This window comes from Crinia signifera, chromosome 11 (assembly GCF_055691185.1).
Source record: "Crinia signifera chromosome 11, ASM5569118v1, whole genome shotgun sequence".
NCBI classification, from domain to species: domain Eukaryota; kingdom Metazoa; phylum Chordata; class Amphibia; order Anura; family Myobatrachidae; genus Crinia; species Crinia signifera.
The window spans coordinates 94,165,584-94,287,479 of NC_139227.1; the positions used below are offsets into that span (position 1 = coordinate 94,165,584).

A 121,896-nucleotide genomic window follows, 5' to 3' on the forward strand; every position below is an offset into this window, starting at 1 on the left:
TAAATCCTGTGCGGCAGTGCCAAGCGTTTTGCCCGGGCCTCTTTATTCAGCCATTAGCCCACCGCCCCACCAACGTATGTTGAGATATATGGGCACAACCCTACTCCCGTTACTTTTAACTTCATTTTTTGTTATGTTATGGTTTTCATGTGCACGTTTGCTTTCATTCTATCCAAGTGTTTGATAACCTTATGTTCCTACCTGATTAGGTTAAAAAGGTATCAATACACTTATCTTGCACCGTCTTCAGAATTGCCGTCTGCTTTGCTTATTTACCCTCCCATTTACCAGGCTGCATTCGAGAGGTGGTGCTCCTCTCCCAAAATAAGCAACGGCTCCGGGCCATTTACTTTGTGCAGTTATATACACTGCCCACTCATCTTCTATCCATGTAGGTATGATAAATGCCGACATGGTCACTGTTGACATGCTGAGCAGGACAAGTCATACCACCCCCCACCACAATAGAGGCGCTACAGAAGATAGGTTGCGTCTTACCACTGGCGTTCTTCCCACAGATTAAGTGCTCGTATGGCTGCAGAACTCCCCACAACTCTGCATCATTGTTAATGGCCATTTCCAGGGCATCCAGAGAGATTTCCGCAGAGTCAGATCCTTGGCTGACCAAGACATGGTCCCTGATCTCCTCCAGCAGGTTCTCCATGCAGGAGGTCAAGCAAATGGCTGCATACTCATGAATCCGCACAGATATCCTAGTGTCCACCATCCACCTGAAGAACCTGCCCACCGACAGGGAAAGGCCGCAACGGGCAGACTTGCCTTGCCGCAGGCCATCTCCCGCGCTCATGCTGTACAGGGACAGTGCCCGCACTGTGGCCAGGGCACAGCTCTGCGACAGGGCCCAGCTCAGGATAAGTTTCATGGCACTTTGGATCTCATAGCGTGTGCACCTGGCATGTAAAACACTCAGACGCTGGGCTTCCCTGGATATCCGAATGAGAGGCCTCCTCAGCAAGAGAGACATCTTCCTGACAGCATCCTGAGAGAACTCCCACCTGCCGCCATCGCCTTTACCCGTCCTAAGAAGCTTCCCAATGTCCTCATCTGTCCAGGGAAAGTCCTCCAAGTCAGGTAGCCTGTGGCACCTGGAGAACATGTCCACCAAGTCAGGGTCCTCTGTCAGAGGAGTGTTCATGGTGTCCCAGCTGCTGTTTCGGCTGTTCATGGAACCAGAGTAATGCCACCAGTTCCCACGGTGTTGGGAAGATGGCAATGGCTGGGAGTTGGACTTAGATGAGGAGAGGCTGAGGGACCTGCAGGAGTCTTCTGCCCCATAGCCAGAGTCCAGGGTAAGATCCTCCAAGGTCTTCAGAGTAGAACTGTATATCCCAGCCATGGGTGCAGATGGAAAACAACACAAGAGAACAGCTGCTGGCTACAATCCTGCATTCAGTGATGCCCCCCTACACCGGGATGCTTGGCACAATGGGCACCGCTCTCCTGCAAGTGCTGAACAATCTGCAGGGTCTCATATCCCATTATCCGGGAACCATACAGGAACTCTCCAAGCGGCTGCAGATCCAAATAACCAATGTAGCAGCACAAATCCCATAGGGTACCTGGTGCCAACCCAGGGAGAGAGTGGCAGTGGCTGCCCGGCTGTCTCTGGAAGTGGGATACTGCTTCCCTCTGCCAAAAAAACTACATGCAAACCTGGATCATCAGAAGAGGACAAAGTAGCAGAGGAGAAAGATCCCTCACAGAGGAGACAGAGCTGCCCCCTCCCGTCCTGCACCAGGGGCTGCTTCTAACTTATTCCATGGTGCTGCTGCTGCCTGTATGCTAATGTCCCAGAGCAGCAGCCAATCAGGAGCAGCAGGGGCCGGGCACAGGGGGGAGGCCAGCAGCCACAACCAAAAGCATGAGCACTGCAGAACATAACCCTCAGCCCCACATGCTGGTGCTTTTAGTGCTCCAGAGCGCAGGACATCCCCCTCAGCCCCACATGCTGGTGCTTTTAGTGCTCCAGAGCGCAGGACATCCCCCACAGCCCCACATGCTGGTGCTTGTAGTGCTACAGAGTGCAGGACATCCCCCACAGCCCCACATGCTGGTGCTTGTTGTGCTACAGAGCGCAGAACTTCCCCCACAGCCCCACATGCTGGTGCTTGTAGTGCTACAGAGTGCAGGACATCCCCCTCAGCCTCACATGCTGGTGCTTGTAGTGCTACAGATGCAGGATGTCCCCCGTCAGCCCAATATGCTGGTGCATTTAGTGCTCCAGAGCGCAGGACATCCCCCACAGCCCCACATGCTGGTGCTTGTAGTGCTACAGAGCGCAGGACTTCCCCCACAGCCCCACATGCTGGTGCTTTTAGTGCTACAGCGCGCAGGACATCCCCCTCAGCCTCACATGCTGGTGCTTGTAGTGCTACAGATGCAGGATGTCCCCCGTCGGCCCCACATGCTGGTGCTTGTAGTGCTACAGAGCGCAGGACGTCACCCTCAGTCCCATATGCTGGTGCTTTTAGTGCTCCAGAGCGCAGGACATCCCCCACAGCCCCACATGCTGGTGCTTGTAGTGCTACAGAGTGCAGGACATCCCCCACAGCCCCACATGCTGGTGCTTGTTGTGCTACAGAGCGCAGAACTTCCCCCACAGCCCCACATGCTGGTGCTTGTAGTGCTACAGTGCGCAGGACATCCCCCCACAGCCCCACATGCTGGTGCTTGTAGTGCTACAGAGTGCAGGACATCCCCCTCAGCCTCACATGCTGGTGCTTGTAGTGCTACAGATGCAGGATGTCCCCCGTCAGCCCAATATGCTGGTGCGTTTAGTGCTCCAGAGCGCAGGACATCCCCCACAGCCCCACATGCTGGTGCTTTTAGTGCTACAGCGCGCAGGACATCCCCCTCAGCCTCACATGCTGGTGCTTGTAGTGCTACAGATGCAGGATGTCCCCCGTCAGCCCCACATGCTGGTGCTTGTAGTGCTACAGAGCGCAGGACGTCACCCTCAGTCCCATATGCTGGTTCTTGTAGTGCTACAGAGCGTAGGACTTCCCCCTCAGCCTCACATGCTGGTGCTTGTAGTGCTACAGATGCAGGATGTCCCCCGTCAGCCCAACATGCTGGTGCTTTTAGTGCTCCAGAGCGCAGGACATCCCCCACAGCCCCACATGCTGATGCTTGCAGTGCTACAGAGCGCAGGACTTCTCCCACAGCCCCACATGCTGGTGATTGTAGTGCTACAGAGCGCAGGACATCCCCCTCAGCCTCACATGCTGGTGCTTGCAGTGCTACAGATGCAGGATGTCCCCCGTCAGTCCCATATGCTGGTTCTTTTAGTGCTACAGAGCGCAGGATGTCCCCCTCAGACTAACATGCTGGTGCTTGTTGTGCTACAGAGTGCAGGACTTCCCCCTCAGCCCGATACATGCCGGTGCTTGTAGTGATACAGAGCGCAGGATGTCACCCTCGCTCAGTCCCACATGCTGGCGCTTGTAGTGCTACAGAGCGCAGGATGTCCCCCTCAGCCCGATACATGCCGGTGCTTGTAGTGCTACAGAGCGCAGGAGGTCACCCTCAGTCCCACATGCTGGTGCTTGTAGTGCTACAGAGCGCAGGACGTCCCCCTCAGCCACACATGATGGTGCTTGTAGTGCTACAGAGCGCAGAACTACCCCCACAGCCCCACATGCTGGTGCTTGTAGTGCTACAGAGCGCAGGACATCCCCCTCAGCCCAATACATGCCAGTGCTTGTAGTGCTACAGAGCGCAGGATGTCACCCTCAGCCCCACATGCTGGTGCTTGTAGTGCTACAGAGAGCAGGCGTCCCCCTCATAACCACATGCTGGTGCTTGTAGTGCTACAGAGAGCAGGCGTCCCCCTCATAACCACATGCTGGTGCTTGTAGTGCTACAGAGCGCAGGACATCACCCTCAGCCCCACATGCTGGTGCTTGTAGTGCTACAGAGCGCAGGACATCACCCTCAGCCCCACATGCTGGTGCTTGTAGTGCTACAGAGCGTAGGACGTCACCCTCAGCCCCACATGCTGGTGCTTGAAGTGCTACAGAGCGCAGGACGTCCCCCTCAGCCTCACATGCTGGTGCTTTTAGTGCTACAGAGTGCAGGACGTCCCCCTCAGCCACACATGCTGATGCTTGTAGTGCTACAGAGCGTAGGACGTCCCCCTCAGCCTCACATGCTGGTGCTTGTAGTGCCACAGAGCTCAGGACATCCCCCTCAGCCACATGCTGGTGCTTGTAGTGCTACAGAGCGCAGAACGTCCCCCTCAGCCACACATGCTGGTGCTTGTAGTGCTACAGAGTGCAGGATATCCCCCTCAGCCTGATACATGCTGGTGCTTGTAGTGCTACAGAGTGCAGGACGTCACCCTCAGCCCCACATGCTGGTGCTTGTAGTGCTACAGAGCGCAGGACGTCCCCCTCAGCCTCACATGCTGGTGCTTGTAGTGCTACAGAGCTCAGGACATCCCCCACAGCCACATGCTGGTGCTTGTAGTGCTACAGAGTGCAGGACGTCCCCCTCAGCCACACATGCTGATGCTTGTAGTGCTACAGAGCGCAGGACGTCCCCCTCAGCCTCACATGCTGGTGCTTGTAGTGCTACAGAGCACAGGACATCCCCCTCAGCCAAACATGCTGGTGCTTGTAGTGCTACAGAGCTCAGGACATCCCCCACAGCCACATGCTGGTGCTTGTAGTGCTACAGAGCAGAGGACGTTACCTAGCAGAGGCCGATCAATTACCATATTACAGCCTTCTGAATTGTAACTGTTAATATGTTTAGGTGCACCATGTATGTGACAGATTTTCTCTTTATGTTTCTACAGAATACCCCTTTTACATCGCGCTGTCATCTTCAAGCGCCGGGGAGGGGGGTGCGGGCGTTTAAGCCCGTCCGGTGTAAATGCCCCTAAACGCCGGGTCGCACCCGGCTTCAACCAGGGTCCAAAAAGCCGGGTGCGACCCGGCGTTTTGGTCTAAAAGGGGTATAAGTCACACTGCCAGGGACGCCCAAACGGAGACGGCAGCTACTGGCACAACTAGTAAATGCAGCGGACACCCCCCAAATGCCAGCGATAGTTTCTGGGGTACCATGAGCGATATCATCGATACAGATCTGCAGTGTGGCACCAGGGCTAACACAAAACATTGGAAATTTACGAGCATATCGACTGGACAGACATCTCAGGTTTGGTATAACATTGCCGTAATTAGACATTTTGGTTTGTTCCCGTGTGATGGCAGTTTAAGGGCTGACACATGCGCAGAGACCACCGAATAGCAGTTTCCACACTTTTTGGGCCAATTGGGCCCCACGTCTGGCACAAAGCATAAGGTATGTACGGACCCAGCTCATCCCCATCATTGTACAGTGCTGTCCATGCCTAGCATTATTCTGCATGGGTTGGGATCATTGGGTAGACAGAATTTTGGTTGACAAGCATTAGGTCGACTTGCATTAATGTCGACATGGTCATTGGGTCGACACAAGTATTAGGTCGACATGAGTTTTTCTTTCTTTCTTTTTTTTTAAATGGTCCAGAATTTCGACACAGTCGACATGGACAATGAAACGTAGCACCGCGTCCCCTCACATAACTCGCTACGCTCGGCACACTATTTTATTTTATTCTTCCACCACGCCCTAGTGGATGGTAGGGCATGAAATACCATCTGTCGGCACATGTCGGCTCAAAAAAATGTGAAAAACCCCATGTCCACCTTTTGACTGTCGACATTCCCCATGTTGACCTAATGTTTGTGTCAACCCAATGACACTGTCAACCTAACCCATGTCGACATAGTGCTTGTCGACCTAGTGACCGTATCCCATTCTGCACATAGGGGAGCACATTACCACACGTCAGAGCTAATGAGGGGTACAGCCGGCCACAAGCGCTGGGAATTTGCTGACCAGTCCTGGACAACAGGTGGTTTCCTGACCACAAAGCCATTTCCCAGCCCTGTAATTATTACATCTTCCCCAGTGTCCAGCCAACCACAAAGTGACCACAAGTGAAAGCGAAGTCCGCTGCATTATACATTTATATAGCACCATGGAACATGAGGTGGGCCGTAAGGTCACACGTAAGGTCCCGCCATAACTATGTAGGGCCGTCATGCTCAGCAATAGTAAGGGCTTTGTCATTGTCATGCATCTTGTGTCCCCTAAGTGTCATTACCTGCACGGGCCACACATGCTGGGTGTGGGGGTCCTGAGACCACCCGTCTGTGTGCAGATGCTTCCTGGACATTAGCTGGCTGAGAGGTGGAAGAGGAATCTGACACTTCTTATATATAAACGTGGCAGCAGCTGGAAAAATGGGGTGTGGGCTATATAAGGGTTATATGCCATTTATCAGCAGGCTGGGTGACATCCTGCAGCAATAAGGGCAATGGGTCAAACCAGGTTGTGGCAGTGTCTGCTCACGAGTGCTTGGTCATGGATTGGATTCCATGCAGGGCTTTGGGTACTTGTTTCCTAGCACGGCCACCCCGATTTGCATCGGGGTGGTCGTGTCGGAAAAATCGCGTCCATCGCATGCGATGCGACCGACCCGATTTTTTAATTGAATCAAATGTGAATAGGGTCCCTGGGACCCGATTTTACATTGGATTCAATGTAAAATATTCCCTAGACCCCCAATTTTTTTTTCTTCCGACCTTTTCATACCCCTACTATCCACGTCGGCGTGGAGTTGAGAATATAAAGTGTGGCGAGCGCAGCGAGCCACCGAGCCCGAAGCGTGGCGAGCGCAGCGAGCCCCGCGAGTGGCCGCGTATAACTTTACAGGTATACGCGTGCGCTCGCCACACTTTATATTCTCAACTCCACGCCGACGTGGATAGTAGGGGTATGAAAAGGTTGGAGGACGCGCACCGCCGCCCCTCCCGGGCTCGCTGCGCTCGCCACGCTTCGGGTTCGTGTCAATCGTGGGGTGACGACGGGGCCATATACAATGTGAAATGGGTCATATTGGCCCATTTCACATTGTTTCCTATGTGAGATGGACTTAATCAAGTCCATCTCATCTTGTGCCATTATAATGGCACAAGACCGATGCGATGCTCCCGATTTCAATGTTAAAAAATATTTTAACATTGAAGCCTATGGCAAAATCGCGGGCATCGCGTCGGTCGCGTCGGGGGCAATGCCAGCAAAATGGACCTGATTTCAAAGGAAATCGGGTCCATCGCAGGCATCGTGTACCTTAACTTTAAGGTACACGATGCCCGCGATTGTGGCTGTGGTAGGAAACAAGTACCGGGCTTTGTATGTGCAGAGTTTGTATGTTCTCCTTTCCCCCTACACTCTTGTAACTGTACAGCAGAAGCGGCTGGTTCCCCGGTGTATAATAGGGTACTAGACATATACATTAACATCTGCATCATAGTCACTGTACAGTACAAGCGGCTGGTTCCCCGGTGTATAATAGGGTACTAGACATATACAATGACATATGCATCACAGTCACTGTCCAATACAAGCGGCTGGATCCCCGGTGTATAATAGTGTACTAGACATATACAATGACATCTGCATCACAGTCACAGTACAGTACAAGCGGTGGGTTCCCCGGTGTATAATAGGGTACTAGACATATACATTGACATCTGCATCACAGTCACTGTACAGTACAAGCGGCTGGATCCTCGGTGTATAATAGGGTACTAGATATATACAATGACATCTGCATCACAGTCACTGTACAGTACAAGCGGCTGGATCCCTGGTGTATAATAGGGTACTAGACATATATAATGACATCTGCATCACAGTCACCGTACAGCAGAAGCTGCTTGCTCCCCAGTGTATAATAGGGTACTAGACATATACAATGACATCTGCATCACAGTCACTGTACAGTACAAGTGGTGGGTTTCCCGGTGTATAATAGGGTACTAGACATATACAATGACTTTCTGCATCACAGTCACTGTACAGTAAAAGCGGCGGGTTCCCCAGTGTATAATAGGGTACTAGACATATACAATGACATCTGCATCACAGTCACTGTACAGCAGAAGCGGCTGGTTCCCCGGTGTATAATAGGGTACTAGACATATACAATGACATCTGCATCACACTCACTGTACAGTACAAGCGGCAGGTTCCCCTGTGTATAATAGGGTACTAGACATATACAATGACATCTGCGTCACTGTACAGTACAAGCGGCAGGTTCCCCTGTGTATAATATGGTACTAGACATATACAATGACATCTGCATCACAGTCACAGTACAGTACAAGCGGCTGGATACCCGGTGTAAAATAGGGTACTAGACATATACAATGACATCTGCATCACAGTCACTGTACAGTACAAGCGGCTGGAAACCCGGTGTATAATAGGGTACTAGACATATACAATGACATCTGCATCACAGTCACTGTACAGCAGAAGCGGCTGGTTCCCCAGTGTATAATAGGGTACTAGACATATACAATGACATCTGCATCACAGTCACTGTACAGCAGAAGCGGCTGGTTCCCCAGTGTATAATAGGGTACTAGACATATCCAAGGACATCTGCATCACAGTCACTGTACAGTACAAGCAGCTGGTTCCCCTGTGTATAATAGGGTACTAGATGTATACAGCGACATCTGCATCACAGTCACTGTACAATACAAGCGGCTGGATCCCCGATGTATAATAGGGTACTAGACATATACAATGACATCTGCATCACAGTCACTGTACAGTACAAGCGGCTGGATCCCCGGATATAATAGGATACTAGACATATACAACGACATCTGCATCACAGTCACTGTACAATACAAGCGGCTGGATCCCCGATGTATAATAGGGTACTAGACATATACAATGACATCTGCATCACAGTCACTGTACAGTACAAGCGGCAGGTTCCCCTGTGTATAATAGGGTACTAGACATATACAATGACATCTGCGTCACTGTACAGTACAAGCGGCAGGTTCCCCTGTGTATAATATGGTACTAGACATATACAATGACATCTGCATCACAGTCACTGTACAATACAAGCGGCTGGATCCCCGATGTAAAATAGGGTACTAGACATATACAATGACATCTGCATCACAGTCACTGTACAGTACAAGCGGCTGGATCCCCGGTATATAATAGGATACTAGACATATACAATGACATCTGCATCACAGTCACTGTACAGTACAAGCGGCTGGATCCTCGGTGTATAATAGGGTACTAGACATATACAATGACATCTGCATCACAGTCACTGTACAGTACAAGCGGCTGGATCCCTGGTGTATAATAGGGTACTAGACATATACAATGACATCTGCATCACAGTCACTGTACAATACAAGCGGCTGGATCCCCGATGTATAATAGGGTACTAGACATATACAATGACATCTGCATCACAGTCACTGTACAGTACAAGCGGCAGGTTCCCCTGTGTATAATAGGGTACTAGACATATACAATGACATCTGCGTCACTGTACAGTACAAGCGGCAGGTTCCCCTGTGTATAATATGGTACTAGACATATACAATGACATCTGCATCACAGTCACTGTACAATACAAGCGGCTGGATCCCCGATGTAAAATAGGGTACTAGACATATACAATGACATCTGCATCACAGTCACTGTACAGTACAAGCGGCTGGATCCCCGATGTAAAATAGGGTACTAGACATATACAATGACATCTGCATCACAGTCACTGTACAGTACAAGCGGCTGGATCCCCGGTATATAATAGGATACTAGACATATACAATGACATCTGCATCACAGTCACTGTACAGTACAAGCGGCTGGATCCTCGATGTATAATAGGGTACTAGACATATACAATGACATCTGCATCACAGTCACTGTACAGTACAAGCGGCTGGATCCCTGGTGTATAATAGGGTACTAGACATATACAATGACATCTGCATCACAGTCACTGTACAATACAAGCGGCTGGATCCCCGATGTATAATAGGGTACTAGACATATACAATGACATCTGCATCACAGTCACTGTACAGTACAAGCGGCAGGTTCCCCTGTGTATAATAGGGTACTAGACATATACAATGACATCTGCGTCACTGTACAGTACAAGCGGCAGGTTCCCCTGTGTATAATATGGTACTAGACATATACAATGACATCTGCATCACAGTCACTGTACAATACAAGCGGCTGGATCCCCGATGTAAAATAGGGTACTAGACATATACAATGACATCTGCATCACAGTCACTGTACAGTACAAGCGGCTGGATCCCCGGTATATAATAGGATACTAGACATATACAATGACATCTGCATCACAGTCACTGTACAGTACAAGCGGCTGGATCCTCGGTGTATAATAGGGTACTAGACATATACAATGACATCTGCATCACAGTCACTGTACAGTACAAGCGGCTGGATCCCTGGTGTATAATAGGGTACTAGACATATACAATGACATCTGCATCACAGTCACCGTACAACATAAGCTGCTGGATCCCCGGTGTATAATAGGGTACTAGACATATACAATGACATCTGCATCACAGTCACCGTACAGCAGAAGCTGCTGGATCCCCGGTGTATAATAGGGTACTAGACATATACAATGACATCTACATCACAGTCACCGTACAGCAGAAGCTGCTAGTTCCCCGGTGTATACTAGGGTACTAGACATATACAATGACATCTGCATCACAGTTACTGTACAAGCAGAAGCGGCTGTATCCCCGGTGTATAATAGGGTACTATTCATATACAGTGACATCTGCATCACAGTCACTGTACAGTACAAGTGGCTGGATCCCCGGTGTATAATAGGGTACTAGACATATATAATGACATCTGCATCACAGTCACTGTACAGAAGAAGCGGAGTGTTCCCCCGGTATATAATAGGGTACTAGACATTTATTTTTACAAGTAATAATTAACCAGTTGATTGCATTGGATGTTGCAGTTTTCCTACCAGTCGCTTCCATTCACACCTCCCAACATGAGCCAGCCCAGGAGGGTCGCGGCTAGTTCCCCTTAACCGTAAGGACCTGGGGAGGAGAGGGGGCGGGGAACAGGATGAGCAATGTCAGAACAAGGGACCCAAATGGACACTCGCCACGGAGGGCTTGTTCCTTCACCAGGGCAGCCGAGATGTATGCCGGGCCTATGTAAATTTTTGAAGGCGTGGCCTAAGTGTGGGGTGTGGGCACCTCCCACACTTAGGCCACGCCCCCAAAATGTTTAGAGGCGGGTGAAAGAAAACTCTAAAAACTGTAATCTCAGCATCAGCACACACCTACAGCATGTGCTGTGCTGACAGCAGGCTCAGAATGATCTCTCACGCTGTCAGCGAGACACTGTGCCTGCAGTCAGCACAGCACATGCTGTAGAAGTTTGTGCTGCTGTTGCTACCCGGGAGGGACGAAGGGGTCCCTCCAGCAAGCCTGGGCCCAGGTAACTAGTACCCGCTCCCCCCCCCCCCCCCCCCCCCCCCTCTCGGCTGCCCTGTCCTTCACTATCCACACCACCTCTTGTTGCCTTTAGTAACCAGGTGGCGAGCGAAGAGGAGCACACCACCATGTCCGCAGTTCCTCCCTAGGTCCTTACGGTGGAGAGGAACTAATCACAACCATCCCAGGAGGGACAGAGTTCTGTGTACCTGGACTTCCCTCACCTGTGCTGAAAGCCTCTTTAATAACTACCTATAACCGGAGAAAGTAATATTAGCCAGTAACACAGAACTCTGACCCTCCTCGGATATGACATGTTGGGGGGTGTGCTCCTCTTCGCCTCATACTTCCCAGCACCCAGTAAAGGAGGGCAAGTACCCCAGAGCCTGCCCACACCAGGCAGCTCTGGCCCCAAGCCAAATCACGCTATTCAATCTGAATGCCCTTGCCCAGAGGGGGCAGAATATATGAGCGATAAGAAGGTGGCACATGCACCTTTAAGAAGAACAAATCCATGTATTTTGCACCCAGCGGACAATATTCATAGTTACCCCACAACAAAGCATGTACGTTACCTGTGTTCAGATGGCTGCATCTCAGGTGATGTATTATATGGTCACAGATGACATTAGTGGTAGGCGTCTCTCATGGAACTACAAGTCCCAGCATTTCTCCACTTGCATGCAGCAGCTGTAGAGCCATGGTGTCTAATGGACTATAACATATACTACTGACTGACAGGCCAGACGTCACACTGAGCATGCTCAAGGGCAGACAGCATGGCCGCCTGTTCCACCATCACCGGCTGGCTGTAGGCTGACACCTGGGAGAGATAAGCACCAATCAGACAGCTGCTCTCATTAATTATCACCAAGCTGAGGTTACAGAGCACTCACATACCCAGCTGTATGGGTCTATGGGGGTTATTCTGGTTCAATCAGAAAGGCACAATCACTCTCTGATGGGCAAAACCATATGCACTGCAGGTGGGGTAACATGTGCAGAGAGAGTTAGATTTCGTTTTTTTTATTGTTTCTGTGCAGGGTAAATACTGGCTGCTATTTTTACACTGCAATATAGATATCAGTTTGAAGTAAAACCCCACCCAAATCTAGCTCTCTCTGCACGTTACATCTGCCCCACCTGCAGTGCATATGGTTTTGTCCATTAGAGTGTGATTTTGCCTCTCCGAGTGAATCAGAATAACCCCCTATGAACTAAGCCAGGGAAAGAGATAAAGTAGCAGCCAGCTCCTAGCTGTCATATTACAGGCTGTTTGAAAAATGACAATTAGGAGCTGGTTGACTGCAACTTTATCTTTCCCCTGTCTAGAACATAGGAGTCTATTCATGAAGCATTGAGAAGAGTGGAGAAATTGGTATGGACCTTCGGATAGACACCAACTAGGTGGAGTCGACATGGGTTAGGTTGACAGGGTCATTGGGTCGACACAAGCATTAGGTTGACATGGGGAAGGTCGACATTCAAAATGTTGACACAAGCGACATGGCTCATTGCGCTGACCATGCTTTGGGCACACTATTTTATTCTCCTACCAGACCCTAATGGATGTAGGACATGAAATACTGCCTGTCGGCACATGTCAGCTAAAAAAAAAAAGGTGAAAAACCCCATGTCGACCTTTTGAGCATTGTGTTCCTCCCAGAGAGGTCATGTTGCCATGGCAACCATGCCACATAAACTTTTATAGGATGCGTTTAATAAATGTTACTTCATTGCTGATTGGTTGCCATGGTCATAAGACGGTCGGATCAGTGCTTCATGTGTTTTAGAAAGTACCACATGCAACCGTCGTCAGATTGGCCTTTGAAAAGGGGCGGGACTAGCTGGGATATAAATCGTAATACGGTCATTAGGTCGACAAGCATTGGTTCAACATGGGTCTAGTTCGACGGGTCATTAGGTCGACACAAGCATTAGGTCGACATGGGCAAGGTCAACATGGGGTTTTTCCCTGTTTTTTGAGCCGACGTGCCGACAGGCAGTATTTCATGCCCTAACATCCACTAGGGCATAGTGGGAGAATAAAATAGTGTGCCGAGCGCAGAGAGTGTGTCAACCTTTAGACTGTCAACCTTGCCCATGTCGACCTTTCAGCATGTCGACCATTCTCTTGTAGACCTAATTATCCATATCCATAAATAGCAGCAGCCATTTTAAACCTGTGCATTTCTGCTTTATGACTAGTGAGGCTTGGTGTATACCACTGAACGCTGCACATACCTATTTTGCATTGCTTTGGCTGCCATTACAAGTGTGTTTTAACCTTTCATTATGGAATCTGCAGCGATGTACTATGCAGTGCTGAGGCAGGAGAGGAAGATCTTGCCGGACCAAGTAGTGGCTGCTGAGTCGTCAGTCTCGGTCTCACATGCCACTGCTCAGGTACATTAGGGATAACAATCCGGATGACTACAGGAATTTCCTGCGAATGGATGATGCCACCTTCCAGGAATTGCTGAGTCTGGTGACCCCCCTACATCGAGAAGCAAGATACCAAGTATTGTATGGCTATCCCTGCTGAGGACCGGCTGGTGGTGACCCTGAGGTTTCTGGTGACAGGACAGGCTCTAGCTGACCAAGTGTGGATCGCACACAAAAACCCACAAACGATGTGCATGCAATGGACACCTGGTCGGAGTCGGAATCAAGGGATCCGCAAAGCGACCAAACGAGCGGTGGGTACGCGCTTCGGATTGGATCTAAAACATGCCCAATGTACATACGATCGGTCAGAATTGATGGGATTGAGGCCAAATCGCTCTGGTGTGGTGTAGCATAACACGGACGGAGCAGAAGAACAGGAACGATCAGTGTCGCGTCTGAATAGATTGGGTCAGAGCAGGGGGAAGAGTAAGGAGACTACTGCGGTAATAGTGCTGCCTCTTGTGTGACATACGTGTGTAGTCTGTATCTGTTTCCTATGTAACATAATCTGGATACAGATTGGATGTGGGGACACAGTAGCATGGCTGACAGGTGAATGTGCCACTGTTCATCCAACTGCATGCAGTCTTCTATTATAACAATAGTTCAGTGATTGGGGTAATTTCCTGCTGCAGGCTGTAACGTAACTGGGATTTCTCCATAGGCCTCATATCAATAACATAATAATGCAGCATCTGCAGTTTCTGTATAATATTACTGCTATGTACTAACAACCTAATACAGGTAACGTCACAGAAATAGTGCAGCAGTCCTCAATATGATTCCTCAGCTTGGGTGACCCGCTGTAAGTAGTGTCTGTCTGTGCAGGTGTTGCTCATAGCAACCTATATTATATGTATTTCTGAAGCCCTTGTGACTTGGAAACTGAAGCAGGTGAGTTAGAATACTGATAAAGGTGAGTTTGAACACAATCTGAATTTTCTCCCATCCTCACTCATGAAAATTGACATGGTTAATTAAATTAACATTATGAACATGTTGACATGATGAACATAACTGTAATATAACAAACCCATTGGGAGAACAGCTGCACCCTGCTAGTAAATACAGTACAGAGATCATCACACAAAGTGACCAGGGAGGAGAATACTTGTATAATACAGCCAGGAACTGATACAAGCACTGGGCAGGGGAGGTAGACTGCTCAGGTAAAGCTCTTCTGGGTAGTACAGGATGGTACCACACTGCCACCCAGTGGAGAGGTCACACAGGTCTATATAATGCAAGCATACTAAATAACGGGTATCACAGACACCAGGGGTGAAATGTAATAGGATGAGAGAATCAGAAAGTGAGATATTTGGTAAGAAATCTCCAGGTTTTTTAAAGCAGCAATCATTTACACTGCAAACCCAGTTTGATTCTGCAGTGTAGATGATTGCCGCTTTAAAAAACCTGGAGATTTCTTACCAAATCTCTCACTTTCTGAATCTCTCATCCTATTACATTTCACCCCTGGTGTCTGTCAGTAAGTAAAGTCAAATTTGCAACACAGTTGGCACATTGCATTTCTACCAAGCAAGCGATGAGTAAAATTCCTTTACCTTGACCATGCTCCATCTGTGTGGAGTAAACATGTGTGCAATTGTACTACAGACAAGCAGCACACATGTTTATATCTACGTACGGTGTAGATATTACAACAGGATAATTACCCCCAGGCTGTGGTTCTGTATTATCCTAGCGCTCCGTCATTACCAGATCTCTCCTAACACAACCTCACAATGCACCTAGAGACAACCAATGCCTATTGCAATGTTTGGGGGTGGGGGAGAGGCGTAGAACAATAATAGCACGGGCAAATGACAAATTAACACCGAAACAGGCGATTCCTTCTATCCGATGCCTGGGCGAGACGCCTACCAGACCCCTTCTGTCTGCATACAGTAACACGTATGCACACAGGTACAACATGGTGACAGCAGCTGGGGGTGAGTTCACTAGTTTTATTTCATTATGAATGGATTCAGAGTCATACATGATGTCAGGATATATGGGAATATGTTACAGAATACGTAACGCAGCCCCAATCCCCCCCCCCCAAATGCACCCTCACAGTTTAGGTCTCAAGGATATCCATATTTGGGCCTTGATGGTCAAATTAGAATGGTCTGTGCTTACACATGGATATCTGTAAAGCCTGGACTGCCCCACGCACAGGGTATGGGAAGCACTGCTGTAACAGATGCTCGTCCTCCCCAGTCTGAAGGTGGATGTGGTCAGTCCTCAGCAGGGGAAGTATAAGCCAATAACTGCCCTTGGTAAGTATGTGCACATTACACTCATCACCCAGATCTATGCTATGGGCTATCTCTGCCCCGTCTGCTATATCCAGATCCTTAACGCGCATTCATCCTTCATCTGCAATCATAGCACAGTACAGAAAGGTGATTGGATCCTGCTCTGGCCAATCACTATCATGGGCAGGCAGATTGGAGACATTACCAGAGATGTGCTACAGCGATCAGTGACGTCACTTGTACTGCTCCTGTGGGGCACATCACAGATGGCATCTCCCACTACCAGCGATGCATGGAACGCTCACAAAACAACAGGAAGGGACTCTGACACAGACTCTGACCATGGAGAAGGACTATGAGCAGCATGTACTTGTTACCAGCCTGAGACAAGTCTTAGAAAACGTTTATTTATACAAAGCGGAGTCTTTGCAGGTAGAACGAGGCCTCTAATGTATCAGTATACGTAAGGCCACCTGCTCCTCATGGACAGGATAAAACACAACTAGTATTCCCAGGCGGTATCATTGTGTGTAGTATACAATCCTGTGGTACACAACATCGCCAAGGCGCTCACACACCCCAGCGCCTATTTGGCCATGTCTATTAGGCTCTGTAAAGAGGTTGGCACCCAAGTCTTCTCTCCCTGCACGTATACAACGCCTCGGTCTATGTAGATGACAATGCGGTTGAAGTTGTAGAGCTGTTTTCCTTCATGCCGTTTGCCAATCAGGGGCATAAAGACAATGTTGTGTTCCTCCGCTTTGGACTGGATTAGGTCCTTGAAGTTCATTGGCACGGCGGAGACTCCAATACCTCTTTGTGCGATACTCTCTGCATCGCGCCGCTCCTGCATGGCTTCGTACTGGAAGTCCTTCCTCCTCTCTGTCTGCGTCAGGTAAGCTATACTCTCCCGGGCGCCGGGCTGCATATACGCACCTGTATTGAGACATACACAGACTAAATATTGCCGCTCCATTAATATACATTTAGTCTCCGTTATCACAGACCCTATTTGTAGTCGCCACCAACTTCTAGAGATGCCGTAATCGCATTGTAGCCATTACCACCTGGGAAACTCGGAGCTCGGGTGGTTGGATGAGCTGGTGGCCATGGATTCACCTATGATACGTCCAGGCTCACTCCTATAGCATCCGTCCACTCCTGTCTATGGACCAGTTGTGATTAGCACAGGTGTGTACTCACCAACATTAGAGGAGACCGATCTGTTCATGATATCCAGCGCCTCATTAAAACGATCCTTGATTCCTGGGTGGGCCAAGACCTGGTCAGAGAACATGGACTTCCAGCCCAGATACCACTTGGTGATCTCCTCGTAGTTTGGGTTATTGCTGAGCCAGGAGCACAACACCTGAAAACATGGTTCACAGTAAGACCTAACACTGTAAATCCCATATCATGCAGCAAAAGACAACCGGACAGAGTAGAACAGAAGGAATCAGAAGTGAGATTCAGCAGCGGCCCGCACACCCGCCCATGTCAGTGGCAGAGCGCCCCCCACCATACCTGCCTGTATCAGCAGCGTGCGCCCCAGCACACCCGCCTGTATCAGCAGCAGTAGCGCATGCGCCCCAGCACACCCACCCATGTCAGCCGCAGCGCGCCCCAGCACACCCGCCTGTGTCAGCAGCACGCACCCCAGATTACCCTTGTGTCTAGTTACCACAACTGGATACATTTCCAAGAATTTATTAAGTCCAATGGAAAGTGTCTTTAACGCATCATCAGGGCCAGTGCTAGGGTGTTCGGCGCCTCCCTGCAAACTCTAAATTTGCGCCCTCCCATACCTTATAAAATAACGCTTCTAGAGAGTGCCTGCCTCGTCACCCCGCCAAATCACCACCACCGTATCTCCTCACAACCATGCGAGGGGAGGTGTCACAAAGACACACCCCCTCACATGTACCCGCAGCAGGAGAAATCATTTGATGCTTGCCGACCATCGAATGATTTCTCCTACCTCCACAAATATAAGTCAGTGGAGACTGACTTATATTTGTGGGTACGGGGGGGGGGGCCTCTTCCTAAACATACCTATGTGATATATATATATAATACCTCCAGAAAACCGGCACTCACTTAATATTCTTAAATGACAGCGTGCTCTGAGTCCATTTACAAAATAGTCCCCTGTATGCACAAACATAGTCCTTCAGGCAGTGCTTGCTTAAAAGTGTTTAGTATGTTTTTCAAAGTGAATCCAAAACTGTATGAATGTAGATAAGATTATATAGAACACATCCAGCATTAGGAGAAATGGCTATGCTGGCATTCACAGACTAAACATAGACACTTCTCTATCTCAATCAATTCTAATGAATCCTGTGCGTGCCACTGCCACCTCAGTATATCAGTAGATGGTGCCTCTCACCTAATGTACTTCAGGTACCTGTCCGTGTTGCCTTCTGTCCCGGGTCCCGGATTGTGTCCAGCGCTGAATCAAGCTGCTGTAACTAAAACCCAGACAGCATGGCTGGCTCTTCTCCCTACATGCCATGTACGCGCCGGCCCAATGTAATGACGTCGGGCAGCGTCATTCAGCGGGACGATGTGAGAGTTGAGCGGCGGGTAGCGGGCGTCTAGTAGTGCCGCAGCCGCTGCCCAAATAAATGTCATTCATGTCCAGCGCTTGGTGCTGCCAGCACCGCTGCCTGTCATATACTTTGACAGGCGCAGGCAGCGGCAGCTGGCAGCTACAGTATGGGAGGAGGATAGGTAGCGCCTTCAGGGGCCGGCGCCTACCTGCTTTGCAGGTTGTGCTGAGCGGGTAGCGCCGGCCCTGCGCATCATGGAAATAAGTGTAGTACAATAATTTGTGGGTAGTATTACCTAATCCAGAGTATTCATAATTGGGGGGGAGGGGCGTATCCCTAAGTCTAGAACAGACATAAAGGTATTCCTGTCTGGTAGATGATCAACTTCCCTTCAGCAATTATTATCTAAGGATGACCAGATAAACATTATACTGCAATAAATGAGGGGAGGGGGTGCCCCCATACAATGCGGTAAAATGTTTCCCTTATAATCATAGGTCTTGTTAGTAGAGATATAAAACAAATAATCTATTCTAAAAAGTTGTGAGGGTGCTATATGCACTGCGGATACGGATGCTGAAATATGACCCTCGGACAATCTGCCAAACAGCACGGATGTGAGAAAAGCAAAGGGTTAATCTACAGCCCCGAGTGGGATCGCACTGCCGTGGATCCACAGTCCCGAGCAGGAACATGCAGCCGTTAGAGATTATTATAAGAGAGACGTTTCTATGATACAGCTTTTATTGAAGTTGGAGATTAGTTATAATACACTGACTGCTTTGTGTCAGATAATTAGTCTCTTTAAAGCTCAGCCAAACTAAAAGGTGGCCATACTCTGCTGCAATGTCTCGCAGCAGTGTACCGCCACCCAATTCCCCGCCAGCCACCCGGGACCTTCCTGGGCAGCAGGGACGCATGCGATCAATTGTGATGAGCCCCACCGCCGGGAGGGAGGTCCCAGGCCAGACGACCAGCAGGTCTGACCACCGGCTCAAGTCTGATGCTCACAGGACCACACATCGGACCTGAGTGGACATCAAAATGAGCAGATTTGGGACAATTTCACGTACCTGATTTGTCCGAATCGGGCGAAACCGGCTCAGTGTATGGGCACCTTTAGACATTGGAAGCCAGAGCTCAGTTTATAATCCACTTACCTGCAGCCACTTGGGGAAGAAGTGTTTCTCCAGGAGTCCTACGAGGCTGGATAGAGAGATCATCCCCTCCCAATCCATCATCCAATGGAACACATCCATGTGCTGCTGGTGCGGGTTAATAATAAACTCCCCGAGACACATCCCTGAGAGAGACAGATGCAGTTAATGTCAGGCCATCCCAAGGTCTTGTTTTCTTATGATGCCGAGTCTGCCATGTGTGACAACCTGTTCTATATTCCCACTGATACATAAGTGAATAAATAATGTGTGACACTTCTGCTTACCTAACTTGGGCACAATGTTTTTCACCATGAACGCTTCCCACGACCCAGGTGTGAAGACCTCTTTCCATGGCTGCAATATCAGCTTGGCGGAGGAGTCGCTGGGGTGCCACTTCTGAAGGGCGTTGGCTAACTTGTTTCTGATTGGAGAGAAGAGCGGCTCTAGCCGGGACTGCATCAGCGGCAGCCAGGGGTGGATCCAGGAGTGGATGGGTACCGTGTCTGTCAGAGGGTTCCAGTTCTCCACCTGTGCACAAAAATGTCGCATTGTCACCACCGGTAACATACAGTATGCTATGCTATGCTATGCCTATGCTACAGGCTATCGCATACACCGCAGTTCTAGAAACATATCCCACGTAGCCTGGATCCATGGCCCTTGTCCATGTGGGACCGCCACAAGTGGGAGTGACTGACCATTATTCTCTGACAGGAGACTTAGATGGGGCTACAGTCTAGCCGAGCTCACCACTGCTGAGGCGGCCAGCGCTGGATGTCGTAGCGGCAGTGACTGCGTCCTATCAGACACTGACTCATTGTCCGCTCAAAGAAAATAAAATATACTATAAACGAGGCTATTTAATATCTGCCCCTGACAATAGTGTCCATTCCTGGCATATCACTGGCATGCCGCACTGGGCTTCCCAGCTTATGATGGTTTTTGGGGTGCCGCACCCTGCACCTAGATATAGCGCTAGGGACCCCCAATATACAGAGAAGCCTTGACGCGGCTTGGGGGCATAGCATACACCTGCGCAGGTATATGTAACCAATATCTCTGAATTCTATTATCATGTAGTGTTCTAGATTGGTTACTAGCATTGCTCAGTGTGCTGAGGGAAAAAATGTCTTGTTTTACTTACCCAGTAATTAACCCCTCCCTCATGCACCTGGGAAATGTTACTGAACTAATTGAGCATCTACCACTATCTGTATGTATAGTGTCCATTCCTGTAAGCACCAAATAAGAACCTGGTCCTCTAGTTACTGGAGGCAGGGTATAAGGGAGAGGAAACTTAACCATTTGGTACCCAGACTGCAGCTCACCAACCATACCCACTGTAAAGCCAGTGTCCCCTATGATGTGTTAAATGATTGCTGCTCTAGTTAAGCAATTCACAATTAAGGCTGATTGAGAAGGGGGCAGCCTGTGGTATTTCACATGGCTCAGACATGGAAAGACAAATAAATCAGTGCACATAAAGATCAATGATCCCTAAGCAACATGCATCCCCCTCCTGGAGGAAAGAGAAATGTATCATCAGCTTCAGATTAAGAGCCTGACCAAGCTGGGCAGAGGTTCAACCAGAGGACACACAAGTCTGCTCTGTAATAGCGACACGTCCCTTATCTAGCTGCCCCGCCACAGCCGGAGAGGACACACAAGTCTGCTCTGTAATAGCCACACGTCCCTTATCTAGCTGCCCCACTACAGCTGGAGAGGACACACAAGTCTGCTCTGTAATAGCGACACGTCTCTGATCTAGCTGTCCCCCTACAGCTGGAGAGGACACACAAGTCTGCTCTGTAACAGCGACACATCCCTTATCTAGCTGCCCCCCCTACAGCCGGAGAGGACACACAAGTCTGCTCTGTAACAGCGACACATCCCTTATCTAGCTGCCCCCCCTACAGCTGGAGAGGACACACAAGTCTGCTCTGTAATAGCGACACTTCCCGTATCTACCTGCCCCCCCTACAGCTGGAGAGGACACACAAGTCTGCTCTGTAATAGCGACACGTCCCTGATCTAGCTGCCCCCCCCTACAGCCGGAGAGGACACACAAGTCTGCTCTGTAATAGCGACACGTCCCTTATCTACCTGCCCCCCCCTACAGCCGGAGAGGATACACAAGTCTGCTCTGTAATAGCGACACGTCCCTGATCTAGCTGCCCCCCCCTACAGCCGGAGAGGACACACAAGTCTGCTCTGTAATAGCGACACGTCCCTTATCTACCTGCCCCCCCCTACAGCCGGAGAGGATACACAAGTCTGCTCTGTAATAGCGACACGTCCCTGATCTAGCTGCCCCCCTACAGCCGGAGAGGATACACAAGTCTGCTCTGTAATAGCGACACGTCCCTTATCTACCTGCCCCCCCCTACAGCCGGAGAGGACACACAAGTCTGCTCTGTAATAGTGACACATCCCTGATCTAGCTGTCCCCCTACAGCCGGAGAGGACACACAAGTCTGCTCTGTAACAGCGACACGTCCCTTATCTACCTGCCCCCCCCCCCCCACAGCCGGAGAGGACACACAAGTCTGCTCTGTAACAGCGACACGTCCCTGATCTAGCTGCCCCACTACAGCTGGAGAGGACACACAAGTCTGCTCTGTAATAGCGACACGTCCCTTATCTACCTGCCCCCCTACAGCCGGAGAGGATACACAAGTCTGCTCTGTAATAGCGACTCGTCCCTTATCTACCTGCCCCCCCCTACAGCCGGAGAGGACACACAAGTCTGCTCTGTAATAGTGACACATCCCTGATCTAGCTGTCCCCCTACAGCCGGAGAGGATACACAAGTCTGCTCTGTAATAGCGACACGTCCCTTATCTACCTGCCCCCCCCTACAGCCGGAGAGGACACACAAGTCTGCTCTGTAATAGTGACACATCCCTGATCTAGCTGTCCCCCTACAGCCGGAGAGGACACACAAGTCTGCTCTGTAACAGCGACACGTCCCTTATCTACCTGCCCCCCCCCCCCCCCCCACAGCCGGAGAGGACACACAAGTCTGCTCTGTAACAGCGACACGTCCCTGATCTAGCTGCCCCACTACAGCTGGAGAGGACACACAAGTCTGCTCTGTAATAGCGACACGTCCCTTATCTACCTGCCCCCCCCTACAGCCGGAGAGGACACACAAGTCTGCTCTGTAATAGTGACACATCCCTGATCTAGCTGTCCCCCTACAGCTGGAGAGGATACACAAGTCTGCTCTGTAATAGCGACACGTCCCTTATCTACCTGCCCCCCCCCTACAGCCGGAGAGGACACACAAGTCTGCTCTGTAATAGTGACACATCCCTGATCTAGCTGTCCCCCTACAGCCGGAGAGGACACACAAGTCTGCTCTGTAACAGCGACACATCCCTTATCTACCTGCCCCCCCTACAGCCGGAGAGGATACACAAGTCTGCTCTGTAACAGCGACACGTCCTTGATCTAGCTGCCCCACTACAGCTGGAGAGGACACACAAGTCTGCTCTGTAATAGCGACATGTCCCTTATCTACCTGCCCCCCCCTACAGCCGGAGAGGACACACAAGTCTGCTCTGTAATAGTGACACATCCCTGATCTAGCTGTCCCCCTACAGCCGGAGAGGACACACAAGTCTGCTCTGTAATAGCGACACGTCACTTATCTACCTGCCCCCCCTACAGCCGGAGAGGACACACAAGTCTGCTCTGTAATAGTGACACATCCCTGATCTAGCTGTCCCCCTACAGCCGGAGAGGACACACAAGTCTGCTCTGTAACAGCGACACGTCCCTTATCTACCTGCCCCCCCCCACAGCCGGAGAGGACACACAAGTCTGCTCTGTAACAGCGACACGTCCCTGATCTAGCTGCCCCACTACAGCTGGAGAGGACACACAAGTCTGCTCTGTAATAGCGACACGTCCCTTATCTACCTGCCCCCCCCTACAGCCAGAGAGGACACACAAGTCTGCTCTGTAATAACGACATGTCCCTGATCTACCTGCCCCCCCCTACAGCCGGAGAGGACACACAAGTCTGCTCTGTAATAACGACACGTCCCTGATCTACCTGCCCCCCCCTACAGCCGGAGAGGACACACAAGTCTGCTGTGTTACAGTGACACGTTCGTGATCTAACGGCGATCTGATCGTGCACTGGCAGCAAGATCCCGCCCACACTGCATTGTATATGGGATGCATAGTAAATGTGCCCCGAATACAACTAAGACTGATTATTAGAAAGTGCCGACTGTATCGGAGGCCTCTAAGAATATCGGCTCGTTCCCGTCTCCATGTTGTGCTAAGATACAGTATCCAATCTCACCTCCTTCTGCAGTTTGGGGAAAATAAGTTGGTCCAGTATATTATCTAGAATCCAGACTGGTACCAAGTGGACCCAGAAGTCCAGGAAGTCCACCATGGGGGCACAGTTCCGGGGCTGCCACTGCGAGATGATAATCCTCAGAAACGGAACCCACATCTCCCACAGCAATCTGAGGAGAGAGAAGGACAGGTCAGTCCAGATACTACACATTGGTCAGCACTACCTGGTGATGCCAAGGCAGGCTGCACAATACGCAGTCCTCCAGCTACCGCTCAACTACATGTCCCACAGCATCACCTGCTAATGCTTAAGCATGAACTACAAACAAAACAGAGGCAGAGCATGGTGGGATGTGTAGTCCTACCGCAACTGTATTGCAGTTTATTGCCTACCATCATGCAAGCAGTCTGTGACTCGGTCATTGCTGCAGAGACAGAAGCAGAACCTTATTCCTGGGTGGAATGGTGGCAGTTACCTGTGATAGGGATCCATGGCTGCATCTTGTGCGCTGTGCGACAGGTGACCTTCCTCCAGCAGATCCTTCCACTTGGTCATGACATCAATACCGTACATTGGGTCCTAAACAGAGATAGATCATAAGGATTTTAGTTTCCCACAACTAGGCTGAGCTCACTTTCCAACAAGCGCAGCCGGTCCCCAGCAGCGGCGTTGTAGGACAGCTGGTAAACATGGCGCGGCGCTGGAGGACAGCTGGTAAACATGGCGCGGCGCTGGAGGACAGATGGTAAATCTGGCACACAAGAATAGGTGCTAGGCACGATTACATTTACAAACTTCTGTAAATGTACCAAATTCTCTTCAGAAACATCAGAAGGGTTGATTCTTCAGCCTGACTACCACTAGCGGGAACATGTAATAGAGTTTGCCAGACAGACTCAGACCTTATTTTTTTTATTTTTTATTAAAGTGTCAATTATTTACAAGGTTAACCATGTCTTGTAAATGACTGTCCGTACTTGGATGCTATTACACACTTACCGCAGAGTTTAAGTGCCCAGAGCCACTTGATTATAACCCTGAGATAAGCTGTAGCTGGCCGGTAAAAGGACCCATATAAGGTCAGTTACCCGCTGTAAGCCCTGGACCAGCCCTGAGGGTGAACCTAGCATGGACTTCAGCGTGTACCCTCCTGGGCGCAGAGAGAAATATGCTCTAACTGGCACGTCTCTGGGGCTAATTGCGGACGGTAACTGTATTGCTCCAGGTGCTAAACGCTGCAGTAATGCCTGTGGCTGAGTCTGCCCTATGGGGTTCCATCACTTAGCAGAAAGGTTTTTAGCAGTTTCTCACTGCCAATGTCATAATGATACCTATCTCTTTCGTACAGGTGAGGTTGGCTTTATTGCAACACTCATCGCAGTGGCTCACCAACTGATTTAGTTTGGTACAGCTGCGACTTGAGAACTATGGTCCACAACAAATGAACATGAAGGTCATATGTAAATGTTGAGCTACATTCTGCTCCATCTGAATCTAGTTCCTCCCCTAACAGAAGAGCCCACTTCACTCACGATTAAGGGGTTCCAGTCTTTGAAGTAATCTTTCATCAGGGGGTAGACAATAGCCACTGCCAGATCGGCCTTCTCTGACATTTTGTATTCTTCATAATACTTGTCCTGCAGCATCTGGAAAATGCGTGCGCACTCGTCCAGCGTCAGAGGGTTGGTGCAGCCTGGCTGCATCCTCTGCCCGCACTCTTCCACAGTCTGCAGCACCTGGCTCAGGTTGTATATGGCCTTCTCCTCCCGCCCCAGCACCTCGGACAGCTTTTCCAGCTCATGTGTGAGGTTCACCACCATGTCTCGCTCATACTGTAACTGCCGGTCATTCTGGATGATCTCCTGCTCCGTCATCTCTATCAGTAGCTGCAGGTTGTGCTCCAGCTCCGGTAGTACAAACCCCTGAGGCTTCTCCTCCTTCCCCCCTGGGGGAGCCGTCTCTCCAGGGATGTTGTGCTTGTGGGACATCTGGCTGTAGCTGTAATACACTTTCTGCTCCCGTCCAGTCATATCAATCACCTGCATAGAGAAACAAAGAGAAGGACGACAGGATTACAACTTGCTACAAGTGGTTACATGCTGCCATTGTTTACTGGACAAGCGAATGGGACAGATGAGTTGTATTCAGGTAACTGGGGTTGACCTAAAGGAGAATTACAGTCAAATAAACTAAAAAAGTCAACCCTATGCGTTATCGAGGGGCCGCCAAGTTCCAGCACCGTAACGTGCCGGCATTACCAGGGGCCGCCATGTTCCGGCAATGTAGAGGATGGACCATGAAGGCACACTCACTTGTCCTGGCTCTCTAATTGGACAGACCCATTAAGAAGGGCCATGTAATGAATGGACATAGGCACTTATTCTGATAGTCGGACGGCTCCGTGTGCAGTCGGGCGATGTTTGGTATCTGCGCATGTTCGAACACGGAGTGAGGTCTGTGCAGAAAACGATCGGTCGGAACAATCCGAGCAGGGGCGTGAAGGGCTGTTGGGGCTCATTACCATATGCGTACGCCCCGTGTTTCATGGGCGTTCCCATGAAAACGCTGGGCGTACGTATGGTAGTGCGGCCGTGACGCACGTGTGGGGGGGCGGACATATGACATAGCCGGATGCCAGCTGCCCGCCCATATCCCTGTTTTCATACGGAAAAATGTCTGAGTGGTCTGGAGCACTCGGTGCTGCCTGACCACTCGGTCCATCATTTGATGGTCGGCAACCATCGGAGGATGGGGGAGGTTCCCACAGATGGAGGAGGTGTTCACATGAAACATCCACTCGCGGGCTGTACGCTCGGCGTCTTACCGCATTCAGACGCCGTGAGCGATCTGTACGGTAGGCGGGGCTAAGAACACTTGGTTCCTGTCCGAAATACGCATCTGTCCGAATCAACTAGAATAAGGCCCACAGTGTAGAAATTCCTTTGTAAGCCATCATGTTACAGCCAGCTGCTTAGCTTGCAATCACTGCTACTGTAATAATGATAATAGCAGCTTCTACCTACAGCACAGGGAAGGAACGGTGCACATCTGTAAGGGTTACACGTGGTTTAAAAGGCAGAACAGCAAAAGCATCTGTGCTGCGGCGCCCATTCGGTCATCTGCGGGTTTCTTTCTTAAGTTTGGCACCTAGGAGGTCATGTAGTTGTGATATCAAGAGCAAAGTTCCGATGTTTGGTACTTGGTGCATGCGCAGGGCCCGTTCTGAGCAGACTGTCAGTCACTGGGGGCAGCGGCAGCCTCCATTTGTGACACCTTAGTTTAGAGGGGGGGGGGGGGTAAAAGAGATCCTCGTAAGATTCTGGCCTCTGCAACGGTCAGCTTTTGTATGTGCTGTACACCACATGATGGTGGGATATCGATGGGATACTGCAACTGTGTAATGCAGTGTTTTTCAACCACAGTGCCGTGGCACACTAGTGTGCCTTGAGCTGTTTTCAAGTGTGCCCCCAGATCTAGAGATGTCCAAACCAGTTTACAGCCACCACCAGTTCAACTGTTATTTACTGGTCTCTCCTTTAATGGAAAGGGCCAATGTATTTTATTTTTGTTACCTGTGGCGACCAGTGTGATTGTTTTTTTATATGAGGGCCAATAGGTTTGTATTTTTTCCTGTGGGAGTCAATGTGTTTTGCCCTGTGTGGGTCTCATGGTGTGCCTTGGCAATTTAAAAATCTTAGTGTGCCACAAGGTAAAAAGGTTGAAAATCACTGGTGTAATGGTTAGCATCACCATGGCCCTGACTGTGCGGAGTTTGTATATTCTCCCCGTACTTGCGTGGGTTTCCTCCGGGTACTCTGGTTTCCTCCCAAAATTCAAAAATAAACAGGTAAGTTAATTGGCTCCTAACAAAATTAACCCTAGAATGTCTGTGTGCGTGTACATGTGGTTAGCGAATGTAGATTGTAAGCTCCACTGGAGCAGGGACTGATGTGAGTGTTCAAAATATTCTCTGTAAAGCGCTACGGAATATGTGTGCGTCATATAAGACACACTTAATAAATAAATTAAATAAATAAATAATAAAATGACTGCAGCAGGAGGCGTCTGATTGTTATACACACCTCCTGCTGCTGCAATACAGCAGCAGTGACCGCAACGCCATGGTGGATTGACTGAGAAATCTCCAGCGCAGGTGAATGTAAGCAGTGGCTTGGCAATAGAAGCAAAACCAACCTTCACTTGGGATATCTCTTTCTGGGGAGCAGACATAGGTTTCCCCCCTCTTCCTTTTGCTTTCAGCTCATCCACGGTCTTGTAGGCATATTTGGGTTTTCTCTTATTACCACTGGGGTCCTTCCTCCATTGGCTCAGCTCCTTCTGAAACTCCTATGCATGAGGAAAGACATGTCAGGGAATGGGCTGTCTGCAGGAATATCAGGAGAACATAAGCTCTGTAAGATCCCGAAAACATGGACATCACACTCACCTTTTCCTCTTCCTCCTCAGAATCCACAACAGGGAAATCCTGCAGTGACTGCTTGGTTCTCTCTGAGCCGTACGCACCCACGGCACCTTTGCCTTTCCTCTGTTTGGCCACGATAGGAGCAGTAATACCTGTGTACAGATAATGTACCTTACAGTCTCTGACATTCTATCTCTATGGAGTTCTAGGCACAGCTATCACGTCTTCCTATAGACATGCTTACGACAAGGGAGAAGATAAAACTAGAAGCATAGCAATCGTAATTACCAGAGATGGATGAATCACAATACAGTACCTTGGGCATTCTTTCCCAAGCCGCTGCCTGGCACGTAACCCATCTTCTGGAGCAGTTTCTGCCCGATCCCTTTGGTGTGCCGCTCCCAGGAACCAAAATCATTGTTGGACTTTATTCCTCCAGCAAATGTTTTCTGGGAAGGTTTAAAATTTCCGCCCTGCAACGTACAGAAGGCATGTAATGCTGTAGGATAACACGTGAACATTTCATAGCCCCAGCATCTTATATGTAGCTAAGCCCCTATAAACTGCCTGTGTCACAGTTATTGTTGGTGCCCATTAATTACTGCACCCCAAAAAAAAAAAAAATATATGTTCTGTCCTGTTAAACAATTTCCTTCAAATCCTTAGGGAACCCAAGTAACACAGGGGACAGCAAGGTGAGCTGTAGTCTGAGCACACAAGTAAGTTCTGTCTGCAGCAGCCCAGGCTTCCTCACGCCTATATCCAGCCACAGGTAGCCAGTTACCTCACAGCATCTCAGGAGTCTCCTCTGGCGCGGTAGTCTGGCACTTGGAAAGACAGGACCTCAATCTCCTGGTTGATATGAAAGCTAGATACAACCTTTGGAAACTTGCACACACGTGTTTGAAGAAAAGCTCAGACCAAGAGTAAAATCAGAAATGGGGGAGGGGGAGCTATAAGACGCCAAGTCAGACATTTGCTGGGCAGATGCGATAGCAAAAAGGAAGGAAGTATTTCATGTGAGCAAACAAATGTCCATCATGTCGCAGGGCTCAAAGGGAGATGACAAAAGTGCCCCAAGAACTAGAGATAATTTCCATGGAGCCACTGGCAGTGCAAATGCAGTTTGCATGTTGAGGATGTCCAAAAGGAAAGTCTGTACATCGGTAATCGCGTGATCTGCCTCATGAAGAGAAAAACGGCTGAAACCTGCAAAGTAGAAAGACAGAGGCCCAAATTCATACCCACTTGCAAGAGACAAAGGACTCACAAGCACTGGAATGATCTGGAGTTTAAGATGATCATGTCTCAAGAGCCAAGCCGTCAACACAAGCTGGGCCAGATCCAAGCACGGGGCCTGAGGCAGTAGAGGAAGCAGTGGTAAAGCACTAATGGAAAGGCCTAGATGAGTCACTTACCAAGTCCAATGTGGCCAATTTGGATGAAAGCACCGGGATCCACGTGGCTCCAACTTAAACTTGCAGAGGATGCATAGAATCATTATGATTAGAGGGAATATGTATAGGAGTGGGAGAGATCCAGGTCTCTGGTGCATGCGCAGTAACTGGGTGGCTTTTGGTTGTGCAGAGACACCATCCAATTAATGTACAGATGCCCCAGCAAAGGACCAGTAGTGGAATGATGTCCGGTTGTAGAGCCCACTCACCCAAGTGTATTGTACATCATTGAGATTAGATGTGTAGGAGAAGATGGAGTGATCCAGGACAGCTCCCAGATTTCTGTTGTGTGAGCAGAAGAGACACCATCACTGTGACTTAGGAAATCCGGCTACGAATTTTGGACCCTGGAACCGATGGCACTGACTAATGTAGAATGTGACCACCTCTTTGTGGCAAAGTGACTGCAAGCGCTTCTCTGGTGGTTTATGTAGGCAACGGTTGTCATGTTGTCAAACTGCACCTTGACTGGAAGATGCTGGAGAAAAGCTGGTGCTACGCAATGAGTCCTGTACACTGCTCTACACTCCATGATATCTATGGATAGTCAGATCTCCCGAGTCATCCACCAACCCTGGGACATCTGATGACAAGTCACCGCCCCCAGTCCCAAACACTCGTATCAGGGGTGATTAGGATGTAGCCCTGGATACATAAGGAAGAGGCCAGGTGGGAGACACAACAGGGAAGGGACAAATCGCAGGAGAGAAGGATTGTCTGTGCCTTCCGGTGCACAGGACACTGGGCTAGAAGTTCGAGCTGATGAGCACAGTAGTGAAACTGGGAATATTCCACAATGTCAAAGGTTGAGTCCCAGAGAGCCCAGGATCCGCATGCAAGCATCTCGAGATGGGAGTCCAGGTGGATTTCAGCCAATTGGCTATTCATCCCATAGACTGAAGAAGATCCATTACCAGATGGATGCGTTCCAAAGGAAGGTTATCTAAATAACAAAGTAGCTGAAGATGTACTGCCATGACTTCATGAAAACAAATGGAGATTTGCTGAGAAAGGCGAGTCTGTAAAATGACTGCCCAGCATCTCTCTGTAGGGGGAAGAGAAGAGGAGTAACCCTGTGGTGACATGGCTGCCAAGAGTCTCTCTGTAGGGGGAAGAGAAGAGGAGTAACCCTATGGTGGGATAGCTGCCAAGAGTCTCTCTGTAGGGGGAAGAGAGAAGTAACCCTATGGTGGGATGGCTGCCCAGCATCTCTCTGTAGGGAGGAAGAGAGAATTAACCCTATGGTGGGATGGATGCCCAGCATCTCTCTGTAGGGAGGAAGAGAGGAAGAGTAACCCTGTGGTGGGATGGCTGCCCAGCATCTCTCTGTAGAGAGGAAGAGAGAAGTAACCCTGTGGTGGGATGGCTGACCAGTGTCTCCGTGTAGGGAGGAAGAGAGGAGGAGTAACCCTGTGGTGGGATGGCTGCCCAGCGTCTCTCTGTAGGGGGAAGAGAAGATAACCCTGTGGTGAAATGGTTGCCCAGCATCTCTCTGTAGGGGGAAGAGAGGATGAGTAATCCTGTGGTGAGATAGCTGTCCAGCGTCCGTCTGTAAGGGGGGGGGGGGGGGGGGGATGAGGAGTAACCCTGTGGTGAGATAGCTGCCCAGCATCTTTCTGTAGGGGGAAGAAAGGAGGAGTAACCCAGTGGTGGGATGGCTGCCCAGTGTCTCCCTGTAGGGGGAAGAGAGGAGGAGTAACCCTGTGGTGGGATGGCTGCCCAGCATCTCTCTGTAGGGGGAAGAAAGGAGGAGTAACCCTGTGGCATTTGCGTCGGATTGCAGCAACAACTGAATTGCCCATTAAATACTGATTAATTAAGGACACAACAAAGCCAATAACATTCTCCCCTTAATATCTTAGGAAAAGTTTTTATCTTTTCTTTTGGCAGCACTTATGACCAACCCTAACCCGTAGTTAGCATGATGTTCGAATGACATTAGTTCTACATCAGGGACACAAGACGCCACAGGGTACAGAGGTATCTGCGGTCGTAGGAACCTGTCCCAATCTATCAAAATACAGAATATTATGCGGTGATTAGCAATAAAACTCCACCAGCCCCTTATTAATACAAATTACTTTCTAGGTTTACAAATACTTCAGCTACATTATACCCAATAAGCTTTACTCAATTTAATGAAACAGAGGAACGAATTACCGTTTTTAGTTTCTTTGGTTCGAATTCCTTTGGCAAATTCTCTCTCTTTGCCGAAGTTTCGTTCTCGGAGTCACTGTCTGAGCGCTCTTCTGCCGCAGGCTTCCGGATCCCAGCGCTGATAAAATTTACAGGTGCAGAATAGTCGCGGGATCTGGGAAAGAGAAGGAACAATGAGACACTGAGCCAGAACTAATAACCCATGAGCTTATATCTCCTAGGATGTGCCAGGGGCTATTCAATTGCAATCTACAGGCTGCACTTACCACAGATTTCTGTGCTCACCCTCGTGACATGCAAACAGACATTGGTAGGAAGTGAGGCTTCCTTTCCATAGCTGTCCTGGGTGTGCACTTACCCAGAACCTATGAGTTAGCCCCAGGCTTATAGAGTGAGCAAGTGGGCTTGAGCCGTTGGCGAAGAAGAGACCTTTCCATTCCAGCAGAAGAGTAGCTCAACCATGAATAAGACACTGCAACATTCAGCATAAACTTCTCCATGGATGTAGACCCCATCACACACCATGATACGATCTAATCACATGGCATGGAAGCATCTTCCAATCCCCACCAATCACATGCCTATATTATAGATAATAATGTACAGACCTCCATGGAGGGGGGTCATATAGTGTTCATTCTAGCACCCGCTATCTTTGAAAACCCATGCGGTTCCTCCTGGGGTGTCGCTGTCTGCTGGAGTGCTTCTAGCACAGTGTGGTCTGTATATCAGCACTGATATACAAACCAGACCTGTGCTAGAAACACCACAGCAGACAGAGACACCCCAGGCAGGGGAAGAGGAACTGCATGGGTTTTCAAAGATAGCGGGTGCTAGAATGAACAATATATATATGATCACAGGAGATGTTCAACACCAAAACATCCCAAGGGCGTGAAAACACATAGCAGCAAGGGATCATAGCCTAAACCACCAATCCTGTACACACTGCCACTTCCCCACCACCCCAACGTAGCTCGCAGGCATGGGCAGGTGTGTAACTAATTGTAAATGTCAGACACAAGCAGCCACCAATATTGTCTTGGATCGCCAGATGTGTAAGCACCTTTCTGGTTTGGGATTTACACAAGGAATAGCAGTAAGGCACTGCGGGTGGGGCAAACGTAACATCCGCTGGATGGTTTATATGTGAGGGCTGTGTCCAAAAACACATATTACATCGCTGTGAAAAAGAATTAAAGCCGTCCAGCATTTGTGGGCTACATGCAAAAGCAGCCAGTATCTGCCCCGCATGTATAAATAACAATGTAAGTATCTGAACCACGTTTATTGCAGCATGGCTTGTCCAGGTACCAGTCACTCTGTGCTGCTTTAGTCCCACCTCAGCAGCAGTCCCATGTAGTCCTTGGCAGCAACACAAGCCTGGAAACCCCACAGTAATAAGGCCTATGACATGAACTGCAGACTGTTGGCGACCAGCGCAACAGCAGTTCATACTCCAGAAGACTTTTCCAGAAACCCCCAATAACATTTGCTAAATGGGATTTAAAAGGGTATTAAATGGAAAAAATGGGAGTGTTTTGCATGTGATATTATCGCAGCTAAAACCGCTGTAAGACCTTTTTACACGGAATGAATGACAAATAACCCCAGCGGCAGTCACTCCAGGGAACGTTTCCAGCCCCCGTACACCTACTTCTTGCCACCAAAGCTTGGTCGTTCATCATCAGAATCTCGCTCTGCCCACAGGCCGTAAATGGCTTCTTCTTTTGTTTGCCAGTGACGGCGGCGGTTGGGATTGAACTCATTCTGTATATCCCAGTCAGTAATCTCAAAGTTTTCTATTTCCACGCCATCGCTGTTATCGTCTTTGCCGTAGAGGTGTGACATAGACATGATGAACCTGAGGCACAGAAACATCAAATAGAACCAATTATTATTAATTAACCAATTATCAGACAACCACAGAGTACCCATGATGGTGTATTTATGTTGGATGGTTTAGGCCAGGCCTGGGCAATATGTGACCTCGTCTGTTCCTGATCTACAGGCATTCATAAGGGTCAATTCAAATAAACACAAACTGCACACTGCAGCGTCACAAGTTTTAGCTTGCATCCCATAGAGGTGCAGAGGAAACATGCGCTGCTGAGATTACTGTATATGTGCGCAGCCAAACACTGCGGTGGCATCTGCCGGCATATAGTGGCCCCACAGCCCCTGGGGAAATCACATGGGTTTTTCTCAGAGACAGACAGTAATGTCAGAAAGAGCATGATAAGAGACTGGGCTACAAAATAACTTAGATTATACATTTCCTACATGAGATGCAGAGTCAGGGTCTATTTGAGGTTAGTTGTGGCCTCTATAAACCTGTGCGGAAACATTAATAAAACAATCCATTTTCCCTTAATTGTCACTTCATTATTGCAATGAGGTGAAGACTGCAATGTGTGTGTTAATACTCCTGAGCCGAAGGGCTCCTTACATTATAGGAGTATGGAGCTCAGCTGAGGACAAGCGGTCATAACTCTGACGCAAAGGAGGGTGATGTAAGCAAGACAGGGCAGATTATAAGGGGCTTGGCAATAAGAAGTGGTGAGCAATTCATAGTGGCAAAGGAACAGAAGAATGACTATGTACTGTAGTATTCAAGCGCTCGGCTTCTGTGGCACAGAACATCAACAGGTGAACAATATCCTGTCACAACGGAAGACAAGGGAGGGACGGAACCTCACACAGCCCTGACAGACTGCTAGTGCTCCAATTGACAGCAACAGTCTGAGATGACACCTGGGTGGCAGTGTGGCACTGAAAGGGAATTAGCTGGGAGGGCAGCTGACAGTGAGTGTAGTGTAGTTCCTTAACATCTGGAGGGCCGCAATTGCCCAGCCCTGGGCTAGTAGCATTGCACTAAATGGGGGGGAAGGGGGTGCATTGCACTGAATGGGGGGAGGGAGCTACAGCCTGGCAATGTGGTACTGAATGGTAAGTGGTGACAAACTGGCACTGGAGGGTGAGGGTTGACTGGCATTGGGCAGGGAGAGGGGATGACAGGGTAGGGAGAGGGGTAGCTGGCAGATATTAAGGTGAGTGGTGGGGAGCTCAGCTTTCGGCGGGATGGTGAAGGGGTGTTAAGGCCATGGAGGGTGGTGAGGGGATGACTAGCAGATACATGAAGGTGAGGGGTAAGTGGCACTGGGATGCTGGGGGTTGGAACTGGGAGAGTGGGCTACTGCAGCGATCACACATAGTTACCGCGGTACTGCGCTGCGGCCTCACACCGGGGAGACGTAGAACGTAAAGCAACGGCGAGTCACGTGTCTCTCTGCGTCACATGGCTCCAGTGGCATGTCGGGAGATGTAGTCTCTGGAGGAGTCTCTCGCGTCCCGTCCCTCCCCCTCAACACATTAATGGCTGCGGCTAAAACCCTGGTTCAGTGTTCTGGGCAAGCATTTAAAAAATCATGGCGGATATACACAGGCAGAGTCGCAGACAGTGATGATACTTAGGTAGCTAGAGACGGCAGATAGGTCAGGTGATGATGGTAGCGTACATTACCCCCTCCGTGGAGGACACTGAATGCTCTGCTCCTGGACATCCCTCTTATTACCAGCACCTGTGGTGAAACATCTTTTTTCTCAATAATCCTGCTCAAAGCAGGTGCTAGCAATCATACAGTACGGTCATTAGGTCTACAAGCATTAAGTCGACATGCAGAAAGCGCAACATAACTGAAAGTCAACATGGGTTAGGTTGACACAAGCATTAGGTCGACATGGGTTAGGTTGACAGTCAAAAGGTCGACATGGGGTTTTTCGCCTTTTTTTTTAGCCAACATGTGCCGACAGGAGGTTTTTCTTGTCCTACTATTCACTAGGGCATGCTGGGAGAATAAAATAGTGTGCCGAGCGTAGCTGGGGCTGTCGGCAGGTAGATGATAGGTAAGGTGACCAACTTTTTTACAATGAACAGGAGGACAGAAATAAATTGAAGAAAAAAATATTGTAAATATATATTTTTTTAATTAATTGCAACAATAATACACTATAATGTGATAAATGCTTAATAAAGTCAGCAGTGGCTGCCAGCATGCGGTGCCTGCTCCACCATCGGGCTGCCAAAATCAAAGTCTGTGTCCCGATGAATGGATACGCTGATCACCATAAAATGGCGGCTGTGCATAGCGAAAAAGGCATTTACAAATAATAAAATTACTCATCTAAAACCACTACACTTTCTGAAAAACTTCTGCAGCCGCACAGACCTTCCTCAGCTTCCACTTGACCACACGCCGCCTTCTCTTCTCCGCAAGTCTTCTCCTGCAGCCGCACAGACCTTCCTCAGCTTCCACTTGACCACACGCCCTCTTCTCTTCTCCGCACATCTTCTCCTGCAGCCGCACAGACCTTCCTCAGCTTCCACTTGACCACACGCCTTCTCTTCTCCGCACGTCTTCTCCTGCAGCCGCACAGACCTTCCTCAGCTTCCACTTGACCACACGCCTTCTCTTCTCCGCACGTCTTCTCCTGCAGCCGCACAGACCTTCCTCAGCTTCCACTTGACCACACGCCTTCTTCTCTTCTCCACACGTCTTCTCCTGCAGCCGCACAGACCTTCCTCAGCTTCCACTTGACCACATGCCCTCTTCTCTTCTCCTGCAGCCGCAAAGACCTTCCTCAGCTTCCACTTGACCACACGCCCTCTTCTCCGCACATCTTCTCCTGTGTGGAGCGCATGCGTCGCATAATGGCGTCTCGCCACACTGTACCGAGCCTTGCGGAATCTTCATATCAAATACAAATACATTATATAACACGCAATGGATCGGCACGGCATCAATCAAATACAGGAAGCCCCACGAGGGGATGCGCAATACATGTAATGTAATCCACCTCCCCTCGCTGCACTCGCCACACTTTATAAAATCAACTCCACGCCGACAGTGGTGGTATGAAAAGGTCGGGAGGACGCGTAACGCGTCCGCTCGCCGCTCTTCGGGCTGGCGTGGATAGTGTGGGTGTTTCAGGAACACATTGACACCTGCCAAATCATACATCTGAGACAGTAATGATGACATGTATAAACTGGTAGCTGGTTTTTAGTTAATATTAATAATAATAATATGAAGAACGCAACTTAACAAAGTAAAATAATATCGAAATTATTAAGAAGAAAGAAAAAAATGAAACAGTTATTCTTCTGAATCTGCATTGACAGAAAATGCAGCAGAAGTGGATGCAGTTGTGTTTTCTTCCGTGTCGATACATTTCTCAGCCTGTGGGAGCAGAGTTAAGGTATAAAGTATACGCTGGAACGTGTTTTCTGCGCCAACAGTCTTTTGCCAAATAAATTCCTGTAGGTAGGAGTCCAGATTCTGGCGCGCAGTGCCCCTTTGACGTTTGTTATGCCACTTACACGATACCCACAGGCGTTCAGTGTTTTGGGTGTAAACCCCAGTGTTCGGATCAACAAAATTATAGCGGTGGTTCACCCGTGCATGGTGGTACCCTGTCTGCTCCAGCTGCTCGGTGTTATATGCACGCCAGCAATCCGAATATATAGTTGTCCCCGGTTCTATATATTTGTCAGGGTGCTGGTGTCACGTCTTTCCACAGGCGTTATGAAAAAGTAACCGGTGTCTCTGGAAATGTCTCCAAACCGCCACTGTTGAGGCAGCACGCGTCCGACATGACTTCCTCTGTACAAACAGACTCTCATCCACCTCCACTATTTTTCCCGGACCACCAATCCCGTGTTGGCGCTGCGACATTAAATCCACGGTGCAGGCCTCCCGCATAAGGGTATATTACAGCACGGTGGTTTTATTAGACAACTTTAGTTGTCGCTCACAAAACGATGTGCTTGTGAGCTCCTCCACCCATGAATGAATAAATAAAACGGATGAGGGTAAGAAATGGTATACGACACCCCGGGAACCAATGTGCTGCACGGAGACTGACCTTCTTACGGCAGGTTTTAATGTGGCAGCGCCACTTGCACTCCTTCATACTCAAGCGACCTATTGCTTGTGTCAACCTATTAACATGTCGACCTAAACCCATGTCGACCTAACTGTGTTGACCTAATGCTTGTCGACCAACTTGCTGTAAACCAAATGATCCCAACCCAAATACCATAACCAGAGGTTTGTTTTACCACCTAAGCAGTGATTCAGGAAACAAGTATCTGTTCTAGATTCATAATGTGGGTAGTCATATATATAAAGCAGGTCATTGTCAGATACACAAGCAGGTAATCATAGCCAGGTGGCAGACTCAGGAATGCACATCAGAGTCCTGCTCCTTCCACATCCCAGGTCTCATCCTTGCTGCTGTCATCCCTCATTTGCAGTGTGCTTCTTGGTGCAGCTACTGTATTGTTCAATAGCCGTGGTGCCAGAGAAAGGCTTACTGATGTTTCTGTCAGCGGGCACAGCATTTCTACGGGCGCGGGCACTGGAAACAGCTTTGCCCCATAAAAGCTGCACCCCATGCAGTTACACCACTATAAATATCTATAAATACATAAAGAACCAATACAGAGACCTGTCAGGTGCTCTGATTACCATTAGGTCTATGTGCAGGACACAGGGGCATCCACTAAGGCTGGAGAAAAGGTTGTGATGACTCACTTCGTATATTTAAGAAAGGGTTGGACCAATTTTTAGTGGAGAAAAACATCCTTGGATACAACCATTAATTATAATGCATAGTGGGAGGTCCAGTAGGTAAATATCTGCCAAGGGCTCAGGGATTGCTGGAGATAGGATTCTATTTCAGAAATAGGTTGAACTTGATAAACTTACAGTATGTCTTTTTCAACCTCACAAACTATGTTAATGTGTACATTTACCTTACATGTGCTCACTTACCTGTGTACACATCTTACATGTGTATGCTTATCTTACCTGTGTACATTTACCTTACATGTGCTCACTTACCTGTGTACACAACTTACCTGTGTATGCTTACCTTACCTGTGTACTTTAACTTACATGTGCTCACTTACCTGGGTATGCTTATCTTACCTGTGTACATTAACCTTACCTGTGTACTTTAACTTACATGTGCTCACTTACCTGGGTATGCTTATCTTACCTGTGTACATTAACTTTACCTGTGTACACATCTTACCTGTGTATGCTTTCCTTACCTGGGTACATTAACCTTATCTGTGCTCACTTACCTGTGTACACATCTGACCTGTGTATGCTTACTTTACCTGTGCTCACTTACCTGTGTACACCTACCGTACCTATGCACACATACCTATGTACACTTACCTGACCTGTGTATACTTACCTTACCTGTGCTCACTTACCTGTGTACACCTACCATACCTATGCACGGGATGCAGTTACGATCCCGGCGGTCGGGATCCCGGCGTTCAGAATCCCGACGCCGGAATCCCGGCGTTCAGAATCCCGACGCCGGAATCCCGACCGCCGAAATGCCGACACTTTCTCCCTCCTAGGGTGTCCACGACACCCCTGGAGGGAGAATAAATTAGTGTGCCGAGCGTAGCGAGGCACCGGGCCCGCTGCGTGGCGAGCGCAGCGAGCCCGCAAGGGGGGCGATCCACGTCCCCCCTTGTCGGCATTTCGGCTGTCGGGATTCCGGCGTCGGGATTCTGAACGCTGGGATCCCGACCGCCGGGATTCAATACTGAATCCCCTATGCACACATACCTGTGTACAATTACCTTACCTGTGCACACTTACCATACCTGTGTTTATTTACCTGTGTACACTTACCTTTCCTGGGTACACTTACCATATCTGTGCACACCATTGATCCAAAGAGCGTTCCATCAGTTGCTTCTCATACCTGATGAGAATTATAGCTAATTACCACTACCTGGAGCAGCAAGCATTTCCTCTGCTGACATCAGATATAATATAACGTATTACTAACAGGACTATTATAGCGATTGTTACATGCTCGGCACATTAGTATGATAATATGTATTATTCTATATACCAGTGTGACTTTGTCATTAATTATATTTATAACAGCTTTGACAAAGGTGTACCCCAAACAGCGAAACGTGTCAGTGGCTTATTGGACCGGACCTTTATGCCATACAGTACATGCCCCTTGCAAGGATTTGGGAATTATTTCCAAGTGCTCTTACCGCTACCAGCTCGATCCCGTGGTTGACTTTGGCTTTCCACTAGTTAAGTGGTATGGAGAAAATACTAGCTATTCTGACTCACCTTGGACTACAAATACACCTACCAGATTCACCGCCGTAAGATTCAGACGATTGCTGCAATGCTATCCCAAGGGACTGTAATCCTCTAGCGGCGCTGGGTGACTAGAAATCCAAGTGGGCACATCAAATGCTAGAACTGCTTCTCCACTTCATACTTTCAACAGAATAAAAGCCAAAACAGGACATTTCATTCCCCTTCAAACCCCTGGGGTGAGATTTAATAGGATGAGAAATTCAAAAGTGAGAGATTTGGTAAGAAATCTCCAGATTTTTAAAGTGACAATCATTTACACTGCAAAATCAATCTGGTTTAGCAGTGTAAATGATTGCCGCTTTAAAAAAACTGGAGATTTCTTACCAAATCTCTCACTTTCTGAATCTATCATCCTATTAATCTCACCCATGGTCTAAGGGCCTTATTCGGGTTAGGTCGGTGAAACGTACGTAAGGTCCGTTCCCGTACGCTCGCGGTGAGCGAAAGTCCGCCCACAGAACAGCCGCACACGGACTGTCACAAACACCGACAATGGGGAGTGGCGTACACTTGAGTGTACGCCACCGTGTACGGACGGATCTCCCTCCTAGCCACCGATAACTGGCGTACATAAGAGCATACGCCACCATATACGGACGGATCTTGTCCGTTTTCACACCAACATCTTCCGTATATCTGAGCGTACACCACAGTGCACGGACGGGTCTCGCCTTTTTTCAATGGAAAACTCACCGTGTGTCACCGATCGTGAGAGTGAGCATACGTCCGTGCACGGTGGCATACCCTTCACATATATATGGCAGATGTTGGGATCCTTTGTTAGAGATATGTGATTGCAATAATGTGCTTGGTGGCATCTTACATACAGAGTGTTCTACATAAAATTCATAGCAGATATGAAAGTGCATAATGTATGTTGTTGGGCAAAAAGACAAAAGATTGTGTGCAAAATAGTGGCCATGGCCTTAGGACATTGCTCCACCATTGCAAGTAGATATTGAGTCCAAAAACATCGTTGTTGCTCTTAGACGTGGTTTATGTGTCTTTTTCCATATAAAAAACTGGTATGTTTGTGCTACAGTGAAAAAGTTGACACATGTCGACTTCTGTGAATTGAGTGTCCTGCTTTTTAAAGTATACAAAAACACTTTCTGAATGGGTGTAGATGGTTATAAAATAACTACCTTGACATATATAAGCAGGTCTTAGAATGAATATTACCTAAAATTAAACAAACCTTTACATGTTGAAGTGTAGAAAGATATGCTTCCAATGTGTTTGAGGGCTGTGTGTGGCTTGCAGGTAGTGAAATCATGGTTTTCACTTAATAGCCTGCAGCATTGCTTATTACATTCAGGTATATGTGTTTGAGTAGTAATCAGCGTTAATTAGCAGACCCAGGTGTCCGCTCTCATGCGGTATCTCTAGGGGTGGTCTGGAGCTATCTTTGGCGTCTGCCTGTTTTTGGTCCAAAATGCACGGTGCGTTCGCCGATCGAGGCGGTTGTGGCACCGTGCATTTTATGTGCACACCCCCGTGTACGCCCAGTTTCCCTCATTATTCAGGCCGCTCCCCTAAAAACACCCACATGCCGCCCACAATGACCGTGCTCTTGCGGACAGGTTTTTTCGCAGGGAGAGACCTGTCCGTGAGTGGTGTGAAGTCGCCGCACATGCGCATTGCGAAAGCTACGCATGCGCAGATGAAAAAGCCCCGATCCGCTCGTATACGGTCCCACCGTACAAAGCACAATAAACCCCTAAGTCCAATCATCACAGTGTTTTAGCTACATTATTTTTATTTTTCAATTTTAATATAATGTATTTTTTATACATGTATCTGTCTAAAATGTCATGACCTATAATTGTTGTTAATAAATATATTGGCCTTTTTTTCATCAAATAAGCGCCACTTCCTTGTTCACTTTTATTTTCTAGCAGGACTCACAATCCCCCCAAGTGGCTGCTCTTGACAAGGCACCTCTGGTAGCGTCTGCTTGTGCTACCTTCCTGGCATACCCCCTCTGCCCTACATGCAGCTCTGCATATGGGCACAATGTTATTTCATACACGTGAGCCAGATGCAATTCTAAAATGGCCCCAATTAGGGATGGCCATCGACTATCGATGTGCCCAAAACATTGATGGTCGGGACCTAGTGCATGATGTTTTGGGCATCGATAGCCGAGGGCTGAATAGTTTTATGCATATCAATGGATGGCATCTGATGGCGATTATTATTATTTTTCCCCCTGCTGGCATCTGGCCTGCTCCCCGGCTACTACCACTCATTGTCTCCTCCAGTCCTCAGACTGTCTGACTCACTCACACTGAGGATCTGACTGCAAGGTCAGCCGCCAGTGATGATGAGGTCATGCGGCAGCCGCACTGGGACTGGACTGTGTGGCCTTGTTGTGTGCGCAGTCGCTACGCACTGGGCTAGCTGCCTGCCTGGTCTCTCTTTCTGTGCTTTGTGGGACATGTGACGCACGCGGCCTCCTCCTTTTCTTGGCTCGACCGGGAGGCGCACGCGTTGCCAGAAGAAAACCTTATCTAGCGCTATAACTAGGTAAAGTTCTACTGTGCATGCGCGCACCTCCTGGCGGCCCCGTTCCTCCGTGTGCGCACTGGTGATAGAATGGTTTATAGCCATTGATGGTTCCTGCCTTAAATGCCATCGATGGCAACCATCAATGGGGGATGCGTCGATGGCCATCCCTAGCCCCAATGTCACCCAAACTGGACATTATGTATATATTACACCACATATTACACCACATTTTAATAGGTGAACGCTGACATCACAGAGGTGACAGTTATTGAGAATTTTATGATGATACTGGCATTTTCCACCTGATCTGCTGCATTGTTTAATGGTTTTGTATCAAATACAGATTACAAGAAGTGGAAAAACCAGCTGAATCAGGGCTCTGCCTTACGGCTATCAGCTAAATCGTTATTATTATCATCCCGTCACCTGGCTCAGGAATAAGGTTTATTGCACAATAAAACTATTACTAAAATGTGCGCCGCACCTCCAGCATCCAGGAAGGAAACAGGAAGCTAATGTGGTAATGTGACTATTACGCGAGGTAGGACACACGCAGACTATCGCACAACTGATACGCCATTGCCGATGCTCTACGGCACAATCAAGCTTCCGGAGCCAGCTAAGCTGTGTCTGACACTGGTTTTGGCACAGCCAGAAAACACATTCCATTTTTTGGAATTCTTTCGCCACCACTAAGCCCCAGCCAGCACAAATCATGCTGCCATGTTGGGGCATTGCAAGTGACATCACAGACCCGGATGGTTATGTGCACAGTACAGCTTCTATGCATAAGCATTGCTTTTACACCCATCCCAGTCACTGACATACTAGCGGGAAAAAGATCCCTACAGAGGCTGCAGGAAAATGGCGGCCTTGAAATGAGACCTCCCATCCTGTCAAGAAGGCTCAGCAGCAGTTGTTCTTTCTGAGGCAACTCAAGAAATTCAATATCCTGCTTGAGCTGCTGCGCATCTTCTACACCGCCATGGTAGAGTCCGTCCTATGCACCTTGATCAAAATCTGGTACGGAGGGACCCTCTGCCCGGGGTGGTGGGTCCTGTAGGCTACATGTAGTAGACATCTAGTGGAAACTGCGGGGGCTCCGCATTACAGACACTGGTAAATCCCACAGGAGCTGCTGCTCACCTTCTACACCGCCATGGTAGAGTCTTTCCTATGCTCTCGATCACAATCTGGTGTGGAGGAGAAAACGAGAATGACAGACGAAGGGTGCAAAGGGTGATGAAGATGGCAGAAAAGATCATTGGGTTCGACCTCTCTGCTTCCAAGAACTATACCTGGCACGCAGGGAAGATCGCCGTGGACAAGCTGCACCCTGGCCACAACCCTCTCATCAGGCAGATGGTATAGGCCAGTGGTAGCCAACTCCAGTCCTCGAGAGCTACCAACAGTTTACATTTTCCAGACAACCTAGCTGCTACAAAGGTGCACTCATTACTCACTAACATTTTAAAAGATCCACAGGTGTTATTTTACTAACCCCCAAGAAGCGTTTCCAGGATTCTTAAAAACACTAAAAGAATTTGAAGACATATCAGGCTTTGTAATAAATAAAACAAAAACCAAAGCACTGGCACTGCACAGAGGGGCCAAATCCGGATGGCATAATGAGTTCCCATTCATATGGGCAGACAGCTCATTAACGTATTTAGGACTTGAAATACCAGTAGACCCGACCCAACTATACACGGTAAATTACCCACCACTCATAACAAAGTTGTTGGCAGACCTAAAATCCTGGAAGTCCTTGCCTCTGTCCTACTTGGGAAGATGTCACATGATCAAAATGATCACCTTCCCAAGGATATTGTATACCATCCAAATGCTCCCTCTTTTGATAACAGAGGCTGATATACGTACTATAAACTCGGCAATTAGCAAATTTATTTGGGATGGAAAAAAGCCCAGAATTTCTATGTTTAAATTGTCACAACATGTGTCATTGGGAGGCATTAATTTACCGTGCATAAAAAGCTATATGTTGGCAGCTAACTTCAGATACGCAATTGACTGGATACACTCCACAAGCTACTATGCTGACACAGGGCTTGAGCAAGCAATGAGCCCACAGATACCTCTGCCGAGTCTCCTTCACATGAGACCAACGGATTATCCACCTGAAATTGCGGGGAATCTATTGTTCACCACGACGTGTAAAGCATGGAGAATAACACGCTCTAGACTCAAGCTATCCACACATGACACGATATTCAACTCAGTCCTTTATAACACTTATACTAATAGGCAGATAATACAAAACACCAGACTGAACAAATGCTGTGAAGCAAAAGGTCTTAGATTACTGTACCAATTTATAGGAGATAGAGATGACCCCATAATGTCTTACCAACAAATCTGTGAAAAATATCCAGAGGTGAACTTACCCATCTTTGTATATTACCAACTGAGAAGCTATGTATCCAGCCAGGTTAAAAGAATCCCGGCAACTGACAAGAATGCTGGTATAGACATTATGATCAAACATGCTCATAATAGACCATGTACCACCTCTTTATTATATTTGCACATAAAAAGACGCATAGATGTAGACACGTTAGAATCAGGTATGGCAAATTGGACCATAGACCTGCCCAACATAACATTACCTTCCCTTCTTTCTGCCTTTGTAAGGTTAAATAAAACATTGATATCGGCCTCATACATGGAAATGCAGTACAAGCTACTGCATAGAACATATTACACTCCAAAGCGAATGTTACAGATGGGTACTGCAGAAGACTCTTGCTGCTTTAAATGTAAAATGCCTGAAGCAGATACTCTGCATTGTATGTGGAGTTGTCCGGAGGTCCAGAACTTCTGGGGCAATGTATGTACATATATCAAATCGCAATATAATATCACTTTCACCGCCACCCCTGAATGGGCAATATGGGACATATATCCAACCCCCAATAACATCCGCCAAACAGCGGGGCAACGAATATTCCTATCTAAAATAGCCGCAGCGGCACGTAAAACCATTTTATCGCAATGGATACAATCTAACACTTTGTCTATACCCCTATTAGTGCCCCGGGTATCCCATCTTTTCCAGATGGACTGGCTGGAGATGTCATTAAATAAGGACGCAAAGGCTAAAAAGTTCTTTGCAATCTGGTTGCCATATATAAAATCCTTACCAGAGCCTACAAAAATGACCCTTAGGAAGGCTGTCCAACTAACGTCATGGTATAATCTAATGTTACTACAACATAATACACCCCCCTTTTGAAGGAACCCTCACTTGTTATTGTAAACACCCTTAAATGTGCATACCACGGCTTGTTGCCACAAAATGGTGCGAAAATGACCCACTATAATGTAAGATGTCTATACCACAGAAGGAAACACACGGCACATTGCTATTGTTGTAAAAACAAAGTCATTTATTAGATGGTTTCTTTTATTACTTGTGTAAAAATGTATGCTAATGATCTGAAAAAACAATGTATTACATACATAACAGTTCTTCAATAAAAAATTTTGAAAAAAAAAAAAAAAAAGATCCACAGGTGGAGATAATTACTTCACTTGTGACTCTGGCCCTTATTCTGATCGGTGCGGATATTCCCGCATTCTTACGGAGCGGTCCGCACGCCACGGTGTTTTGCCGCATGCGGCCATCGTCCGTAGAAACGCCCACGTGTCCTCCGCATTCGGACGGACTCACTCTTTAAGAACAGGGCGTGTTTACGGACGACATACAAACCATGCGTGTGCGGGAGAAACACTCCGATTCTGCACGGTATTACAGAGTATTACAGAGTATGCTCGGAAATACCGCATCCGAACGGGAGCCAAGCGGTGCTACCGCCCGTAAGCGGAGTATTTACGCCAAACAACCCACTATGAAGTATCTTCTGCAATACATCACATGACCCACTTATTCAATTACCTATCCTCATAAAAAACAGCTTATTTGGAATTGGAATCAATGTGTGTGGTTTCATGAGTACATGTCTAATACACATGTGTATTGATAGTATTAAGATTCAGTCATGTCCATTGTTAGCAGTTTTTAAGTGTGGGACAAGTACAGCATATGTGGGGGATTACTAAGGTTTCCTTGAAGCAGCAATGGTTTCAATTAAAGCACTGACAAGCGGCCTATTAGTGAGTAATGAGTAAAGGAGTAGATTCTATTGGGTTCAGGTGTTAATGGTTGTAGTCATTAGGCGTACGTTCGCCTACCGCATGAACGAGTGGTGTCCGCAAAGCAATAGTACACTTGTGGACACCGCACATTTCTGCCCTTTTTGCTCGCGTGCATTCGGAGTGGTTTCCGAATGTACGCCCCCCAACATAAGTGTACTCCCCCGTGTCCGCCCATGTTTCCGCCCCGTTTTGCCCACTTTGAAACTACGCCCATGTGTCATTCCGCATGACGCCCATAATACGCCCCTATTTCCCGACTGATAGCGGTGAACAGTTTTGGACGGGATTTGGCCGAACTGGTACCGAGTCAAGGCGTGGCACATGCGCGTAGCGTTCTCCACGCATGCGCAGACGCCGTAAAGACGCGATCCGTAAGTACGCGGTAAAGTCCGCGTCAATCAGAATAAGGGCCTCTGTGAGGAGAACTGGAAAACATTAACTGTTGGTAGCTCTCGAGGACTGGAATTGGCTACCCCAGGTATAGGCCATCCCAGCAAAGTGGACCAGAACCAGTGAAATCTTCTTCCCGATAACTGCCCACCAACGCTGAACGTAATCCTAACATATACTGAAATGTACTGTATGTTGTATGTCTCTCTTCTTATTCCCCCCTTGTGTTCTTTGCTTGCCGCTGCGCTGTTACAACAAAAAATTCCTAGTATACGCGAGTACTGTATCTAGCATTAGCTGCTGTGCATTCCGGATATTGGTAAGCATTGCATCCCCATACAAATCGCTGTTATTTGGGTTGAGTTAAAGGGTAAAGAGGGAGTTACAAAAAATAGGAAGAGGAAAAGCTGTCATTTGTATGGGTACCTCAGCAATGATTAAAATATAACTTTTATAGTATATATATATATATATCTATACACAGTGGTCGAAGTAGAAATTTTGAAGTGGGGTTATGGAAAAGTTGAGCCTTTTATTCTGGGGGTGTGACCACACAAAAGGGGGCGTGTTCTTAAGTGTAATGTACCACTCCATATACACCACAATAGTAGTATCCCTTATACTATCTAGTATTAGTGCCCCTTACACATTATGCCACACGGAATGGGTAAAAATTCACATTATGCCCACAAAATTGTCACAACAGGCTGGGTTGGTGGGAGAGAGGTGGTCGAATGTAATGATTTCTCATGTAAAAACACTGGATGAACTGAGGAGAACCGGAGAATGCTTAAGTAATTTAATGAAGGATATCAATACAGTCCAATGGGAACTTTAATCAGGGAAAGCACAGAAAGTTCTGATAATGTCTCTGGTGAATTAGAGACCGGAGCAGTGGCAAAATTTGACAGGAACTGGAGGATACCACTCAGTGGTTGTAACGAGGGATTCTGTGAGGACTTGTAGCTAAATTGGAAACAGGAATGCAGAGTACTGTAAAGACTGTGGCACTGTGGCTTGAAAATGAGGATGCAGGGTATTGAAGAAAAAGAAGAAGAGGCTGCCGGGATCGAAGTACACCTCCAAGCTGGGCTGACGACAACATGGCGATAAGTAAGTGGGAAGCGGGCTCTGCGATACACTGAACACAGCGGCAGAATAGGAGCAGCGAGGGTTAAACTTGGGAGCTCAGGACTGCAGCACCTAACTGAGGTTTGTAACTAGCACTGGCACCGGGGCTGGAAACATGATCCCTTAAAAGAGAAAGGGCTGAACCATTTAGGACAAGGGGATTCATGAGAAAATGGGCTATTCTGGACTCCAACATGGGTTCCCCCTGTGAAGAAGACACATATCAGATCCAGGAGTTAGCTGTACCCAGCCCCCGCCTTCTGTGCTAGCGCTTGCACCAGGACACTCGCAAAATGGTGACTAGGCCCTCGCCCATCTGCCAGCACTGCATCATCCTGCCCCCCAACCACACACATCCCACCGAGTGCCACCCACCGTGGAGGTAAGCCTCCTGAGCCTGACAAAAATAAGACAACATTCAACATTATGCCACATAGAATGAGCCAAAATTCAACATCTTGGCATACAGAATGAGACAGAAATCACAATATGCCACATGAAATGATGAATAATTCTCAAGTAATGAGCCACAATTCACATTATACCACACAGTATTAGCCAAAATTCATATTATACCACACGGTATGAGCCAAAATTCAGGGATAGAGAGTTAGAGCATGGACATAGGGAGAGAGAGAAGGACAGCAGGGACATAGGGACAGAGAGATGGACAGCAGGGACAGAGAGAGAGAGACAGCAGGTACATATGGATAGAGTGAGGGACAGGGACAACAGAGGGAGAGGAACAGCATGGACAGAGAGAGTGAGTGACAGGAGGGACAGAGAGTTACAGAGAGAGATGGGGAGAGTGACAGAGAGATAGCAGGGACAGGGAGAGTGAGTGATGGCAGGGACAGGGAGAAAGGAAGAGTGAGGGATGGCAGGGAGAGAGAGGGATCGCAGGGACAGGGAGAGTGAGGGATTGCAGGGACAGTGGGGGACTGCAGGGACAGATAGTTTGAGTGCTAGCAGGGACAGAGAGAGTGAGTGACAGCAGGGAAAGAGACAGAATGACAGCAGGGACAGAGAGATGGGGAAATTGACAGAGAGACGCGGAAAGCGACAGAGAGATGGGGAGAGTGACAGAGGCAGGAAGAGTGACCGCAGGGACAGAGAGAGTGACAATAGAGAGATTGATCACAGAGAGAGTGACGACAGAGACATACAAGTGGGAAAGAGAAAGGAAGCAGGGTAAGATTACCTTCGATTCTGATCAGCGGAGGAGGAGATGGTGGAGGAAGAGACTAAGGTCAGCAGAGGTGCAGAGGAGGCTGTGGTGAGCGGCAGCTGTGCGGAGGAGGCTGTGGTCATCGTCGGTGGTGGTGTCTGTCCCTGCGATGCCTGGAGCCGGAAGCCGGGGGGGTCTGCGCATGCGCGGTTACGCGCTGACCCCCCCGCGACCCCTGACCGCACTGCCGCTCGGGCAGTGAGATATGTAGCCATAGGCTACAAGGGGCTATCGCCATATCATAATGGCAATAGCCCAGGGGTGCAAAGCCGGGCTGCCCGATGTTGATACATCGGGCAGCTTCGCATCCCCCATAGAAACCTATGGGGGATGCGGCCGATGGCGCTGCAGGGGGTGATCGCAGCAGGGATCGGAGATCCCTGTGATACATTAGGGGGATACTTAATATTTGCGGTTAGCCGCAAATATTAGTTGATAAATGGGCCCCTTAATGAGTGGGGACCCATTGCAGTGCATATTGCATGAGTGGGTTCCCATCTGTGCACATCTAATGAGCCGGACCTGGTGCAGCACATCTTCGGGAGGAAATTGAGTTAGTGCCCCATTTAAGGCTGGCACCCGGTGGCAGATGACTCCATTGCCTCCGAGGGTTCCGCCACTATTATATAATGTACTACAGGTACATTATTGTGGTTCTCACATCAGTATGTGTTATATATTATGTGGTGCTGTGTAATTACCTGCCTGAGACCGGCACTGATGTACAGGTACATTATTGTGGTTCTCACATCAGTATGTGTTATACTGTGTGGTGCTGTATACTTACCTGCCTGAGACCGGCACTGATGTGTACACCTGTACAGGTACATAATTGTGGTTCTCACATCAGTATGTATGTTATACTGTGTGGTGCTGTATCATTACCTGCCTGAGACCAGCATTGATGTGTACACCTGTACAGGTACATTATTGTGGTTCTCACATCCGTATGTGTTATACTGTGTGGTGCTGTATAATTACCTGCCTGAGAACGGCACTGATGTGTACACCTGTACAGGTACATTATTGTGGTTCTCACATCCGTATGTGTTATACTGTGTGGTGCTGTATAATTACCTGCCTGAGACTGGCACTGATGTGTACACCTGTACAGGTACATTATTGTGGTTCTCACATCCGTATGTGTTATACTGTGTGGTGCTGTATCATTACCTGCCTGAGACCAGCACTGATGTGTACACCTGCACAGGTACATTATTGTGGTTCTCACATCCGTATGTGTTATACTGTGTGGTGCTGTATAATTACCTGTCTGAGACCAGCACTGATGTGTACACCTGTACAGGTACATTATTGTGGTTCTCACATCAGTGTGTGTGTTATACTGTGTGGTGCCTGAGACCAGCACTGATGTGTACACCTGTACAGGTACATAATTGTGGTTCTCACATCAGTATGTATGTTATACTGTGTGGTGCTGTATCATTACCTGCCTGAGACCAGCACTGATGTGTACACCTGCACAGGTACATTATTGTGGTTCTCACATCAGTGTGTGTGTTATACTGTGTGGTGCCTGAGACCGGCACTGATGTGTACACCGGCACATGTACATTATTGTGGTTCTCACATCAGTATGTGTGTTATACTGTGTGGTGCTGTATCAGTACCTGCCTGAGACCGGCACTGATGTGTACACCTGCACAGGTACATTATTGTGGTTCTCACATCAGTGTGTGTGTTATACTGTGTGGTGCCTGAGACCAGCACTGATGTGTACTCCTGCACAGGTACATTATTGTGGTTCTCACATCAGTATGTATGTTATACTGTGTGGTGCTGTATCAGTACCTGCCTGAGACCGGCACTGATGTGTACACCTGCACAGGTACATTATTGTGGTTCTCACATCAGTATGTATGTTATACTGTGTGGTGCTGTATCAGTACCTGCCTGAGACCGGCACTGATGTGTACTCCTGCACAGGTACATTATTGTGGTTCTCACATCAGTATGTATGTTATACTGTGTGATGCTGTATAATTACCTGCCTGATGTACACACCTGTGCTGTGGGTGGAGTCATTGCTGCTGTATAAATGTCAGACATAGGTGACAGAACACACACTTGGCACCATGTCTGGGAGATGCATATACAGCCCTCATGGGCAGAAGCCTGGGCAGGAACCCCGGGGGGCAGAGGTAATTACAGCTCACTGCTTTTATCCAGAATAGAACGTTATAAACTATCATTTTCTAATCATCGCTCAGATCTCTGGAGTGCAGCAGGGGAGTCTCTGGGTATCCCGATGGTTGACCCAGTCAATAAGTCGACAGGCACAAGATTGACATTGACAAAAGGTTAACATGCACATGGTCAACACATGAAAAGGTCGACGTTAGTTTTGGGATCTATGTTATTTTTTACACGTTCTCATCCCCGTGGACTGTGATTGGGAACGGCAATGTGTGCTGAGCGCTGTGGTAGCGGAGCGACGCACCTAGCCCAGAGAACGTCGAGTGAAGCGACATTGTCACAAAACATGTGTCGACCTCACGCTGACCCTATTATGTGTCAATGTCAACCTTTTGCTGTCGGCCTAAAAACTGCCTCTGAAGTATACCACATCTGGGGACTGTCTGGGATTTCCTATGTATATTGGAATATCTGCTTATTTCATATCATCCTAATACATATAATAAATGTATTCTATTTAATGAATATTCAGCTAATTGCATAGATATATCTTTGCACAGGAACACACACACACACACACACACACAGACATTTTCTTCAGTACCATAGATTGATCTGTCCGGTATCTCTGTGTAATTTATTTTGCTTGTTTAATTTAATGTAATAACTAAATAAGAATGATCTGATATGAAAATCTGATATAAGAATATGATGATATGGGGATCTGATATAAGAATATGATGATATGGGGATCTGATATAAGAATATGATGATATGAAAATCTGATATAAGAATATGATGATATGGGGATCTGATATAAGAATATGATATGTGGATCTGATATAAGAATATGATGATATGTGGATCTGATATAAGAATATGATGATATGGGGATCTGATATAAGAATATAATGATATGGGGATCTGATATAAGAATATAATGATATGGGGATCTGATATAAGAATATGATGATATGAAAATCTGATATAAGAATATGATGATATGAAAATCTGATATAAGAATATGATGATATGGGGATCTGATAAAAGAATATGATATGTGGATCTGATATAAGAATATGATGATATGTGGATCTGATATAAGAATATGATGATATGGGGATCTGATATAAGAATATAATGATATGGGGATCTGATATAAGAATATGATGATATGGGGATCTGATATAAGAATATGATGATATGGGGATCTGATATAAGAATATGATGATATGGGGATCTGATATAAGAATATGATGATATGGGGATCTGATATAAGAATATGATGATATGGGGATCTGATATAAGAATATGATGATATGGGGATCTGATATAAGAATATGATGATATGTGGATCTGATATAAGAATATGATGATATGTGGATCTGATATAAGAATATGATGATATGGGGATCTGATATAAGAATATGATATGGGGATCTGATATAAGAATATGATGATATGGGGATCTGATATAAGAATATGATGATATGGGGATCTGATATAAGAATATGATGATATGGGGATCTGATATAAGAATATGATGATATGGGGATCTGATATAAGAATATGATGATATGTGGATCTGATATAAGAATATGATGATATGTGGATCTGATATAAGAATATGATGATATGGGGATCTGATATAAGAATATGATGATATGGGGATCTGATATAAGAATATAATGATATGGGGATCTGATATAAGAATATGATGATATGTGGATCTGATATAAGAATATGATGATATGGGGATCTGATATAAGAATATGATGATATGTTGTTCTGATATAAGAATATGATGATATGGGCATCTGATATAAGAATATGATGATATGAGTATATGCCATTAGGATCTGAGATGGGGATTTGATATGAGTATATGCCATTAGGATCTGATATGAGGATCTGATATGAGTATATGCCATTAGGATCTGATATGGGGATCTGATATGAGTATATGCCATTAGGATCTGATATGGGGATCTGATATGAGTATATGCCATTAGGATCTGATATGGGGATCTGATATGAGAATATGCCATTAGGATCTGATATGAGTATATGCCATTAGGATCTGAGATGGGGATCTGATATGAGTATATGCCATTAGGATCTGATATGGGGAACAACCAGAGCAGACTGTAGAACTTGCACTTATTCTCCTTTAACCTAATAGGGTGAGATTGCATCAGGGCGCAGTGATCTACAGCAGCAGCAGACATTGGTACTCTGAGCATTAGGTATCCCAGCATGCAGTTGCACATATGTACAGCTGTCACACTCTGGTCCATGGCTGCTACATAACATAATGCTGGAACGCACCGGGATTTCCTGCGATGGGGCCAGCTTGGTACTGTGTATGATCTCAAAGCAATGGGTCATTATAAGCCATGGGGGCCTATGTGGTATTAATAGGTCCTTATTGTACCAAAAGAGACACAAACATGTGTGGCCATATTAGACCGTATTGTGCTGGACCAGCGTGAGGAAGAACCTGGCACCAGTGTCTGAGGAATTCTCAGAAATGTACAGGGCGTAGTCACCCGTCCCAGCCCAGACAGTAATTTCCATCACTTAGCATTCTTCAGACAGATCTGACCCCGCCTCTGTTTCCTATATGTGTTCACACGCCTGTCCCCAGACTGCCCTGTGCTGTACATGTGTTATTCTGCATCATGCGTGTATGGGGGGGAATTCGCACTGGGGGGCACAGACGCGCACTATAGCCAGCACCTAGGGCATCCCAGGGATGCTGTGACAGGACACGCATGATTTGAAGAGGGCACGTACGTCCTCGTCTGACTCTGAATGAGCCCTACAGCAGGATAAGGTGCATCGTGATATGAGGCTGTCACTGAACTGAGTCTGACTGTCGCCGTAATATTCCCAACCAATCATTTCATTAGGGCCTTGATGGCTAACCTTGACACTCCAGCTGTTGTTGAACTACACATCCCAGCATGCTCTGCTTCAGTTTTGCTATTTGGCCATGCTAAATTTGATGTAGAGCCTGCTGGGATGTGTAGTTCAACAACAGCTGGAGTGTCGAAGTTAGCCATGAAGGCATTAGGGTTATGCGCAATAGCCCCAGTACAGAAATGACCGCACGCAGGGGCGTAACTAGATATTCATAGGCCCCATAGCAAATTTTTATAAATGCCCCCCTATTACCAGCTGACAGTAAATATGGGCCCCCTTCAGCTCTGGGCCCCATAGCAGCTGCAGCCCTTGCACCTACTGTAGTTACGCCCTTGGTCGCACAGGTAGACTAGGGGTAATACAGTAAGGCGATATTACATACAATCCATATAGACCACATCTGTGCGATAAATCAAAGGCTTGTATACACGTTGAATGGGTCCCCCGAAGCGATGCACAGGCCCACTGGTCACATGTTGCGTCAAAAAATATTATGTACTGCACATAATATTTATCGAATTTTATGAGCTATCTCATGGTGGCCAGAGGGCTGGTGACGGGTCCAGAAAGCGGGGGCGGAAGCACTGGTGGCCACCAGTCCTTTTCCAACTGGAAAAACCCACTACAAGTTGCAATGGGACGTCACTATCTGATCGCATCTGTGTATGGGCACCATTACCCCTCCCGTGGTGGGCGGAGCTGATACTTGACACTCTGCTAAGCATGCGCACCTTGTCTATTCATGGTAGACGGGGTGGGGGCATGGCCAGCACCTCACAGTGATTCGTAAGTGTGTCATCCCCACAAAGCAACACCCCCTTTTACACAGGCCACATCCTTTTTTGGGGGGTGCATGTGAGCCTTTGCTGTGTGTACTATATAGTCAAAAATAGCACTGTACACAAAAATAATAACGTACACAAAAATAAAAATACTTTTGTGTACTTTGTGGTTTTTAGAGGTTGGCAATCCTCTTACGTGGTGGCTGCAGGGTGGCAAGTTACACCCCTTTAGTCTCCAGCCCCTAAGGCAATTCTCTGGAAAAATAGCACTGTGTTCAGCTGTACCCGATCGCGATTCAAACTCGATGAGCGACCTGGTGGCATCGGAATCGAAAGTAGAAATAGATTGTGCAGAACAGTATTTCTACTACTTTTACTAGTGTTCTACTCATGAACGTGACCATCTAATTACCATAAGCGGACTGCACATTAACAGAATATAAACTATACTGCACTCTACCAGTCACTTGATCTCTGCTCACCAATCATCTGCAGCCTGCAATACACAACTACCCCACTTAGCTCCTGTGCCCTAAACCCATCACCCTAACACCACACATAGCTCCTGTGCCCTACACCCATCACCCTAATACCCCACATAGCTCCTGCGCCCTACGTCTATCACCATCATACCCCACATAGCTCTTGTACCCTACACCCTACTACCACACATAGCTCCTGTGCCCTACACACATCACCCTAATACCCCACATAGCTCCTGTGCCCTACACCCATCACCCTAATACCCCATATAGCTCCTGCGCCCTATGTCTATCACCATCATACCCCACATAGCTCCTGTACCCTACACCCTACTACCACACATAGCTCCTGTGCCCTACACACATCACCCTAATACCCCACATAGCTCCTGTGCCCTACACACATCACCCTAATACCCCACATAGCTCCTGCGCCATACGTCTATCACCCTCATACCCCACATAGCTCCTTCACCCTACGCCCATCACCCTAATACCCCACGTAGTTCCTGTGCCCTACACCCTACTACCACACATAGTTCCTGCGCCCTACGCCCAGCATCCTAATACCCCACATAGCTCCTGCGCCCTACGCCCATCACCCTTATACCCCACATAGTTCCTGTACTCTACACCCTACACTCTAATACCCCACATAGCTCCTGCGCCCTACACCCTAATAACCCACATAGCTCCTGTCCCCTACGTCTATCACCTTCATACCCCACATAGCTCCTTCACCCTACGCCCATCACCCTAATACCCCTCGTAGTTCCTGTGCCCTACACCCTACTACCACACATAGCTCCTGCGCCCTACGCCTAGCATCCTAATACCCCACATAGCTCCTGCGCCCTACGCCCATCACCCTTATACCCACATAGTTCCTGTACTCTACACTCTAATACCCCACATAGCTCCTGCGCCCTACACCCTAATAACCCACATAGCTCCTGCACCCTACACCCTAATAACCCACATAGCTGCTGCACCCTACACCCAGGGCTTAAAGTGTTCATGCAGAGGTGGGGGAACTCGTTTCTCTATGCCACCTAATTACCACCCCCCCCCCCTCCCCCCATTAGGCAGAGACAGGGCCAGTGGTAGGGTTTTTGGCATCCCCTGCAAACTAGAATGCTTTTCTGTGAGAATTACTGCGCAGGGCCAATGTGGAGGTTAAAATGTTCCACCTCACCATTAGAGGTGGTGGAACTCAGTTCCACCCCGTTCCTCCTCACTTTAACTTCTGCTAATACCCCACTTAGCTCCTGTGCCCTAAACCCATCACCCTAATACCCCACATAGCTCATGTACTCTACACCCTACTCCCTAATACCCCACATAGCTCCTGCACCCTACGCCCATCACCCTAATACCCCACATAGCTCGTGCACCCTACGCCCATCACCCTAATACCCCACATAGCTCCTGCACCCTACACCCATCACCCTAATGCCCACATAGCTCCTGCACCCTACGCCCATCATTCTAATACCCCACATAGCTCCTGCACCCTACGCCCATCACCCTAATACCCCACATAGCTCCTGCACCCTACACCCATCACCCTAATGCCCACATAGCTCCTGCACCCTACGCCCATCATTCTAATACCCCACATAGCTCCTGCACCCTACGCCCATCATTCTAATACCCCCACATAGCTCCTGCACCCTACGCCCATCACCCTATTACCCCACATAGCTCCTGCACCCTACGCCCATCACCCTAATACCCCACATAGCTCCTGCACCCTACACCCATCACCCTAATACCCCACATAGCTCCTGCACCCTACGACCATCACCCTAATACCCCACATAGCTCCAGCACCCTAAATCCATCACCCTAATACCCCACATAGCTCCTGCCCCATACGCCCATCATCGTGTCCCCTGTTCCCGCATATCAGGAACTCACAGTTCTACAATGTAATTTACTGTAGCATGTGTACAGATGGAGTCATCCTCATCTAGCCATCTCTGGGTAGCCATGGTGACTTGAGCCATGGCTATCCAAGGCCTTTTGTTCTCAGCTGCAATACAATACATAGAACAACACATTAGGGGATTAGCAGAGCAATCCTATTACTCACTTAATCCTATTAAAGGGCTAGATAAGGATGGCTCTGTCTGTATAATAACTCTGCTGATCTCATAAAATGCCAGGATTTGAGGCGTTCATGAAATATAATTGTGTCATAAGATAGAAATGTGCTAAGTGGGTAATGTATGTAGTAATAATGTAGCAGAATAACCATCATCACTTCGTACAGAGGATCCTTGGTGTATATATAATATGTACCAGAGTCAAAATCTATGGGGCCAGTCCATCATCACGACCTGCTGGGCCCCTGTATTTCGGTATTGAGCTGCAAGGCTGGATCGCAGAGCACTAGAGCAGGTCTGTGCTGCTCCGCATGGGGGTGTCCTGAAATGGAGCTCTGCTCTGTGCCCTCTTCCAATAGGGGGGAGTGGGGCTCCGGGAACCAATGTCATCTGGAGATGATGACTGTCCCTGCAGTCAGACATCATACTGGAAGATATGCTGCAGAGACTTCAGCCCGCTACAGGGATGACTATCGATGATTCCCTCAAAGTGTGCAATGAAACCATGGACAAAGAGACATCAATCAATGGTTTGCACCAATGACTACCATTCCGGCTGCGGGGCACAGCGACCCATTCAGATACAATAGAGGGAATTAGCTTGCGTTGGGGGTGGGGCCAAGCTCATAACTCTCCTAAAGCCATTGCTGAGAGTTTCCCATCGATGGTGGGAAATACATTGGATCTACACCACAGTGGGAAAGCCATTAACCACTGGCGGCAAACCAGTGATGGCTGATGGTTATCTCTAGGCCACTAGTGATAAATGAGCCATTATCTCAGAATGTGTAATGTCCCCTCTTTGTAGCAATATTCCAGTATTTAATGGCGATTTAGGGGTAAGTGCAGGGTTGACCTGCAGGCATCAGTGAGATCCCGGCAAGCCATGACTTAAAGTGGCAATTTAAGGCAAGTCCAATCTGATTTTGATTTTTAAATGATTGCCACTTTAAGACATTGTCCAGACCTGTGGATATTCTCCAGTGCAGATGCAGATTCGATTATTACATCCCCCCCCCCCCCTTAGTCCATTCATGCATCGCTGCAGATCATTACACCTGGCATCACCAGGAATGGTTCCATACATCCTATCTCTGTGTGGCCATGATTACACTGCAACATTCTGTCTCCATAGCCTGGCATGCTGACAACGTCGTCTGGGATACCCATTGCTGAGCCGGGGCGGTCGCTGACTGTTGGCCCCCGAGGACCAATTCTCATGCAAGATGCCGTCTTTGTAGAGGAGATGGCGCATTTTGTCAGAGAGAGGATCCCGGAGAGGGTGGTGCATGCCCACGGAGCCGGTGAGAATCCTGGACATATTACCCACTTTACAGCCCCTCCCCCCCCCCGATCCTACACTGCCACCAATACCCACTTTCCAACCCCTCACCCCGACCCTACGCTGCCACCAATACCCACTTTCCAGCCCCTCCCTCCGATCTTACAATGCCACCAATACCCACTTTCCAGTCCCTCACCCCCCGACCCTTTACTGCCACCAACATCCACTTTCCAGACCCTCACCCCGACCCTGCACTCCCACCAATATCCACTTTCCAGCCCCTCGCCCCGACCCTACACTGCCACCAATATCCACTTTCCAGACCCTCACCCCCGACCCTGCACTTCCACCAATATCCACTTTCCAGCCCCGACCCTACACTGCCACCAATACCCACTTTCCAGTCCCTCAAGTGTGGAGGTGGCATCATAGAAACTCCACAACCGCCACCTGCATGCAGTACTATAATAATGACTTCCTCAGAGATACCCTTCATTGTGATAGGCCAACTCGGTGACTAGTGAGGATGAGAGGCTTTTTACCACTTATGTATACAGCCCGAGGCGTACCTACATATTCTTGAGCCCCCTATTTAACAACTGTGATAAATGTATGTAAAACATATAGGGGGAAATTTACCAATATGAAAAACCTAGTTTTTCGTATTAGTATTTCCCCTACGACTGCATACGACTGTTTCAGTCGTATGCAAAGTCGTGTTCCGGAGGGGAATGTACAAAACAGTCAGATACGACTGCTTTGTAACCCTCCGATGGTGTAACCATTCGTATTAGCTGGCCATATATACGGCCGCTAATATGAATTTGTAGAGGCAGTCTGCACGGATCAGTCAGATCCGTGCAGGCTGCAAGGTGTAAAAAAAATAGAAAATTAAATAAATTAAAAAAAAAACGGCGTGGGGTCCCCCCACAGCCATAACCAGCACCAGACTGAAAGAGCCGGGCCGGTAATTAAAAATCAAGGAACCCGACAAATAGGGGTTCCCCCGATTTTTAACAACCAGCCTAAGGCTCCAGGGCCAATCAGGAGCCGCTAGGCCGCAAGGCGGCCAATAGCGGCATTCGGGGGCGGAGCCGCACGATGTACACAGAGTACCGTGCGGCTCAGCTGTTCGTCTGGTTCGGCTTCTCTTTTTTTTTTTTGCCAAGACCCCCTGGACTACGTCGCCCTGGGACAGGTGAGTATAGTTTCCTTCCACAGGTTCCTCCATGGATTTCGTCGGACCCGGACGGCAACGGCGACAGTGACGGTCGACATGGAGCCAGAAGACGACACAGGACCAGAAGACCAGGACATCAGGACCAGGGCTACCTACGGGATGAAGATAGGTAAGTATTAGTATATATGGGCTTTGGATGTATTAAAGTTTTATTTTAAGTGTGTGTCAGTGTGTTTTATTTTACTATTTTTAATACTGTGGAACTACAAGTGCCAGCGGGCCCTTTAATGCCCCGCAGGCTGGGACTTGTGGTTCTCCAAGTCCCAGCTTGCGGGGGAGGCTTGCTGGGACTCATAGTTCCCCAGTATTAGACAATAGTTTATTCTTTTTTTTACACTTTAATCAGCCCGGTGACCACCGCCCAGGGTCACCGGGGGCAGCACCAGGCTTCAGCCTGGTCAGGTAAGTCCTGGAGGGGGGGGACCCCTTCATTGAGGGGGTCCCCACTCCCCCAGGGCCCCTGGCCAGGCTGACCGGTCAGGGGGTTAATGTTTTGGCCGCGGGACCTTATATCATAAGTGTCCCCCGGCTGTGACATTACCCTGCTGGCTGGTTTGGCCTGGGGCTGGTTCTTAAAATACGGGGGACCCCTAGTCATTTTGTCCCCTGTATTTTGGGAACCAGCCCCGGACCTGGAGCCTGGGGCTGGTTGTTAAAAATTGGGGAACCCCTATTTGTCGGGTTCCCTGATTTTCAATTACCGGCCCCGGCTCTTTCAGCCTGGTGCTGGTTACAGCTGTGGGGGGGACCCCACGCCGTTTTTTTTTATTATTTATTTAATTTTTCAATTTTTTTACACTAAAGCCTGCACGGATCTGACTGATCCGTGCAGGCTTAAAGTAAATACGACAGGAACATCAGGGTGTATTTTCCTGTCGTATTTTGGTGCCTGTTTTACACTAATTAGCAGCCGTATTATCAGTACGGCTGCTTAGTAAATCAGGAACCACCATTCTTTTGAATGGTGATTTCTGTCGTATTCTATCGATGGTGTAGACATTCGTATTTGTAAATACAAATATGAATGTCTCATCATTAGGAATATGAATTGTTGTATTTTCGGGATTGTAAATCCCGAAAATACAAATGTGTAAAAAATAGGTGTATTTCTGCCTACGAATACACCAATTTTTTTACGAATCCATTTTGGTAAATTTCCCCCATAATATCCCTTTTACACCAAAAACCCTGGTCGGACCCTGGTCTTTGAACGATAAAGTTTCCAGGGTCTGACCCTGCTTTATACCCCATTTACACAGCACTTTGACCTGGGTCGGACCTGGGTCTGCACCATTTACACTAAACCTGGGTCAGCCCTGCCTTTCCTCGTGGATGTTGTTAAAAATGCTTGCTCGTTGCCAAGGGTGGTATAAGATATATATATATTTATTATTACTGCTTGAATTAAAATTCTGAGGGGGTAGATGGGGGAAGCTGTCCCCGGGTGCTGGGAGGAGGGGGGTCCCTGCGGCTGCTGAGGGGAGGGGGGGTACCTGTCAGCCTGAGGTCGGAGGAGGATGATGTGCGCCGCTGTTGTACCTCCCCCCGCAGCCGCAAAGTTCCTGCGGCGAATGGACAGTCACATGGGAACTAGTAGTTCCCATGTGCTGGAGGGACCCAGCCACTGACTGTCCATTCGCCGCAGGGACCGGCTGCCGGGGGGAGGTACAACAGCGGCGCACATCATCCCCTCCGACCTCAGGCTGACAGGTACCCCTCAGCAGCCGCAGGGACCCCCCTCCTCCCGCAGCAGCTGGAACACCGGCATTTACACGGGTACTATCCGGGTTCTACCCAGGTCAGGACCTGGGTAGAGGACCCCTGTAAATGGATACGGATTTTCCCTAATTTACACCGCCGATGATCCGGGTCTGACCTGCCGCTGACCCGGATTTTTCGGCGGTGTAAAAGGGGTATTACTTAGACAGTAAAGATGGGCCCCCTTCAGCTCTGGGCCCCATAGCAGCTGCACCCCTTGCACCTATGGTAGTTACGCCCTTGTATACAGCGCATGTCCCTGCACCTGTGGAGCTTACTGATTATGGGGGTAATCTCACCAGGCCACACTGTACACCAGCGGGATCTCGCACAGAAGTATCATGGCAATCAGAGTGCTTATTGGCCGGGGGGTGAGAGTGGCTGCCGATGACAGTGTTTCGTACCCTTTGCCCACACATGAATCCTCCCCCCCCCCCCCGGTATCCCCACCACATGGACACAGGAACACACCTATACACTAGGCTCAGTCTGATTTTTGACAGAAGCCGATTACTCTACCAGTACATTTAACAACATACAAACTCCACACAGATAATGATTTGGTAGTACTGAAACAAGACAACCCCTTTATTACTGATAACTCTCTAGTCATGGCTGTTCCTTCAGGTGAGTGCTCGCTGTAACATGTCCCCGACTCAATATTTTGTCTCTTCCAGGGGCGTTTGGCCATTTTGAAGTCACCCATGATATCACTAAGTACTGTAAGGCCGCAGTGTTCCAGCACATCGGGAAGAAGACGCCTGTAGCTGTCCGCTTCTCCACCACCAGTAAGTGGGAATGTTCTGTCACTGGCCCCAGGACGCAGATATATGTATATGTCCTCACAGGCCAGGGAAGAGCTGCCGCCATTGTCTCTGGTACCAGCGCTGCAATTCTGCGTAATCTGTGTAACGTAATAATATGGCATGAAAGACATTCTGCAACACTGGGGTGCAGTGATCCAGGCCGTGCAGTGATCCAGGGAGTGCAGTGGTCCAGGGAGTGCAGTGAGAGGTCGGGATCCTTATGTCTGTGGTTACACAATGTCCTGTAGGAAGATCAGAAATAAGGGCCTGATTCAAGCCAGCACAGCGGCTCTCCCAATCACAACTGCCCCTGGTGATGGAGTTTCAGGTTTATGACCCAGGATTCCATCTGCACATGCCAGAAGGGCGCAGTGGGTGTTGGGAGGGGTAGGATCGGAGATGTCGCCTGTTATCCTATTTTCATTTGCAGAATCAGTGCCCATAGGATTCTTTGTGGGCTGCTTTGTTGCCGATTTTCCCATGCTCTGGAATCGGCCCTGGCAGGTAATGTCATGTCCAGATGGTGATAGCCATTGTAGCCTACGTTCTACATTCCACAAAAGCTCCCAATGATCACAGGGACACTAAGCGCCCTCTTGGAGTGATTGCCTAGGGCACACATGCCCCCCAGATGCCACCGTATTGGCTTACCAATATACACCTATAGGACCATCCCTTATTGTGTTCTTTGCAGGTGGAGAATCTGGAAGTTCGGATCTGGCACGAGACCCTCGTGGATTTGCAGTGAAGTTCTACACAGAACAAGGGAACTGGGACCTTGTTGGGAACAACACCCCAGTATTTTTCTTCCGAGATCCCAGCCTAGTGAGTACTCAGATGATGTTATACAGAGAGAGCATTGCCAGGCACAACTAGGGAAATTTACTAAGATCGAATGGGTACGAATGTACCCATTGGATCCCATTCTCGGGACCCGCACTTCGGCAGATTTCCGAAAGTCAAAGTTTGGCTGATTTTTGCATTTTTTTCGGAATGGAAAATCATGGCCACAAACACATGTACGAATCAACAGACCATCGATAGAACTCTGCAAATTTACAATCACTTGTATGAGTCAGATAATTAATTTAGCTCAAAATACGAATGGCAAATAGACCACCTTTTGCCATTCGTGTTTACAGGAGCAGCGCAGGGATTAGTCCGATCAGTCAGAACCATGCGATCCTTCTGTGTGTAAAAGTGAAAAAAAAAATTAAAAACAAAACTGTTTGGGTTCTCCCACCGGGCATAACCATCCAGAGGGCTCTTAGATCAGTCCTGGTTAGAAAACAAATGTTTATTGGGTCCGTCACTCTTCCAGGGGTGTGGGAGGTCGGCCTTCTCTTCTTGGGGGTGCAGGAGGTCGGCCTACTCTTCTGGGGATGCAGGAGGTCAGCCTAGTCTTCTGGGGATGCGGGAGGTTGGTCTACTCTTCTGGGGGGTGCGGGAGGTTGGCCTACTCTTCTGGGCGATGCGGGAGGTTGGCCTACTCTTCTGGGTGGTGCAGGAGGTAGGCCTACTCTTCTGGGCGGTGTGGCAGGTCAACCTACTCTTCTGGGGGGTGCGGGAGGTCGGCCTACTCTTCTGGGTTTTGCGGAAGGTCGACCTACTTTTTTGGGGGGTGCGGGAGGTCCGCCTACTCTTCTGGACGGTGTGGGAGGTCTGCCTAGTCTTCTGGGCAGTGCGGGAGGTCGGCCTACTCTTCTGCGGGTGCGGGAGGTCAATCTACTCTTCTGGGGGTGCGGGAGGTTGGCCTACTCTTCTGGGCGGTGCAGGAGGTCAGCCTACTCTTTTGGGAATGCGAGAAGTTGGCCTACTATTCCGGGGGTGCAGGAGGTCGACCTACTCTTCTGGGGGGTGCGGGAGGTCGGCCTACTCTTCTGGGGATGCCGGCCTACTCTTCCGGGGGTGCGGGAGGTTGGCCTACTCTTCCAGGGGCGTGGGGGAGGTCAGCCTACTCTTCTGGGCGGTGCGGGAGGTTGGCCTACTCTTCCAGGGGCGTGGGGGAGGTCAGCCTACTCTTCTGGGGGTTGCAGGAGGTTGACCTACTCTCCAAGGGGCGTGGGGGAATGGCAGCACAGTTGTAGTCTCCACATTGGTATGTATGTACAAGGTAATGGCTTCCTAAACATAACTGTGTGCTGTAATATGTCTGATTGACCCGACATGTATAAAGTGTGAGCCCGGCTTGTATGGGAAGCTCTCAGACCATGTTATTGTGTTCTCTTGCAGTTTCCCTCCTTTTCTCATGCCCAAAAGAGGAATCCCCAGACACATCTGAAGGACCCAAACATGCTGTGGGATTTTTTTAGCCTGAGACCTGAAAGTCTACATGAGGTATCTCGAGCTGCCTGTTGGCACTGCCATATATATAGGAAGGGAGTTTGTCTGGTCCTATCACAGAATATCACTCAGTCTATTAAAAGACTAACAGGAGAGATGTAGATTACTGCTGCCGAATAGCTGATGCTTAGCGCCGTGGATTTCTATGGTGACAGTAAGGGGGAGTTGGCGTTACTCCGCAGTGGGGTCCAGCAAAGCGCCATTCATTGTGAGTGTGTGCGTGGGTTAGCTGCACCTGCACATAGCTCCTTATTCTGGTTAACTCGCAAGTCTGCGAATTTCGCATCCTTGCGAGACACCGTCAGATGTGACATACAAATCGAATGATCCCAATAAAGTACATGACACGTACACACGGTGACGGTGGCCATTTGGTGAACAGCGCCAATAAGGCAGCACTAAAGTCCAGTAGGTGCCAGTGTCATTGCTAGCAGCGGTGGCAACTACTTGCTTCCAGGAGGGGGACTCCCGCTAGCCTGTACCCAGAGAGAGGAGGAGCCAGCCAGCTCTGGGGCCCAGACCAATGGATCTGGCAGTAGGACAGCGCACACCTCCAGCCTCTGTGTTCTCTAATGACTGCAATCCATAGAAGCCGGCTAAAAGTGCATGGCAAGTCAGGGAATTGGGAGGTCTGGGCATTTGGCACTAGGTATGGTTAGGCCTTGGTGGTTGGGTTAATTGAGTGAAGTAGGAGATGTATCAAACCTTCTAAGGAGGATGAGTGGATATATTTTCCATATCAGCTGCTATTTATCCAGTAGAGAAGGTATAGTTAGGAATTGGCCGGCTGCTGGGTCCTCAGTAGAAGGTTTGATACACCTCCATCTATATTACTAATAGGCGACGCAGGACGGTTCTGTTATGACCATTGTCTGTCCCTGATATCGCAGTAAGAAGCATTGTCCCATGTACAGTAAGTAACCTTGTCCTCCTGCTCACCACTAGGTCACCCTTTTATTCACTGACCGAGGCATTCCCGACGGATTCCGACACATGCACGGATTTGGTAACCATACTTTCAAACTGGTGAATGCACAGGGAGAGGCCGTGTATGCCAAGTTCCACTATAAGGTGGGTATCCGTTGCCAGGTATTATAGGACATATAAACGGAGGAAGATACCAGCGTCGGTTTTGTTTCTCAATTGATTCAAATGTGACGGTTTCTTTCAGTTTAAAATATTTTTTATAAAATAACAGACATTTAAACAAACATATAGACAGAAAGACATCCAGTGAAAGGTTTGTAATCCTCAGGAGTATAGTGGTCTTATGGGTGTATTTAGAAGCTCTACGTGTTTCCCTGGGAAAGGTCTCCCATCTTCTTCAGGAGCAGAATAAAGGGTATCTGCCAGAGTCCATATATATACCCTAATGCCTTAATTGAGAATGGGTCGCAGCTGTGCAGCTGCAGCTGCTGCAGCTGTGTCTAGCTGTGTTCTGCCTCTCTCCTCCCCCCTTCAGTCTGTGAGCTGTCTCCTCACAGTCTGTGAGCTCTCAGCCAATCAGAGAACGGCCAGTCATTTGACAGGTATTTTAAAAATCGAATACCCATCACTGCACTGCCCGTCCCAGCTGCTGATATCACACCACCCAGCCAGGTCAGTGCTAGTGAAAGTGCTCAGGACCTGCTGCCCACCCCACTGCTCCCCCGGTCAGTCTGCAAGCATATGCCTGTCAGGCGGGCAGGTATATGCATACAACATACCTCCCAACTTTGGCAGTCCAGCAGGCGGGACGCTGCTGCTGCGCGCCGGAGGCTCGTCGATATTTTCGGGGGGCATGGCCTTATTTGGGGAGTGGCCTATACTCGCGGCTCTCTCGCGAGGCCACGCCCCCATTTTGCCGCTATGGGGGCATGACCCAGAGGCTCTGTGAGCCTCTAGCCATGCCACCAGCCCCCTGGCTGCGGGAATAGACGCTGTGCGCATGCACACAGCGTTTATTCACCGCTGCTTAGCAGCTGACAGGGGGGACTCCCAACAGCCCCCCCACACCGCGGGACACTGCCGCCCGCGGGTGGGACAGCGGGACAGGCCCTGACAATCGGGACTGTCCCGATAAAATCGGGACTGTTGGGAGGTATGATACAGGGACCGCGCATCGGATCAGATAACACACACCTGCGATTTTGGCCCAATTTCACCCGGTTATCGGCCCAAAGTGCCGAAATCAGATGAAATCGTCCCAAAACCGCATAGTGTACGGGGGCCTTAAGAGGAAGAGTGAGTAGGAATGTGGATTAATATGAGAGGCTGGGGGAGCAGGGAGAGGCTGGGGGTATACACCTCCTTTACTGATACACAAGTAGTTAGATATCTGGGGAAATGGGACAATGGGGCAGTGGGGGACATTCATTCACCTTTATTATTCTGAACCCCACAGACTAACCAAGGTGTAAAATACCTGAGCAAGGAGATGGCGCGATCTTTGGCTGGGAAGACTCCAGATTACGCTATTGCAGATCTGCATAACGCCATCAACAAGGGGGACTTCCCATCCTGGACGTTGTACATCCAGGTCATGACCTTCGAGCAAGCCCAGAAGCTGCCATATAATCCGTTTGATGTCACCAAGGTAAGAAACCATGCCTGAGGAAGAGACCTAAGAAGTCTCGAAAGCTTGCATTTTAACAACATTTATTTTTGTTAGCCATTAAAAGGTATCATATTTGCTAGATTGCTATTTTGTTTTTCTCACTGAGGAACAATAAAACTTTTCAAGGTAAGAAACGTAATGGGTGGGCTGAGGTAGTAATTATTTCTATAGCGCACACATATTCCACAGCATTTTACATACAGTATTTGTCAGTAGTACTGCTCACACTCTATTGTGTCAATGTACTAAGCATTGGAGAAAGATAAAGTATAAGCCAATCAGCTCCTAAATGTCCCTTTTCAAACCTGGCAGTTAGGAGCTGTATTGTTGGTACTTTGGGCCCTAATAAGGTTAGCTCGGTAAGCTGTGGACATTACCGAGCCCCTGAGATGCCCCCCACCGCCCATCCTATAGTGGACCCCCCTCCCACCACTGCCGATTCCCCTCAGTAACACGCGATGGATGTGTAATGAAAACACATCCCCTCACATGTCTCCGCAGCAGGATAAATAATTTGATGGTTGCCAACAATCGAATAATTGCAAATATAAGTCATGGTTAGCAATACTCCTCACAGCACTGAGGTCATGGGTTCCATTTACACCATGGTCCTAACGTGTGGAGTTTGTATATTCTCCCGTACTTGCGTGGGTTTCCTCCGGGTACTCCGGTTTCCTCCCACATTCCAAAAATATACTGCTAGGTTATTTGGCTCCCAACAAAATTAACCCTAGAATGTCTGTGTGTGCATGTACATGTGGTAGGGAATATAGATTGTAAACTCCACTGGGGCAGGGACTGAGGTGAGTGTTAAAATATTCTCTGGACAGCGCTGCGGAATATGTGTGCGCTATATAATATAACTAGTAATAACATTCTCTGTACAGCGCTGCGGAATATGTGTGCGCTACATAAATAACTGGTAATAATATTCTCTGTACAGCGCTGCGGAATATGTGTGCGCTCTGTATATAATAGGTGATAATAGTCTCTGTACAGCACTGCGGAATGGGGGTTATTCTAGTTCATTCGTTCTGACAAAATCCTTCTTAGATGGACAAAACCATGTGCACTGCGGGTGGGGCAGATGTAACTTGTGCAGAGAGAATTAGATTTGGGTGGGGTTTTTCTTCAAAGTGAGATCTATATTGCAGTGTAAAATAAAGCAGTCAGTATTTTCCCTGCACAGAAACAAAATAACTCACCCAAATCTAATTCTGTCTGCACATGTTACATCAGCCCCCCTGCAGTGCACATGGTTTTGTCCATCTAAGAAGGATTTTGTCAGAAAGAATGAACTACAAAAAACCCCTATGTGTGGGCTATATAAATAACTGGTGATAATATTCTCTGTACAGCGCTGTGGAATATGTGTGCGCTATATAAATAACTGGTAATAATCTCTGAACAGCGCTGCGGAATATGTGTGCACTATATAAATAACTGGAAATAATCTCTGTACAGCGCTGCAGAATATGTGTGCACTATATAAATAACTGGTAATAATCTCTGTACAGCACTGTGGAATATGTGTGCGCTATATAAATAACTGGTTATAATCTCTGTACAGTGCTGCGGAATATGTGTGCACTATATAAATAACTGGTAATAATCTCTATACAGCGTTGCAGAATATGTGTGCGCTGGTAATAATCTCTGTACAGTGCTGCAGAATATGTGTGTGCTATATAAATAACTGATAATAATATTCTCTGTACAGCGCTGCGGGAATATTTGTGCGCTCTATAAATAACTGGTAATAGTCTCTTTACAGCGCTGCAGAATATGTGTGCGCTATATAAATAACTGATAATAATAATCTCTGTACAGCACTGCGGGAATGCTTCGGGCACGGTGCCTCGCTACGCTCCGCACACTATTTTATTCTCCCGCCACGCCCTAGTGGATGGTAGGGCATGAAATACCACCTGTCGGCACATGTCGGCTCAAATAACAGTGAAAAACTCATGTGCGCTCTATAAATAACTGGTAATAATATTCTCTGTACAGCACTGCGGAATATGTATGCGCTATATAAATAACTAGTAATAAAATTCTCTATACAGCGCTGCGGATATGTGTGCGCTATATAATAACTGGTAATAATATTCTCTGTACAGCGCTGCGGAATATGTGTGCGCTATATAAATAACTGGTAATAATATTCTCTGTACATTGCTTAGGAATATGTATGCGCTATATAAATAACTGGTAATAATATTCTCTGTACAACGCTGTGGCATATGTGTGCGCTATATAATAACTGGTAATAATATTCTATGTACAGCGCTGCGGAATATGTGTGCGCTATATAAATAACTGGTAATAATATTCTCTGTACATTGCTGTGGCATATGTGTGCGCTATATAATAACTGGTAATAATATTCTCTGTACAGCGCTGCGGAACATGTGTGCGCTATATAATAACTGGTGATAATATTCTCTGTACAACGCTGCGGAATATGTGTGCGCTATATAAATAACTGGTAATAATACTCTCTGTACAGCGCTGCGGAACATGTGTGCACTATATAATAACTGGTGATAATATTCTCTGTACAACGCTGCGGAATATGTGTGCGCTATATAAATAACTGGTGATAATATTCTCTGTACAGCGCTGTGGCATATGTGTGCGCTATATAATAACTGGTAATAATATTCTCTGTACAGCGCTGCGGAATATGTGTGCGCTATATAAATAACTGGTAATAATATTCTCTGTACATTGCTGTGGCATATGTGTGCGCTATATAATAACTGGTAATAATATTCTCTGTACAGCGCTGCGGAACATGTGTGCGCTATATAATAACTGGTGATAATATTCTCTGTACAACGCTGCGGAATATGTGTGCGCTATATAAATAACTGGTAATAATACTCTCTGTACAGCGCTGCGGAACATGTGTGCACTATATAATAACTGGGGATAATAGTCTCTGTACAGCGCTGCGGAATATGTGTGCGCTATATAATAACTAGTGATAATATTCTCTGTACAACGCTGCGGAATATGTGTGCGCTACATAAATAACTGGTGATAATAGTCTCTGTACAGCGCTGCGGAATATGTGTGCGCTATATAATAACTAGTTATAATAATCTCTGTACAGCGCTGCGGAATATGTGTGCGCTATATAATAACTGGTGATAATATTCTCTGTACAGCGCTGCGGAATATGTGTGCGCTACATAAATAACTGGTAATAATATTCTCTGTACAGCGCTGCGGAATATGTGTGCGCTATATAAATAACTGGTAATAATATTCTCTGTACATTGCTGTGGAATATGTATGCGCTATATAAATAACTGGTAATAATACTCTCTGTACAGCGCTGCGGAACATGTGTGTGCTACAGTATATAATAACTGGTGATAATATTCTCTGTACAGCGCTGCGGAATATGTGTGCGCTACATAAATAACTGGTGATAATAGTCTCTGTACAGCGCTGCGGAATATGTGTGCGCAATATAAATAACTGGTAGTAATAATAATAATAGTATAGTGTGTATTTTGTAGCCACTAACTGTCCTTCCATTACAGGTTTGGTACCACAAGGATTACCCGTTACTACAAGTGGGGAAGTTCACGTTAAACAGGAACCCGGTGAATTATTTTGCTGAAGTGGAACAAATCGCTTTCTCCCCACATAATATGGTCCCTGGGATAGAGCCGAGTCCGGACAAAGTGCTGCAGGTAAGATGCCAGTTACTACCTGTGCCACCATGCATGGTATATCTGATGTAAGTAGTGTGCCCATGCCTGGTACGGTATTTATATGTGCATTAATAATGGGGCACTGTGTGACGGGCATTACCAGTATATCATTGGCAGAGCTCAGTGCAGGTATGGGGGCCCGCACTGCGGAATGGCCAGGGGTTGGGGACCATTGCACATATAGTCACGTGTTGGGCTACTACCACTACATACATGTACAGCTGTGTGGCCTACATACATGTGCATTGAGAAGCAGAGGCGTAACTCTGGGAGGCATTGGATTCATCTGCCACTGGGCTCTTGCTCCCAAGAGGGCACCTCTCCTGAAGCTGTCTATATCGCTACTGTGGCTGACTCTCCCTCCTAGCAGGACCATAGATGTCACACACTGTTTAGACATCATTTCTATAACACACATACATACATACATACATACATACATACATTTATTCATATATGTGTGTAAAGGGGAAGGGGGGGGGGGGATTTGCGCACCAATATTTATCTTGTCTCCAGACAACTGGGGATGAAGTTACGCCACTGCTGAGAAGGATGGATTGCTTTAGATCTGTGCCTCCGTCTAAACTGCAGTGTATTAATAAAGCAGCCAATATTTGCCCTGCACAGAAACATATAACTCCTTCAAATCTAACTCTCTCTGCACATATTACATCTGCCCCACCTGCAGCGCAGCATGGTTTTGTCCATCTGCAAAAACTGCAGCCTTGCCCAATATATACTATAAGCACAGAAATAATTCAGGTTGGATCGGGCGGATGCGTGAGTGGACGTACCGGTCCGAACGGATCGCTCACTCTTTCGGTGAGCATGAGTCCGCCCACAGAACATCCGCACACGGTCGGTGGAATACGCCAGCAAAGCTAGCGTGCTGGGATGGATCTCAGCCTTTTCGCTCGTAGACTGAGTGTGCCTCTCCGATCGGAAGATGAAGCGTATGGCCAAGCACGGTGGCATATGCTTCACATATATGGTCCAGCAATTATTCCATTTGAAGTTACCTTCTAACAATTACCAAATTATCCTAAGTTAGATTTTTTGATTGCTTTATATGACCTCATTTGTCTCCCTTAATTATCTACAATGTACAATCTACTGTTGTCCTAACATGACAGGCACACTTGCATTAAGGGTTGTAAGAGACCTAATTCCACATATTCCAACATGTGTATTTGGGCTACCAAACAATGCAAACAATCCTACCTTGGAACGGTGGTGTAGAAAGTGAACCTCTCAATGTGTATCTGGCGTGTGTATGGCTTGCGGTTACTCAATTGGGTAATTATAGTAAATTGCCTGCAGCATTGCTTAGTATTTATTTATTAACAGTTTCTTATATAGCGCAGCATATTCCGTTGCGCTTTACATAGGGGACAGTGATACAACAAAACAGGGTATTTACAGACAGTCAAAAGGTAGGAGGGCCCTGCTCACAAGCTTACAATCTATAGGGAAATATGCATTGATACATAAGGATAGGTACTGTATTCTTTATTCCATCGATTCCACCAGAACGCAAGGTTCTATGACTGGTTCTGGAATTTGATAAGCTTGCCTGAAGAGATGAGTTTTTAGGGAACGCTTATAGGTTTGAAGACTGGAGGAGAGTCTTATTGTGCTTGGGAGGGCATTCCACAGAGTGGGTGCAGCCCGAAGAAAGTCCTGCAGTCGGGAATGGGAGCGAGTAATGAGTGTGGATGATATTTTGAGATAAGAGAAGATATGTATGTTGGTGTAGTTTGGTTTATGGCTTTGTGTGTAAGTAAAAGAATTTGGTATTGAATACGGTAGAATACAGGTAACCAATGAAGTGATTGACAGAGTAGCTTTGCAGACGATGAACGTCTGGCTAGGAAGATTAGCCTTGCAGCTGCATTCATAATGGACTGTAGTGGTGAGAGTCTGTATTGGGGAAGGCCAATAAGGAGACTATTGCAATAATCAATGCGTGAGATGATGAGAGCATGGATTAGAGTTTTTGCAGTGTCTTGTGTAAGGTAAGGGCGAATTTTAAATATGTTTTTTAGGTGCATGTGGCATGATTTTGAGACCGATTGAATGTGGGATACAAAGGAAAGTTCTGAGTCAAGGATAACACCTAGGCAGCGAGCTTGAGAGGTAGGATTGATTGTCATCTTTTCAACAGCCATATAGATATCAGGTTGGTAACTACTATTTATTGGCGGAAATATAATTAATTCTGATTTTGAGATATTAAGTTTGAGGTGGCGAGATGACATCCAGGATGAAACAGCAGAAAGGCATTCAGAGACACGGCTCAATACAGATGGGGACAGGTCCGTGGAGTATAGGTAGAGCTGAGTATCATCCGCATACAGATGATACTGAAATCCAAAGGAGCTGATTAGTTTGCCAAGAGATGAGGTATAGATTGAGAAAAGCAGAGGACCTAAAACTGAACCCTGAGGTACTCCAACTGTAAGAGGTAGCGAAGAGGAGGTAGAATCAGAGAAACGAACACTAAAGGAGCGGTTAGATAGGTAGGATGAGAACCAAGAAAGGGATGTGTCTTTAAGACCTATGGATTGTAGTGTTTGTATGAGAAGTGTGTGGTCAACAGTGTCAAAAGCAGCAGAGAGATCTAGAAGAATTAGTAGTGAGTAGTGGCCTTTAGACTTAGCAGTGACCAGATCATTCACAACTTTAGTCAGTGCTGTCTCTGTGGAGTGTTGGGCACGAAAGCCTGACTGATGCGGGTCCATTAAGTTGTGCGAGTTAAGAAAGTGTGTGAGGCGAGTATAGGCAAGTCTTTCAAGTAGTTTGGAGGTGCATGGAAGTTGAGAAATGGGATGGTAGTTTGAGAGAGAGCTTGGATCAGAATTCTGTTTTTTTTTTCAGAATCGGAGTAATAACTGCTTGTTTGAACAATGAAGGAAAGACACTAGTAGAGAAAGAGAGGTTTCAGACTTTAGTTTAGATTGGGATGAGCACAGGAGACAGAGATTTACTTATTTGCGAGGGTATAGGGTCAAGAGGAGAGGTAGTAGAGTGGGAGGCAGAGAAAAGTGCAGATACTTCATCTTCATTTGTGGGATCAAATGAAGCAAATGCTTCAGAGGGCTCAGGTATGGAATTGAGCATATCACCAACTGAGTTGGAGCATACTTATTCATCTCTGATCTTGTCAATCTTATCCCTGAAGTAGGAAGCAAGATCTTGTACATGGATAGTGGTTGGTGGCTTGGGTGATGGAGGGTTGAGAAGGGATTTAAATGTATTAAAAAGACGTTTTGGGTTAGAAGCTTGAGCAGAAATGAGAGTTTAGAAATATGTTTGTTTGGCAGTTTCCAGGGCATAACTAATGTACTGGTAGATATTCTTATATGTAAAGAAATCCATTGGACTGAGATTTACGCCATTTACGCTCAGCTTTGCGTGAGATATTTTGTAGGTGTCTCGTTAATTTAGAGTGCCACGGTTGGCGTCTAGGCCTACGTGGAGTGTGGTGGGTAACTGGAGCCACTTCATCCAGGGCTGTTTTGAGGGTTAGGTTTAAGTGTGATACCGCCATCTCAGGAGTAGTGAATGCAGAAATAGGAGCAAGCTGTTGTTGCAGTGAGGAGGAGTACTTGAAAATTAATATCATTAATATTTCTGCGGGCTTGAGGTGGATTAAAGGATTTCTGTGTTTTTGAGTTAGAAGTACTAGAGGACAGCATGCAGGTGATAAGGTTGTGACCTGAGAGAGGGAAAGGAGAATTGGTGAATTCCGACACTGAGCAGTAGAGGAGTCAGTCCATTAGGAGAGGCCGAGAGAGGAGGTTAGAGAGAGTAGTTTGGAGGCATGAGCAGCAGATTTTGGGCTATCAATAGCAATGTTGAAGTCACCCATGATGATGGTTGAGATGTCAGCGGAAAGGAAGTGAGGGAGCCAGGCAGAAAAATCTTCCAGAAATCGTGTTGGCTGCCCAGGTGGGCGATAGATAGCTACAACATGCAGCGAGAAAGGAGTGTAAGTTCTGATGGAATGTACTTCAAATTATGTGAATGTGAGTGATGGAACCTGTGGTATAACTTTGTATGTGAAGGATTGGGATAGTAATATTCCAACCCCACCTCCTCTGCTGTCACCAGGCCTGGGTGTGTGTGTGAAGTGGAGAGCACCGTGTGACAGGGCTGCAGGGGAGGCTGTGTCTGATTGTGAGAGCCATGTTTCTGTTATAGCCAGCAGGTTGAAGTTGTTTGAAATGAAGAGGTCGTTGATGGATGTTAATTTGTTGCCAACAGAGCGTGCATTCCATAACGCACATTTTAGTGATTTGGGGGATGAAGGGAGGCATTTGATGTTTATGAGGTTAGCTGGATTACTATGTTCCTGAAAGTTAGGTGCCTGCGAGCGGGGCAAGCAGCTGGGGCCTGGATTAAGTGAAATGTCACCAGCTAATAGAAGCAGTAGAGAGAGATAGGTGTAGCTGCAGGTGGTTTGTGAATGTTGTTTCTGGCGACAGTTTGTGGATGTTATTGTCAATGTAGAGAGATATGTTAATAAGAGGGGTGTGGATAATGGAGGCAGAAATGTGTATAGAGGGCTGAGCTTCAGGGAGAGAGAGAGAGAGACTGATTTTGAGAGAAAACCATGGAGAGCGAAGCAGAGCAATATTTTGTAGTACATGGTGTATTTGAACAGTTATATAGGCCAAGAGTTATATTAGACTTGCAATAGTTAATACCAGCTTACTGGTGTTGCTCAGATAGTCATTTATAAACCCTACATATATGTGAGTGCATGCTGATTAGCACAGTTGACCATAGATTGCATACAATGCTATGGCATGCAGTGAAGTAAATGTTTTCAGTTGTAGAGTTAAGCTGGGTACACATATATACAATCCAACTGTTTGGCCGACTGTACTCCCGTCGGACCGTCCACAAACAACAGCCGATCACGCGCGTACACACCTGTACAATTTTACTTGCGACGTCCGATGTACTCCCGTCCAAACAGTCGCAAGAAAAAGATTGTACCACCGTACACACTCTCTCGATTTGGGCTTTTGACACGATATATATGAACAAAATTATCATAATGGGCTGGGTTAAGGGCATACCAAAACAAAGAGGCGTGAGTACAGAACCTAAACAAAAGTGACGGGGTACGCGTCTACTAAACTTCAGTATAGAAATGCCGGTCTGGTCCCGCAGTTAAATTTGAGAGGCACAAGCAGACAGACAATAGCCCTTAAAATGGCCAAGGATAATACAAGGCACAGTTGCTAATATTTCAATATGCATTACATAATGTGACACACACGGAGCACCAAACTTCTATAAAGCCGGGTAAGCGACTAGTCAGTTTGCGGTAGTCACCCTGCCAAACTTCTATAAAGCCGGGTATGGGAGTATAGTCAGTTTGTGGTAGTCACCCTGTAGTCGCATACCCGGCTTTATAGCAGTTTGGCAGGGTGACTACCGCAAACTGACTAGTCGCAGACCTGGGTCAGCCCTGCCTTTCCTTGTTGATATATATATATCTATATATCTATCTATCTATCTATCTATATATATATATATATATATATATATATATAGATATCTATAGATATATATAGATATCTATATATATATATATATAGATATACATATCTATATAGATATATATATATAGATATATATCTATATATCTATATATATATATATACATATATATAGATATATATCTATATATCTATATATATAGATATATATCTATATATATATAGATCTATATAGATCTATCTATATAGCTTGGAGGGGGTAGAGGGGGGAAGCTGTCCCCGGGTGCTGTGGGAGGAGGGGGGTCCCTGCGGCTACTGAGTGGAGATGGGGTACCTGTCAGCGGCCAGCCTGACACGGCGCTGCCACTGCTGTATCTCCCCCGCTGCTGTATCTCTTGCGGCGGATGGCGGTGTCGGCGGTCCCTCGGCGGTCAGTGTCGGCGGTCCCTCTGGCGCAGGGGAAAAGACCCTATGATTGCCGGCGCTGCTGTATCTCCCCCCGGCGGCCGGTCCTTGCGGCGGATGGACAGTCAGTGTCGGCGGTCCCTCTGGCGCAGGGAAAATAGTACTATTTCTTTCCCCTGCGCCAGAGGGACCGCCGACACTGACTGTCCATCCGCCGCAAGGACGGGCCGCCGGGGGGAGATACAGCAGCGCCGGCAATCATAGGGTCTTTTCCCCTGCGCCAGAGGGACCGCCGACACTGACCGCCGACACCGCCATCCGCCGCAAGAGATACAGCAGCGGGGGAGATACAGCAGTGGCAGCGCCGTGTCAGGCTGGCCGCTGACAGGTACCCCATCTCCACTCAAAATAGGGTCTTTTCCCCTGCGCCAGAGGGACCGCCGACACTGACCGCCGACACCGCCATCCGCCGCAAGAGATACAGTAGTCACCCTGCCAAACTGCTATAAAGCCGGGTATGCGACTACAGGGTGACTACCGCAACTGTAACTATTGTAGTTCATTATTTCTATAAAGCCGGGTATGCAACTTGTCAGTTTGTCACCCTGTAGTCGCATACCCGGCTTTATAGCAGTTTGGTGCTCATTATGTGCATGGCGCCACTCCTCCATATACACGGTGCTGCTGCTCCCCATACACTGCACCACTTCTGCTCCTGTGACCCCCTTACACTGCGCCTCTCCTTCCTTGACCTGGGGCTCTTCCTCCTGTGCCTGCACTGAGTGGGGAGACGGTAGATGGTGCGCAGGGCATCCGCATAGAGGGACTATGAGCCTGTCAGTCTGGTCTCTAGATCAAGTCTAGCAACAGCGCTGGTAAGAAATTATGTACAGTATCTTTTTCAATATATTTTTGTACTTTGTATCTTTTTCAGTTCTGCTTATATCATGAATCTTTGATATGTTTTCTGGGCTGCTTGCCAGTTATACAATGTAACTGTTTTATGGTTAGTTCTTCATTGGTTAAGCTTCTTACGGGAGTTAGCAGAGTTTTATCGGAGAGCAATATTTTCTTATTTAAACAGGTAATTTGGGGCTGTATTCTGGTAGCTTCTCTCTTAAAAAGACCATGTGTGAAGTTATTTTGTTTCATATATTATTTCTTATTTGCATATAGGCAGTTTGATTTAAGGTGTACATGTGAATGCATTAATTCCTTCTTTAGTAATTAATCCTTTGTCTGGAATAATTTGGCATCCATACTCAGTCATATGCAAATCCTTGTGTGTCATTCAATTATTAATTCCCTTCACTGGTGTGATATGAGTGATTATTTGTTACACAACAGTTGTTTCCAGCTATTAATATCTGTGTCTAGCTCTGTACGGGCTTCCACAGTTTTTGGAGCATAACCCGTCTACATAGAACTTTAGTCACCCTGCCGATAGTCATATATATATAAGTCAGCCGGCAGGGTGACTAAAGTTCTATGTAGACGGGTTATGCGTGTAAACTTTAGTCAGCCGGCAGCGCTGCTGCAGTCGCTCTCTCTGTGCCTGGATCTGGATGTGTCTGACTGGTACCAGTGCTGCAACCCCCTCTGGATCTAGTGGATCTTACTGACCGAGTCAAGGAGCAGCAGGTCAGTGGCAAACGCAGGATTTTCAGAAGGGGGTTTCCAGAGGGGCGGAGCAAAGCACGGAGATGGACACTTAGGTGACCCAGTATATGCCGGGTCAGTTAATGTATAATAGATAGACCAAATGTATATAAATAATAATAATAATGAAAAAAAAAAAAATATATATATATATATATACATACAGGGGCGTCAACAGCAGTGTAGACCCCTGGGCATAGCAATGTATTGGGGCACCTACCGATCCTCCAGCGGTAGGGGTGGGGGAAGCTTTGATGTCCCGCGGGTGGTAGGGGGTATTATATCAACCGCTCAGCATGTATGGCCTGGATCAGTAATTTCCACTAATTACCCCTTTACTGAACAGATGATGGGAGAAGGGGGCATTGGGCTGAATGAAGGGGCCCTGATTCATAACTTCCAGGGTGGTAGAGGATGTTTAATATGCAGAGGAGGGGTGTATAGTGGAGTGGGCTTATTATTCATAATTTTCTGGTGGGAGGACAGCTTGCTTGACTGCAGAGATCTCCAGTTCCCGGAAATAGATTTCTTAGATTTTAATGGAACTAAAAACTAGAGGATCCCACCAACCAAATGGTACTGGGGACTAGGGCATCAGAGTTCAGGAGGCAGAGCAATCTGCCAACGAGAATATAAAACGACATACCAGGTGTGTGGAGCTGGAGCAGTAACCAGCTACTGGAAGGCTGATATCTCTGGTTCTGGGAACAGTAGAGACAAGCTTCTAGTGTCCATCAAAGGGGGAGAGTCACAGCTTTTGAAACTTACCCTCAGAAAAACTCTAAGCCAGACAGAACCTGAAATATCTGACTGGGAAGAGCAATTAACAGGCTTGGATGGGTACCACTGCTTTGAAGTCAGATATCTCCGGTTTCCAAGGGCCGATTTTTAAAATTCTTGTACCCATGGAAAGAGGAGACCCTCAGCTTTAAGCCTAGGGCCCTTATACTCCTGGGGGGGTTTTCTGGGTACTCAGAAACCCCCCTGCGTGCGCTACTGCAGCAGGTCCCCTGTGTGAGGCATGGTAGTGTCCCCTAGTCATGTATGTGCCAGGGATTCATACTGTAGCTGCGGGCGAAGTCGCGCGACCCGGGCTGTCCTGTCCCTCCATGCCTATGGGTACAGTGTTGCTGGTGGGTGCGTGGTGCAGCTGCAGAGCTACTGTGTGAGGAGTCAGAGTTCCAGGGCTGGTGCAGGTTGGGCTTTTGGGAGTCGGGATTTTACTGGGGTTCCCAAACGCTGCATGTGTTGTTCCCTTTGGAAATTGAAGTTGCTGCTGTTTGAGGTCCATTGAAATGAATCTCTCTGAAAGCTGGGCTGCAAACAAGATGAACCCCTCCCTCCGCGCCGCTGGAGAAGACTGTAGTGCGCTGGGCGCATTATGTATCAGCCGTGGATGGGTTTAGCGGTAATTGTAATTGTGCTTGTAAAACAGTAATAATTCCACCCAGGGCCATTTTTAGCTATATAACAGAGGGGGCACGGGGCGACCTGCTGTATGCTGAGGGATAATTGATGCGGGCAGGACGATCCTGAATGCCTTTCCTGATGCTGTAAATCTACCTTAAGCTTCCCCTGCCGCTTCCTCCGTCTCAGGCTGTTAGGGAATTGGCAGATTTTTGGCTGATTTTATTAGAATTTTTTATGTAGACTGATATCCAGATTTTTGTATATTTATCTTTATTATGAGTCCACAATTGATTCTATTTGTGTCTGCGGCTAATGATCATTTAACCGCTGCTCTCTATATCTCTAAGCGGCTTCTTAAAGTTTAGACGCATAACCAGTCTATATGTGCTGTAGGAGAGATTATGCAGCTATGGAACGCCCACATGGGCGTTCCAGCTTTGGCAGTATAGTCGCAAGGACGGCAGCATATCGATCGAACGTGCGTACACACTGCACTTTTGTTCCGATATGAGGCCGTCCTGTCGGATGAAAATTAAACTGCAAAGAACCTTCGACCGACCGAGTTTGGACGGACAAGACAGTTTTTTGCCGTTTATCGCTCGTACGGGACAGTGTACACACATATACAATTGAACGGCTGTCCGACCCAGAACGGAAGAACGGCCCGACAATTGTATATATGTGTACCCAGCTTTAGTCCTGAATAAGTCCTGAATTTGTTGTATCATTACAGAACCCTTTTAAATAAACCCTTATAAAATAACCCAACAGCCTAGTGAGGCTCCCTTATAAACCACTGATCGCCTGATGCCCCTCACCACTCAACACCTTGAACCCCGTGACTTGTCTCCTCACAATTCCCCTTGTACCTGAAATAACCATTCAGAGTCAAGTAAATTTGGCGAATTAATTGGTCACAATTTATTAACTTGTTTACAAATTCTCTGTTACTTAATTTTGGGTGGCAAAGATAGCACTGCGGTCCACCAGCCCCTTATCAACTGAATCATGTAACCGCCTGGGAGACCGGGATCCCCTTCTCGCAACTGGCGACTTGTACCCGTGGGTGATCCCGTTTTGCCCCCCGACACCAGGCCTGGCGCCCTCCATTGGCTGGCCCGCAGTACTTCCGCCAACGCTAGGTCCTATGACCGTAGCCCGCCACCCAACCGTGACCCTGTCTCGCCCTGGGACCTACTCTATCTGGTTTCCTGTCCCCTGATGCCTGCCCGTGTCCTAATCCCCTGTTTACTGCTGTCCAGAAGTTTCTTGCTTGTTGCCGTGGTAATCCGGGTTGGGTTATGGGATGCTCAGATGGGTGTTAGTTGTGTAACATTTCCTTTGTTGACCGTATATACTTTTTGTAACTTGCCGATTGCCATCTGCCAATGTCTTTTATAGTTTTCTCTGAGCACCCTGCTTCGGATGCCGACGTGGCTGCTCCAATTCTAAAAGAGTGCGTGCCATAATCCTTTTCCTTCCTGCCGCTTGTTACCACGCAGCGCTTGAACAATGTTCTGAACTGGTAAATGGTGAGTGGAGTTGCGTCCGCATGATCTAGGAATGATGTGCCCTCCCCCGTTCTGTGCCCCAAGAAATCTTTTACCCGCTTGACTGGGCATGTTGTTGGGTTGCTTCCTTCCTTCAGCGTCACCCATTTTCCTTTCCCTTGCTGGTCCGTCTTGGACCTGTGAATTTTGCAGATCACCATTGTTTCGCTAATCGATACGTTGCTTGCCAACATGCCCGATGTCTTGCACCTCTTTGACGCGGCCACCAGCTCGCTCACTCTAAAAGCCCCGTAAAAAGCCATTGCAAAAGCCGCCCTCAGCAGCGCTGTTTCGTGTTCTCCCTTGCAAACTTCGCTCGCTGCCGACATGAGCTGTTCTAACATGGGCTCTGTAATGGGCCGTCTGGAGTCCGGTTCGGCTGGTCTTCGCCTGCCCCATCCTTTCATCATCCTGCTGATGGTAAAGTTCTTAGTTATGTCGGCTCTCCCCGACATCTTGGAGAAGAAGGCGATGCCGGCTAGCGCCACCCTTGCCTGCGCTCTGGATTTGCCGTCTTTGTACATGTCCCACAGAAATGCCTTTAGCGATTCGTTCTCCTCCCTCTTTTTCTTACCCTCTCTTGCTGGCGTTTCTCTATGCTTCTCCCACTTTTTCCAAGCTGCATTGTAGTTTCTCCATGTCACCGGCGCTAGTGACTCCCTCACCATCTTGTTCACCCCGTCTTCACAATCTGCCATAAGTGAGGAGGACAGGTTAGACCTTGCAGCTGAGCCTGCGGTGCCGCCTCCCTAAAGGCTTTGCATTTTCCCCGGGAGAGGGCGTCGGCTATTGTGTTGTCTATCCCAGGCACGTGCTTGGCGCGGAAGTTTATGTTGTTTTGTAGGCAACCCAAAACCAGGTGCCTGATCAGGTTAATCGCTGGCGGGGAGGAGGCACTTTGCTTGTTGACCGACTGCACCACCCCCAAGTTGTCACACCAGAAAGTTATCTCCTTATTGGCTAACCTGCTGCCCCACAATTCCACTGCTACTATTATTGGGAAAAGCTCCAATAGCAGCAAGTTCTTTGTCAGCCCCTCCTCTGCCCAGCTAGGGGGCCACAGCGCCGCGCACCATTCTCCTTCTAGGTAAGCACCGAAGCCCCATGACCCCGCTGCATCTGTGTATAGTTGCAGCTTCTTGTTGGGCACCGACGGTGCCGGCCAGATCCGTACTCCGTTGAATGTTTGCAAAAAGGTTTCCCACATGAGCATGTCTTCTCTAATTTCTGCCGTTAACGTCACCAAGTGGTGCGCCTTCTTCACCCCCGCTGTGGCCTTTTCCAGTTTGCGGCAGAAGATTCTGCCCATGGGGATCACCCTGCAGGCAAAGTTTAGTGACCCCAGCAATGATTGGAGCTGTTTTAGTGTCAGTTTCCTTGCCTTTGCGTGCTCGCTAATCTGCCCCAGGAGGTTGGACACCTTGTCTTCCGGTAACCTGCATAGCTTCTCTGAGGTGTCTATTTCAATGCCCAGGTAGGAGAGCCTTGTTGTTGGTCCTTCCGTTTTTTCCGTTGCTATTGGTACCCCGAATGTGTGGAATAGTGCCTGGGTGGATTTGAGCAGCTGCTCGCATCTATCGGTATTAGCCTGGCCGACCAGCAGAAAGTCGTCCAAGTAGTGTGCCATAGTCTTGCTGCCTGTTCCTGCTTCCACACACCAGTGCAGGAACGTGCTGAATTTTTCGAAGAAAGCGCATGAAATGGCGCAGCCCATCGGTAAGCATAGGTCAATGAAATAACTGCCTTCAAATTTGAGGCCCATGAATTTTTGACTCTGGGGATGAAGTGGAAGGAGCCTGAATGCCGATTCAATGTCTATCTTCCCCATGAGGGCCCCTTCCCCGCAGCTGCGCACTATTTTGAGCGCATCCTCAAAGGACTGGTAAGCCACGCTGCACTGCTGTTTTTCTATGGCGTCATTTACCGACCCTCCTGCGGGGTATGACATGTGCTGTATTAGCCTGAATTTTCCAGGCGCCTTCTTTGGTACTACCCCCAAGGGGGACACTACTAGCTGCTGTAAAGGGGGTTCTTGGAAGGGGCCTGCTATGCGACCCGCTTCTATTTCTTTAAACAATTTTTCTCTTACTATGTGGGGGAATTCTGTGGCTGATTTTAAATTACGCGGTATTACTGCGCCTCTGACAGTTCCTTCAATGGGTAACTTAAAACCGTCTCTGAACCCCTTTTCTAGAAACTCTGCATCTTCCTTGTTGTGGTACCATCCTAGCCATTTTTGCATGTTTTTCAGTTGTATTGGAGACGCTGCCTTACTTATTGCGCCTTTCCCCTTCCTTTTTGGGCACGGTGAGACCTCCTGCCTTCCTGTAGCATTCCTTTGCTGGGTGTCCTTTGCCGCAGTGTGTGCATGTGTGTCGGAATTTGCAGTACTGGCCCCTGGTGCAGTATGTGTTGTTGTACGCAAAGCATTTTCCTCCCGGTTTTTCCTGTAAACTAGGCCTCCCCGCCCGACTCCCCCAATCGCTGGGCGGTTCCTCTTCTTTGGGCTGTGTAACCACCAGCCATATTTCCACATCCTTTGCGCCCAATGTTAGCACTTTCCTCCCGCTGTGTTTCCTACGGAAGGCTTCGTCGTACTCCCTCCAGGTGTTTGCCTTACTGTTCTCCACCATGTCATGTATCATATTCATGTATTTTAAAACATTCATGTTTTCCCCAGGTCTGGTCTTAAGGTAACATGCTGCAAATTTGTACATCCCGCTTAACCATCTGTTGTATGTTCTATAAGCTGCCTCCGCCCCTGGGCCTTTGGTAGCTGCCAGCTCACTTGCCTTCCTGGTCTCCTTTGTCATGGCGAAGATGTCCACGTATTTACCAGTTTTTATATCCTTTACTACTGCGCTGCGTACACCCGTGTCGATTGTGGTGGATGCGCATGTAAGTGACTCCTGCGCATCTAGCTCCTTGTTCTTCCTCTTCTTCTCCCGTCCCTTACGGCTGCCCTTTTTCCCATTCCTGATCTGCCTGACCATTCTAAGGAGCTTGGCCTGGCCTTGGTTAGATGTGTTTGCATCGCTATCATTGTCACTTGAATCAGAGTCGGAGTCCGAAGACCCTGCGTTTGACTCACCATTACTCCCGCTTGTATTTCCATCTTCGTGACGCGTTTGGGACTCTTCTCCTCTTTGCTGTATTATTGCTCCACTCTCTTGTCCATCTTGATTGCCCGCCGGTGTCTGAAGGGTGCTTGGCACTGTGGTATTGCTGTCCGTTGATTTGCTTGTCTGTCCTGTAGCCAGATGCCCCTGGGCCTCCCCCCTTGGTTGTAGTCCTGTGGCTTGTCCTTGTTCCCTTTGTGGCGGTCGATCCATGGTCATAGTGTCTCTCTGAAGTGGGTACCCGCTGGGTGGCACTACTTGTTGTGCGCACTGCTGTTGGGCAAGCGATGGCTGCGCTGGCTGGTAATGCTGCCATGGCTGGGGGTAATACCCCTGCCCTGGGTATATGTTGTGGGGCTGGTGTGAATAAGGGTAGCGTGGCTCAGAATGGGTTGGGGCTGGGTAATGTGGTCCCTGGTAGTTGGCCACCTGATACTGGGGGCCTGGGTGCTGCGAAAGGTGCCCGTACCCTTGTTGCCCGTAATTGGGGAATCCCGGCTGCGGGGGGTAATTTGCTGCCTGGGTGGGGTATGGGAGGTTCCCCTGTGGGCATGGCGGGTGGATGGGAGGAGGCCATATATTTGCCGGGCTGCGCCCGAGGGCTTCAATGGATTGCTGCACGGGTAACGCGGGCGTGGGCCAGGTGTTGGGGTTGTGCCCCTGCGGAATGGGCGCAGACTGTGCTTGGGGGACCCGCCCCTGCTGCTCGTACGGGTGTCCCTGCTGTGGGGGTTGGATTTGCTGCAGGGGCTCAGTGGATTCACCTGCAGCCATAACTGGCTGCAAGTCGCTTTGTGGGGGCTGCAGGTGGGGGTTGCCTAGCAACTGGTTGTTGTTGGTGTAAGGGGCGGGATAGTGGGCTGGTCCGTTTTGTATGTGACCTCCCCCACTCCCTCCTACCTGCACTGCGTGCAGATATTGCTGGCTGGGCACCTGAATCCGGGGGGAAGGGCTAGGCTGATGCAGCTGGTTATACTGATGCTGCCTCTCATCGGATTGGCTGCTGGGGGGGGTAGGGTCCCATGCTGTAAACAGCTCTGGGGACTGCTGGCTGGGGATGGGTGAAGCTGCCCCCGGGGGAGGGTGATCTGCCTGGGGGTCCCTGGTGTGCTGGGCTGGGAGCTGGCGTTGGTGATTGCCATCTTCTCCCTCTGCCCCAGGTAATTGCGTGCTGATGTACTGGCCGCCAGCGGGGGAGCTGTGGGGGACGTTGAGCCTCCCTGCCTGCTTGTTACACTGCTGCAGGGGCTCAGGGGGAGTGCTGCGGGACACGGAGGCTGTGTCCCGCTGATGGAGCTCCGGGCGATGCAGGGGCTCGGTGCGGGCGCTGGGGGGGGCGGCGCCTGGGCTGGGGGGGGCGGTGGCCGGTACTTGTGATTGACTGCGGGGCTTGTTGAGGGCGGTGCGGGGGGTGGCGGGTGCGTGCTTGTCCCGGCGCTCCGGCTGCTCTGGCTCCCTTTCCGGCGGGTTGCTGCGAGCGGGGGCTTGATCCTGGTCTCGGCGGTGATTGGCAGTGTGGGCGCTGTGGGGAGCGGCGGCTTGCTGACCGCTGCTGCTGGGTGTCGGGTAGAGCGGGGACGGGCTGCTGATTACCGTGTCTTGCAATGCTGCTTCTCCCCGCCGCCGCTGGTCGCCGTCTTCCGCCTCTCCGCGTCTCCTTCTCTTCGCCTCTTCTCTGCTGGATTCTCTGGGTGCTTCCTCCGGTCCCCGTCCTGCCGCCGACCTCCGGACTGCTGCTGCTGGCCTCTTCGCCCTCTGCTGCTCTGCCGGTAAGCGGAATCTTGCTGGGGCTTCTCTGGATCTCCTAGGCCGGTCCATTGTAGTAGTAGTATTTTGCACAAAACGACGCTGCTGCTTGCTCCTTGCTGAGATGACTCTGAGTGTGCTGACCCCTGTCCTCCCCCCTCCTTAAGTATGGCTTATACCCTTTTTGCCCTAATCTGTCCCCTTCCCCCCCTGCAGCACCTATGTCTCTATTTTGTGGGACACAGGCTAAGTTTTTATCTTCATTCGCTGCTATTTGCAGCTCACTCTCTTTAAATGATGGATTCTGTCCATGTGAAGTCAATACAACTAATCAAAGCCTGAACAATCCACCCCTCCCCAATTACAAGGCAGGCAATAAAACTCCAATATAAACAAACATTCAAATAGCAGATTGCCAGCACTTGAATACAAATTAGTTTAAATTTATACAAGAGCTCTCAAATCTAGAAATAATATTAGCACTGTCTTGGATTACCCAATCAATATATTGGATTCCCTGTTAAGCTGCAGGAGCAGACAGGCCAGTATAGCAATAGCGATATTTACCCAATCAATATATTTGATTCCCTGTTAAGCTGCAGGAGCAGACAGGCCAGTATAGCAATAGCGATATTTACCGCGTTCAGGTGTCATTATTGTAGGCGTGGTGAGCGTTAATTAGTCGACCGATTGCAGCCCTACTCAGCCGGATGGTCTAAGAGTGCTATGGAGCATTTTTTGGCGGACCTATGGTTTTGGGGCAAAAGTGTCCCGACCGCTCGACGAGCCAAGCGGATGCACCTCCGTGCAGTTTGGGTACACACCCCCGTGTACGCCCATTTTTGACCTGTTTTGTAGCCTCACCCATAAAACGCCCACAATACGCCCACTTTGTCCATCTGTAATCGGACTCGTCTTTTTGATGGGTGAGTCCCGTCCGCTAGTGGTGTGCTGTCGTCGCACATGCGCATTGCGAAAGGTACGCATGCGTAGTGAATAAAAAACGCGTTCCGTCCGCACACGTAGTGGACCGATTCAACCAGAATAAACCCCAATGCACTTATAGCTTGTGTGGGAAGTGAATACCGTGTATCATGGTGACAGATTCGGGGCCTGTTCTCTCCTCATGGGGCCCATTAAACTTTTCACTGCCAATGTTTCCCCCTAGTCTTGGGAAGAGGAAGGAATAAGCCATGATTGAATGTTCAGACAATTAAAAGCAGCTTATTAACATGGCTGTAATACTGAATAATGCCGGAATGTCGGGTGTATATGTGTATATGGGTGTATATGTGTATCTATAATTGCAGGAACATTAGTGACTAGGCCTCAGAGTACCTGCCTCACATCTATCCACATGCATTGTGTTACTACTATAATGTCCTAATGCTTTATCACCCATTGACCAGCTTGTGTGCCTTTCAGGGCCGCCTCTTTACCTATCCCGATGCCCACAGGTACCGGCTGGGAGTGAACTACTTACAGATCCCAGTAAATGCCCCATTGCAGGCTAAGGTGACTAACTACGAGAGAGATGGGTTTATGGCGATGGGCGATAACCAAGGTAAACATCGATCTTTGTGTTACTATGACGACTGTGAATAAATACTTATAAGCTGCCCAATGAAATATGGTTTTTCTTTACTTATAATTAATGCATCAGTAGGCATGTGGTAGCTGGCCACACCCCCTCGGTTGGCTGGCTACACCCCCTCTGGAGACTGGCGCACCCTTATACATGGGCCCCTACCAATGCATTAAGCAGGTGGGCCCTTCATGCCCCAGTCTGACAGGATGATAGATCAACAATTAATAGGTCAACAATGGTTGACACACTTGTATACATGGATAGTACTGCATACAAAGACAATGTTGCAGGTGTACAATTCAGGACCCCACCCCTGTATACATGGATAGTATAATAAGCAAAATCTGACAACTATTCCCAATGGTAAATTGTGGTGAGAGGGGCGAGGATCTGTACCCGGAGTGAGGTGTTTTTCCTAATTTGGATCGTTGTGGCAGAGACTGCATACTTCCACATGAAGGTAATGTGGAAGATCCAGTTCAGGATTTAGCACAGCAGCAGCAGGGTTCGGGAGATCCAGTCTGGATTTTTTAAAGATGCACAGTATTATGAATCACTGCTGATTAACAGCACTTGTTGTTGTTGTTGTTATTGCTTCCTCTTATGAGTATGTTTGTTCAGAGCAGGGAGTCACGGCTCCCAATGCCTAAAAGTGGCCGGATGATAGGCTGTGAATGTGGGGATTACGTTAGGTGCTTTGTGTTAGGAGCCATTAATTATCTGTCATGTCAGTTCTGTGTTCTGTTTTTGGTATTTGACTCTCTGGTGGCCTCCAGTGGTGAATCTGTGCCATAACAGCTCAGTCTTCTGTGAGCTGATTTATGCACAAGCCTGACCTCGTTATCCCAGCTTGGGAGTTGGGCTGGATTGTTCACAGGTGTCTTCATCACCTGAGCCCTTTTTAAGGCATTCTCCCCAGCACTGCCCTGCCGGTGATAGTTTCCTGTTCCTGTTGCAGGGAGTTCATTGCTTCTTGCAGTGTGTCCTACTTCTGTCCTGGTCAGCATACCTTTCTTGTCCAGTCCTGCCAGTCGTTCCCAGCCTGCACTCTTCCATCTGGTCAGCTGGGTGTCGTGGTCCTGTCCCTGTGTGTCCAGTTCAGGTCACGTAAGTGCTCCAGTGGAGCCTGGTTCTGTTCTTTATTTATTTATATAGTTCTGGCAAACTTCCATATCCCTTTTGTTATTCACTTGTGGGCTAGCGGCCCTGTTTCCTTTGTTGCTTTATATTTTCCCTTTGTCCGGCTCTTCCAGGTGTGGAGAGGCACACGGTAGTGGGTATGCGCTTGTTTTGGGGTACCATGTGTTTGTGTACTCATTATTTTCTTTGGCGTGTTTTAGGTTGGAGGCACCCTGGTTCTGTTGTGTCTGCGACTGAGTTGCATTCCCCTTCCTTGGCCAGGTGCCCCTAGGCAGGGTGTTCCTCCCAGATAGTGGCAGTTAGCTAGATTTCCTCTTGGCACTACCTCTGGCGGTCGCTGTAGTCTTGTCAACACTTAAAACCTGGTTGCATCGGGGTAGGAGCGGGCCTAACTCGCTCCTTCGGACACGGCGACTACAGGATAAGCCTAGCTACCCGCAGACTACAGTCACCTGTCCGAGGAGGTCAGCATAGGGTGTGCCGTGGCCGTCCTAAACAGCGGTCCCGGCGGTGGGTTCACACCCAAAACCCTAACATTTTGGAGTGTATCCTTACTGTAAAACCTATGGAAAACCTGCTATGCTGTAACCTGAGATTTCAAAAAGTGATAAAGTGGATTGTGATGTGTGGACATATGTCATGTTCGGCGTTTGGGTTTTCTGTGAAGATTTTTGTAGTGAGCGCCAGTCGGAGACCTTTCTCTCGTGTATGGAAAATACATAAGTTCCTGCCTGGTAGCCCCTGGACACGATGTATATCGGTATAATACGAATAATATGGACTATAGCAATCTATTTCTATACAGATAATGATTTGTGTCTTGTATTCAGTGAGTTCTCAGGACAAGGAGCTTTGTTACGTTGCCCCGGGTAACCCTTCTTATTGCCTGGATAAGATATAAAAGGTTATGGGGGTTTGTGTTCATGCGCACTAAGGGGGATATTTACTAAGATGGGAGTTTTATTTCACATGGGATGTTGCTATGGGCAACCAATCAGAATCTACTTATTTATTTTGCACCTTCTAGAAGGTAACAGCTAGAGGGCCAGATGTACTAAGCTTCAAAAGTGATAAAAAGGAGAATGATAAACCACCAGCCAATCAGCTCCTAACTCATGTCACAGATTGTTTTGATTGGTTGGTGGCTTATCACTCTCCACTTTTCAAGCTTAGTACATCTCTTAGTACAAAATTTCCCTGGATGCAGGATCATAATTTCCATGGTCCCAGCACAATCTGGGTCTACGTGCGCAATTGCAGTCTCTGCCCTTTGTTTTCTGTCCAGGAAATGCTCCAAACTACTATCCGAACAGCTTCGGAGGTCCGGCGGCCAATCCCAAATTTGCAGGGACAACGTTCCATTTGTCTGGTGATGTGGCCAGGTACGACAGTGACGAAGATAATGTGCTGCAGGTAAGCCCATAACTGATAGGGCTTGTACCTACAATGTGTCACTCTGTGTGATGTGAGTGTGTAAATCTCACACAGCTGTTACTATTTGTATTAAATGTGGTAGTAATGTCTGTACAGTATACATGGTGTGACTATAATTATTAGACGGTGTGAGATACAAGGGATTGGGGGGACATTGACCCACACACACACGGCCGCCGAGAGGGGGGAGCAGGTACTAATTACCCAGCGGGGGCCCTGGTCCCCCCCACTTACCTCCCAGGCAGCAGCACACAACTCTACAGCATGACATTGTCTCACTGACAGCGTGAGCGCTCATGCTGAGGCTGCTACCAGCACAGCACATGCTGTAGGTATGTGCTGCTGCTGGGGGGGGGGGGGGGGGGGGGGGGCGGGGGGGGTGTTTTAGGGTTAGACTTTAGAGTGATTTTTTTCACCCTGCTCTTAAAAAAAAACAACAACAACAAAAATAATAATAATAATAAAAAAAGAAAATATTGGGGGCGTGGCCTAATTACGGGAGTTGGCCACGTATCCCACGGTTAGACCACGCCCCCCCATTTTTGCAGGGGCCTCGCATACCTCTCGGCAGCCCTGCACATACATACATACACACACAGCTTGCTGTCAAACAGCTTTAGAAGAAGTTGTGTATTTCCTGTGCGTTGTAAATGCTTTGTTCCTACAAATCTTTGTGTGTGTGCTTGTGGGGCAGATGTGTGTGAGCCCTAGCAGCACAAAAGATTAGTGACGGTTGTGAGGATGTCCCACAGGCCTGAGCATCAAGAACAATGGAAATGAGAAAACTGGATGCACTGACCATGATTGGATACATAGTATATCCTCTTTAGTTAGTGTTCCGGCTGTCACTGCGTGACACTGTAACACCGTTGATGAGGTTGAAAAATGACGTTAGTCCATCAAGTCCAACCGATAATTGAATCACTAAGAGAGAACCAAATAAAGTGTCTGCATAGACAGTTTGTGGGCGAGAATCGGGAGAATGGTGGGGGGTGATGCCCCAAATACAAAGTGTGATGGTAGGGTTACGTTTTGATTTGATTATGACTACAAAGTCCAAATTGAATTGAAATCAAATAGACATCAAACGGTTTCACCAGCGGCATCAAAAACTGGCAAGGCTATATAGTCAAAACAAATGGGTACACTGCACTGTGCGATCAGATGCTGATTCAATCCCGAATGGCACAAACCTAGGATCAGACCCAACACATTGCGGGACGTGCCACCGATGGGTCCGATACATTTATTTAGCCCATCCGACCTCCCCACTCCGATCCAATGTGCACCGGACCGCGCATCAGGTCGGAGGGGGTGTCAAACACATTCGATTTGGGCTGATTTCTCGGAATCAGGCGAAATCGGTCCAAATTGGATAAGTGTATGGGGGGTGGCGGGCCCTTTAGTCAACTGTTGAGAGGTATTACATTGTGATCAGTCTGTCCTTGTATCCATATAAACAGAACATAGCTGTTGTATATAATTCTAGAATCTAAAATGCCTACATATGTGGGCTATCACTTCATTTCTAGTCAAATAATCTTACATTGTAATATTTGGGGGATATTTGATACACACATATAATATTCTTGTGAATTTAATATTTTTTTCAACATCATTTGCCTTTCTACATTATGGCGCCTGAACATTTGGTCTGATCTATTATATTTATGACACATGTTTAGCTCTGTTAATATTGGGGTACAAATAGCACATATTTGGCACCTGGGGGGTTACCATGGGGGGGGGGGGGGCATACTGTACTATAGTTATAATCAGCTATCTATTATTATAGTGTCGGAAGCAGGCATCCGTCCCTCCCTTTAATTGTTTCTGCTTTGTTGTAATTACAAGATATCCGATTGAATTAATTAAATTCAAATCACCTTATAAGCAGGGCGACTCGGAGTCAAAGATATAATTACCGGCAGGCTGCCACGTGCACCAACTACATGAATGGCACAAAGCGTCTGACCTCAATGTGTAATTATACCACTGACAGCTAATTACAGCAGTACTGTATGAATGTGTTTATTCATTAGAGAACAATCCCAGCACTCCGTTTATATATTCTATTATAAGAAACTGTAAATAAAGCACGCAAAGCTTAGGCACCTGAGAGTGTCTTAGTTTTTATTTATTTATTAACAGTTTCTTATATAGCGCACAAATATACTGCAGAGCATAGTAATGAGCAAAAACACATAAATAATTACAGCACAAGACAATGGGCAGTATTCAATTAGGCTGATTCACCATGTTTTATGGCGATTTTGTGCTGTAAGGCGATTTTTTTTTTTACTAAAACGGTGAATCACCCTATTCAATGTCCAGATGGTGAATACATTTCAAGGTTTTTATCGCCATGATTCACCGAGTAGCAATCGTTATCTTTTTATGGTGAAGTGGAAGGTGAACTTTTAAAATAAAGGGCGGTATTCAATGAGAATACCTGCGAGGTGCAGCGAATCCTTTTTAGGATTCGCTGCACATTCGCCATGTTCCGGAGCCGGCGGGCTCCGGTATTCAACGTGTCAGGGGCTCGCTGCCCCTGACTGGCGAATATGAGCTCCTGCGGCGATTGCCGCAGGGAGCCTGAGGACGGTGCCAGGCAGAGAGATGGTAGTCTCTCTGCCTGCCCCAGAACTTTGTGGGGGGTAGGTGGGCTCCCCGGGTGCCAGGCAGCACAGGCTGCCCCCCGGGGGGTGCCAGCAGGGGAGCGTATATTCACTACACACGATCGTAACGATCGGGTGCAGTGAATATATGAATATGTAATGAGCGGCTCGGCTCCGGCGCCCCCTGCTGGATGCTGTGTAAAAAAAATATATATATATATATTTTTTTTTAATTAAATATATATTCATGTGCTTACAGCACATGAATAAAAATAGCATGCCCCTCCTCAGAATAAAATTCCCGATTTTTTGACACCAAATGTAAAAAACAAAACACTTTATTTTAAAAGTTCACATTCCACTTCACCATAAAAAGATAGCGATTGCTACTCGGTGAATCATGGTTAAAAAAACCTTGAAATGTATTCGCCATGTGGTCATTGAATAGGGTGATTCACCGTTTTTGTCAAAAATTCGCCAAACAGCACAAATTCGCCATAAAAACATTGCGAATCAGGCTCATTGAATACCGCCCAAAGTGTTTTGTTTTTTACATTTGGTGTCCAAAAATCAGGAATTTTATTCTGAGGAGGGGCATGCTATTTTTATTCATGTGCTGTAAGCACATGAATATATATTTAATTTTAAACAGTAGGTTAGGATGAGAGATGGTCGGGTTTTATGCAGGAAGGTGGGAAGAGGCCAGCATTGCATTTGCCTAGTCTGCCTATGCCGGCTCTGTTTGCATACACCTTCCAAATCATTCGATGCTTTGTGACCATCAAATGATTTGGTCCCCGCACCCAAGGCTGCAAATGGAGGTTTATGCAAAACAACCATTTGTGGGCGAATTTGGCGAATGAGGGGGGCGGGCGGCTGTGTGAGTGGTGAGCGGAGTTTAATTCACACGAAATGCTGCGAACTTTGCAGTGTTACGTGCGGATCAGAATAAGGTCCTGGGTGCGTTGCCGCTTAATGCAGCTTTGCGTCCTGGCTCCTGGCACCCGGCTCTGGCGGTGTTAAGCAGGGGCGTAACTAAGTTTTTAGCGCCCCCCCGCCGGATGGTTTTTCGGCGCCCCCCTCGAACACCCCCCCCCGCCGCCGCCGCCCGCCACCTAACCCCCCCCCCCCTTCTTACACTTACCTGTCCCCGCAGTCTGCATCTCGCCCGGCTCTCTGCCGGAACCTGCCTGACGTCACGGTCCCGGCCGGCTCCTGCTGCTGCAATGAAAACTGACTCTTAGAAAATGGCTGCCCCCATACTGCAGACAGAAAACTGTCTGCAGTATGGGGGCAGCCATTTTATAATAGTCAGTTTTCATTGCAGCAGGAGCCGGCCGGGACCGTGACGTCAGGCAGGTCCCGGCAGAGAGCCGGGCGAGACGAAGACCACAGGTAACTATACCTCCGCAGCCCCCCGGCGACGCCCCCAATTTCTCTGCGCCCCCCCGCCACCGCGGGGGCTGCGGAGGTATAGTTACGCCACTGGTGTTAAGGTGAGAGCTGCTGGGGGGGGGGGGGGTCTTCCATCAGTACACTCCCACTGCTATCCACTCTCCCAGCGCATGAGGCATGGATGCATCCTGGGGTTGGGGAGATGGAAAGAAGGTCCCCATTCATACGCTTCCCTGTCTTTCGCTCTGTGCCTGCCCCCCCCCTCACACCTCTCTCTCTCTCTGTACCTGCCCCCCCTCTCTCTCTCTTCTCGACTCCCCCCCTCCCACACATGACTCTCTCTCTGGTCAAACCCCCCCCCCTCATCTCACACCTCTCTCTGTACCTCTCTGCCCTCTCTCTCTCTCTTTGCCTGACCCCCCCCCCTTTACCCTGATTTCTGTCTGCCCTGTCCCCTTTCTCTCATCTCTCGCTCTCTCTCTCACCCTTCTACCTCTCCCCCTCTCTCTCATTGCCCAATCCCCCTTTCTCTCTCTTTGCCTGACCCCCCCTCTCTCTCTCTGCCTAAACCCCCTCTCTCTGCATGTCTTATCACCCTCTCTTTCTCTATGCCTGACCCCCAACCCTCTCTCTCTCTGCCTGACCCCCCTCTCTCTCATCCCTCTTTTTCTCTCTCTTCTCTCTCTTCTCTCTCTCTCTCCTCCCTTTTTTCTCTGCCCGACCACACTGTTTTTCTCATCCCTCTCTCTGTGTGTGAACACCCCCTCTCTATCCCTGACATTGTCTCTTTGGGCCAGATGCACTGAGCTTCAAAATTGATAAAATGGAGAGTGATAAACAACCAGCCAATCAGCTCCTGCATGACATTTTTCAAACAGTCTGTGGCATGGCAGGTAGGAGCTGATTGGCTGGCTGTTTATCACTCTCCATTTGATCACTTTTGAAGCTTAGTGCATCTGGCCCTCTATCTCACCCCTCTCTTTTCCCTCTCTATCTATCCTGGACACCCTTTCTCTTACTTCTTGGAGGAGTGCCATCCAGGCTTCCAACTGACCATCAGCCCCGCCAGGACCTATGTGAGGGGATTATCTGGCTCCGTACCTACCCACTGCTGCTGTACATCAACCTGGTCACTGGATTTGTAGGGTACTGTGCATCCAGCTCCTTTAGGTGACCGTGTCCTCTGTACTGCGGCAGCACATCCACACCTGCTGTTGCATAGAATACTGGGACCACTCCGGGAAGCCGTCTCAGGCTGCCTTCAGTGCTGGGACATTAAACAGTCCAGACTGTGGACAAACGGTACAGCTGAGTATGCTGGTGGGAGTGATATTAGACAAGGCCTGGCCAACATGCGGCTCTCCAGATATTGTCAAACTACAAATCCCATCATGCCTTGCCACAGTTTTGCTGTAAGGGAGTGTTAAAACTGTGGCAAGGCACGCTGGGATTTGTAGTTTCACAAAATCTGGAGATCCACAGGTTGGCCTGTCCTGTATTAGACCATGTGGTTCTTAGCGCACACATGTGAGTTCTATCCGCTGACAAATACCCTGTCGTTTTTTATGAATAAATGATATGGCACTATGAGGTGCCCCCTCTGCATTTGTTTTTAGTATTGTGTGTGCAATTGGAGGGGCCCCACTGCACTGCTTTGCCCGGGGGCCCATAATGGTGTTAAGATGGTCCTGGGTGTAGTCATTGCACTCTCACATTGTCGCACAGCTGCATTCATTCCTACTATAGATCCTCAGGTTGCCTGAGACACATGACCTGTTGGTAGATCTTGAGGACAGGTTTGGCCGTCCTTGGTTCAGGGTATACACAATCCTTGCTGTGGGAGTGAAGCCTGTTCCACATATATAACGTTACATGAGGATCATCTGGTGTGGGCCAATTCCTGTTTAAATAATGTTCTATGAAAGTACCCGGTACTAGTGTTTCCAGAATTAATCTTGTGTCCGTCTCTTCCTAGGCCAGGAAATTCTTTCTGGAGACCCTGAAGGCAGACGAGCGCCAGAGGCTGTGTGAGAACATTGCAGGAAGTCTGTCTGTGGCCCAGCCCTGTGTACAGAGAAGAGCGGTAAGATGGTGATGCTTTGTCCTGGATTCACGTATTTCAGTGAAAGCCCATGTATAGGTCGCGTCTCTGAGCAGAACAGCATTTATATTAACACTCTAGACACCTGATATTTATAATGTGCCACAAAGTGTCTGCAGCGCTGTACAGGTCGAGTATCCCGTATCCGAATATCCGTTATCCGAATTATTCCGAAATACGGACATTCCAGAAAGTGAAAAAAAATTTTTTTTTTTGCTAAAAACTCACTGGGGACATTTGTAACAGCATCACTGGGGACATGATATGTACCTGCCACTATATATGTGCAAGACAATGATTGCTTGGCATTCAAATTCAGTGCTGAGATAGTACACAAATTTTGTTTCACGTTTTGAAACCTTGTTTTTTGAACAATTAAAATATATTTGTGTGTATTTTATGTGGTAATAAAATATATTTGTGTGTATATTATGTGTTTATACAGCATAAATGCAAGATACTTCAAAATACATCATTGAAATATTAAAATATTCCGAAATACGGAATAATCCGTTATCCAAAATTCTCCTGGTCCCGAGCATTTTGGATAAGGGATACTCAACCTGTACAACAGAGCATGTGCTTGCAATGAGGGGTGATTGTCTCTGGGGCCATTCACTGGTGGTGTGGGAGCATGTCTGAGGGCAGGAGAGGGGAAATGGGGTTGAAAAGGGGGTGTCTTGGCCAGAGAAAAACGGTGCAACCTGCGTCTGAGAGAAACCTTGGGAGGGGCAGAAGTAGAACAAGTGGTGGTCAAAGGTCGACGGGAAGCAAGTGACAAAGGTGTTACATAGACTTAGAGAGATAAAGCAGACGGAGATAAAGTTGCAGCCAATCGGCTCCTAAATGTCATCATTTTTCAAACAAGGGGCCAGATGCACTAAGCTTCAAAAGTGATAAAATGGAGAGTGATAAACAGTCAACCAATCGGCTCCTACCTGCCATGTTACAGGCTGTGTTTGAAAATTGTCAGACTGGAGATGATTGGCTGGTTGTTTATCACTCTCCATTTGATCACTTTTGTATCTGGCCCAAGGGCTGTTATATGGCTGGAGCCAATTGGCTGCTATTTTATCTCTCGCCAATGGCTAGTAATAGACCCCTAGGCGTTTGATGTATCAAACAGTCAAAGGAATGGAGAAGTGTTCCAGTGGATAAGTTGCCCATAGCAACAGATCAGCATTGAGAGTACATTTTATAGAATGGTTAGCAGAAGCTAACTGGTTGCCGCAGGCAACTTCTACAATGCTCCCTTTCTCCACTATTTTCACTGCTTGATACATCAACTTTTAGGTCACGTGAGCAACCACTGGAGTGGGGGTGGGGGGGGGATGGGGAGAATCCATTGGGAGAGGCAGGAGGAGGTGACGGAGAGCAGCTTACAAGCTGCAGCATTGATGGGACTGTCCAGTGGGACACTGAATCCCCCAGGGTAAAGGAGGGAGGGAGGAAGGAAGGAAGGAGGAGAGCAATTGGTGAACACGGTAAAAGTGGAGCATATGGTGGACCTTCATGGGAATTTCAGTTGGTTGGATATGGAAGGTGCTACAGGGAAACCCATGTTATCCCCATGTCAGCTATCAGGAGGAGGGATGCTGGAGGGATGGGTACTGGTGACATGGAGAATGATGAGAAGGGGTCAATGTTGTATGGGAGAAGAATGAGGAACAACAATGGAGCCCAAAAGTGACTGGAGCAGTGAATAAGAGAGAAGGGAGAGGCAGAGGCATTAACACATTGGCAGTTAGTGGGATATTTGCAGGGGTCTAGGAGAGGTGGTGGAACTAATTTCTCCTGGGACCTGAGGAGGGGACGAGTGCCGCCTGACAGACACTGCATATGTATCAGGAGGGGCAGGCTGCAGGTAGAGGAGAACCATGGAGCCACAGCTACAGCACCGTGCTTATTGTACTAGATAGGATGCAATCTAGTACTAAAAGCACAGACTTTATGTGCTGTGCGATGGGATGTGCACAGAAGCACCCATCTCATCGCACTGCCCTGTTGCACCGTGTATGGGCACCTTTAGGTGTTGGCAAAGAGCTGAAGCAGGTGTCTAGCAGCTGGAAGCTGGATATTTCTGGGCATGGGGATAGGTTCCCCTGAAAGTAGAGACCTTCAGCTTTTGGCAGGGGGGGTGGGGGGGGGGGGGGTTGTGGAGGCAGTTAGGAAATGAGGGTCCCCATAAAGAGTGTATTGTCCAGCCCCATGCGGGAGTATGGGGGGGGGGGGGGGTTTGGCTACAGAAGGGATGGAGGGATTCTTCGGAATAGTGTGGTGTATGGAGGGGTGGGGGGTACAGCAGGGACGGGGGCTTCCATTGAAATAGTGGGGTGTATGGAGTTGGGTGGTAACCGCAGCAGGGTCAGAGGGATCCCTTGGAGGGGGGGGGGGGGGGGTTGCAACAGCAGGAACAGAGGGTAAGTGCCAGTTGTTGCTGGATAGCTGATGGTGGTTGTAGTACTAGTAGTGCTTGGAGCTGCTATATCTACCTTGTAGCTGTGATGTATTTCTTGGTCGACCTTTTATGTGTCTACAATGTATATGATAATCTCATGTTTGTCTATCTACCTATTTGTCATATTAATAGGGGGTTAAAGTGAGGGGGGACTGAGTTCCACCACCTCTAATGGTGAGGTGGAACATTTTAACCTCCACATTGACCCTGCGCAGTAATTCTCACAGAAAAGCATTCTACTGTAGTGCAGGGGGATGCCAAGAACCCTGCCACTGGCCCTGGCTCTGCCTAATGGGGGGGGGGGGGGGGGGGTAATTCGGTGGCATAGAGAAATTAGTTCCCCCACCTCTGCATGACTACTTTAAGCCCTGGTCATATATGTGTCTGTCTATGTTCTAGTCACCAGCGTTATGTTCCCGTCGGCCTTACGTGCCCGTCGGATTATGGGGGGGTATTTAATCACTGGCGAGCCGCCGGGCCCTATTCAATGCTGTCTTCCCCGACAGCATTGAGCAGGGTATCTCGGCAGAACGAGCCCAACTTCACAAGCAGTCGGACTCGTTCTTCCGGCTACAGCTCGCCTCTTCCCGGCCACAACTCGCGGCCATGCCCCCTTCTCGTCCCACTGCAGGCGGGACATTGAATCCCGCCTGCGTGTTCTAAGTCGAGCTGACCGGGAACGGGACAGGGTCGTGGCGGTCTAGTAAGCTTAATCTCCAGATTGAATACCCCCCTATGTATTGCTGATTGTACCTAGTGTCCTTCTCTATGTTCTGGTCATCAGCGTTATGTACCCATCAGCGTTATGTACCTGTCAGCCTATGTATTGCTGATCTTACCTAGTGTCCTTGTCTATGTTGTAGGTGTCAGCGATATGTACCAGTCGGCCGATGTACCTGTCAGGCCCCACTGACTATAGCTCCAGCCTCTGTGACCTGGTCCTCTATACGTAACTCTATTTCTCATGTATTTTAATCGTATTTTGTAACTTTCAGGTGAAGAACTTCACAGATGTAAACCCAGACTACGGAGCCCAAGTACAGGCTGAGCTGGATAAACTGGCCGCCGCTAAACAGGTAAAATAATAAATATCTGGGGGTGGAGGTGACTGTGACAAGATGGCGGCCTCTCACACAAATGAGGAAATGTCAGCCAAAGGGTTATTCAGACCTGATCGCTGGGCTACAAATTTTCAAGCTAGCGATTATCAATGGACTGGGCATGTGTACGGATCGTAGCGCGCATGTGCGACGTCATCCTGCAATAAAATCCTGCATGGTTTTTAATCTCAAGCCAATCACAAGTTGATTGACAGGCGACCAGCTTTTGGGGTGGTACCTGTCCATTTTCTGGGAGTGTCAGGGATAATGCAGACGTGCCCAGGTGTGTGACAGGTCATGTGACATCAGGTCCGCCCCCAATCAGCCTGATTCTATCACAGCCGCTTAGTAAGTCCTGGGCTGCACACACTGGGGAAACATTACATGGTGAGCGGCTGTTATCTGGGAGTGTCAGGGATAATGCAAGCGTGCCCAGGTGTGTGAGCGGAAGTCATGTGATGTCAGCTCCGCCCCTGATCAGCCTGATTCTATCACAGCCGCTGAGTAAGTCCTGGTCTACGAACAGATGGACCACACTGGGGAATCATTACATGGTGAGCTGCTGTTATCTGGGAGTGTCAGGTAATACATAGGCATGGCCAGGTGTGTGAGGGGAAGTCATGTGACGTTAGCTCTGCCCCTGATCAGCCTGATTCTATCACAGCCGCTGAGTAAGTCCACACTGGGGAATCATTCCATGGTGAGTGATTGAGAATGGATTTGCAGCTAATCAGAGGCCTGCAATATTTTTTGAAGCCCAGCGATCAGGTCTCTGAATTACCCCCTTACTGTGCTTGCAGTGAAGAATGGCACTTTATAAATACGCTGTGTGATAAATATACCCCTAAGGTACCTGTTCATGATAGTAAAAGTCTAAGGAGTCAATTCAGGCAGGGACGAATTGTAAATTCCCTCAACTCTGCATCGGAGTTCACACAGGTTAGAATTCATACCGCAGCAATTATTGTAACAGTGTGCATGCGCATTGCCCACAGCTGATAGCATGGTGATTGACAGGGAGTGAGCACGTGGGGGTGGGACCCGGCCGTTAAATGAGAGCTCCAATAAAATGGTGGATGTGCTGTACATAACGCCGGGAATGTCAGGCTTAAGCCTGCTAGGGGAGGGAGTATGACGTCAGCAGCAGGCCGGATGTGCCAAGTAAGTCCTGGTCTATGCCAACAGCATGAACCATAGAAGAAATCCTTCGATGGTGAATGGTTTGGGCCATAATCATTCGGATGTGCATCCAATCGCAAACCGAGAGAAACCATTCGCAAGGCGGGATCCCGTGATGTCAGCCGCCTGCCCCCAGCACACATTGTACCGCCCATGCACCCAAGGAAACTCCCATCATTTTCATAGGGACGCCCAAGAAATGCTGGACGTTCCCATGGGCAGCCCTCGACCCCGGCCCGCCCCGATCCCGTTCACAATGGGTACCTTTAACATGCGCATAAAAGACCTTGCGCCTAAGCAGTCCCCCAACCTCCAGAACAGGCCCGAATTTGCCCCGTTCTGAGGGAATTAGAATCACCCCAATGAACAATGCGTATGGCCATATGTATGGGTAACATTAATTACACATGGTGGATAATTTGCCTTTTCTGTTATCCCTCAGGCACCTGCACAGATGAAAGATCTTATCCCTGTACTGGGCCAGGTCACGTTCCACTAAGATCAGAGAATATTCCTGTCACACCTCTCCTGCCATGTTTGCCTTACAGAGGCCCAGATCCAGAGGTGGACACAGGAGCCCCCGCAGCTGCGTATGGTGGCTGTGACTTCTTGCAAATGTCTATACAACGCCTTTCCATAGTGAACATCCATGTACCCGGATGTGGAAGCAATGAGACTCCCAATGATGTTATACCCATAGTTGTGTAGTTATATCCCACCATCGGTTGCACCATCGGAACTTGGCAGGTTCAGTTTCTCCATCCATGTATAGCCCCTATGTGAGTGGTCTATATATACATCCACTTCCAGCGTCACACCCGTCCACTCCCATACAACGCCCATAAGGCGCAAGTGCTAATCCACCTCACTAAATGTACAAGGCACTGCTTCCTGTGTGGGAATGATAGCACGTGCATAATCAGGACACATGCACTGTGCAACTTATGCTGGGCACACACCTACAGATTTATCTGTCCAATCTGTTTGGTACAAGCAAAAGTCCAGAAATGTATATGAGCAATTGACAATCAGTAAATAGTGAAAATAGACCAAAACAATTGCTTGGATACATTTGTCATCTGATTGATGTAACCTATTTGTCTGACTGACTGTTGTCTGTTTTCCAGCATTTAGGAGCAAATTTTTGATTGTCATCTGCTTCCATACATTACCAGATTTGTATTCCCACCAGACAGATTGGACAGATAAATCTATAGGTGTGTACCCAGCTTTAGAATCGTGTACCGTAGCAGAGAAATCGCTAATGCACGTCTCATGTCGGCAGTGCGTCCACCTCTGAATCCGCCCAGACAGTTATACCGACAGTAAATTCTGACAAACCTTCTGTCCTCATCCTATGTAACACAAGTGTTGGAGACTCCTGGGAATCCACATGTTATATATGATGTCATACCAGTCTGTGTCGCCATTACCTCCATGTATTCTGACTAAAGAGCACTAGAAGAACACTGGCGCAAGCTTACAGCGCTGCCCATATAGGGGGTTATTCTGATTCACTCGGAAAGGCACAATCACTCTCTAATGGACAAATCCATGTGCACTGCAGGTGGGGCTGATGTAACATGTACAGAGTTAGATTTGGGTGTGTTATTGTTTCTGTGCAGGGTAAATACTGGCTGCTTTATTTGTACACTGCAATATAGATATCAATTTGAACTAACCCCCCCACCCAAATCTAACTCTCTCTGCACGTTACATCAGCCCCACCTGCAGTGCATATGGTTTTGTCCATTAGAGAGTAATTTTCCGAGGGAATCAGAATAACCCCCATAATGTACATGGCACACACATCCATTACATACAACGACCACCAATGTGAGCACAATGGGCCTTATTTTGGTTCATTCTTTCTGACAAAATCCTTCTTAGATGGGCAAAACCATGTGCACTGCAGGTGGGGCAGATGTAACATGTGCAGAGAGAATTAGATTTGGGTGGGGTTTTACTTCAAAGTGAGATCTATATTGCAGTGTAAAAATAAAGCAGTCAGTATTTTCCCTGCACAGAAACAAAATAACTCACCCAAATCTAATTCTCTCTGCACATTTTACATCTGCCCCCCTGCAGTGCACATGGTTTTGTCCATCTAAGAAGGATTTTGTCAGAAAGAATGAACCAAAATAAGGCCCAATGATTGGTGGATATTAAATATACAAATTTTAAATGCATTATATACATTTTAATATTTTTTTTACCTATTTTTGTACAGTCCTTCATTATATTATGCCCAGAATGTCATTATAAAGCACCAGGGAATATACCCGAGCTGTACACATGTTCCAGAATAATAAATAAGTTATATATCTGAGTGAGTGATTTCTTGGAGAACCCTTTTCCCCTCTATTATCTAATGTCCATGTATTTCACTTAGGGGCCTATTTATCATGTGCCGCCATCTGCTGCGATTAGTAACATGTGTGTCCATGTCTGAGCCAATGACACGACACACGCCCAGTAACGTGTACGTTCAGTAACATGTGTGTCCATGTCTGAGCCAATGACACTACACACGCCCAGTAACGTGTACGTTCATGTCTGAGCCAATGTCACCACACACACCCAGTAACATGTGTGTCCATGCCTGACCCAATGACACCCCACACAGAGCCGGCCTTATCCAATTTGATGCCCTAGGCAAGATTTTTGTTGGCGCCCCTAGCAGATGACACCACCACCAAACTTGGTGTTTAGACACCAAAGATAACAAGCTGGTTTATGTCATTTTTTATTGTTAAAGAAACCGGTGCTAAATGCAATATATATATATATATATATATATATATATATATATATATATATATATATATATATATATATATATATATATATATATATATATATAGAGGTCGAGAGGACCGGCACTTAGTATATCCAATAGGTCAACAGATGAGGTGCCTTCCACATCAGAAGTATATAATAACGATTTTCAAAAAAATGAAAACAGGAGGCGGCACTCAAAGAAAACGTGGGTAAATTGTATTAAAGCATAAAAGTGCAAAACTGGTCAGTATACATGGTCAACAGTTTCGGAGCTGACGCCCCTTCCTCAAGACCACTGACACATCAACTAAATCAAACAAAACATAATGGTGAAGTGCAGAAAACGAAAAACGTTCTGCACTTCACCATTATGTTTTGTTTGATTCAGTTGATGTGTCAGTGGTCTTGAGGAAGGGGCGTCAGCTCCGAAACTGTTGACCATGTATACTGACCAGTTTTGCACTTTTATGCTTTAATACAATTTACCCACGTTTTCTTTGAGTGCCGCCTCCTGTTTTCATTTTTTTGAAAATCGTTATTATATATATATATATATATATATATATATATATATATATATATATATATATATATATATATATATATATATATATATATATATAAAAACAATTTCTCCATATATGGAATTACACACACTCTTTGGGTGGAGCATGACAATGAGGCGGAGCATGACAATGGGGCGCTGTGCAAAATTCTATTACCAACTATAATCTCCCTGAAACTCGTTTTCAAAAGTAGGCAAGTATGCCACAGGTGGAAATAGCGGCTGGGATTAAATACCCCCTTAAATCTTGTAATTGATCCGCTTGTTCAATATTATGATAACACAAGACTTATTTAAATACCATAAATTATATATTCATAAATAGCAATACGTAACACAAAACATAAATGTACACATGTATACATGAATAATCACACAGAATAGTTCATTTAAAACCATGCGGTAGAATCTAGGGTTAGTTTAAAGCACCAACCTGTTATATTAGTAGTAGTCTCAGTGGATGGAGTCCCAGCTAAATCTGAGTGACAGGTTTGATCCTTGAAAAAACGACAGTGAAGTTATACCCCTTTTACACCAGAGGTTGGACCCGGGATATTACCGCTCCAGTCCGGGGCAGGGCATGGTGTAAATGGTCTGAAAAAAAAATAACACGGGTACTGTTCCCCGGGAATCTGACCAGGCAAATGTTCAGGGTCGGACACGGGGCTTATCCGGGGCTCAGGGTGGTGTAAATGGCCATTATCCGGGTTATTTGGTGGGTAGAGGGGCACGAAGAGCTGATTGGTGCTTCTGCGGCTCTGGCAGATGATGTCATCTGCTGGAGACCCGCACAGGACGCATGTAGCAGCGCAGCAGCAGCATTACCACGCTACAAGCACACTCCACAGCCTCATCTGCTGCAGCACACACTGCCTGTCACGCAGTGTGTTCCACTTTGGCTGACCCTAAACCTGATCTGCACCATCATGTCCATGTCCAATACATCCAACTGGTCTGACAAGGAGGTACGTGAGCTCCTGCAAATCAGGGCAGATGAGGAGATTCGGCGGCAAATGACCGACACCGTTCGTAGGGTTACCACCCGTCCGGGATTACTCCGGACAGTCCGGTAATTAGGTCCGGTGTCCGGAGTCCGGACGGGTGGCGTTCCCGGACTATAAAATGTCCGGGAACCGGGTGGGCACACAGAAGAGTCTGGCTGACTGGCTGCCGTTTGTCCCTGTCCGTCCGTCCGCCCTGGTTCCCTGAGCCGCTGCGGCGGGAGAACAGGACTTTAAACAAAAAAACGCCCATACAAATGAATGGGAAGCCATTCATTGGCTGAGACCTCTCTCAGCCAATCAGCGATTGGCTGAGAGAGGTCTCAGCCAATGAATGGATTGCCAGTCATTTGTATGGGCGTGTTTTTTTTTTAAAGTCCTGTTCTCCCACCGCAGCTGCGCCGCTGTATATCAGGCCCAGGGTGGATCGCCGGGGGGAAGACGAATGATGATACGGATACTTTGCTATGCGCTGCAGCGCTAGCGAGAGAACTGAACAGGACTTTAAAAAAAAGCCCATTCAGTTCTCCCGCTGGCGCTGCACCGCATCGCACCCGGCAGCGTCATCCCTCTTCTTCTGCCCTGAGTCTGACTGCCCGGTTCCCTGTGCCGCCCCCCCCCCCCCCCCCCTGCCGCGCTGATGGTAGTGGCTCCCTCCCCAGCCCGGCACCCTGCGGAAGTATAATACAGAGGTGTGTGGGTGGATGGGGGGCTGGGATGGAGAGGTGTAGGGGGGATGGATAGGATGATGGGGGCACAGAGAGGTGCAGGCGGCGTGGGGACAGAGAAAATTCACCTTGTCTCTAGCAGACCTGTCCCTAACCCTGTCTCCTACCACACCTGTCCCCTCACACTCACTTGTCCCTAACCCTGTCTCCTACCACCCCTGTCCCCTTAAACAACTGTCCCTAACCCTGTCTCCTACCACACCTGTCCACGCACACTCACCTGTCCCTGACCCGGTCTCCTACCACCTCTGTCCCCTAACACATCTGTCCCTAACCCTGTCTCCTACCACACCTGTCCACGCACACTCACCTGTCCCTGACCCGGTCTCCTACCACCTCTGTCCCCTAACACACCTGTCCCTAACCCTGTCTCCTACCACACCTGTCCCCGCACACTCACCTGTCCCTAACCCTGTTTCCTACCACACCTGTCCCCGAACACTCACCTGTCCCTAACCCTGTCTCCTACCACCTCTGTCCAATAACACACCTGTCCCTAACCCTGTCTCCTACCACACCTGTCCCCGCACACTCACCTGTCCCTAACCCTGTCTCCTACCACCTCTGTCCAATAACACACCTGTCCCTAACCCGGTCTCCTACCACACCTGTCCCCGCACACTCACCTGTCCCTAACCCTGTCTCCTACCACCTCTGACCAATAACACACCTGTCCCTAACCCGGTCTCCTACCACACCTGTCCCCGCACACTCACCTGTCCCTAACCCTGTCTCCTACCACACCTGTCCCCGCACACTCACCATGTCCCTAACCCTGTTTCATACCAGACATGCCCCCGCACACTCACCCTGTCCCTAACCCAGCCCCCTAGCAGACCTGTCCCCGCACACTCACCATGTCACCCGCTAGAACTGTACCCCATGCTCCACACGCAATGAAAATAAGTGTGACACGCATTCCCTGTAAGACCACTCCCCTTGTTTTGTGGCCACACCCAAAGGCACGTACAATATTACCCTTCACGCCACCCAGTTATTGTGGTGCCCCTCCTGTCATATTTTTCTGGATTCGCCCCTAGACCTGATTAATGTTCTCTGCCTGCCACTGTCACCCTCACCTCCCTCATGGTAACAAGCATCTCACTTCCCTTGACAATGAGCAAGTAACCCTTGCATTGAGCATGAGGCAACCCCTGGCATAGAGCATACAATGCAACCCCTGGCAAAGAGCATTCAACCCGTAGCAACGAGCATGTAGGTAAGCAGCACTTATGAGGCATAATATGTAAATGACAGCGTGTGGTATTATATGTAATGGATATTACAGTGTGTGGCATAATGTATAATGGGCATTACGGTGTTTGGTATAATGTGTAATGGGCATTATGGTGTTTGGTATAACATGTAATGGGCATTACGGTGTGTGGCATAACATGTAATGGGCATTATGGCATGTGGTATACTATGTAATGGGTGTGTGACGTGTAATCGCCATTATCGTGAAATATTTTGACAAGTGCCTTTGGCGCGCACTGCCCATGTTATCCCTACTTTGGGAAAAAATTGCGTCCTGGCATAACAACTAATGGGCATAATGTGTAATGGGCTTCACAGTGTGTGGCATACATGTAATGGGCATTATGGCATTTGGTATACTATGTAATAGGTGTGACGTGTAATCAGTATTATGTTGAAAATTTTTGCCGTGCGCCTTCGGCGCACACTGCCCATATTTTCCTCCTTTACAAAAAACTTCTTCAGTCCTGGCATAACATGTAATGGACATTGCAGTGTATGGCGTAACATGTAATAGGCATTACTATGTGTGATGTACCATGTAACTGGCATTATGGTGTGCAAAATCAAGAATGAAATTGAAGCAAAGGTTAAAAAACACACAACATAAGACGGGTCAAGGGGCGGGACTGGGGGCGGGTCAGTGGGTGGGCTGTGGGTGTGTCAAGGGGCGGGCCACTGTCCGGGAATCTCTCAACACAAAGGTGGTAACCCTAACCGTTCGGGATGCAGTGGTGTATCGCAATATTGCCGAATTGCTGGCATCCAGAGGTATTCATCGCACGCAACAGCAGGTTGTAAATAAATTAAAATCTCTGCGGAAGCAGTTCTGCAAAGTGACTGACCAGAAGCGCAAGAAAAGTGGTGCAGCTAGGCCCGATTGGGTGCACTATGACCTGTGCTACAGTGCTTTTGGAAACACGGCACTCTGCAACCCTGTAGCCCTGTCCTCCTCCATAGCACCCCATTGCAGCCAGACGGACAACAGCCAGGACAGCCATAATGTACCGACTACCCAGGCTTCCCAGCTGTCCCCACCATTCTCAACGCCTTCTGAAGCCACGCAGATGTCAACACACATGAGCCCGGCTTCACCGCTGCTGTTTGGTGATGATGGTGCAGCAGAGAATATGATGGATGCTTCCATGCATTCTGTCAGCGTCCAAGCAGCCACAGATGATGTTGTGGAAGCAAACAGTCAGACGGCGCTCCCCAATCGAAGCACTCCATTACGTTCTAATTGTAAGTAGACATTCTATATATTTACACCCATTTCACACAGTAAAAACACCCAACGTGGGGTTAGGGTGGGATGAGGCCCAGTATCTGTTGCAGTATGTTGCTAGCATGCAGGTGGCAGAAGGCCACTAGCACAAAAAGAAATAAGAAATATTTTTTCGTCCTATGACACCCAATCACATTTCTCTTCCAAATGATACCAGTCCTTGATAAATAATTTACGTTACTGATCCCCAGCTATTCAATTTGAAGCATAGTACATACGTTTCCTGTGTGAGGTGTGGGGCAGGTGTGGTATATGAATAAATATTTATTTGCATGGAACCGGAATATGTGTTCTAGAATTATTTATTTAACCTTTGTACCTAATATATACTGAACACGATTATACTGTGACTATTGTTGACCAGTTGGTTATATCAAAGGATTTTAGAATTTTTTCCTTGAGGTCTGGGTCTAAGGTTTGAATGTAAGCAGACCATTTGCGTTCAAATGAAAACAATGAAAAAGCTGATCCTATCAACCAAGATTTCCTGTCAAAGTAAAGTTGTTGGATCATCATTTTTTGCACCTGGAGCATGCTTGGGGCAGTTTTAGCTGTCCAATGTTTTAATATAAGCTTTCTGGCTATGGTGAATAGCATGATGAACATATTCAACAATGGTTTCACTGCCGGGATGTGACTCCACTCTTCGAAATTCAAACACAGGCTTGCTAAGGGGGAGGGGGCCAGGGACGTGTTAAAATTCTTATTTATACATTGGTATACCTTGTTCCAAAAACGTCTGATCTTGGGACATTCCCAGAAGTAGTGGAAGTAGTCGGCTCTCGATCTCCCACACCGGAGGCACGATGCATCAATCAGCGGGTCAAAATGGGACCTCGTGGACTCAACTTTTAGTCTTAAAATATTGTTCAAAAAGGTTGCACTTTACTTCTTTTAAAAATCTTTCGAAAGGTTGCACTCATGTTTTTAAAGTCTTTAGAAAGGTTGCACTTTATTGCTTAATATTTGTGTGATTCTCTATAGGAGCAGTCACCATTTTATACAGTTCTATTTTATAATGTGTCCTATGACGTAAAACTGTATGGGCACAAAGTTTTACAATTGTTCTCTATTCCCAGTTGGACTCTTATATCTTTGTCTTTCATTATGAATAACATCTATAAACAAGATGTGAAATGTATGTACAGTTTGATGCATATTTTCATTATAAAGCAAACAACTGGAAGATTTCTTACTGATTTTTATTTTAAATCATTGAGGGAAGGTTTGCTGCAATGGTGGCCCTGATTCTTTCTGCACTGCCAACATGCTCACCCTCATAATCTGCTGCTTCAGGATTGCCCCCTGTGTCCTGCACATTCCACTCTGGAAGAAAGTGGTCCTTTTGTATTTCACAAATGTTATGTAGAATACAGCAGGTTGCAACTACGTGGGGCATCAACTGTAGGTCCACATTGTTCCTCTTCATCAGGCAGCGCCAACGCCCTTTTAACCGGCCAAAGGCATTTTCCACTACCATACGAGCAGAACTTAGGGTGTGGGTGTAGGTTATCTTTTCCGTGGACAACTCAACATTTTGTGTGTATCCCTTAATGAGCCAATGTAGTAGAGGGTAAGCAGCATCCCCAATTATGTGGACCGGGATCTCTACTTTATCTATGAAAATAGATTTCTATAAAAAAAAAAATAGCGATTGTCACTATTTATACAAAGCAGCCTTAAGTGTATAGTTACTATAAGAAATATAACACGTCTAAATCACAGTAGAATAAAAAACATGGGCCCATCACACCTGATCCTGTCCTTGCAAGATTGCAATCACCTGCGATGAGCTAATTGTAAATGTTTAAAAAAAAGGTGTATTACCACAGGTGATAGCAATCATGCATGGAGAGGAACAGGCAGGCAAGTCTGGTCCATGAGAGAAAAAAAATGTGTACAATATATTTTTTACCTGTCTAGGGAAAAGCCATCCCCACGCTTGTCCTCACCAATCTCATACAGCTGAGAGTTAGCAAACACTCTATCATCGTGTGCACGCCCAGGCCAGCCAATAAAGACATCTGTAAAACTAAATGGGGACATTTTTTTTTTTTAATCGTTAGAGCTATTAAAACTAATTTACAAAGGTTCCTAACAAGGAAACTGTAAATATGTACATACCGGTATTGGTGGTCCACAACAGCCTGAAGTATAATAGAATGCCACCCCTTCCTGTTATAGTAGTCCGCATGGTTGTCACGGGGAGCAATGATGGGGATATGGGTCCCATCTATAGCACCTGCACACTGCGGGTAACCACGCCTCTGGAAGCCTTGGATGGTGTCATCAAGGCGCTGTCCTTCCGGCAAACAGATGAACCGCTGGTACAGGGTATCCACAAAGGCCTGTGTCACCTGGTAAATGATCCTGCAGACAGTGCCAATACCGACTCCAAACAAACAGGAGATTGTGCGGTACTCCCCAGGGGTAGCATACCACCAAATGGCAATGGCTAATCTCCGCATTGGGCTGATGGGCCGACGGTAGTGGGTGGTCTGCATAGTCAGGACTGGTCCAAGTAGATCCAAGATATAATAGAAGGTAGCACGTGACATCCTGAAGTGGGCCATCCACTGCTCCTCCTGAAAAGATTCCACGGTCTGCATGAAAGCTTCTCCGTGGCACCGGTCTCTGACCCAGATCCTGCGATCCCGCATGGTCGTCAGCCTCAAAATGGAGGTAAGGCTAGATGATATCAGCGCTCTCCTTCGGCACAAATATTGGTGTCGAGATCTAGACCTCTCAGCCAAGAATTGTGCTCTCCTACTCCAAGTGTGAAGCAAGTAGCACAGGGTGAAAAGTTGCTTCAAACTCTCAATTGCTGAGTACAGCACAAACTGCAACACAGCTACTCTGTCTGCCATCTTTGCTGCAATGCTGGGAGCAGAACCCACCCCCTCCCTTTTCCCTTTCTTGTGACCTCATCTCAAACAGCCCAAAGGTCCATTTTTAATGACACCAGCAAGGAAAGACAGGGCTGATCCGTTTTCAGTGTGAAAGGGCCTTACCCGGGAATAACTCAGATTGAATTGCAGTGTAAATGGGGTCTGAGGCAGGGCATGCCCTGGCAATTTCCCGTGTTCGATTTCCCGGGTCCTACCCGGTATTCTGGTGTAAAAGTGGTATTAGTAAAGCAGCATAGTTCCTTGACATGCATTTACAAATAGAGGACAGTAGTTCCTTAATAGCTCTTACTAATGGGTTAAGCTGCAGTCACTGGCAGGTCACATTTGCAGTGAATATAAAGTGTGTAACCTTAACAGCAGGTACAATTTGATGCCCTAGGCAAGATTTTTGTTGGCGCCCCCTAGCACTAGGGGTGGGCAATTATTTCAGTTGGGGGGGCCACTTAACACTTCCAGCAAATATTTGAGGGCCGCACTTCAGAAATAAGGGGTGTGGTCACTCAAAAGGGTATATGTCTTTGAATGTATTTTAGCACACCATGTACCCCTTTCACACATCATGCAACACAATAGTAGGCCCCTTATACTCGTCCTTACACATTATGCCTCGCAGATTGAGTGAAAAGTCACATTATGCCACACTGAAGGAGTCAAAATTCACGTTATTCCAAACAGAATGAGACAAATTTCACATGAAATATGTAAAAATTCACAATATGCCACAATGAAGATGCCAAAAATCACATTATACCACATAGAATAAGCCAAAATTCACATGGAATTCATGTTATTGCCACACAAAATGATCCAAAATTCACGCTATGCTACACCGAATGATGCAAAATTCTGTGGTAAAAAGAGGTCTCTTTTCAAGCGTAACTAGTGCAATTTGGAACGTTTTCATCTGATGCAGAGGAATCGATTTAAAATGTAAAATGGAGGTAGAATCTACCTCCATTTTACATTCCCTCTCCCCAAGACCCAGATAGCCGCATCTTCTACCTTCATTTACATCCCCTCTCACCCAGGATCCAGATAGCAGCATAGAAACATAGAATTTGATTGCAGATAAGAACCACTTGGCCCATCTAGTCTGCCCCTTTTTTAAACATGTTACCTCAAACCATATTTGATCCTTATTTTTTTGTAAGAATATCAATATGCCTATCCCAAGCATGTTTAAATTGTACTACTGTATTTGCCTCTACCACTTCTGATGGGAGGCTATTCCACTTATCTACTACTCTTTCTGTGAAGTAATTCTTCCTCACATTTCCCCTGAATCTTCCTCCCTCTAGTGTCAGTGCATGTCCTCCTGTTCTGTTGCTCCTCTTCCTGTGAAGAATGTCTCCCACCTGTACCTTGTTAAAGCCCTTGATATATTTGAAAGTTTCTATCATGTCCCCCCTTTCCCTTCTCTGCTCTAAAGTATATATATTGAGATATTTTAGTCTTTCCTGGTACATTTTGTGATGTAGGCCATGCACCATTTTAGTTGCCCTTCTTTGTACAGTCTCTAATGTATTTATATCCTTCTGGAGATATGGCCTCCAGAACTGAACACAATACTCTAGGTGAGGTCGTACCAGTGACCTATACAGTGGCATTATTACTTCTTTCTTTCTACTGCTGATACCTCTCCCTATGCAACCAAGCATCTGACTTGCCTTCTTCATTGCTATGTTACATTGCCTCCCTGCCTTTAAGTCCCCTGAAATAGTGACACCCAGATCCCTCTCTTCCTCAGCAGTTTCCATTATAGTGCCATTTATATTATATTTAGTCTTTGGATTTTTGCAACCCAAGTGCATGATTCTGCATTTTTTGGCATTAAACTGTAGTTGCCATGCTCTTGACCATTCCTCTAATCGACCTAGATCAGTGTTTTTTCAACCACTGTGCCGTGGCACACTGGTGTGCCTTGAGCTGTTCTCAAGTGTGCCCCCAGATCTAGAGATGCCCACACCAGTTTACAGCCACCACCAGTTCAACTGTTATTTACTGGTCTCTTCTATTCATGTAAAGGGCCAGTGTGATTGTTTTTTATATGGGGGCCAATAGGTTTGTTTGTTTTTCCTGTGGGGGCCAATGTGTTTTACCCTGTGGGGATCTCATGGTGTGCTTTGGCAATTTTAAAATCTTAGTGTGCCGCAAGGTAAAAAAGGTTGAAAATCACTTACCTAGATCATCAATCATTTGTTTTACCCCTCCTGGTGTGTCTACCCTGTTGCATACCTTTGTGTCATCTGCAAAAAGGCACATATTACCCTCAATTCCATTTGCAATATCACCAATAAAGCATCTTCTACCTCCATTTACATCCCCTCTCCCCCAGGATCCAGATAGCAGCATCTTCTACCTCCATTTACATCCCCTCTCCCCCAGGATCCAGATAGCAGCATCTTCTACCAGGTAGAGGGGATATAAAATGGAGGTAGAAGATGCTGCTATCTGGATTCTGGGGGAGAGGGGATTTTACATTCCCTTGAAGCTGGCTTTCCCTGTCCCCTAGCATGTGTACTGTGGCACTAGGAGCTGGCTTTCCCTGTCCCCTAGCATCATGCGTACTGTGGCACTAGGAGCTGGCTTTGCCTGTCCCCGAGCATGCGTACTGTGGCACTAGGAGCTGGCTTTCATGTCCCCCACCCCAGCATGCAGATTGTGGCTTATACAGTATATGTGTGACAGTGCAGTAGTGCACCACTTTTTATAATCTGATCCCCAAGGTCTGCCACTGAGGAGAAATCTGCCGGGGGTCAGCGGGCAGCCATCCAAGTCCATCAAAGAAGCAGCACACCAGTTTTGACTGGAGCAATAGCTCAGCCCCGCCCCAGCAGGAAACCCAGCATCTCTCCTCACTCCTCAGCGCCGCGTCTCTGTCCCGCTCGGCGCCTGCCAGACTCCGCATCTCGCAGCTGCATCGCTGCCCCAGGCTCTGTCAGCAGCACCGCTGAGCACTCGCTCCGGTGCTATAGTGGACGGGCAGGTGTCAGGCACCGGGCAGGCAGTGTTAATTTGGCACTAGGACAATAGGCTGCCACCCCTAGGCATATGCTGATGCCTTAGGCAATTGCCTAGTAAGCCTATGCCTTGGGCCGGCTCTGCCCGCCCCCCACACAAGCAGCCTTTGCCGGTCACACAGCAGAGCACGTGATGCAGCATATACTCATCTAAGGCAGGCACCCATCTATATTCATTTTTAAATCTGTATGCGCTAGATTCTTCGCAGGGAGTTCAGATGATATCGCTCATTGAGCGAATCGCACAGTGTGTACGCACCTTGAGATTACACTCTACAATTTCAGTCTGTCGAAACAGCTGTTATAATTGCTAGCCTGGTCAGGTAGGCTAAGCCACATATGCATGATTTAAGAAATCATGAAAATATGAGCTGTTGGTTATGCAGGAGGACAGAATTTGGGAAACAGCCTTTATGTTCTACAGCTATACACCTATGCTACATAACGACAGGGTTTTGTGTGCTACAGATCAAATGACCCCTTCTAGGAGGGACACAATGCTCTGCTCCTGGACTTCCTAGCCAGTGGCAGTTGCAGAGGTGGGACTGCACCACTGTCACAAATTCAAATAGGGGAGCCACTATGCCAGTGAGTCCTGGTCTATGGTGTTTCAGGTGGCAGTTGGTGTGGCTCCCCTATCTGAATTTTGGACTGTGCTGCAGCCAAGCATCTGTAAATGCCACTAGCATGGAAGTCCAGTAACAGAACATCTTTTCCCTCCTAGAATGGGTCATGTTGGGATGTATGCAACTATTCCTTATAATATGGAATATGTGTTATCAAGTAAAAATGTCAATAATTATTGATCGTGCTATTTTGTCAGATATTTTGTTGTTTAGCCTTAAAATGCTGCATGAGAAGATCTGCATGAGCAGATCTGTCGGCTTCGGCATTATGACATCATACATGATGATCTGAGCTGCTGCCTTGGAACCCTCACTTCTCAGTACGAGTTGTTGGAGAGTGGATGAACTCACTTTTGCAGAAAGAAAAAAGATATAAAGAAGATATTAGAATGTCTGATTGGGAGGAGGAGCTTCCTCCCCATGTCATCTTGGTGAGAGAAGCCAGCGATGAGAATAAATTTATCAGCTGGCCACGTGACCCTGTGAGACCAGCGAGGGTAACACCAGATTTGGGAGAGGAGCTTCCTCCGAATGTAATCTTAGTAAAAGAGGCCTGCGATAAGAATACATTTATCAGCTGGCCACGTGACCCTGTGAGACCAGTGAGGGTAACACCAGATTTGGGAGAGGAGCTTCCTCCGAATGTGATCTTAGTGAAAGAAGCCTGCGATAAGAATACATTTATCAGCTGGCCACGTGACCCTGTGAGACCAGTGAGGGTAACACCAGATTTGGAAGAGAAGCTTCCTCCCAATGGAATCTTAGTGAAAGAAGCCAGCACTAAGAATAAAATTACCAGCTGGCCACTTGACCCTGTGAGACCAGCGAGGGTAACACCAGACTTGGTGGAGGAAATTCCCGCCAATGACATCCTAGTGAAAGAGGCCGTGGCTAAACAACCATTTGCCAAGTGGATACGTAACCACACATGGATCCCACCAATGAAAACATCAGTTGTGGGGACAATTCCTGGCCAAGTGAGAGTTGTGGAGGTGGCCTGTGCTGAAAAGCAATTTATCAACTGGACACAAGATCCTGTGATTCCACCGATGAAAGATGAGCAGGCTGTAACCCCCAATATAATATCTGGGAAAGACTCCAGGCCAGAGGAGAAGGAGGAAATTCCTAACATGGAAACCCAAGAAACACCAGGTGATTGGGTAACCCTCAGTGATGTCATCATATACATAAAAGACACCAAGGAGGAGGAAAATGCTATTAGCAGTGAAATAGAGGAGCCCCCAAATGAGCGGCCAGTAACACCCAGCAGTGTAACATCTGATAAAGCTGCCAGGCCAGGGAAAGGAAAGCGCAGAAAGCGGGTACTTAGGTTAATGTGGTGGATCTTCTGCTGCTGTCCTATTATACCCGAGGACTAATGACCTCTGCTCACTGCTCCTGACCGGCCCTCTGTGACCCTCTGTGTACCGACCCGGCATGTTGTCATTGGATTCTGCCTCTGTCTCACCCTTGTCTGCCTGTTACAGTGATACCAGTGTACCAGATGCCCCTGACTATAATCTTCCTGAATGTAATGGTCATTGGGCTGGTACCTATGCTGTACATTGTACAATAAATGTTACCCCTTTTTCATCTTTATTTGCTTATCCTCCCTATCATTAGGCTAGGTGTAAGTGTGTGTATGTGTGTGCGTGTGCGTGTGTGTCCTAACAGAGCAGGTTTAGCTGAAGAGGTACAGTGCATACTTGGCGACCTTGGAGCTGCCCTCAGGGTAGCCAGCTCTGTTAGGCAGGGGAGCGGTGTCATCGCCGGGTTATCCTGTTGATGGGTGTGCCTATGGTAATGGCGTCATTTTAACCCCGCCCCTGCCATGCAATGCCTGTATTTCAGGCATTGCATGGCGGGGGGCGGGGCTAAAATGACGCGATCGCGTCATTTTACCTGCGGACACCCCGCCGAAGGGCGATTCGCGGGAGATGGGGGAATATGCGGGAGGGTTGCCCCCCTTTCCAGGGGGGCCGGGAGGGGGACCTGATTTCCGGGACCCTCCCGGCCGTTCCGGGAGGGTAGGCAACCCTTGTACAGTGATTCCCGAGTACCCACGTGCAGGTCATCTTCCTACACATGATGGACATTGGGCTCCTATCTATGCTGTATGATATAACCTACAGAACACGGCACTAATTCAGATGCTTCTGTAACAATGAAAGCTTTGCTATGTAAGGTGAGAGGCAATAAGGTAAAACAAATAATCAGGTGTTAAAATGTTCTAGATAAAGTGTTACAATATGATGCCCCAAAGTGACCAGGCCCCACCAACCCAGGGGGCCCCACAACCCAAACTCATCCCTTAAACTGAATTGTAGACGTGTATTCAGGATTTCCCATTCATAGCGCCTGTACCAATATGCAGTCAGTAAAATCCAGAGATCTGTGCTAATTAAAGACACCCTGGGTCATGTGTGTGTGAGTGTGTGTGTTTGGGGGGGGGGGGTGACAATTCAATCTGAAGGAGTCTCTACCTTCATGTGTGCCCATGTATAGAGTATAGAGGGGGCCGTGGACTGCACACCCTCATTTTAAACGTAATTAAAGGTGCTCAAAGTTTTAGTAGAAATAGACCATCCACCAGTCCCTGGCGCTGTCAGAATTATTTAATTACTGTAACCTACATCAGCAAATAACCACAAGGTAGCTAAACCTGCCAAATAGGATGTGAATTACATACAGGTAAATGTCATTGCGCTACTTGGTCAGTTTATTAGAAAAATATAAAGCAAGATTCGGGGGGGGGGGGGGGGGTATTCAATCTGGGATTCCGACTGTCAGAACTTCCTGACACTAGGAATTCTGGGACATTTTTGGTCCTCTCGACTTCAACTTGACAGTCGGAATTCAATATTCTGACCACCGAGTGTCGGACAGTCAAAGGATTGGCGAAAACGTACGCAAATTGTCGGAAAATGTCCGTGAATTCAACAATCCGCTCTCTTTTCCGACAAAACAGATCTGACTTTCGGATCTCTTTGGTCGGAAACAACCTTCAGTGCTGTCGGAAACGGCAGCATTGAATAGACAATAGAAAATATGATACTTGTTTCCTAGAACGGCACCCACGATTTTGATCTTAGGCATCGCAAGGAAAAAAATTGCGTTGGTCGCATCGCATGCGGCCAAAAAATCGCATGCGATGCGACCGACGCGATTACCGCGATTTTACATAGGGAACAATGTTAAATGGCCCAATTGACCCGATTTCACATAGGGAACAATGATAAATGGCCCACAGACCCCAAATAGCCACCCTGAAGTGTGAAATGGCCCCCCCAATTGTTAACGCCACCCCACGATCAACGTCAACCCGAAGCGTGGCGAGCGGCGGCGGTACGCGTCCTCCGACCTTTTCATACCCCCACTATCCACGTCGGCGTGGAGTTGAGAATAGAAAGTGTGGCGAGCCCGAAGTGTGGCGAGCCCCGCGAGGGGACGTGGAAAACACGCTCCCGAAGCGTGGCGAGCGCAGCGAGCCCCGCGAAGGGACACGGATTAATTAACATGTATTCCACGTCCCCTCGCGGGGCTCGTATTCCGCGTCCCCTCGTGGGGCTCGTATTCCGCGTCCCCTCGTGGGTCTCGCTGCGCTCGCCACACTTTCTATTCTCAACTCCACGCCGACGTGGATAGTGGGGGTATGAAAAGGTCGGAGGACGCGTACCACCTCCCCTCGGGGGCTCGCTGCGCTCGCCACGCTTCGGGTTGACGTTGATCGTGGGGTGGCGTTAACAATTTGGGGGGGCCATTTCACACTTCAGGGTGGCTATTTGGGGTCTGTGGGCCATTTAACATTGTTCCCTATGTAAAATCGGGTCAATTGGGCCATTTAACATTGTTCCCTATGTAAAATCGGTAATCGCGTCGGTCGCATCGCATGCGATTTTTTTGGCCGCATGCGATGCGACCGACGCGATTTACATTTTACCATGCATTTCTATGTAAAATCGCGGACATCGCATCGGTCGCATCGCATGCCATTATAATCGCATGCGATGTACATGCGATGCCCGCGATGGGCGCCGTTCTAGGAAACAAGTACCGAAAATATTTCCACAGGTCATAGTTACCTACCCTCCCTGACTCCCTGACATAGCAGCAATCTCCCTCTCTCCCTCGTTAGTCTAGTAATCTCCCTCATGTCACCTAGCCCATATTACACTGTTACATCATAGTTACCTCCCCTCCTGCATTCTGCAAGAGACTCCCTGAAATAGCAGCAATCTCCCTCTCTCCCTCATTAGTCTAGCAATCTCCCTCATGTCACCTAGCCCACATTACACTGTTACACCATAGTCACCTCCCCTCCTGCATTCTAAAGGAGACTCCCTGACATAGCAGCAATCTCCCTCTCTCCCTCATTAGTCTAGCAATCTCCCTCATATCACCTAGCCCACATTACACTGTTACATCATAGTTACCTCCCCTCCTGCAATATGCAGCAGACTCCCTGACATAGCAGCAATCTCCCTCTATCCCTCGTTAGTTTAGCAATCTCCCTCATGTCACCTAGCCCACATTACGCTGTTACATCATAGTTACCTCCCCTCATGCATTCTGCAGGAGACTCCCTGACATAGCATCAATCTCCCTCTCTCCCTCATTAGTCTAGCAATCTCCCTCATGTCACCTAGCCCACATTACACTGTAACATCATAGTTACCTCCCCTCCTGCATTCTGCAGGAGAGTCCATGACATAGCAGCAATCTCCCTCTCTCCCTCATTACTCTAGCAATATCCCTCATGTCACCTAACCCACATTACACTGTTACACCATAGTTACCTCCCCTCCTGCGTTCTGCAGGAGACTCCCTGATATAGCAGCAATCTCCCTCTCTCCCTCATTAGTCTAGCAATCTCCCTCATGTCACCTAGCCCACATTACACTGTTACATCATAGTTGCCTCCCCTCCTGCATTCTGCAGGAGACTCCATGACATAGCAGCAATCTTCCTCTCTCCCTCATTACTCTAGCAATCTCCCTCATGTCCACATTACACTGTTACATCATAGTTACCTCCCCTCCTGCATTCTAAAGGAGAATCCCTGATATAGCAGCAATCTCCCTCTCTCCCTCATTAGTCTAGCAATCTCCCTCATGCCACCTAGCCCACATTACACTGTTACACCATAGTTACCTCCCTCCTGCATTCTGCAGGAGACTCCCTGATATAGCAACAATCTCCCTCTCTCCCTCATTAGTCTAGCAATCTCCCTCATGTCACCTAGCCCACATTACACTGT

At 47.8% G+C, this 121,896-nt stretch overlaps 3 protein-coding genes across 5 annotated transcripts in view; 1 reads left to right on the forward strand and 2 right to left on the reverse strand.

Annotated features, from left to right (window-relative positions):
• ABTB2 (ankyrin repeat and BTB domain containing 2) overlaps positions 1 to 12,240 on the reverse strand; it is a 90,250-nt gene extending 78,010 nt beyond the window's left edge. The window contains exon 1 of one of the 2 annotated variants that reach the window (XM_083163656.1): positions 11,996 to 12,240. Coding sequence is in view for 1 of the 2 variants with exons in the window: in XM_083163655.1 (XP_083019781.1) it covers positions 499 to 1,357 (859 nt within the window). In the remaining variant the exon portion in view is untranslated. Of the gene's footprint in view, positions 1 to 498; positions 1,757 to 11,995 lie in introns of those variants that run through there. The other variant, XM_083163655.1, reaches the window with a different exon arrangement.
• Positions 12,241 to 16,516: 4,276 nt separating this feature from the next.
• TFIP11 (tuftelin interacting protein 11) lies at positions 16,517 to 35,567 on the reverse strand. Of its 2 annotated transcripts, none has more exons than XM_083163658.1 (13): positions 35,413 to 35,567; positions 33,851 to 34,057; positions 32,197 to 32,347; positions 28,896 to 29,052; positions 28,604 to 28,731; positions 28,351 to 28,503; positions 25,689 to 26,195; positions 24,632 to 24,735; positions 24,157 to 24,325; positions 20,126 to 20,369; positions 19,842 to 19,984; positions 17,333 to 17,498; positions 16,517 to 17,065 (listed from the first exon to the last, which is right to left on the reverse strand). In XM_083163658.1, the coding sequence occupies exons 2-13, from the start codon at positions 34,048 to 34,050 to the stop codon at positions 16,716 to 16,718; spliced, it is 2,472 nt and encodes an 823-aa protein (XP_083019784.1). In that variant the 5' UTR covers positions 34,051 to 34,057; positions 35,413 to 35,567; the 3' UTR covers positions 16,517 to 16,715. The 2 variants fall into 2 exon arrangements, with proteins under 2 accessions (XP_083019784.1, XP_083019783.1); XM_083163657.1 differs by lacking the exon at positions 35,413 to 35,567 and adding an exon at positions 34,643 to 35,042.
• Positions 35,568 to 51,938: 16,371 nt separating this feature from the next.
• On the forward strand, positions 51,939 to 103,123 carry LOC146044982 (catalase-like). Its single transcript, XM_083163666.1, has 13 exons — positions 51,939 to 52,004; positions 59,432 to 59,600; positions 63,257 to 63,367; positions 64,080 to 64,210; positions 65,618 to 65,722; positions 66,674 to 66,799; positions 68,112 to 68,303; positions 71,879 to 72,031; positions 88,880 to 89,018; positions 91,468 to 91,595; positions 97,605 to 97,712; positions 101,184 to 101,264; positions 102,910 to 103,123. Exons 1-13 carry the CDS (start codon positions 51,939 to 51,941, stop codon positions 102,964 to 102,966), a joined length of 1,566 nt encoding a protein of 521 aa, XP_083019792.1. The 3' UTR covers positions 102,967 to 103,123.
• Positions 103,124 to 121,896: the final 18,773 nt, after the last annotated feature.

Excerpts from the sequence above, each read along its gene's own strand:
- TFIP11 (XM_083163657.1), bottom strand. Across the intron at positions 24,736-25,688 it reads AAGACTGGAACCCCTTAATC|GACCCAATGTACGGTATTGA; the intron begins GTGAGTGAAGTG and ends ATCTCTGTTTAG. Across the intron at positions 20,370-24,156 it reads TCCCCAAACTGCAGAAGGAG|GTGGAGAACTGGAACCCTCT; the intron begins GTGAGATTGGAT and ends TTTTGTGCACAG.
- LOC146044982 (XM_083163666.1), top strand. The coding sequence starts at position 51,939 with ATGTCTGGGAGATGCATATACAGCCCTCATGGGCAGAAGCCTGGGCAG. Across the intron at positions 64,211-65,617 it reads TCTTCCGAGATCCCAGCCTA|TTTCCCTCCTTTTCTCATGC; the intron begins GTGAGTACTCAG and ends GTTCTCTTGCAG. Across the intron at positions 68,304-71,878 it reads ATCCGTTTGATGTCACCAAG|GTTTGGTACCACAAGGATTA; the intron begins GTAAGAAACCAT and ends CTTCCATTACAG.